The 143,145-nt window shown below is 43.4% G+C and overlaps 4 protein-coding genes and 1 long non-coding RNA gene across 14 annotated transcripts in view; 3 read left to right on the top strand and 2 right to left on the bottom strand.

Annotated features, from left to right (window-relative positions):
- Positions 1 to 9,308, top strand: part of DELE1 (DAP3 binding cell death enhancer 1) — a 14,326-nt gene extending 5,018 nt beyond the window's left edge. Inside the window, exons 8-13 of one of the 2 annotated variants that reach the window (XM_037509063.2) lie at positions 3,020 to 3,162; positions 4,340 to 4,498; positions 4,592 to 4,684; positions 6,889 to 7,048; positions 7,612 to 7,851; positions 8,617 to 9,308. In XM_037509063.2, the coding sequence (XP_037364960.1) occupies positions 3,020 to 3,162; positions 4,340 to 4,498; positions 4,592 to 4,684; positions 6,889 to 7,048; positions 7,612 to 7,850 (794 nt within the window). In that variant the 3' untranslated portion in view covers position 7,851; positions 8,617 to 9,308. The remainder of the gene's footprint in view (positions 1 to 3,019; positions 3,163 to 4,339; positions 4,499 to 4,591; positions 4,685 to 6,888; positions 7,049 to 7,611; positions 7,852 to 8,616) is intronic. The other variant, XM_037509065.2, reaches the window with a different exon arrangement.
- Positions 9,309 to 12,241: 2,933 nt separating this feature from the next.
- Positions 12,242 to 27,551, bottom strand: PCDH12 (protocadherin 12). Its single transcript, XM_037509062.2, is given in 5 exon segments — positions 12,242 to 14,539; positions 18,620 to 18,771; positions 21,037 to 21,134; positions 24,304 to 26,720; positions 26,723 to 27,551. Coding segments are annotated over 5 exon segments (3,591 nt in total). The 5' UTR covers positions 27,180 to 27,551; the 3' UTR covers positions 12,242 to 14,072.
- A 9,026-nt stretch (positions 27,552 to 36,577) lies between these two features.
- RNF14 (ring finger protein 14) lies at positions 36,578 to 59,592 on the top strand. 5 transcript variants are annotated; one of them, XM_037509058.2, is made up of 9 exons: positions 36,578 to 36,637; positions 42,615 to 42,797; positions 44,483 to 44,652; positions 45,729 to 45,880; positions 49,090 to 49,617; positions 50,246 to 50,474; positions 54,348 to 54,520; positions 56,058 to 56,188; positions 57,913 to 59,590. In XM_037509058.2, exons 3-9 carry the CDS (start codon positions 44,499 to 44,501, stop codon positions 57,968 to 57,970), a joined length of 1,425 nt encoding a protein of 474 aa, XP_037364955.1. In that variant the 5' UTR covers positions 36,578 to 36,637; positions 42,615 to 42,797; positions 44,483 to 44,498; the 3' UTR covers positions 57,971 to 59,590. The 5 variants fall into 5 exon arrangements, with proteins under 5 accessions (XP_037364955.1, XP_037364957.1, XP_037364953.1 ...); XM_037509056.2 differs by lacking the exon at positions 36,578 to 36,637 and adding an exon at positions 39,480 to 39,599; XM_037509059.2 differs by lacking the exon at positions 36,578 to 36,637 and adding an exon at positions 39,645 to 39,666.
- Positions 59,593 to 69,781: 10,189 nt separating this feature from the next.
- GNPDA1 (glucosamine-6-phosphate deaminase 1) lies at positions 69,782 to 82,422 on the bottom strand. 3 transcript variants are annotated; one of them, XM_054694291.1, is made up of 7 exons: positions 82,342 to 82,422; positions 79,367 to 79,496; positions 75,569 to 75,670; positions 74,013 to 74,195; positions 72,885 to 73,069; positions 70,768 to 70,942; positions 69,782 to 70,104 (listed from the first exon to the last, which is right to left on the bottom strand). In XM_054694291.1, the coding sequence occupies exons 2-7, from the start codon at positions 79,488 to 79,490 to the stop codon at positions 70,004 to 70,006; spliced, it is 870 nt and encodes a 289-aa protein (XP_054550266.1). In that variant the 5' UTR covers positions 79,491 to 79,496; positions 82,342 to 82,422; the 3' UTR covers positions 69,782 to 70,003. The 3 variants fall into 3 exon arrangements, with proteins under 3 accessions (XP_054550266.1, XP_037364951.1, XP_037364952.1); XM_037509054.1 differs by lacking the exon at positions 82,342 to 82,422 and adding an exon at positions 80,415 to 80,455; XM_037509055.2 differs by lacking the exon at positions 82,342 to 82,422 and adding an exon at positions 80,264 to 80,361.
- Positions 80,649 to 138,327, top strand: LOC129145621 (uncharacterized). Of its 3 annotated transcripts, none has more exons than XR_008551423.1 (3): positions 80,649 to 80,920; positions 81,025 to 81,153; positions 138,130 to 138,327. It is a non-coding gene; the product is annotated as an uncharacterized LOC129145621 (long non-coding RNA). The 3 variants fall into 3 exon arrangements; XR_008551424.1 differs by lacking the exon at positions 138,130 to 138,327 and adding an exon at positions 121,305 to 121,495; XR_008551425.1 differs by lacking the exon at positions 138,130 to 138,327 and adding an exon at positions 99,762 to 99,821.
- The last annotated feature ends 4,818 nt before the right edge of the window (positions 138,328 to 143,145 follow it).

The following is a 143,145-nucleotide window of genomic DNA, read 5'->3' as shown; positions in this document are numbered from 1 at the left end:
CTGTGCATCTGGCCTGTACCCCGGTTCTTGTATAAATAAGTAAATCTTAAAAAAAAGGAAGTTATACTAATAATTGTCTAGAATGTAGGCTAATGACCTCACTGTCACAGGTGAGCCTGGGAATGCAGTCTAGCTGAATGACCATGTACTTACCTAAAAATTTTGTTACTTTGGGGGCCTACCTGATGGTGCAGCAGGTTGAGCACAGCACTGTGGGGCTGTCCGCAGCCTCTACAGCACGGGTTCAATTCCCGGCCGGCCAGGGAGATACCCACATGGCGAGGCAGACCTCTCCTGTCTCACCCGCTGCTCCCTTCAGCAGTGTTTTCGGTTGTCTGCCTGTTCTGCTCCCCGCTCTGTCTCTGGTAAATTCTCTCACCCTCCCATGCCTCTGGCCTGTATCCCAGTTCTTGTATAAATAAAAATAAATCTTTAAAAAATTTTTGTTACTGTGTGAGGAGGAGAAAATAAATCCTTAGCATTTAGAGAACATTAGCATTCTCTGCCATACATAGGCAGGAAAAGGCTCCTGAGGTTTGGAGTAGACCCTCGGTGCACAAATAGGAACCTCGGTCCTAGAGACTCCAGGTGCCCTCCACCATTTGGCCTGTTCTCTGCAGTGACATGGCTTAAGTTTTCAGCCTTCTGCTGTGAAGATCCAGACACCCAGTAGCATCTGTTATAATATAGAGGGTAGTCAGGTGAGAGACTGGGATTCATTCCAAACAAGTTTGTTGAGTATCCACCCTTTGTCAGACTGCATCTTAGATATTGAGCGGTTCATAGGTGGTTCACAGTGCTTCATAGGACCAAGTCCTTACTCTCATGGAGCTGACATGAAAGTTAGGGACAGAAAGACAGTCATTGGCAACAAATAAAAAAGATAATTTTAGATGGTGATAAATGTTGTGGATAAAATTAAACAGGAATATGTTAGTTACCTGGGCAAGGAGCAACTTTTTTTTTTTTTTTTTTTTTTATAGAGGCATGTTTTATTTATTTATTTATTTGTTTGTTTGTTTTGTTTATACAAGCACTGGGTACAGTCAGAAGCGCGGGAGGGTGAGAGAATTCACCAGAGCCAGAGCGGGGAGCAGAGCAGGCAGAAGGACTGAAGTACACTGCTGAGGGGAGCAGCGGGCGGCAGGAGAGGTCTGCGCGCCATGCGGGACCCTCCTCCGGTGGCCGGGGAGCAGCCGGGGATCGAACCGGCGCCGCAGAGGCTGCGGGCAGCTTCACAACCCAGGGCTCAACCGCTGCACCACCTGGGAGGCCCAAGGAGCAACTTTTGATTGTAAGACCTCACTGGGAAGATCTTCAAGCTATGACTTGATAAACAAAAATGAGCCAATCTTGTTTCCATCTCGAGAAAGCTTTCTGTGCAGAGGGAACAGTAGGACCGAGTTTTGCTTGTTGAAGGAATGAAAGAAAGGTGAGTGTGGCTGGAACTTCAAGATAAATGGGAGAGTAGGAGGAGATGAAGTTAGAGAAGCAGGCAGGTGTCAGATCAAGCAAGAACTTCTGAGCCAGGGTAGAGTGCGGATTTTCTGAGTGAGTCAGGAAGCCATTGGAGGGCTTGAAGCTGGAGCAGGAAGGAGGGCAGTCACATGATCTGATGTACTTTTCCAAAAATCTCTGGCTGTGGTGTAGACAGATGTGGATTGTAGTGATGCCAGAGGGGAAACAGGAGTCAGCACCGAGCTGTTAATGGCTGGTTAAGTATCATGTCATGGCAGTTTGTTCCAGGTTAGAGGTAGAGGAGACCGAATAGATAGTGTATGTTGATGGAGCCAGTGTGGGGGATGGGGAAGGGTAGGATCTTTTGCCCTATTGAGTCTTCTCAAGGATAGAGGGTTCTGTGCATCCTGGGCAGTGAGTTTTCAGGAGGCAAGGAGATGCCTTTAATTCACTGCTGGCTGAATGGAACCTGGCTTCCACCTCATTAGCTTTTTGTGATTTTGATGGGCAGCCTCTTCTGAGAATTTTCTTGCCCATTCCTTCATTCATATATTCATTTATTCAGCAAGTGCTAAGCACTGCAGCAGAACACAAAGGGAGCATAAGCCATAATCATATTTTGCATTTGTATAGAGCTTTCACCCTATGCAAAGTTATTTCTTCCACATTCTTTTTCTGCTGCTGCCTCCCGGATTTTACAGTCTAATTGAGGAGACAGAGCTTGTACTCTTGAAACAGTTTAGTTCATAGAAAAAGGCTGGTATAATAAGTAAGTGCCAATGTGTTTAAAGGCTGAGTGTGGTCTGAAGGTTCTGGAGCAGAAACAGATGGGAAGGCCTGATGGTGAAGGCAGGAAATGATATCCTGGGCAGGAGAAACCATGTGAGCAAAGGCTCAGGGCTGACATTCGGCTGTGCCAGCTCCTTCCCAGTTTTCCTTTTTGTTTGGATGATAAAAAGAATGAACATGGGCTTTGGGGTTGGACATACTTGAGTTCACATCTCAGCTCTGTTATTTCCCGTAGTTTCCTTATAAGGCAAGATTAATAGTATTAGCTGTATCAGTTAAGTTTTGTCAGTTAGAAATAGCCTAAACCCACTCTGGTTAACAGAGGCACACAAGGAATCAATTGACATCTAGTGACTTGCCAAGCCTCAATAGGCCAGGAGTGAGAGAAGCTCCAGAGATGCAGGGCAAGTCATTGCTAGATGGGATGTCCCAAGGGCTGCCCTCAGAATAAATGTGCAAGAGCTGTCATAAGCAGATCAAAATTCAGGTTCCTGAGAGGGTCTCATTGCTTGGCAAGAGCACAGGCATGTTGACTGACGGCACTGTGGGGAGAGCCATTCCCAGAAGGACTCCGTACCATTCCCAAGAGGAGGAGGGTGGTTTATAGCAGGGCAGAACCTACTGATGTCTAGGGCAAACCAAGGGACTATTGGAGGATGAAAATATGTACAAAGTATGTAATACAGAAAAGGAAGGGAAGGAGCTGGTGGATATCTGGCCAAGGAAATGGCTGAGGAAGCTGTGAGTGTTTATGCCTGGTGCTTTCTTATAGGGACAGAGAGCATGAAGAATGGAGACCACACAGCAGCCTTTTCATACTTCCAGAAAGCAGCAGACCGTGGCTATAGCAAAGCACAGTACAACGTGGGCCTGTGTCATGAGCACGGCAGGGGTACCCCCAGGGACCTTGGCAAGGTACCGCAACCCCCACCCCCCTCCCGGTTCAGCCCCTGTGCTGGGCTGCTCACAGTGACCTCCAGAAATGAGCAGTGAGCTGGGCTTGGGGGAAATCTAGCTTCTCTCTCCTAGTCATAAGGGAAAGAGAAGAAAGAAGCTCCTAATTGCTCGAAATTTAGATTCAAAACTCAGGGAGGGCAGGGACCTTGTCTTTGTTCTCTGCAGCTGTATACTCAGGGCCCACACCATTCCTTTGATGAATGGATCATTTAATTCTCAGAAAGTAGGGTAGTACTCCAAGATGTATATCTAAGAATGGGTTTCTTAGAATTTCATATGGTGATAGTAAAGGGAAAGCAACTTGAAGTTCCTTTCTTGGGGAACTGGTTAATTACATCTATGTGGACCTTAAAAATGATGTGCTAGATTTATATTTATTGGCAGGTAGAGACATTCATGGTGTATTGTCAGGTGAAAAAAGAGTGTACAAAATAGAATGTATTCTCTCTTTCTGCTCCTGTACACACATGTACACATATGTGTGTGTAAATGAATATATACATATGTGATGTGTATATGTATGTAGGAAAACATATAAACAGGAAGCAGTTTGTAAGGCTATACACTAAAATATTAATGGAACAGTCTTTAAGAAGCAGGATTTTTTGGGCCTCCCCGGTGGCGCAGCAGTTGAGCTCTGGGTTGCGAAGCTGCCAGCGGCCTCTGCGGCGCCGGTTCGATCCCCGGCTGCTCCCCGGCCACCGGAGGAGGGTCCCACATGGCGCGCAGACCTTTCCTGCCTCCTGCTGCTCCCCTCAGCAGTGTGCTTCGGTCCTTCTGCCTGCTCTGCTCCCCGCTCTGGCTCTGGTGAATTCTCTCACCCTCCCGCGCTTCTGACTGTACCCAGTGCTTGTATAAACAAAACAAACAAACAAATAAATAAATAAATAAAAACATGCCTCTGTAAACAAAAAAAAAATAATTAAAAAAAAAAAAGCAGGATTTCTTGGGGTTTTTTTTGTTTGTTTGTTTTATTTTTGATTATCTGTATTTTTAAATTTAGCTTATTTGTATTTTCTGACTAATCTAGTATTATTATGTATTATGTAATTAGGATAATTTTTAAATATTTCACTCAAATTAAAAGCCAGCTTTCAGAGTTACCAGTTGGCTGATGTTTCTCCCATTGCCCCAGGCGGTCCTTTCTTACCAACTGGCTGCCAACCAGGGCCACAGCCTGGCTCAGTACCGATATGCCAGGTGCCTGCTGCAAGAGCCAGCCTCCTCCAGGGATCCTGAGCGGCAGAGGGCAGTATCCCTGCTGCAGCAGGCTGCAGACTCAGGCTTGAGAGAGGTGAGTGTGGTGGGTGTATCTCCTCCAGGTGGCCGGGACATGTGGGGCGGGGCAGAGACCAAAGCGCCTTTTTTCTTTCTTCCCTAACCGCAGGCCCAAGCTTTCCTCGGGGTGCTTTTCACCAAGGAACCACACCTGGATGAACTGGGCGCCGTGAAATATCTGTGGCTTGCAGCCAGCAATGGGGTACGAGGGCTCCACTATCCAGCCATTTTGGGGTTGGAATATGATGAAGGAATTTGGGAACTGGCACAGAGCCCAACTATGCTTAGAAGGTTGCTGGGAGCCCTGGGCTGTTTTAAAGCCTTAACTTGCTGACTTCCTGTGTGACCATGGGCAGTCCAGTAGTGTACTAGAGCTGGCTGGCACCAGCCTGGGACTGTAGGCACCTTAAAATCAGCTCTGGTAGGAGTATTTGCACTATAGAAATTGCTACAAATCAGGACTTAGCCCCCTGGGGAACCAGTTGTTAAACATTTACCAGGGCTGTACTGGGCCAGTCATATCTTGTTCTTCTGGGCACTAAAATTAGAATAGTAATGTCTGCCTTACCTGTGTGTTACTTCATAGGGTTGTGGTGAACATTGTAATCTGACTGAAATAATAGGTATGAGAGCAAGTGGTTAGCTGTGTGCTTGGAAGGCACCTCCTCATGAGCAAATAGTTTGGGGAAACTTGAAGTAATGTGAGGGAAGACGCTGAGCATTTGGAAGGGCAGAGATGTCTGGTTGTGAACCGGGGGTACTGGCATTCAAGCAGCATGACCCAGAGTTTGTTCCACAGAGCATTCCATGGGATGTTTATAAGTAATACAAAGGAAAAAAATCTTCAGTTGCATTTGGGAAAGCCTATTAAACAGGTATCTTTAATGTAGGAAATCTCAGAGCTTTATGTCTCTGTGAACCACTGAGATTCACAGTGGTTTGCTGCATTCCTTAAGTGCATTTGACCAGTATAATTTTTGAGTTACATCTGGAAGGACCAGGAGCACCGGATAAAGCAAGCAATGTGCTTGTACTAGGATTTCCCGGCCCAAGGGTTGCTGCTTCTCTTTGTTCTCTGGCCAACTTACTGACAGCTTCATTCAACTATTGGGCCTCAGAATACTTTTCCTTTTTCACTATATGTTGGCCAGAGTATCTATAGTCATCCTCAAAAGAACCGAAGTCATCAACCAGTACCTGCTCTACGCCCACCTTTCTTTGAAAGAGCCCCAGTGCCTGCCTTGGGCCGAGCCAGCCAGCACATGCTCACCCAGCCTGGGCCTTGCTGTCCTGCAGAAGGCACCCAGCATGCTAGGTGGAGAAGTCCCAAGGGGCGTCATGTAATACTGGGCTGGGGCATAGTCCTCACACTCGCTCACTGTGCTGGGGTAAGTCTTTCTCTAGCCTTGTACCAAGCAGCATTGTGGGGGGTGGAGAAGTGGGGAAGGTGTTGGCCTAATGGACATCCAGTGATGTGTTTTAAGCTGGCCTGGAGGCATGAGAATCTGGCCTGCATGTTACAGAAACTCCTTCCAGAGATTTGACTGTGGAAGATAGAAGAAATGGGATCATGGCTGGAATCAATACAGTATTTTATTGTCTTTAGTTGGAAGAGTGACTGTAATGAAAACTTTCTGCTAGAGAGGGCGAGGCTAATGATGCAGGTCAATAAAGGAAATGAAAATAATAGCATAAATCTAAGTACGTTTTATATATATATCAACACATTGTGTGCTCACAACAGTGTACTAAAGAAGGTACTGATATTATACCCACTTTATAGATGAGAAAACTGAGACACAGAGACTTGCCCAACATTACATAGCTAGTAAGTGGTGGAGCCAAGATTGGAATCCAGATGGCCTGGCTATAGAGAGTAGATCCCTCATCTCTACCCGATACTGCCCCTCTGAGGAGCACATTTCTCAGTGAGAGGAGAGAAACCATCAGAACCATGGACAAAGCCCTTTGCAGAAAAACACTTTGTGATTTATACTTGACAGGCATCCCTGGAGGTGTATTGGGCTATTCCGGAGGACAGCCTCCACCTTTATTCCTGACTCAGAATAATGTAGGCACCTGGCCCTCAGGTTTCCCACAGCTTCGCTGAGTGTGTTCTGCAGCTGGCACTTTTGCAGACTTTCTGCCGCAGCCTCTGCAAGAGAAGCGTCCACACGTTTATGGCTGGAATCTCCCTGGGAGTAGGGAAGCCTGTCTCCTAGGCGTTGCTTAAGTTCTAGCCTCTGGCTTTTCAGAATTGTGATCCCTTGGTACCAGGAGGGCCTTGACCCTGCCTGGATGAAACTACCACCAGTCCTGACTCTCCCACCTTCCTCCTGCCTCAGCATTCCAGTTCTTCAGTACTGTGTTGTGTGTATGTACATGTCTGTCTGTCTTCTCCTTTAGGACTCACAGAGCATGTACCACTTGGGAATTTGCCATGAGAAGGGCCTTGGTGTGCAGAGGAGTCTGGGAGAGGCTGTGAGATGTTACCGTCAGTCAGTAGCTCTGGGGAACAAGCCTGCCCGGGAGCGACTGCGGACCCTGTTTTCAATGGAGGCAGCAGGTACAGAGAGGAGTCAGGCCAACAGGGTCTCCCTCCCCGAGCTCAGTACACCATGACAGGGGTGTACTGTCACCATAGTCCTTGATTCAGGAGAGGGTGGCCATAGTCCTTGTCTCAGTATACCATGACAGTACACCTGGTGATGGGTAAGAACACAGTGTTTCTAGTCAAGCAAACCTGAATTTTCATCCCTGCTCTGCTCTGGTCACTGAGCTTCAAGTTTTTGAGCTTCAGTTTCTTCACCTCTGAAAATAAGTGTGTTCCTAGCACCGTACTCATTAGGTTGTGAGGATCAAATGAGATGGCTTAGCACAGCCTGGTACTCAGTAGGCCCCGAATACATGAAAGCCACTCTGGTGATTTTTCAGGGGAGACAACATCTGAGGATGCTCAGTGCCCTGGACTACCCTTCTAGGGCTCGGAGAGCCCCGCTCACTCCCGAGTCCTTGGGCTAATCTGGGTGAACAGTGCCAGGAGGTCCCAAGTCCTTTAAGAAGCCCTTGCTCCAAAGTAGTAATCCAAGAATACATGACGAGTAAGAGTTTCTCTCACTCTCCTTGCAGCCTCAGGACCCAGTGACCTGGCAGTTACAGGACTGAAGTCCTTCTCCAGCCCGTCCCTCTGCAGCCTGAACACCCTGCTGGCAGGAGCCTCACACCTCCCACATGCCTCAAGCACAGGCAGCCTTGGTCTCCTCTGTAGAAGTGGGCATCTAGGATCCAGCCCTGGAGCCCCCAGCAGGGCTATTGCCCCACACCCCTACCCCTTGGAAAGGAATCTCGTCAGACTGGGTTTTGGCTAAGGTGAGATGGAATAGTTACTGTTTTCTCACTGGGATGTGGATGGGTGGATGGGATTTGAGTGGCAATAAAAATAGGGTGTCAGTATTCCTTTCCGGGATAAAAATCCCCCTCGGGGGAACTCAGATTCTCAAGCAACTAAGTGCATAGCTAATAAACGACTTTGACCTTTACCTCCTGTTGGGAGCTCACAGATAAGTGGTGGATATATTTATAGTCATTTCTGGTCTGTGCACAAAAAAGATTTATTCAGTGACCCATGAAAATCTCTATGGAAGGTTCCAGTGACCCTGCTCCCCACCTCAGCTTCTGTCTGAGGATACCTTTCCCCACCCCATGCCTCAGCTTCCTCAGTCTTAGCCAATGTTATTTTTTGTCAACATTGGATATATATGTGTTCAGTGGTTCACAAGAGAATTTTGGGTGGTATTTGAATTAATATTTTTTATTTTAGCAGTTACTTATTTAATATCAAATGTGAAAATGTGACTAGCATATTCTAGTTTCACAGATATTAAAAACAGTGAATCAACTTAAAGAGAAACATTGTGACATTATATAAAAGGGAACACAGATCCTCCAAAAATAATGAGAGTGGTTCCATGAACAAGTAGTACTTGGGAAATACTGAATCAGGTGGTCCCCAAGACCAGCTCCCACCTTCACTGCTTCCTCCCCAATGGGTTCGTGATCATCTCCTTTTACCCTTTGATCTGGCAGGAAGGAGTTTCTTTCCTAAATGCCTGATGTATGTGCTTCACTTTTCAGACCCTTTTACTTCAGTCCTAAAGCGGGAGTCTGGGTTCTCAGAGAGACACGACAATGTGAGTCCCAAAGAAGAGGCCAGCTACCACCCATCTTCCCAAAGAACCTTAAACCCCTGCCCTAGCACTGTAAAGAGGAAAATGCATGAAGACCCAGGTTCTGGCAGCAGCCCCTTGAAGCACTGACCCAACTCTGCGTTGTTTGCTTAGTTGTAGATCAAGGGTGGTGGTGTCTGATGGGGGGCATTTTGCTGGGGAAAGGATCTTGGTACTCACTGTGGCCTGAGGAGGCTGCGTGATGCCCATGGTTATGTGGCTTTGTGAGTCACCAGGCCAGGAAAGGTCCCAGGCCTCTTGGCCCAGGGCTCTCTTGCACCGGTTCACACTGCCACTTTATATGAAAGCGTTATTATCATCCTGCCGATGTGAGAGAGTAAATGGAGATTGAGCACCTGGAGTCTGGAAGCAAGGGAGGGGGGTTCTGAGATCTTCATCTCTGATGGGTGTGCCAGAAATGTATAGGAGTTTAATAAAACAGATATTGGATTATCTCATCACTCTTGCCCTTGAGTGTGTTGGGGAGAGCCAGGAAGATGAGCAGGGAGAACTAAAAGCCGAGGCTCCATCCTCATCTCTAAACTCTCCATTAACCAATTTAAAGGGTCTTAAAAGCTTCTCCGAGAGAGACTTAGAAAAAAATGATTTCTGAGTCAACGCTAATGACTCCAATTACTGAATTTGTGAATAGCTGTTCCCTGGCTTCTGGATGTTTGCCCAAGTTCAATAGCATAGGCGTGGTTGGGGGTGGGGATGGGGGTGCAAGGCACTGAAGACCAAACCCCCTAGTGACCCTTCAGATGGGAAGGACCTCCTGGCTTGAGGAGTTCAAAGGTGGGAGTACCGCGGGAGAAGGGCTAGTTGTCCACATTTGCCTCTTTCCTGCCCACCCCCCACCCCAACCTCTCGTGGTCCCACACCTCCCTCTTAACCAGTGGGGCCCATGTGTTTCCTCTAGCTCCAGGGCCTCCCCTACCCTCTGCCCTGCACGGTGGCTTCATCCCTACTGGTTCCGTTGAGTCACTGCCTCCCACAGAAGACTCCTCAGCACCAGGAATCTTGTCGTCTTTGTATTCCAGTAGCCGAGGCACTTAGCACAAGGCCCCATGCAGGTAGAGGCTCAATACAGACATTGGTTAAAGCTTAGGTTTTTAAGCTGTGCAATGCACTAATCTCTGTGGAAAGAGAGAGAGAGAGAGAAAGGTTTCTGTGGTCAAATAAGTTTGGGAAACACTGCACTAGACATCCCCTTTTTATAGATTTACAATTCACATCAGCATATTCAAGGTTCCAAGAAGTCCTGCAGTAAAGAACTTGATTAACCCAACGCTTCCCGTCTCCTTCCCTGGAGCAGAGCCCAGCTCCCTGCAGATTGCCTGTGGACCTTCCAGGGGCACTTCCTGCCCTCCCGTGGAGCCCGGCTACCCGGCTGCTTCCCCTTCTGTTGTTACTTTGGATTCTCATATTTCCTCTTTCCCTTGCCCCTGCCAGGGGGTCCAGGAGCAGTTCAGACAGTCCGGGGACACTGGGCCTCCTGTGGTGGTGGCCACAGGGGGTTCTCCCTCCCACTGAGTCATTTCAACTTAAGTACTGATTCAATTTGGGGTACCAAAGGTGGAGGTGGGATATTTTTAAACTCTCCTTGTGGAGAGGGAAGGATAGAAAAGTCATGCAAGAATGTTGTCAAAGGACCAAAAATCCTTGGCTCTCAGTCGCTGCGGTCTCCAAATAGCCCCATGGGATGGGCTCATCGGCAGACCCAGGAACTGCTGTGCTTGTGCCATTAAAATTCCGTTACTAATGACTCATGTGCCCTGAAAGGAAATGTGAAGGGAAGACAGGGAGGTGGCCCCTGTCAGCAGGGCCAGCTTGGGTCAGGATGTTGGATGATCCGGGGTTTGGGGCCTGGCCTCCTTGGTAATGAAACCTTTGTGCAAGGCTCCGCTGCCTCAGTTTCTTCATCCAGAGACCCTGTGGGGCTCAGGGATCCTTGAGACTATGATATTTGTTGTATCACCAATGCCAATACTCTACAGGGGCACTTAGTAGATGTTCAGTAAATATTTAGTCAATGAATGAATGATTCTGCGCATCACCCCCTCTTTACCCAACGCCCAGCACCAAGCCTACCCAATTTATGCCTTAAATAGTTGTTGAGTGAATGAATGATTCTCTATATCCTTCCCCCACCCACTGCTGTTCTTAGTGCTGCTTCTGATATGTAATTTTTCAATACATGCAAAATGTTCTTCGAATGAATGTTTCCATCATGCCTCACTCCTCCCCCCACCCATTACCATGTACCCAATACTTGCTAGGGACTGGAAAACACAGCTGTTTTCTAGGTACATCTATGTGCCAGGCTGAGCCTGTGCTAACATTCTTCCTTACCCCTCCTGTGTTCTTTTTGGGTTTTGGTTCTCTCCAGGGTCCCTAGGGTAGTGGTTGCCATCTCACTCTTATTTCAGCCAGTGAGAGGTAGGGTCAGCTGGTGACAGATGGGCAGGCTGCCTGTCAATCTCTGAGCTGCCCCCAGGCTCCAGCAAGCACTGTATTGCACTCCTGGTGCTGGGGAACAGCTGACTACTGGTAAAAAATGTCCCTCTGTGCTTTCCAAATTAAGACGATATTTAACTGAGTGCTCGCTGGCTTGCCTGTTCCCTCAGTCTCCAGGGGACAGAGCCCATCTTGGAGGAAAATGTTTTGAGCATGTCCAAAGTCTCAGCTTTGACATCTTGGCAGATATCGGGAAGTTTCTGTAACCTTCCTGTTCAGTACACTCAGTTCTGTCACCATATACATGGTCTCACTCTCAGTCTGTTATTGGGGAAGGGATGGCTTCAGCATGCTAGAGGGGTGTTGCATAGTGCAGGCAAGAATGCCAAAACACACACACACACATACCCCTGCCCTGATCAAAGATTAGTTGAACAGCTTTGCGCATGCTTTCTCCAGGCTCTGCAGGGAAGGCAGAACTGAGGACCCTTCTAGCGGATTGCAGTAGTCCTTAATCTTATTTTGGGCACAGACCCCTTTGAGAATCTGATGAAAACACTGATTCTTTCCCCTAGAAAAATGCACTTCCTCCCAATTTGGCATGCAGTTCAGCAGATTCATAGATCCTGAAGCCCAACCAAGGTCAGGAACCTTTGATATATTAGAAAGAACCTCATACTAACTCCCAGATTCAGATCCCAGCCCTGCCACAAACCTGCCATGTGGCTTTGGGCAAGTTGTCAGCTCTTTCTGTCTTACCAATTGCTTGGCTATAAAATATTCAGCCTCCTTATGACTCAAATTGCTCACGTCTGTGGAGGTTTAGATAGGGACTTAGAGCTGTGCAGCATAACCTTTCATAGGTCATGTGTTCCTTTGAGAATGACGAGAACGTTGTGTCTACTGCCTAGCACAATACCTATATACAGTTTACCCGGAATGACAGCTGTCGGATGTTTGAACTAGAGTGATGGGTGAGCCAGTGCAGCCAGCCGTGGTTCCCGGTCCCTTAGGTCACCCCCCACTCCCCAGCTTACACACTTCTCCCCATCCTCCATGCCCCCCTCTACTCTGCATATGAAGCCACAAGTAATCGGGGAATCAGCACTTTTGGCTCTTGTGCTGTGGTTTTCAGACTTTGCTTTCACATAATGGAACCATTTATTTTTCTAATGAAGTCTTACCTGGAGCTCCAATATAAATAAAAGGGAGCTCTGAAGCATTTATTTCCCCATGCATCATTCATTCATTTATTCATCCATCCATTCAAGTATGGTTCAAGCATCGCTTTGTGCCAGCACCTGGCCTCTCTGACTTGGGCACCCTGTAGTGTGAAAATCAGAGATCTCATAAGGGGATCACTCTTGCCTGGAGTGAGACAATCAGAGGCCTAGGGACTCTGCCCCTAAAGCTCTTAACTTTGGGGGGCCTTATTTTCCTCATCTGTAAGGTGAAATAACGGACTAACGATGCCACACTGCATTCCAAGTTAATATGGCTTTCACGATCCCTGGTAGGGAGTATGATTAGCCCATTTCTGTGGATAGTGAACATGAGTGCTGAGCTCCAAAAAAGGACAAAAAGAAGAGCACAGAGAGGAATCCAGAACCCCAAACTATTGAGAAGCTAGCTGAATTACAGCTTGGAATTTTCCAGGAAAATTAGTATAAATCTGAGCATTGGGAAAGTATTTGCTGTCTCTCACTCTTTTCTCCCCTGGAAGGTTTGATGCTGTCAGTGTCGATTTCATAGACTCAGTTCACGCACTGTCCTCTTGGATTGAATTCACAGGCCTGAACCTGTTGTGACAGAGAAAGTTTTACTCACAAACAGTGGGTCTACAAAGAGGACTTCTGTCCCTGGAGGACTGCTTGTGGGGAAGGACAGGAGCCTGCAGAAGCCCAGGCCTGCATTAGGTCAAATCCATGTGCCTTTTGTTCTTAGATGTGCAGAGCCACACAGGCCTGACAGGCTTTGGAAGTATTCTTTTAAATATTGTTTTTTGAGAGGAGGTCAGGCAAGTCTACTACTGGCAAAAGTTCACCTACGGGGATTTTGCCTTGCTTTGCCTTGCCAGGCAGCTTAGTGTCAAGGTCAAAAGCATGGGTTCTGGTATTAGACAAGGCTGGCTCCAAGTGCTGCCTCTGTTTCTACTCTCTACTTGATCTTTGGGCAAGACACTCAGCCTTTTCAAGCCTCATGTCCTTGTCTGTGAAATGGGGATAATTACACCTCCTTCCCAGTGTTGTTGGGAAATTAAATCCTATTGTAAAACCCAGTGCCTGGCTGGTGTAAATGCACTCTAAACAGTCATTCTTTTCCTAGCCCTAATTTTCCAGTTGAGTGTTAGAGTATTAGAGAATGCAGCAGTAGACGTGTGGGGTCAAGGGCATGTGTGTCCATTACTGCATACCTAGCAACACTCCAACTTGCCTGACTCCTGTTCAGACCTGGCAAGGTCTTGTTGGAGATGGAATGACAACCCTCTCTGTTGTTCTTCCTTCCTCCCCCTTAACAGGTGCAAACAGGAGAACAAACTACAGCTTTTCCTTTATTAGTAAGTCAGTGAGCTTTTCCTGGTACTCCAGAATCCAGCCCCCATCCTCCAGAATGCAATAAACCATCCTTCCCTGCTTGTGACATTCCTTGGCATAATTCCGCCAGAGGACTGACGCTTCACCCTTCATGTGTGTTTTGCCAGCAAACACTTAATCTTAGCCACAGACACTTCGTTTTCCAAAAAGTTCACAGGCAGAGACAGCCCAGGGCTGGCTGCTTTGCTCAGCCAGTTGTTAGTCCTGGACCCCTGCCACCCTCTGTGGGGCAACATGATCACCCCAAATTTCTTGGGTCACCTCTGGCCAGTGAGTTCAAGGATTTTAGAAGCCAGTTCATGTCCCAGGATGTTCAGGGTCTGGGCTCCATAACATCTGCCAGAGCTCCTGGTTCCTGGATCCACAGGCCCTTGCTGCTGCTGTTGCTGTAGGACCTACTCTCAATCCCCTTCTCACCTGCTCCCCCCTGGACTTCTGCGCCTGAGGCCCCACTGGTGGCCAGGTTTAGGCTGAGGGTTCTCCCGCAAACAGAGAGGCGTCGCAGCACCTCAGAGGCGGCCTCTACGGGCACGCTGGGGCGCTGCTCCAGCAGCATCTCCAGCAGTGAGCTCATCTCCGAGACGAAGGTGCTGGCCAGTCGTGTGCCCGTCGGGCTCAACTCTGGTCCAGTCCCCTTGCCGAATGTCTGGAAGGTTCTAGGCTCCTCTGAGGCTGCAGCGTCAGCAGAGAATAAGTTGTCACGGTAGTTGGTGGCCAGGGGTAAAGAAAGCCTTGCCATCCAGGCTGGGTCGGGGGTGCTCAGTCGGTCCAGGGCCAAACCTGTAGGGGAAGAGGAGATACAGTGAGGCCTGGCCCAGGAAGGGCCAGGCGGGACAGGGTGGGGTGTGGGCAGGGCAAAGGCATGGGACAAAGGAGGGAAGGGAAGTGGGGGAGGGAAAGATGGGTGGTTGGAGGGGGAACGGGAAGGAAGAGGCCCTGACAGGGAAGCTCATGAGCAGGAAGGCAGGACCCAAGTTCACAGGAGAGCTGAGTGGAAAGGACGCAGGAGGAGAAATTAGAAAGTGGCTTAGAATGAAATTGCCTTGTTTCTAAAGACTCTCCCAGTCTATGAGCTATTTCATGTCTTCGGGTCTTCCACCCATTTCTGTAAGGCCCTGATGGGGTGCATCAGGGCACCACTAGCTGAGAGGGTGGGGATGGAAATCCTTTTTCTTAGCCAAGGCTGCAGTTCCTAGCTTGGTGCTGCCTTCTGTTGGTGTTCAGGATAATAGTTACCACTAATGAAGCACTTCTGTGTCAAGCCATTAAATAATTATCTCATTTAACCTCTATGCAAACCTTTGGAGTTGAATATCATCCAATTTTATGGATGAGGAAACCAGAGAATGGAGTTAAGGCCATCATAGGGAAGCCCCCTGTGGCTGTACCACCCTACATGCTCTCAAAAGCTGACCTATCCTCTCTGGGTGCTCCTAGTGCCCACCTATGGCCTCTGGAATTCCCAGGCCTGCTAAGGTTTGTGCTGTCACAACCTGGCCCTACGTCCTCGTCTCCTCAACCTTTAACCCCTGGCCCTGTGCCCTCAACTCTTCAACCTTTACCCTGAGGCACCCTGAGCTCTTCAGCCATTACCCCCTGGCCCTGCACCTCAACTCCTCAGCATTACTCTCTAGTTTCATGTCTGGAACACCTCAACCTTTACCTCTCAAGCTGCGGGAATCACAGTCCTGACATCAGGCTGGAAAGGAGCTGGTGGGGCAGTGAAAATCTTACCCCCAGTCCGCCAGGGCCACCTCACACTGCTTCTTTCCCCAGCTCTTCAAAAGAAAATCCTACCTCAAAAAACTAGTCCACATCTGATGGTAGGAGGCTAAACCAGAGGAAAGTGTAATTCTTGTGGTTAAGAAACTGAGTCTTTGGAAAAAAAGGGGGGGCACAATACATACTTCAACGTTTATTTAATGTTTGCCTAAGGTGAACTACTTTAAAATCTGTGCATAGAGACTAGGAAGCTGTATGTCAACGTGTTAACTGAAATTACCCCGGGAAAAGGTGATTTATTTTCCTTTTGTTTATCTACATTTTTCTATATTAACCAAATATTACTTCTGTAATTTGTAAAAGTTATTCCAAAATACAGCTAATGGTTGTTTATATTGATAAATGAGCCCTCGCCTTGCCTTGACAGTGTCAGGCTTGCAGGCTTGCAGTATCCGCTTCGCAGCTGGATACTGGGGTCCAGCCTGGGACTTAGTGAACATTTATTGAATGAACATAAGTATTAACCCTGGAAACTTGGGAAATGTAAACCTTAAGGTTCCCTGAGACTCTGAGGTAATAAGGTTGAACTCTTTTGGTGTTACAGAATCAGGCCTTTCCTTGCATGAAGGTCAGATAGCTTCAGAAGGGGTGAAGCTTGGAATAAGTAAACCACCAGGATGTATGAGAAGGACTGGAAGGCCATGGTGAAGTCACTCAGCAGAAGGTGGGGCACTGGGCCAACCTGGGTTTGATTTCCCTGCTTTGCCACTTAGGGGCAGTGTGACCTTGGGGAAAATTGCTTAACTTCTCTGTGCCTCCTTTTCCTCTCAGAAAGTAGAGAAGTGGTAGCACTCATTGTGTCAGGTTGAATTCAGTGAGCTCATGCAGCCAGTGAAATATTGTCATCATCACACCCTTAGGTGGAGCTTTTTTCTGATGCGGCCAGGATCCCAGTCTCAGGCTGGCCAGTCCTGCAAGTAGTAGATGCTTTTATCCCTACTCCTCTCTTTGTTCCCTAACTTGAGCAGCCCCCAGACCCTTTATGCTGTGGGGAAGGAAACCATGTAGGAACTGAACTCACAGGTTCTGGTCAGAGCTGGTTACAGAGATATAATGGCCACAGAGGTCATTTTCAATTTTCTAGTAGACATATTGAAAAAGTAAAAAGGTGAAATTGATTTATAAATTTTTTATGCCTAATGTCATCATGTTTATCATGTAACTGAAATTTTTTAAGTTACTTATAAGATATTGTACATTCTTTTTTCACACTAAGTCTTCCAATCTGGAGTGTATTTTATACTTACAGCACACCTCAATTCAGACTAGCCTTTTTCTCTGTGGCCACTGTAATGGCCTCACAGCTCTACATTCTAGACAATGGTATCCTATAAAACTTTCTATATGGTGATGTCCATAGTATGTCCACTAACCACATGTGGCTATTTAGCACTTGAAATGTGCATGGCATGGCTGAGTAACTGAATTTTTCATTTTACTTAGTTTTAATTAGATTTAATTTTACTTTATTTTAATTTAGAGCTACGCTGCCTGTGTTAATAACCATTGGCTGCACAATCTTGGGAAAATTACTAAACCCCTCTGACCCTTAGACTTTTCCTTTATGAAATGGGGATAACGAATAGGCCCTATCATAAGATATCCTCATGAGGCATATAGAAAGCGCTCAATAAATGTTACATGTATTTTTTAAGGAAAGGGAAGTGCTTCCCATGCCTTCGGCATGTTTGTGCCAGATGAAGCACACAGAATATGCTTGGATGAGAAAGAAACTGTTGGCTACAGAAACGGAAAAAAAAAAAAAAATAGGGATGGTCGTGTATAAGGTGAGTCACCTGAAGGAGGCTGACCAGTCTCCACCACAGGGAGGGGGCACTAGCAGGTTCTTGAATTAAAATTCATGTTATACAGTTTATTGTCCAAACTAATTGTTTCTTTAGAAAATTCTCGGTTTCAATTGGAAATGTTAGCACATTAAAGAATGGCTTCAGTTCTTAGGGTTAAAGGGTATTTAACACACCTAAGAAATGGAAATGATTGGGTTAGAAAGTGAGGGGAGGTATCCTGATGACGGGACTGGCTGACCCCTCTCAATTGCTGATGAGCTCTGTGAACCTAGGTGACTCCATGCAGTCCAGTTACCTCCCTAGCTTATCTCTAAATTGGAGATTTTTTTTAAAGATGTATTTTTTTATTTTATTTATGCACACAAGAACTAGGGTGTAGGCCAGAGGTGCAGGGGTGTGAGAGGATTCACCAGAGACAGAGTGGGGAGGAGAACAGATAGATTGACTGAAATACACTGCTGAGGGAAGCAGTGGGTAAGACAGGAGACAACACCGACCATGTGGGTCAGCAGCCTGGCCAGGGATCAAACTCATGCTGCAGTGGGTGCTGATAGCTTCATAGTGCTGAGACTTAACCCCTTGCCCCACCAGGGAGGCCCCTAAATTGGAGCTGTTAATATCTACCTCGAAGGTCTGTGTGGAGGCTAAAATGCAATGATGTGTATAAGATGCTTACAGGGTACTTGGCAAACACCAAGAACTCAGTAATGGGGCCTCCCCGGTGGCGCAGCGGTTGAGTGCTGGGTTGCGAAGCTGCCCGCAGCCCCTGCGGCGCTGGTTCTATCCCCGGCTGCTCCCCGGCCACCAGAGGAGGGTCCCACATGGCGCGCAGACCTCTCCTGCCGCCCGCTGCACCCCTCAGCAGTGTACTTCGGTCCTTCTGCCTGCTCTGCTCCCCGCTCTGGCTCTGGTGAATTCTCTCACCCTCCCGTGCTTCTGACTGTACCCAGTGCATGTATAAACAAAACAAACAAACAAACAAATAAATAAACATGCCTCTATTAAAAAAAAAAATTACTAAAAAAAAAAAAAAAGAACTCAGTAATTATTCACTATTTTTATGATGATGTTTTAAAATTAACAATCGAAGTAGAATCTGGTCTTTAAACAAACAAAGGCTTTAGGGGAAATAAAATGTTTCTGAGAGTCCTCCCCAGAAATAGAATGCTGTGTTTCCATGTGGTAGATCTGAGCAGGACTTTGAAGCCTGGGTACAAGAGGGGACTGTGGGGGGAGAAACAGGTTTGGGGTGACCCTAGGAAGTCCTTACCTGTATGGGGGTCCAGCAGGCTTGACAGTTCTTCTTCTAGCAGCTGCTTCACGGAGAGATCCTCTTCAGAGTCCAAAGATCCTTCTTCCTGGTCAGGTTCTGCTTGGCCACCAGCCCTGGCACCTGGGCCCTCTGCGTCTGGGTTTGTACTCCTGTGAAGGAAGCCAACACTGTCAGCATGTGAGCAAATTCACCCATGGATGCATTCATTCCTGTTCACAAACATCCTTTTATTCTTTTCACATTCGTTCATCCATATAGGGAGCTGTATACACAACCCTGCCTTCAGAGTCAGACCAAACTGGGTTCCTGATCCTAGCCCTCCTGCCTACTCTGAGTCATGTTTCCTCATCTGTAAAATGGGGGTAAATAAACAACACCCACCACATGGTAAAATGAGACCTTGTGTGTAAAGGATTTCATTTGTGCTGCCTGGTACATTGTGAGTGCCTTGGTATAATTATTCACCATTTCCCTCCCATTCTTTCACATTGCCTGGCACAGAGTAGGAGGTTAGTAAACTGTAATTCTTCCCTCCTTCCACTAGCCATCCATCCACTCACCTCTCCCTTCTGCTCCTTCTGTCTCCCTCTTTCTTTCTTTTTTTTTTTTTTTAAGATTTATTTATTTATGCATACAACAACTGAGGTACAGGAGAGAGGTACAGGGGGAGGGGGGGCACGGTGAGAGGATTCACCAGAGACCCAGTGGGGAACAGAACAGGCAGACTGACTGAAATACACTGCTGCAGCGGGGGAGACAGGAGACATCTACTGCACCATGTGGGAAGCTCCCTGGCCAGATCTAACTCATGCTGCAGAGGCTGTGGATAGCTGCACAGTACTGTGCTTAACCCTTTGCGCCACCAGGGAGGCCCACCTTTCTCTCTTTCTTTCCCTCCCTCCCTCCCTCCAAGTTTGAACTCTAGTGAGGGCGGGGTTTTTTGTGTTTCAGTCCCTGTTCTCCCACCAGTGCTCAGAACAGGACCTGGCACGTAGTTGGTGATTAAAAACTTTGTGGAATGAGTAACCAAATATTTTCTTCTCCCTATTTGAGGCCAACTGCCAGAACAGAAGAGCAGGTCTCTAGAGGACATAGCTGAGGTGAGGTATCCAAAAGCTGCTCAGAACTTACCACCCTGTTACCATCCTTCACCCTCCCTGTCTTCTGGAGAGGTGGATTCCTGAGACATTTTAGCTTGGGGACAGAGGCTTAGCTCCTTATTCCAGAAGGTCTGAAGGCTCCCTGAGAAACTTGTGGACCTGGGGGTCCTTTCTGCTCTTTTTCTATGGCCATTTCTGCTTCTCTGAAGGGGCCAATGGGGAGGTGGCAAGTTTGCAAATAATAATAACAACTAACATTGATGGAACAGTTCCTCTGAGTCAGGCCTCATGCTGTACAAGGTGCATAAACTTCCTATCAGACCAGTTTTGTTACTCACTGGCTGTGTGACCTTGAGCAAAGTCACTTTTTTTTTAAAAGATTTATTTATTTTTTATACAAGGGTTGGGGTACAGGCCAGAGGTGTGGGAGGGGGAGAGGGATTCACCAGAGACAAAGCAGGGAGCAGAACAGGCAGACAACTGAAATACACTGCTGAGGGGTGCAGCGGGCACAACAGGAGAGGTCTGCCACGCCATGTGGAAATCTCCCTGGCCTGCAGGGTTCAGTGCTGCAGAGGCTGTGGACAGCTTCACAGCACTGCGCTCAACCCACTGCACCACCGGGGAGGCCCTGAGCAAAGTCACTTTAAGAGGAAAGAACTTAGTTGTGTACCTGTGATGTTGTGTGCCAGGCGCTGGACTATGGGTTTAGGACATACAATACATCAAATCTTTACCCCACCTCTATGTGCAAGTGTGGTGACCTTCATTTTACAGGTGAGAAACAAGGCCTCAAGGGATTATCTGACTTGCTCAAGTTTACATAGCTGGTGTGGATCACACTACTTAGAGCCTCAGTTTCTCCATCTGTAATAAGGAGGAGTTAGGTTAGATGTCCTTTTAAGGTCTCTTTAATTCTGGGATAGCCCGAAAGAATACTCCCCCGCCCCCTACTTCTGTCCTTAGCCAAGAGCTTTCATATTCTGTTTAAGAGTCAAGAGAAAGAAAGCTGAAAATTACAGACTTAAAGTCCATAACCCAGTACCCCTGCAGTCAGGGAACAGATAGAACCTGGGGCAGGGGCGGGGATGAAGACATTTCCTTAGTAATTTCGGGTCCTGTAAATACTATAAATACAGTTGCTCTAAGACCAAACTGCTTGGGGTGGGGAGATAGACACTGTCTACTGTACCCTCTGGGGACCAGCTTCTGGGATGTCTTCCTCTTCTCACATGATAGAGGTTGCAGGGCTGAGGGCAGCCAGTGGGGGGAGGGAGGGTGTTGAGAAGCCTGTGGGAGCTACGTGCTGCTTACCTGCCGCCGCCGGGCTTGGCTGAGTACTTATTTCCCCGGTGGTTTGGTTTGGGCTGGAATTGGCCCTGATGCAGCAAGGACAGCAGCTGGGAGATTTGCTACAAGACAGGAAAAATCTGTTGACTCCACACAATTCCGACCCAGCACACTTCCTCGCCGGATGTTTCCCTCAATGCCGGCGCTTTCTTTTTATAGTCTTTCCTCTGGCTTCAGATGTTTGTGTGATCAGATGGGGGATGGTGAAAGGTAGCGGTGGCAGCTGGGGACCTGTGCAGGCAGGTTCCCCGCATGGCCGTGTCACCAAAGTACCTGGGTGCCTAAAGGGAGAGAAGGGAGACCTTGTGTGCCCATACCCTCACTCTCAGCCCCCCAAGTGACCTGCTTCTGGTGGAATCTGTGGGATGGGGGTGAAAAAGGCATTTCCTGACCATAAATTCATTATTGCTTTGATAAAAATTATCTTAAAGGGTTATTTCCTCCCCTTCCACAGTATTCTAAAACTCAGCCAATTTTTGTAGGTCAAATGTAAGACAATTTCGTAGAGAAGACAAAATGGTATCATCTAATCATTCACTTATTCATCCATTCATTCAGTCAAGGAGAATGCGAATGAGAACATGACTGAGCCACTGCCCTCAGGGAGCTCACAAGAAGACAGGGCACAGGGTTCCTACCAGGAATTGCATGGGGTTGGGAAGGAGGGGTCTGTGGGACAGAGGAGGGCCCCTCACTCAAAGAAGGGGGGAATGAGGGAGGAACAGGGGAAGTTTATTTATGTCAACATTTGTCTGTTGAGTTCATATAACATGCCAGACACCTCTTCTAAGATCCAAAGCTTCCACTGGAGTTTGGCAAGTAGAGGGGGTCAGGACTGGGCGAAGGGTGAAGAGAGTTTCTGACAGAAGTCTCTTAGCTAAAAGGCCAGAGGAGATGGTGACATTTCAGAAGGCTAGATAATGGGGACAGAGGCTGGATGACATGTTGCCATTCGATGCAGCAGGGCCTCCTGGGGGTGAAGAGTAAGTCTTGGGAGGCTGAGTTCTAGTTCAAGGTCATTTCTAGCTTGTATAATTCCAGGCAGGTTTTTAGACATACTCAGAATTTAGTTTCCTCATCTCTAAGGTGGAACTAGAAATACCTGCCAACCTTCTTGAAAGGGTTGGTAGGATTAATTGCATGATTTGAAAGTTAATTCAAACTCCAGATTACTTCAGTTTGGGTTTTTACTCCTAGAAGCACTGCCTCTGCCTCCTGGGCCCATCCCTGCCCTCCCTAAGGAGACCCACTCCACCTCTCTGGGCAGCTTAAGACAAAAAGTGACAACCTCAGGCAAGTTGAACAAGGAAATGACCAGGACTGGGATTTCACTAAGACTTGGGAGGGTCAGGGTCCCATTGTCAGCCTCAGGGCACATCTAACCCCTCCAGCTCAGGCCCAGAAGCCCTCCTAAGGCACTTGTCACCCTTTTCCCCAATGAAGGGGATACTGCTAAATGCAAACCCCTGAGCTGAGCACTGTCATTTGGGATCATTTCATAGTTAAATCCCAGACTCTGGAGTCAGTCAGGCTTGGTTTCAGATTCTAAATCTGACCCTGCTCTAGTTTCCATCTGTTTGACCTTGAGGAATTCATAAACATTCCGAACCTCAGTTTCCTCAGCAATGAAAAAGGCAGTAATAATGAGGTCTAGGCCATATGATGATTGCAGTTATGAAGCAAAATGAAAGTGTATAAAACATTTATCAATAGATCTTATGAAAAGCACTTAATAACTATAATTATGTATCACTTAGTTATATAATCTCATTTAGTTCTTACACTAACACAAAGAGAGAGTTACCATTACACCCATTTTACAGATGAGGTTCACAGAGGCCACACAACAATTAGTGGTAGTGTTAGAATTTGAACCTGGACCTCCCTCCACCATAACACTATGCTGTTAGAAAATCATGAGCATTAGGCAGTCTGCCTCTTAGCCTCAAGATGATTCCGAATGAGCACCCTAGTGGGGTCACCTACTGTGCCTGTTCTCTGCTGTCTCTGTTCACCAGCCACCAGCATGTGTTTGACACAAAGAGCTCATTTAGTAAGCATTTGATGAATGAATGACTGAATGAATGGCTCTGGGAAATTTCTAGGGCTGCATCAAGCTCAGGACTAGATTCCCAAGGCAGCAGCTGGGCCCTCTCCAGGTGGCTTCCTGGAGAGGTGTGGGGGAAAGGAAACAGTGGCCTTGCTCCACAGGAAATCAGAGCTGATGGCCTACCCAAACAGACGTGTGCCTTGGGTGGACAACCTGGTACAGGGAAAATTATCTGGGGCTCAGAGGAGCATGTGAGCATATCAGATACCATCCCTGAAAAAGATTTCCCATCTGTGTCTAGTAAACCCAGGGTCACTAGACACTTTATCATTCATCATCCTGTTTGATCCGCACCCCCTGGGAGACAGACGTGGTAAGTTTGGCATCATAATCCCCATTTTATAGATAAGAAAATGAAACTCAGATGTTAAAGGACTTGCCCCCTGTCCCCCAATTTCTAAGCAGCTGTGCTGAAATCTGGATCTGGATCTAACAAACTCCCAGTTCCAAGGTTGTTTTAACTGCCCATCACACAGGCCCAGCTGGCAAGCTCTGGGTTCTTAGGCAAGTCAAATGCAGCCCTGATCCAAGGGTAATGATGCCCATGCCACCTAGCTTCATGAAGAAGTTGCCCAGATGAGTAGAGGGCAGGTGGAGATGGAGAAGAGATTTGTAGAAGTAATTGTAATTATTTGCTGAGTGCTAAGTGCCAGATACTGTCTGGAAGCTTTATGTGCACTCAGTTTATCTCCAGGCAAGCTTACAAGACAGTTGCTGTTAACATGGACATCTTCAACAGAGAAGCTGTGTAACTTCCCTGGTTCCAAAATTTGTTCTCTTTATCACTACCGCTGCTGTGTGTCTGCTCGTGCAAGGCACCCTGAGTAAGTGCGTTAGAGGAGTTAACTGATCGATCCTCAGAACAGCTCTTCAAGGCAGGTGCTCTTACTGTTATTATTTTACAGATAGAGACACTAAGACTCAGAGTCAGTGAATAATTTGCACAGGCTCACACACAAATACTGTTGACCCCAGAGCTATGCCCTGAACCACTGGTACCCACCGTTAAATTCTTGGTCAGCCTAAGAAGTGAAAGTGAGGAATGTTAGGGTAATGGAGTGTCTGATGGTTGTTGGTGGTGGTGGTGCAGAGATGACCAGAGTCACCCACACCCAATATACCTGAACAGGCGGAGAATCCACAGTGAGCTCCTCCACTGGGTTCCGTTCTGCAAAGGCAGCCACAGACAACCGGACCAGGCTTCGCAGAATCTGATGGGGACCCGTCTCTGCCTCAGAGGTCACTTTGCCATTGAGATTCCGCTGCCGCCTCAGGGTTGCAGAGGAGGCAGGTGGGCTCAGTGGGGCTTCCTCGCTGCTTGGGTCTCTAGACAACCTCCCTGTGGGACTGCTCGCAACCTTCACAGGCTTCAGGCGTGACTGGCCTGTAGCAGGCTGAAGCTCAGGAAGGCTCAGGTTCTCCCGGGAGGCATTCCTCTGCCTGGGATGATTGAAAAGGAGGTTGACCGTGTCAGGCAGCACCTCTCGGCTCTCAGTGAGGGCTCCCTGGTTGCCTTGGTTCCTCAGGGTTCGGTATAGAGTGGGTGTGAGGTGAAAGGGGGCCTGCAGGCAGGGATCCCAGCCTGCTTCCATCATCGCCTCCTTGCCTGTGTCCTTGTGGGACTCTCCGCCTCTGCTCGGCTCATCCGCCTGGCCCCTGAGCACAGGCACGAGATGAATGTCTGCTTTCTGAATGTGTTTTTGAGGCCGCTTGGGCTGGTGGCGGTAGGTGGACTCAGCCTCCCGACAATTGTAGGCCTTGTCCTTCTTTTCTGTCCGGCAGATGGACACGATCAGAGCTGAGATCAACCCGAAGATGGCCAGCAGCACGATCAGGCAAATCACCGTCAGCACTGATGTGCTCAGGACCCCGGGCTCATGAGCTGAGTCCCTCAGGTGGTCCACGCTGCTGACAAACAAGACCCTCAGCAGGGCTCGGGTCTGCAAGGAGGGGCTGCCACGGTCTTCCGCCACTATTTCCAGCTCCCACTCACTCCCAATAAGGCTACTGGCATTGGTGATGTTGATGAACAACTGGCCCAGGTAAGGGTTGAGGACAAAGAGATGGGCCTCGTTCCCACTCCGAATGCTGTAGAGAACCTCTCCATTTGCCCCTGAGTCTGCATCTCTTGCTACAATGGTTGATAAAAGGAATGGCCGGGAGCTGTGGGTGGCCAGTGGTGATGAGTCTGTGCCTACTAGACCCAAGCCATTAGGAGTCTCAATGGGCACCAGAAGGTGGCCTGTGGAGGCATTTACAAGCACTGAGAGGCTGGCTTTTCCATCACTGAGTATGGGATGAATCACCTCTGGGGCATTATCATTGGCATCCAGGAGACTGACCTGTACAGAGACACTGGACACGAGCTGGGGCTGCCCCTTGTCCTCTGCAATCACCCGGAACTCGAAGCCAGTCAACTGTTCATAGTCTAGTGACCTCTGAGCAGTCACCTCACCTGTGTCTGAGTTAATAGCCACCAAGTGAGAAACTGGGGAGTCCTGGATACAGTAAGAGATTTTTCCATTAATGCCCAAATCAGCATCATGAGCCTTGATGGTAATGAGGTGAAGAGAGGGTAGGTTGTTTTCTCGAGTAGAGACCTCATACCTGCTCTTCTCAAATACAGGTGCATTGTCATTCACATCGCTGATCTGAATGCTGAGCTGTTTCATGGCTGATAAGGGCTGGGGTCCTTGGTCTTGAGCCAACAGGGTGAGGGTATATTTAGGCCACTGCTCCCTGTCCAGTGTGGCATTGGTTAGCAGCATATATGTGTTGCCATTGGTCCTTTTCAGCCTGAAGTGGCCCAGCTCTTGGCTCAGCCAGCAGTGAACCAGCCCGTTGTTTCCTGAGTCCAAGTCATTTGCCATGATGAGAGCAATGAAACTGTCTTTGGGAAGACCTTCTGACACCAGTGATGGCTGGGAGGCCCAGGTGATGTGGATGCTTGGGGCATTGTCATTGACATCCAGAACCTTGATGAGAACTTTGCAATGGGCTGGGATGGGGTTGGGACCTAGGTCCCTTGCCTGGACATCTACCTCATAAGCAGGATTCTTTTCATAATCTAGGGATTGAAGCAGAATCATCTGGCCTGTCTTGGCATCAATACTGAAGGTGTCCAGTACTTCTGGAGGCACATGTTTACTGAGGAAGAACTCCACCTCCCCATTGGGGCCTTCGTCAGGGTCCGTAGCAGTCAAGTTTATGAGGAGAGTACCAGGGGCAGCGTCTTCTTGAATTTCTAGTGCCAGTGAACTCTCAGCAAACACAGGGCTATTGTCATTGGAATCTAAGACGTTGACCTTGACCAAGCTGGTGCCTGACTTGGGGGGGTTCCCACTGTCATAGGCTGTTAGCACCAGATCAAAAAATGAGTGGATTTCCCTGTCCAGCTCCTTCACCACCACAAGCTCTGCATGTTTGGTCTCATCAGGCCCCACAATGACATCTAGGGCAAAGTGCTCGCTGGGAGACAGGGTGTAGGAATGCAGGCTGTTAGAACCCGTGTCTGGGTCAAGGGCTCTGTCCAGGGGATCCTGGTGTGCAGAGAGGCACTCTCAGAGATTTCTAGCTCCTGCTCACTTTTGGGAAACTGAGGCTGGTGGTCATTGATGTCTAGCACCTGGATCTCCACATGGATCAGAGCCAGATCCCCTGTAGCAAGCACATCAAAGGAAACCAGGCAGGGGTCCCGCTGCCGGCAGAGTTGCTCTCGGTCTAGTCGCCTCCCTGTGCTGAGCAGGCCATCCTCAAAGTCCACCTGGATGGGGAGTGCCTGTGGCAGCTGCAAAACCTGAAAGGCAGCCCCCACTTGCCCACGCCTCCCCTCCCGGCCCAGTTCCCGGGACAGGTTCCCTATCACTGTGCCAGACGGCACTTCCTCTGACACTTGGTATTTCACAGTGAGGGTGGCCACCTCCTGGCAGTCTCCTGAAAGCAACAAGTAGCCACCTGGCCCCCAGAATCCCAGCAAAAGTGGCAGAAATTGCATCATGCTTACCGCCAGTGAGCTAGATTCAGAAACTGCTAGAGTTCTTCAAAGGCTGGGCAAGTCCTCCAGTGTTTCTGGGGGGCGTTGATTAACCCCGTTCTCCTGCCCCCAGACCTGTGGGCACAGCCCTGTCCCATGGTTAGATAATGATGGTACTAGCAGGATTCCCAGGCAAGGCCATCTTCATCTGAAGAGATCTGAGAGATCCAAGCGCGGGTGAAGGGAAATTGCCGGGGGAGATCCTGCAAAGGGGAACCCACTGGCTCACTTCGGCAAATGATGTACAAGAGCCGGTCAAGGGGGGACTTGATCCAGTAGAGCAGGATGTGGGGATCTGACTTCCAAACAGTTGCTGGGCTGGGGAAACAGAGAAGCAGCTTTTTCCTATGGAAACCCCACCTACAGGAAAAGGGAGGGCTGTGAGTTTCAATGCCAATTAGAGGAAGAGCATTTCCTGTGAAGCGGAGTGGCCTGTGCTGAGGAGGATGCGCCAGGGCTCCGGGGCAGCCTGATGGGAAGGTGCTGTCCACACGGCAAGGCAGCCGCTGAGGGAAAGGGAGGCCCTGTGTGGCCAAGTGAGCAGAGAACCCTGCCTGGCCACACTGAGGCTGGGATCTGTCCTGGGCAGGTCATGCTCCCTGACTCTCTTCCTTCCCTCAGTTCTCTTTGCCATTATTTCCCCCACTATTCCTTGCCTGTTCCTGTCTTTTCCCCATACTTGCTTGCCTTCGGTCTTGGTTCACCCATTTTTGTCTCACTGGGAAGGAGCTGTGATAAAGCGAGCACAAAGTCAAAACCGCTTGGGTTCTAATCCTGACTCTGCAAAGCTGGGTCACGTGGGACAAATCACCCAGCCTCTCTGAGCCTCCGTCCCCACATCTTTAGAGCAGGAAGGGACTAACAGCTCTCTACAGGAAATTGAGAGGTTGGAATGAAATGATGCACAAAGGGCTGGGCCTGGCAATGATATTGTGAGGTGGGTATTGTGAGCCTCTCTGCTCATCCTACCTTATGACTACCCTGGTTTCTCACGCTGGTGCTGTGCCAGTCTCGGCCCCACACTGACTCGATGTGGTGCCCATTGCCTCAGCTCCTGAAGTGCAAGAATTTCCCTCTGACCTGGTCTCGGGACTTCCCTTCCCTTCCCTCCTGGCTCCCCCAGCTCCAGGCCCATTGTTCTCTGCATCTGGTCTAGTCTGAGCCCCTGTCTGGGGGAATCCCCCAGCCTCCCACTCCTGAGTCTTGGAGGTTTTTATATTTTTCTCTCTCCCACTCCTTCCTCTCCTTTTCCCTCCCTTCCTGCAATTCTTCTCTCCCCACTGCCGTTTGTGATGGAGTCCCATGAGTGATAACTCCTATGCTGCCCCCAACACTCCTCCTAGGTAAGTCAAGGTATGCCCACCCTCCCATTCACCTCCTTGCAGAGGTGGGGCCCAGAAAGGGGACGAGTGGGAGTTTGCTTGGGTGGTCTGCAAGGTGGCTTGCTACTTCTTATGTCCCTCCTCCATTTGCTGCCCCAGCAGTCTCCCAGCCCCTACATTGAGGTCAAGTCCAGAGGTTTGTAAAGCACTTGAAGTTAAGGGAATTAAGGACCAGTTTCCCCTAGATGGGTGTTTGTAGCTCAGTCCCTGGGCAGTAGTGCTCCATTTGGATATAAGTCAGGGCCTGTTGGCATGGAGGCCTGTGACTTTTAGCACTGGGCTGGCCGAGTGAACCCCCAGGCCCAAGAACCATCTACATGTCCCCTTCCCTCTGATTTTCCTTTCCCACAATGCTATTCTTTCACCCCATTCCATTCCTGGAGATTTCCCGACTTCCATCCTGATGCCCATTGAATCAGACCAAGGGCCTGAATCCCCAGGGCCTTGGAACATGGCTCTGGAGACAGAACCTCAAGCTCTGAGACACTAAACAAGTCACTTAAGCCCTCTGGGGTCTCATCTTCCTTCTTTATAGAGTGTCGCTGTCCTCCATCTCACAAATTTGTGGCAAAAATTCAATGAGATGATGCGTTTAAGCATGTAGCACGGTGCCTGGTGCAGAGAAAACTCTCACTATATGAGACTGCCACTTGTTTCCCAGGTTTTTAGTCTTCCTTTGCAAATGGCAAAGATGGTCTAGCATTTTCTCCTTTTCTTTTTTCTCTGCTGCCTTGATCATGAAAGCTCATTTCCCAGGGCTCCTCCAGCTCAGGCTTGGACCAGGCGCTGGCCAGGCTTTGGGGAAACAGCACGGGGCCCAGGCCCCTGACTGCTAAGTTTCTCAGAGCTCAGAGAAGTGCCAGAGCCTCCTTGCACTCCGGTGACAGTCAGCCATCAGGGCAGCCTCGGGGTGAGGCCTTACTTATCCTACCATGTTCAAGGCAGTGAGCAAAACAAAGTGACCCCCTAAGACACTTGCATTCTAGGAAAGGAAAGAAGTGGGCCCAGCAGAGTAGCTCTGGTTTCAGGCCTGGGGATCTCCAGGGGTGATTTTGCGCAAAGGGTACCCAGCTGAATCCTGCAGGATAGAGGAATTTTCAAGAAGAAGGCAGTGGAGAAAACTGTGGACAGAGACTAGAGATAGGCAAGCTGGTTCCTTACTGCGCTGCAAGGGGGTCCGTGTGGATAGTAGAGAGGAGGGAGGTGGGCCGAGAACACCAGCAGGGACCCTGTGTGGAGGAGGACAGAGAATTCAGACCTTGTTCTGAAAGCCTGGGCAGGTCTTGAAAGGCTCTGATCATAATGACAGAACAACAGCGACATGCTGGGCCTCATCCTGAGTGCTTTTCCTGCTCCGTCCTGTGCCACTATCACACCAACTATTGGGGCGAGGAAGCTCAGTAAAGAGGGCTAGCTCTTATGTCCACAACCACAGCTTGGCCCTCCAGAAAGCCCATGAAAAGTGGATTGGGAGGGAACAGAGAGAAGGGAGCCAGGCCAGTTATGAGACATGCGGGGGAGCTTTGGTGCAGAAAACCCTGGTGCTGAGAATGTTTCCAGAATGCCATCTGGTGGCCAAAGGCAGAGAAAAGACAGAGGCAGGGTGTTGGGTGCCTGAAATCACGCATGTCCATAGCTCCAGGCCTGTGGGCAAAGAAGTGCATGATGGAGGTAGCTGTGCACACATGACAGTTGTTTCTCCTAGGAAACCTAATATGGCCCAATGTCCACAGAAGGAATTAGGGAATTTATGAGCTTATATACACACACATATAGACACTATACATACACGCACATGCATATATTCATACATATACTGTTACATACATACTGTGTGTGGTGTGTGTGGTTTGTGGTGTGTGTGTGTGTGTGTGTGTGTTAATTTCACTGGGACCATGGATACAAAAGGTGGACTCGGGTCATGAGAGTTTGAAAGTGGATTTCAGAGGTGGTTTTGATTGTTTGTGTTTGTGTTAGTCACCTTGGATGTATGAAACTGAGACAACCCTTTAAGAATCCAAAGCCAGAAAACAAGGCACCTGACTTTTGAGAGGTGATTACCTTTGGGAATTAGGTCTCCATCTAGCAATTTTCTCTCCCTTCTGGCTGTAGGGTCAGTTGCTCTTCAGCAGCCACATGTCTAGGGGTGATTGAAGCTGTCACTAGGTTTTTTTCTGGAGAGCTTTCATCCCCCAAGTTTTGAAAATAGTATTCAAGTAACAGAGGTAGTCTGAAATAGGTTTGAAATAGCTGAGGACTGTCTCTCTCAAATCCAAAATATTTCTTAGAAAAGCGAAGCTTTGTGGCAAGGTGTGGAGAAAAAGAACCCTCTTATACTGCTGGTGGGAATGCAAACTGGTCCAAACACTATGGCATACTGTGTCTAGGTTCCTCAAATTACTATATGACCCAGCAATTCCACTCCTAGAAATCTACCCAAAGACACAAAAACATTAATTCGAAAGGAAACCTGCACTCCTGTGTTTATTGCAGCAGTATTTACAACCTAAAAGCCCCAAAACAGATGACTAAATCAAGAAGATGTGGTATATATACACAATGGAATACTACCCAGTGATCAAAAAGATAAAGATAAACTCATGCCATTCACAGTGACATATATGGAGCTAGAAGGGATTATGCTCAATGAAATAAGTCAGAAGGAAAAAAAATGGATGGTTTCATTTATAGGAGAAATTTCGGGAAACCGAACAAAGGGTCAAAAAAAAAAAAAGGCAAAACTTGCAGGCAAACTATAGATCTGAAGCATACAGCAGGGGAGCAGCAGGGAGAAGTGTTATAACAGGGGTGGAAAGAGCACTGTGGTAAGGGTTCATGGGTGATGTGGTAGTGGGAAAAAAATTTAATAAAAAAAAGGCAGCTTTGAGGGTGGTACTGGGATGCCTCATTTACTATCAACTTTGGAGTCATTCCCACTTGGTCCTTGGTGGAGATGAAGTGGGAGAGTAAGGGTCAGAGGATCTTTTCAAAATGCCCGGAGTCCTGAGGAACCTGAGGGGTCAGACCAGCAAAGTGGGACTCTGACATTTGCGGGGACACACAGGCCAGTGGGATGAAGGCTGTGATCACGGCCACACAGTGAGTATTCAACTGGGTTTGCTGCCCACACCCAGGGAGCCTCGTGAATGTCCCACTGCCACCACCAAGGCAGCTTTGATGATGCTGGGAAGCTTCCACCCCTCAAGACCATTCAGGAAGGACCACCTCAGTTCACCTCTTTTTTAAAGGAAGATCTTGAAGTTAGAGCCAACTTGGCCAGGCATCTCGACGGGGGACGCGGGTGGATATCCTGGGTTACCTGCTCATGGCACAGCCTTTTGTGGTCTTTGTTGGGACAGATGACAGATGTCAACATCTGTCTCTCTGGGCCCAGTGCAGAAGGAATGCACATTGCAGGGAGAAAGTCCCAAACAGAAATATTCAAGACATGAAAAGACTTGGTTAAGAGTGATAGTTCTCAAAAAGGGATAGGTGTCAGAATCATTTGAGAAGCTTTTCAAAATACCAGAGATGGGGCAAGAACATTCGTGCTTTTCCCTCCCCCCAACAGGCCAAAGAACAGTTTGTCATCGCCAGTCCCATTCTCCCCAACTCCCCACTTCAAATATCTTTCAGATGATTGGGACAGGAGTGGGAAAGTTGATCTGGCCCTTTTGCTGGACAGAAAGCCTTGGTTGACCTACACAATAAAAGGGAAAATAGCTAGTTGAGAGGAGGGAAATTGCTGATGATTAAAGAAATTGCTGGAGATTGAAGAAGGGAGTAGCTAGGGAACAGCAGGGCCATATAGGAAGTAGGTTGAAGATAAGACTTCCAAATGAGTTGTAAACTATGCATGGTTTTCAAGAAAAATGCAAGAAAATATTTATAATTTATTTTGTTCTCTAGTAACTACAACATGACTCCCAAACTAGGCCACATACTTTTTTTTTAATTGCAGTAACATTGGTTCACAACACTGTATGTGATTCAAAGATAAGGGTTCACACCCCTTCATATTGGGCCATGGAAGTTCTGAGTTGATGAGGGTCGTACATACATGTATCCTTCGTCAACCTGTTATGGCAATTTCCCAGAGAAATCAGATGGCACTCAGAGAAGTGGAGAGATTTACTTGTCACACCGGTGGGCTCAGTGGAATAGCTCCCAAAAGGCTGAGTACCCAGGAGTAAAAATGGCAGTGTTTTATACAGTTCGTATGAGGAAACTTGCTATCCCATCCACCATAGCACAAGCATTCTTTATTATTCGGGTCAAGGTAGCCATTGCTACCACTGTGAACAAGCAGTGCAGTACACCCAGCAACTTCTCTGCTCCAGCAAGCAGCAGAATCTAAGGAGCAGACTCCCCCAAGCAGCAGACTTGGGAAACTTCCTGCTTCAAACCCTCAGAGGGGAAGTGGTTACTTCCAGCATGTCGATTTCAGTTCTGATCTTTCCATAGGTCATTTGGACACACACCCAGCTCCACCCCAACCACACCTAGAACCACTGATTTAATGCTTCTTTGAAGCACCAGCAAATTTGTAAGGGCCAAGCCTACAGCCATCAGGCCTTTATAACCGAGCTTCCTCCTGCTCTCCACACTCCACATCCCTGTGTCACTTTCAGCAGATACTCTGAGCACACCTGGTTCTCCCTCCAGATTTCTGCAGACTCTCCTGTTGCCTTCTCTGATTTCCCCTTTGGTTTTCCTTCCTCTTATTTCCAAGTGTGAGCATGTCACCTGCCACTGTCCTCAGCCCTCTCCTCTACAGAGACACTGAGATACAGGCCCCAAAATGGGTCTCCAGATTTAGCAAATAAAAATACAGGGTGCCCAGTTAAGTTTGAATTTCAGATAAGCAGTGGAAACTTTTTTAGTGAAAGTATTTTTCCCTGCCAGTCTTATCCAGAAGTAGTGCATGCTCACAACACAAGTTTCTTTTCTGTTTTTTCCTCCTTTTTTTTTAGACTTTTGGTTTACACAGTGAATTTGAAAATCTATCAGTAAACACAAAAGTCAAACATATTGACTGTGAGCATCATCTGTGCATGAATATTCAGCAGCTGACTGTGTTGATTGGCCTTGTTATGTATTCAGCATTTTTGGGTGACTCCAGGATCGAACTGTTCTCACAGTGAAAGAACCACCCAGAGGAAGCCTGGCTCACATTCATTCATTTATTTATTCATCCAGTCACTCATTTATTTGGTGGAATTCAGTGTGTCTATTTACAAGGTCAATATTTTTGGCCATGGAAGTAGCTGAAGTTGTCCCACATTTTCCCTTTCTCTAAACCATTGGTTTGGTTTTCTTTCTTTCCATAGAATCTAATCAGTCCAATTCTCGCCTTGCTTCAGAAAGGTTCTTGCAGAAAGGAAAACGAGTCTTCCCATCATTACATAAATTCTCATGGGGCTTCCCTTTATACATTTCTGACAGCCAGGAGTTGCGCCTGCAGCTCCTTGAGAAACAGCCACGCGCTGATTTATGATGGCAGCTGTTGTTAAATGTCACCCCTCTTTCCTTCTTACAGAGCCATGTTACCTTGGGGTTACAAACTCTTTTCACTGTTATTCAGGGGAATAATAATAAAATGCCAGGTTGCAAGTATAAACATGATCATTCTGTGCCTATTATTGTAAATCAAATTTTACCTTGCATCAGAAGCACAGAAAACATTTTTTACTGTCAGCCTCCTCAAACCTATTCAGGAGTCTGTTTTCATATAACCCCGGGATGACCAGAGGAGGTATTTGAGCTACATTGATCAGGGAAGCCAGTCGCACAGATAATCTGGCTATGTCTGCTTACACCTGACCACTTTCTTTGAGAGCAAAGTGTTAACTTTATCTAAACATGGCTTTGGGATGAATGATGTGGACTCAGGTCTCAAGTTACCTGGGTTCAAAGCTTGGCTCCATAAATTTGACATCTGTGTGATGGTAGCAAGTGAGTTCTCTGTGAGTTTCCTGAGCCTTGCAATAGGGATGATGATGATGATGATGATGATGATGATGGTCACAATGTTGTAGCCTCTGGGGTTACTGTGTAAGCTGTAGAGTTTAACTTACTCACTACATATGCATTCAGATCAGCCTGGGATGTGGGTAGCACTCTAGATGTTAGTTATAATTGTGCTTTCACTGTAGTAGCTCCCAGTTCTTTTAGGATGATGCCCTGTTTTAAAACCAAAATTTCAGATTCCCATGGGATACTAGTACAACTGTTAAGATCTACATAGTGAGCAAATACACAATAACAAGAGATCAGCAGGAATCAGTGACACTTCTGTACTGGGGTGGCCGCTTCGGGTCCTGTCCCAGAGTTGGGGCAGGGCTTTTGCCTCCATATTGCTGGCCCTCTTTATCAAGGCTTGCTGCAGGAGGGCTTGTGAGTGGTGGCCATTGGAAAGGAAGCTGGCTCCACTGGGCAGGTAGGATGAGCTCAACAAACTTTCTGGACACTCACTGGATGCAGCAGTGAATGGAAACAAGTTCAAGCACTGATGGACGGCCTGCTAGTCCCCAGAGTAGCCAGCTATATTTTGTGACTGGCTCCTGCTTCTCTATCTGGTGCCCTCTGAGTCCTGACCTCTGGCCTAGGACTCACAGCCCAGCTATTCGTACCCTATATTCATCATGCGATGTCTCTGGGATGAGTGACATAATTGGGTCTCTCTCACACTGTATCTCATTCTCACTTATCATTATGCTGTAACTCTAATCCTAACTTTCCTAGGGATTTCCCTTTAAATTCTTTTTTTTTTTAAGATTTATTTTTTATTTATACAATAGCTGGGGTACAGGCCAGAGGCAAAGGAAGGTGTGAGGATTCACCAGAGACAGAGTGGGGAGCAGAACAGACAGATGGACCAAAAGCACTGCTGAAGGGAGCAGCAGGCGAGACAGGAGAGGTCTGCCGCGCCATGTGGGAATCTCCCTGGCTGGCTGGGAATCGAACCCACGCTGCAGAGGCTGCGGACAGCTGCAGAGGCTGCAGACAGCTTCATAGCGCTGTGCTCAACCCGCTGCACCACTGGGGAGGCCCCTTCCCTTTTAATTCTTAAGGCCAGAACTGTTTTGTTCTTTCTGTTTTTCTAGCACAACAAACCTTAATTACCTTCTTGTCTAAAGAGAGGGTCAGACTACGAGGAATTAGTTGTAATCCTGTGTGTCACCACTGTATGACATGGGTCATACACTTTACCTCTACATGGGTCATACACTTTACCTCTACAGCCTCAATTTCCCCACCTATAAAAATAGGGAGACAAAACTGTAGGGTGTTTAATGAGTTAATGTGTGTTAATGTGTGTAAAATGCCTAATGCAATGGAGCTCAGGGAATATGGAGGGAACTCAGTTGGAAAGACTAGCCAGTCACATAAAAACAAACCACAGGGCCTCCCCGGTGGCGCAGCGGTTGAGCGCTGGGTTGCGAAGCTACCCACGGCCTCTGTGGCGCCGGTTCGATCCCCGGCTGCTCCCCGGCCACCGGAGGAGGGTCCCACATGGCGCGCAGACCTCTCCTGCCGCCCGCTGCTCCCCTGAGCAGAGTGTTTCGGTCCTTCTGCCTGCTCTGCTCCCTGCTCTGGCTCTGGTGAATTCTCTCACCCTCCCGTGCTTCTGACTGTACCCAGTGCATGTATAAACCAAAAACAAACAAACAAATAATAAATAAATAAGACATGCCTCTAGAAAATTAAAAAAAAAAAAAAAAAAACCCCACAAAAGTCTGTTATTTTTATGGAGTCTGAAAAATTTACTGGAAAACTCTCTTTATTCAATCCTGACCTCAAAAACAGGACTCTAATTATTTGGTCCACTGAAAACATACAAATACTTAACCCTTATTTAAAGCTTGTTCTTCTAACCCTTCCATCCTTTAACCTCTGGCATGAGGTCATGTCATGATGTCACAATTCATCTCCTGCTTCAACTTTGTGAGAATTTCTTGAGCTGCTTCTTAGATTCCCTCACTTTTTGCATCTTGGAGGTCTGGCAGGATTCATGGTCTCACTTCTGAATGCGGTGAGGTAGGGTTGCTGTGCATTTTGCGCTTGATTTTACTTCCTTTGGCTAAAGGTGAACACTTAATGAGTGAAATTCAGAGAATCTTCCTCTTTCCTTTGACTTTTCAAGGAGTATGTTTCTGGGTTTGGTATCTCTCACAGGGGTAGTTAGATTTCTGTTCTGTGACAATCAAAATTTACAGCACAGGAGATTTGGGAGTGATTATTTGCATTTCAGAAGTTTTCCCTCTGTGGCAGCCAGGGAAGACCCTCCAGGGCCCTGATTTACCCTGTTTTGTTTTTGTTGTTGTTTGTTTGTTTTGAGTGCAGGACCAGCTACATCATTTACAGTGCAAAATGAAAATGCAGGTCCTCTCGTTTGTAAATTATTATGAATTTCAAGATGGCTATAGCAGAGTGTTAGGCAGCAGGGCCCCCTGTGAGGCTGATACCTTCCAGAACCAGGACTTTACATACTGTCTGGACACTTAGCCCAGGCAGCCAATCCTAGTTGCAAAGCAGGAGTAGTGAAAACCCTTAGAATTTTGTACACCTGGGTTAGAGGCCTAGCTCTTTGTGGTATCTTTTGGCGGGGAAAAGTACATGAAGAGGAGGACACAGGAGTTTATTAGGTCACTAAGGGTATCTTAATTTTTTAGTTATGGAGAGCAGGAACCAACACTTCAACATCCCACGTAAGTGCTGAAACTAGTACTTTGTACCTATTTTTTTATTGGTATATAATTCGCATGATAAAATTAACCTTTCAAAATTGTACAGTCCAGCTTTCTATTATATTCACAAAGTTATGCAACCATCACCGCTAGCTAATTCTACATTTTCATCTCCCAAGGGAAATCCCATATCCATTAACAGTCGCTTTCCTTCCCCTCCTGCCTTAGCCTCTGACAATGACTAATCTTCTTTCTCTCCCTATGAATTTGCCCATTCTAGACATTTCATATAAATGGAATAATGCAGTATGTAGTGTTTTATTTCTGACTTCTTTCATTTAGCACGATATTTTTAAGGTTCATTCATTTTTAAGCTGTGCATCAATCAGTACTTCATTCCTTTCCATAGCTGAATAATATTCCATTGTGTGGATATTCCACATTTTATTTATTTATCCATCCATCGATAGACATTTGAGTTGTTTCCACCTTTTGGCTATTGGGAATACTACTGCTCTAATGTACATCTATGTATAAATAAATATACACTATATATACACTATATATAAATACACTATATATAAATAAATATATCCAAGTTTACATCTGTATATTAGTTTTTGTGAGAACCTGTTTCAGTACTTTGGAGGCCACACCAAGAAGTAGAATTACTGGGTCTTATTGTAAATCTGTTGAACTTTTTGAGGATCTGTCAAACTCTTTTCCAAAGCAGTTACACTAGTTTACATTCCTACCAGCAGTGTATGCAGGTTCCAACTTCCCCTCATCCTAACCAACGCTTTTTGTTATCTGCCTTTTTATTATAACCATCCATCCTAGTGAGCATGAAGTAGTGGTTTTGATTTGCATTTCCCTGAGCATTAATGATATTGAGCATCTTTTCATGTACTCATGACCATTTTCATATCTTCTTTGGAGAAATGGCTACTTAGATCCTTTGCCCATTAAAAAATTGGGTCATTTGTCTTCTTGTTGTTGAGTTGCAGGAGGGCTTTAGTTATTATGGATGTTAGATTTTTTTTTTTTTTAAATAAGGCATTTTGACTTTTTTTTTTAAAGATCTATTTATTTATTTATTTATTTACACAAGCACTGGGGTACAGTCAGAAGCGCAGGAGGGTGAGAGAATTCACCAGAGCCAGAGCGGAGAGCAGAACAGGCAGACTGACGAAGTACACTGCTGAGGGGAGCAGGAGAGGTCTGTGTGCCATGTGGGACCCTCACCCGGTGGCCGGGGATCGAACCGGCGCTGCAGAGGCTGTGGGCAGCTTCTCAACCCAGCGCTCAACCGCTGCACCACCAGGGAGGCCCTGGATGTTAGATCTTTATCAGATATATGATTTGTGAATATTTTCTTCTATACTGAAGGTTGTCTTTCACTTTTTTGACAGTGCCCTTTGAAGCACATTTTTAATTTTGAGGAATCCACTTTTGTTGCTTGTAAAATCTAAAAAACTCCTAATTTACCTTTATAAAAATTTACTACTACATTTTTTTTCTAAGAGTTTTATATCTTTAGCTCTTACATTTAGGCCTCTGATACATTTTGAGTTAATTTTTGTACATGGGAGGTAGTGAGCATATAATTTTAATTCCCACTTAGCCTCTTAATAAGCTCTTTGGTAAGTTCTTGATCTTCACTAAGTTTCAATTTACTCATTGTAAAATGGGGATAGACCTCAACCATAAGGTCATAGTGAGTGTGGAAGGTAAAGAGAAACTGCACTTAGCACAGTGCTTGAAGCATCCTAACTGCTTATTATATGTGGTAGTTTGTCGTGTTATAACATAAGCAATGAGAGAATGCATTCAGAGTGGAGGTGCCAGAAAGATGGGCAGTATTTCTTTGAAGGTTTCTCCCTTCTTTGAAGGGAGAGGGGGATTATTTGGTCTGTTTGGAAGAGGGATTGGTATGGGACTGACTGCCCAGGTAGACCCTTTCCTCACCAAATCCTCTAAGAATTGGTAACCATTCTAATTCCCGGTCCCCATTCCAGAACATCTGAAAGGAGTCCCTTTACAGAATCTGCACTCATACCAATTTTTCCAGAGGCGTGCTTAATTTTGTAAGGCAGTGGTGTGGGTGACGGTGGGTGCGCCTGCATCTCCACCTTTGGCCTGCAGGGGGCGGCCGCGGAGCCGGGGCGGTCACGGCGGCTGCGCAGAGCCCACCTCAACCCCAACCCGGGCTGCCCCGGTCGGATCTGCTGGGCTCAGCTGACTGCCGGGAGGACGGAAGAGGCGGTACGCAGGTAGAGCCGGGCGTCTCCTGGCTGGGCCGGCGAATGACGGTGAGGGGACCCGGGGCAAATGCTGAGGGCGGAACTTTGGGACCCGGTCAGGCGGGGCGGCCGGAAGGTACGGTGGGGACTGCGCTCCGGGTGCGCGAGGCAGAGAAGGGCGGCCGGGCCGGGACTGCTCAGTGGGCCTTAGCCCCCCGGACTCGGGACGGGGCGCCCCTAACCCGGCCCGGCTAAGCACCCCCAGGGCGCACGGAGGAGGAAGGGGAAGGTACGGGGCCTGCTCCTTCGGGACGCCCTGGGCGGGCCCACACCTCCCTGGTGCGCACAGCGCCCTCTGCGTCCCTGCGCCGGGGCTGTAGCGAGGCCTAGCCTGCCCGGGTTGCGGGGGAGCCGCACGCCGTGTGGCGGGCGGTGGAGACTACGGCGCGGGTTTTCTGACCCCTGCGCCAGGGCCGACTTCAGAACCTGGACTGAGTCCAGGGCGCGAGTCCGCACGGCGGGGACTGGAAGAATGAGTAGGATTTTCCCCGGCCCGAGGGATCCCCGGCGGAGGAGGGCCTCCCCTACTGGTGTAGCGGTTTCCGGTTTGCCAGAATTAATATTAAATTTGAATTATCTCGTCTCATGGCGCCAGGGTTTGCTATCGTTCTCGTGTTACAGATGTAGAAATAGGGTGGTCTGAACTCAGATTAGCTGTATTATCGTGGGCCAAAACAGGACCTATACTGTCATTTTTCTTGTCTGTGTAATGGAAATAGTAAAAGGACTTGTTTCATGGGATTGTGGGAATGCAACTGGAGTTAATGCGTTTAAAAGGTTTAGCACAGGGCCTCCCTGGTGGCACAGGAGGTTGAGCGCAGCTCTATGAAGCTGTCCGCAGCCTCTGCAGCGCGTTTGATCCCTGCGAGAATCCCACTTGGCGCGGCAGACCTCTCCTGTCTCGCCCACTGCTCCCCTCAGCAGTGTATTTCAGTCAGTCTGCCTGTTCTTTTCCCCACTCTGTCTCCGGTGAATCCTCTCACCCCCCGCAACTCTGGCCTGTACCCCAGTTCTTGTATGCATGAATAACTTTTTTTTTTTTTTTAAAGGTTTAGCACATTGCCTGACACGGTGAGAACTTACTAAATGTTAATGTTCTTGAAGTTATTGTGACCACCAGCCCAGCCTCCCGCTTCTAGTGATTACTGAACCTTATGCTTCTGGTCCCCTCTTTAGCACACTGCATCTTACCCCAATTCAGTTCTCATTTTTCCGGTGTCTAAAGCATGGCACTACAATACAGAGATGCAAAACACTTGATCCTCACTTTAAAAAATTAATGCAGTCTGGTTGGAGGGGAAGTGCAAGTTCATAAACTACTGTAGTGCAAGGTGGATGTAACATATAATAGGAAAGCTATAGTAAATTTTGCTGGGTTTTTAAAGACATGTCAATTTGGAAAACTCTACATGGGATAGGAACTTTAGGGGTAAGTGTTGAGGGCTGAGTGGGTAGAATCAGAAGGAAATAGAGGTCATTGAACATCAGCTGAGACTAGAACATGTAGATTGTTGATGGGAAACACTGCTTGGAGTAGGTTCTCAATCCTGGCTGCAATTAGAATAACTTGGAGAGCTGGAAAGATACTTATTCCTGATTTAATTGTTCTGGAATATCATTTGGGCATTGGAATTTTAAAGGCAGCTCCTCAACAGATTTTATTTATTTTAAAGGTTTTATTTATTTTTATTTTTGTGTAGAAGAACTGGCGTGTAGGCTAGAGGTGGGGAGGTAAGAGGATTCACCAGAGACAGAATGCGGAGCAGAACAGACATATCTACTGAAATCTACTGCTAAGGGGAGCAGTGAGAGAAACAGGAGACATCCTTGGCAGATTTCAATGTGCAGACAAGATAGAGAACAGTAATCAAAACCAGAAAACTATTATGTGAATTCATCTCTTATCCCATAACTAACTGTTTAAACCGGAAGTAATAACACCAAAATGTAATTACGTTATCACCTTTCACTACTGATAAAATTGTTCAAGATTAAAGTAATGGAAAGAGATTAAACTTAGTAAAAAGTAGATGCTCACTAAAATCTAAATTGATTGAGAATTTCAATTTTAGCTTATTTGGGGGTTATATATCTGAGAATCTGGTTTTATTTTTTTTTTATTTTTTAAAGATTTATTTATTCATGCATACAAGAACTGGGTATAGGCCAGATGCACGGGAGGGTGAGAGGATTCGCCAGAGACAGAGCGGGGAACAGAACAGGCAGACGGACTGAAATACACTGTTGAGGGGAGCAGTGGACGAGACCGGGCAAGACAGGAGAGATCTGCTGCGCCATGTGAGAGTCTCGCCAACCAGCTGGGATCGAACCAGCACTGTAGAGGCTGTGTTCAGCTTCACAGCGCTGCGCTCAACCGCCTGCGCCACCAGGGGAGGCCCTGAGAATCTGGTTTTAAAATGATAGTTTCATGTAACATTTTTGCTTATAGATTTAGGGTGTTCATAGAACTCTCCATACCCACCTATGGGTCACCTTTCTCTTCCCCCATCATCCAGTTAAGAATACTGGATGTAAAGCAATTAGAATGGGCCTAAAAAGTTTGTGTGTGCATGTTCTTTTTTTGTTATGTTTTAAATATCCTGTTATCCTTAAATTAACCTGACATTGAGCATCACTGACAGGATTAATTCATTAGCAGGCAAGAGGAAAAACTTGAGGGGCATAAGAAAGGAAGGAGTAGAAGAGGAAAGGAAAAATGAAAACAAACCCAAGAAAGTGTTTATTATGGGGTGTGGTAGGTTGTCTCCTCCAATGACGTAGTGGTTCTCCTCAGCTCCTCCCAGGGCTGAAGACAGTCAGATAAGGTCTGCCTCATTGCTGGGAACACTAAATGTTCCTTTACCTGTGTGGCTCAATTCAACTGTCCCAGGAGAGTAATATACAGCTGTAGATTAGGATTTACTCTGTGTTAGGAAGTCTTTTACCTCCATTACAATAGTGGAAATTCAGAATTTAAATTGGAAGAGGGTCCTAACACCATCTTTTGTTTTTTTTTTTCTGCAGATGGCAGGATTTCTATAGTATATCTAGTATGAGTTCCATATCTTGGCCTCTTATCCAACTTCTGCAGTCACATCTCCACCGCCTAGAGAATAAATGGGATTTGCATGAATTCTAAACTCTCAACTGAAGTACAGACTGCATTGTTAATATCAAGTATCACTTTCTTCTGGTTGTTATTAACAGGTATTAATTCACCTCAAGTAGAACATGTTATTGTGTTTTAGGGATGCAGTTTAAGTAGAACCATTATCATCTAGAAACTTATTTTTTTGAAAATGGAATCCTTTTAAGTAGATTTGTCTAAATTTTGTAGTGTTTCCTTTTATGATGTGATAAACTGTCCTAGCTTTTCAGTTGTATACTATTGAATTAATATTTTAGTTGAAAGGAGCATGTTTGCAAGTGCAATTACAGTGCAAGATTTTCATTGATGGAGTAATTTTTATGTTTTACTGAAGTAATTTTCATAGATTATAATTTTTTTCATATTTCCACTATCTGAAATTGTGATGCATCTCTTAGTCACTGTGAAAAGCATTGTTGCATACGTTAATTTTAGCATATTTTCATCCTTAGTATTACCTAAGATAATGGTAAATCTTTTTTTTAAGATTTATTTTTTTTCATTTATGCATACAAGAACTGGGGTGTAGGTCAGAGGTGCAGGAGGGTGACAGGATTCACCAGAGACAGTGGGGAGCAGAACAGGCAGATCTACTGAAATACACTGCTAAGGGGAGCAGTGGGTGAGACAGTAAAGGTCTGCTGCTCCACTCCTGGGCAGGGATCAAACTCATGCTGCAGCAGCTGGCTATAGTTTGATAGTGCTGAGACTTTAATCCCTGTGTCACCAGGGAAGCCCAATTATGGTAAATCTTAAAAATGATTTGTCAGGGCCTCCCCTGGTGACACAGCAGTTGAGTGTTGGGCTGCGAAGCTGCCTACAGGCACTGCAGCGTGGGTTTGATCTCCGGCCGATGGCGAGGGTCCCACATGGTGCGCAGACCTCTCCTGCCGCCCGCTACTTCCCTCAGCAGTGTATTTCGTCAGGACTGCCTGTTCTGTTCCCCACTCTGGCTCTAGTGAACCCTCTCACCCTCCTGCGCTTCTGACTGTACCCAGTGCTTGTATAAATAAATCTTTAAAAAAAATTGATTCGTCAAAAGTTGGTGTTACAAAAGTTTAATGCTATTTTACTGCTTCCTCAGTTAATCTAACTCTTATGTGGTATCTATTCCTGTAACATTATCTAGAATAGGGTGTTCTCAACTGAAAGCAATTTTCCCCTCCCATCCCTGATCCCAGGAAATTTGGCCAGTCTGAAGATATTTTTAATTGTCAAAATTCTGGAGGGAAAGTGACACTTATGACATGTAGTAGGCTCAAGCCAGGAATGTTGTTATACTTCCTGTAATTCAGAAGACACCTTCCCACATCAAAGAATTATTTGCTCTGAAATATCAGTACTGAGATTGAGAAAACCTGCCCTGGAAATTCCTGTGGATTTTTAAAATTCATTTGTTTTTAAGAAGTATATCAAATATACCTTGACTCTTTGTGAATAAGGCATTTTGCTAGGTTTAGCACACAAGTCAAAGTAATTCATGATATGTTCTTTAATTTTTGTTGGCCTTTCTTCTCCTAACTTAGTCATACGTAACTGATAAAGTTAGCTCTATAATCATCCTTTTTAAAAGTTACTTCTGCAAAGCTACTAGAATACTGGATATGCTTGTCATTTCTTGTTTAGCAGAAAAGTGAAAATACTGATTAATCTCTTGAGGTGTTTTTCTTTTTTTCGGTATCACTATACTTTCCCAAACTCTGTGCCTGTTCTAGTCTGAACTCACTTGAATGGTTGTCTTTAGCTCCTCAGAAAATTAAATGTCGTCTGAAGACCGAGAAGCTCAGGAGGATGAATTGCTGGCTCTGGCGAGTATTTATGATGGAGATGAATTTAGAAAAGCAGAGTCTGTCCAAGGTGGAGAAACCAGGATCTACTTGGACTTGCCACAAAATTTTAAGATATTTGTGAGCGGTTAGTTAATATTCTCTCTCTCTCTCTCTCTCTCTCTCTCTTTTAAAGTTAATATTCTCTTAAATAGGCTTTTTAAAATAAAGATTATTCACAATTTCTACCCTAAATTATTTATCATTGTGTTTATAAGCATCAGAATAGATGATGGTATTATGGATTGAATGTATATTTCTGTTTTAATTGAAAATTGGAATGGGAGGGGCAAACAGTTTCCAATTCAATTCTATCTTTTGACCTCTGAATTGGATATTATCCAACATATTTCACGCATCCTAATTTTCTTCTGACTAGTAGTGGGTAGTTTATCAACCATGAGTCATTGGTTATCAAGTAGGGATGATAGAAGGAAAAAAATGAAACAAAGTATGTGAAAACACTTGGAAAGTTTTAAAGTACCATGGTGGTTGTTAATATTATTTGGTTTCCAAAATCTTTTCAACTACCATGACAACATGACACGTGTTGTTACTCTGTGAAACTGCTTCTTTTCATATAGTCACAGATGATTTTGATGCATACTTTCTCAAAATTTTTCTACTATAAAGGCATTGTGATCTACTGTAAAGTACATGTGATCATTTAAAATGAAATTTTGATTGTGAGAGTGTTTTGTGCTGCTTTTTGGCCTCAAGCCTAAGATCATTGTGTTGGCACAAGTTCTCCCAGCTATGATTCATGGGTAGTTGGCACATACTGGTCTAAGTAGGTCATGGCTCTTTGATAGAAATAAACATCCTTTTCTCTAAATTGTGTCTTTAATCATCTACTGTAAAACAAGAAATGAAACATTGTGTGTTACTTGCTTGTTAGTGATAGGAATTGTACTCAAAGGTGTATACAAGAATAAGTTGTGTATCTTCATTATAAATTTCATGGTGCTTTGTAGATTTTTCAGGGACTTAGATATTTTTTAAGGTGGCCACTATATGAAGTTAAAATTAGGAAAGAGAAAGTGCTTTGGGGGAGGGTTTTTATACCCTCAACTAAAGCATTAAATCTTTGTTGAGCACTGCTCAACAGTATAGACACTCAAGTATTGACCAACTGATCCTTTCTAATCTTTGTTTTTGGTTCAGGCAATTCAAATGAGTGTCTCCAGAATAGTGGCTTTGAATACACCATTTGCTTTCTGCCTCCACTTGTGCTGAACTTTGAACTGCCACCAGATTATCCATCCTCCTCCCCACCTTCATTCACACTTAGTGGCAAATGGCTGTCACCAACTCAGGTTAGACCCGAAACTTAATTTCTCCTATCCGTTTTTAGAAACTTAAAAAAATCATCTTTAATTGAAGACTACCTTGATGATCTTAAATTCAGTGCATGAAGAACAAATGGCTTTGATTTTGTAATTTTTTCCCCTTCCATCATGATTCCTAATGTTAATGAATTGAAAATGTCTGGTATTTTAGAAAGGAATGGCAATGATTAAAACAGTTAATCATTATGGATTGTAACAGGAGTAATTTTTTTAATTAAGTATGTTGTTTCTGTTGTCTTACTATTTTCCCATTTAATCTGTATTGTAATGGAGACAATAAGGCCCTCATTACTTTCCCTAGTGCTGGTATTCCTTTTTTTCCCCCTTAGTTTTCTATCCATCCCTTAAATGAAAGATTTCATTTAGGAGGACAAAAATTCAGCTAATGTAGTTGTAATAAAATTCTTCAGTAAACATAGGTAATTTCATTTTTAGACATTGTATGTTAATAACATAATTCTTGGCTAGTCTTGCGTAGATGTAAATGCACACATAGAAACGTATATGATTCCTGTGGGTATCTCATTAAGGCTTGATATCTTATATTACAAGCCTTCATTTCCTCTGTGATATATATTCTTTTCTAGTAAAAACCTCAACTTCTTGATTGAGACATAAATATGACTTGGAGCTAATACAAAGCATTCTGTGGTAGATAATGGATCGATAGCAGCTACTTTTCTAGATGTCATGATGAAGATTGATAGTCTGATGTATATTAAGACAAAAGCTGTCAGTTACTTGACCTCAAGGAATGGCTTGTCAGTTTTCCCTTTGTGATTGTGTAATTTTCATACCCCCTCCCACTAAAAGATCACATCTAATCTTTTAGATGAGAGTGTTATAAAATTGAACTTAAAAACAATTAAACTTTAAAAAGGAACAATGATGTAGAATTAAAAGGAATATTGCCTCAGATTTTAATATCTGTGCAATAGGCAGTACATGCAAGACAATAGATTATTTGCTCAAAAATTGATATCACGACTTTGACATATAGGTCATTGGTAGTTGACTGAATTATTTAGATACTTATAATTCTAGAGAACTCGACTCTACACGCACACACTCATACATGCACAAAATAAGGACAGGCTAACTGGGAGTATGGTTGCAATTTCAGATTATATAGCCAAATAGCATTAACTTCATCCTGGCTTTTGAGGGTTTGAGCAGAGGAGTTGTTCATTATTTTATGTTACACTTCTAAAATTATAGTACAATTCTCTTATCAAATAAATTTTTGTGCATATAATTGACATTTTAATTTGTCTTTTGTTCCTTCTGGTTCTATTCTTGTTCATTGCTGGGCCTTGATTCCTCAGCATTATGCATTTCACTTGTTGATAGTGAAGCTGAAACCTGGACCTGTGTTTCACTGAATTGGAATTGGTAGAAAGAAGGGATTTTGTAGTTTAATTTTGTAGTATTTTCTACTTCCCAGTACATACGCAGTCTTTTGTTCTTTTCTTCTAAGCATATCCTCCTCCCTTAGATTTATGTCTATCCCAGCCACCTCTTTTGAGAAGAGACTGGAGAAGAAAAGAGGATGGAGAAGAATGATTTCTTCATTGGACTTAGTGGCTCAAACAGCACTCAGAGCTTCCCCTTTAATGTTTATTTCATTTTACACATTGCAGCAGGTTTCTGAAAGTCATGGTTGATATAAGCATGAATATGGGGAAAGCCTTCATTGTCCAATCTTGAACTGCTCAATAAGTGTGTAAAGTTCATGTCTGTGTGGGGCTTAGTGAATAGTACTGTACACACACAAGGAATAGAAAAGTGATCCCTTTTCATATGTTATTTAAATTTATAAAATTTGTTTGCATTAGAAAGGTTTTTTTCCCCCTTGAGGTTTACCTTTAAAAAAAAAAAGCTGCTTGGGCCTCCCCGGTGGCGCAGCGGTTGAGCGCTGGGTTGCGAAGCTGCCCGCTGCGATCCGGCTGCTCCCTGGCCACCGGAGGAGGGTCCCACAAGGCGCGCAGACCTCTCCTGCTGCCCGCTGCTCCCCTCAGCAGTGTACTTCGGTCCTTTTGCTTGCTCTGCTCCCCGCTCTGGCTCTGGTGAATTCTCTCACCCTCCCGCGCTTCTGACTGTACCCAGTGCTTGTATAAACAAACAAACAAACAAACAAACAAATAAATAATACATGCCTCTTATAAAAAAAAAAAGTTGCTTATTCCTAAGCTCTACTTACATGAATTTTACATTTCTAATGGAAAATCCTCATATTTGTCCTTCAAATTGAACAAACCCCTCTAAGAATGTAGATGTGTGATTTATTGATATAACATTAGTTAACAACACTATTATTTCTCACCTCAGCAACTATATATCACACCACACGCACCACCAAATGTCCAGTCATCATCCATCTCCAACCAGTTGGTCCCCTCTACCCCTTCCCTCCCTTTCCTTTCTCTATGGTAACCACCATTCTTGAACAGATCACTTTTAAAGAGGAAAAGTCAAAATAGTTTAAACTTGGTTGCTTAGCTTTGAGAGTGTGAACTTTCCTCTGGCAGCCAAACCATGTTAAGCAATTGTTATCATGTCCAGGTTCAATAAGAGTCTGCTTCCCTCCATTAAACCAGTATCTGGTGCAAGCCCAGACTGCTTAATTAAAAACTGCTTGGCAATTTGAATAGTGAGGACTCGTTAGTGATTCTTTCACATGAACTGATTTTTTGATAGGATTGAAAGAGTTTGTTTTAAAATTTTGATGGTATTTTTAAACTGCTTTTTCTCTCAGCATTATTACAGGGTATCTATAAGGCTGGCACTCCAAAGAAATATAAATATTTAATTTTAGAACTAGATCTCTTATATGAAATAGGTAATACTAAAACAAGGAGCAAATAAAGAACAGAACAAAGTCTTCCTTTTCAGTTCATGTAAACCTGGTTGTATATCTTCTGGCATTTTGCCCTTTCTCTCATTTTCATACTTCTTTTAACTTCTGACTTTGTATTCTGTGTGACTTATGTTAACAAGTGCTATGATAAAGAGCATTGGTGCTGTTTTGCAGCACACTATGTCACAGCAGTGAAAAAATCACGTTGGACAGTATAAGGGCCTAAGTTATAAGTTATAAAGATTTCAAGGGATATCAGGAGTTGACTGCAACATTATCTTTCCAAACTCATCAGCATCCTTAATGTGTTTTCTTCTAGCTCTCTGCTCTCTGCAAGCACTTAGACAACCTGTGGGAAGAACATCGTGGCAGCGTGGTCCTGTTTGCCTGGATGCAGTTTCTTAAGGAAGAGACCCTGGCATACTTGAATATTGCCTCTCCTTTTGAGCTCAAGATGAGTTCTCAGACAAAAGTGCAGAGAAGGACCACACAAACTTCGTCCAATACAGAGCTAGATTTTGGAGGAGCTGCTGGATCTGACATAGACCAAGAAGAAATTGTAGATGAGAGAGCTGTGCAGGATGTGGAATCATTGTCAAGTCTGATCCAGGAAATCTTAGACTTTGATCAAGCTCAGCAGATAAAATGCTTTAATAGTAAAGTGTTCACGTGCAATATCTGTTTCTGTGAGAAGCTGGGTAGTGAATGCATGAACTTCTTGGAGTGTAGGCATGCATACTGCAAAGCTTGTCTGAAGGACTACTTTGAAATCCAGATCAAAGATGGCCAAGTTCAATGCCTCAATTGCCCAGAACCCAAGTGCCCTTCAGTGGCCACCCCTGGTCAGGTAATTCTACTCTGCTGAAAACGGACTCCTAAGTCTCTTTCAGAGAGGGAACCATCATCTCAGAAAGTTCCTTGATAGGACTCATTGGCACAGTCTAGACTTTGGAGCCAACCCCGCAAGTTATTTTACTCTTATCAAGAATGCCATGGTCTTTCTTTGCTAGCTAAGCAGGTGGTTAAGTAAATGCTTCCTTTTATTGGCTTTTGAATGGGTGGTTCTATGCAGGGGTGAATGATAAAGTAATTCTGGTCATTTACTTCATATATCTGCTAGGATTCCATCAACTTGAGTAATCACTAGCCTGTCTGTATATGGCTAGGATCTGAAGGGGATAGCCTTGGGATTGAATCATTTGTAGACTTTGACATAGGTCCATGTACTCAGATTAAAAAACAAATCAACTTTATTAAAGCATAAACATCTAAAGTATACCGTTTGCTTAGTTTTGACGAATTCATAGACCCATGTAACCACAGATCTTAGTCAAGATGCAGACTTGCCATACTTGATTTTGACGTGAGATAGAGTTACTTTATGAGCATCTGGTTTGCACCAGCATACTTAACGATCTCAGGATCAGAATTTGTTGGAGAATTGTCAGACCTCTGTGTTTTATATTTCTGTTCAGGTCAAAGAGCTAGTGGAGGCAGACTTATTTGCCCGTTATGACCGCCTTCTTCTCCAGTCTACCTTGGACCTGATGGCAGATGTGGTGTACTGCCCCCGCCCATTTTGCCAGTTGCCTGTGATGCAGGAACCTGGTTGTACCATGGGCATCTGTTCCAGCTGCAATTTTGCCTTCTGTACCTTGTGCAGATTGACCTACCATGGGGTCTCTCCATGTAAGGTGACTGCAGGTAAGTTGTAACTGTGAACTCAGTTCCCCTATATCTTACTCCTACACCTCCTCCTCAAAGATGAAAAAGCCTGATTACTTCAATTTGGAAGTGAAGTGAATGGAAACTTCAACAGATATTTTTATATCAGTTACTGACCTGGACTGTGGGATATAGCAGTGATGCATTTTCCTCATGGAACTTGTATTCTGAGGCAGGGGGGCGAAGGAGATAGGCAAAGAAAATAAGAATATTAGATGGTAGTAAGTACTAAAGGAGAAAATTAAAGCAGGTATAAGATATGAAATGTTCTGAGGGAAAGGGTATTGGGATTTCACTTAGGGAAACCAGAGGGAGCCTGACTGGAAAACTAGTTAGAGTAAAACTTAAACAAAGGAAAGAAGCCATGCAGGTATCGGGGAACATTTCAGGAACAGGCTGGCAAGACAGTATTTGTCCATGAACAAGGAATAATAGTGATCTGGTTGACAAGTGCAGAGCATCTAAGCTGCCACTCTTGTTTCCATGGCACAGATGTCCTGTCAGTCATCAAGTGAGCCCAAGAGAAGGCTCAGAATCTTCCCGAACATTTTAGAAAGCCACACTTTTTTAAAAAGATTTATTTATTCATTTATGCACAGAAAAACTGGGATGTAGGCCAAAAGTGCAGGGGGTGAGGGCATCCCCTGGTGGCACGGGTGGTAGAGTGCAGCGCTGTGAAGCTGTCTGCAGCCTATGCAGTGCCAGTTCAATCCCGGCTGGCTGGCCGGCGAGGGTCCCACATGGCACAGCAGACCTCTCCTGTCTCGCCCGCTGCTCCTCTCAGCAGTGTATTTCGTCGGTCTGCCTGTTCTGTTCCCCACTCTGTCTCTGGTGAATCTTCTCACCCTCCTGTGCATTGGCCTATATCCCGGTTCTTGTACAAATCTTTAAAAAAAAAAAAAGTTCAGGGGGTGGGAAGGAGTCACCAGACAGAGTGAGGAGCAGAACAGGCAGATCTGAAGTACACTGCTAAGAGGAGCAGCAGGCAAGATAGGGGAGGTCTGCTGCACCATATGTGGGTTTGCTCTCTAGTGGGGGATTGAACTCAGACTGCAGCACAGTGCAGCTGCGGTGATAGCATGACAGTGCTGAGATTTAACCCCTACACCACCAGGGAGGCCCCAGAAAGTCACCTGTTTGTCATTTCTGATGTAGATAGGATTAAGAAATCAGACTCAATTGAATTGGGCTTGGTGACTTAGTTTTTCATAGACTAATAAGAATGATGGTAGTAGCTCTTCCTAGGTCATTGTAAGGATGAAGTAAACTCTTGTGCTACTCAGAGTTATATTTGTCTGTGGCAAGATAAATATAGAATTGAGAGTTAGGGTTAGAAACTATTAGTTATTTCATAGAGTGATTTTGTTAGTCAAATCCAATAAGTCAAATCTAAGTCCTGTATTTTTAGTTTTCATCCATTTTTCTAATAATTAATTTGATTTTGTTTTGTAAAATATTGTCCCTTGGCGGGGGTGGGGGTGGGGGTGTGGACTTTCTTCATAGGTAGTTTGAGAACAATGGGCTAATACATATAAAATGCAAAATGATATTTTTAAATACAAATATTTTTGTTACACAGTTACAAATTGCTAGTGTTAGCAAAGTGTTATTTTTCTCCCCTGAGTGGAGAATGAGTATATCCTTGTAGTTGCCTAAAATATAATCTTATAGTGAGTTTGAGCAGATGGGATGGAGAACTCACTGGAGTGTAATATAAACCCCGCTGTAGACTTTTGTAATCTTACCATTGAGAGGCTGCAGTACATTTCAGGTATTTCACAGCATTTGTGGACGAAATTGAAGATAGGCTTGGGGACTTAGCAAATTTGGGCATCTCTCTTTGTATATACATCTATTTCTGTGTATTAATAAGTACTAGATGTTGCCATGGAAGATACATGAAATGCTGTTATCATTTTGAGAACATAAGAGCAATAGTCTTTGTCCTTAAGATGTCTAGAAACACAAAAATGAGTTACTAAAGGGATAAAAATGACAGACTAAAAAGACACATATCTGCTACATCTAAGTAGAGCTGATGGAGCCATGGGAAGGCACAGCACAGAGAAAGGATTCACATGCGAAGGAAAGAATGCCTCCCTGGTGGCGCAGCGGTTGAGCACTGGGTTGCGAAGCTGCCCACAGCCTCTACAGCGGTGGTTTGATGCCCGGCCACGGGCAGACCTCTCCTGTTGCCCGCTGCTCCCCTCTGGCTCTGATGAATTCTCTCACCCTCCCACGCTTCTGACTGTGCCCAGTGCTTGCATAAATAAATAAATAAATCTTTAAAAAAAAAAAAAGAATGTAGATAGGATTGTGTGCCAGATGTCCAGTGTATAAAGAAGACAGATCTCTATCTAATACGAGAAAGTAAACTAATAAAACAGCAAGAATAATAAAACACTGTTGAAATAAGTCTTTAATTGTATTGAAAATTTTAAGTAATAGAATTGTGATCAAAAGCCTTTTGTCTGCAAACAAAGCATTTGGGAATGGCTGTCTATTCCATGTGTTAACTAATAGTGCAATAGCCAGGTTGAAGAGTGTCAAGGGGCAAAAGGTCACAGGAGGAACTTTTCAGTGCCTGTGAGTGGAAAATTTTATTCACTTATAAATAAAATTTTATTCACTTATTTTTTAAAAAATACAGAATTAAACAGTCTTTGCCTTTAAAGGTGCTTCTGTTTGATAATGATATTGTTCATTATCAAATGGTGAATGATGCTGACTTAGTAGAAAATCTGTGGCTGTTTCAACTTTTGTGTCTTTTAGATAAGTCATTTTTTAACTGTGTACTACTAGTAACACAAAAATGCCAACATTAGTACATCAAAGTCAAAGGAAAATGATAAACTATTATTTCACTACCTTTAGCAAATTCAACTTTTTTTTTTAAACATTTATTTATTTATTTATTTTAAGAGGCATGTATTTTTATTTATTTGTTTGTTTGTTTTATTTATACATGCACTGGGCACAGTCAGAAGCGCGGGAGGGTGAGAGAATTCACCAGAGCCAGAGCAGGGAGCAGAGCAGGCAGAAGAACCGAAGTACATTGCTGAGGGGAGCAGCGGGCGGCAGGAGAGGTCTGCGCGCCATGCGGGACCCTCCTCAGGTGGCCGGGGAGCAGCCGGGGATCGAACCCGCACCACAGAGGCCGCGGGCAGCTTCTCAACCCAGTGCTCAACCGCTGCGCCACCGGGGAGGCCCTAGCAAATTCAACTTTTCTAGTTGATGGATTTCTTTCCATCCTTGTCACTCGTGTGTGTAATTTTTTTTTTTTTTTAAGATTCGTTTTTATTTATTTATGCCTACAAGAACTGGGTACGGCAGGGTGAGAGGATTCACCAGAGACAGAGTGGGGAGGAGGACAGGCAGATCTACTGAAATACACTGGTGAGGGGGGCAGTGGGCGAGACAGGAGAGGTCTCCTGCGCCATGTAGGTTAGCTCCCTGGCTGGGGATCAAGGCAGTGGCTGGCAATGGCTTGATAGCACTGAGACTTTAACCCCTGAACTATCAGGGAGGCCCTTTGTGTGTAATTTTTGCCTAATTATAACATAAGTACACTTTTTCTTATAATGAATATTTTATTTGGGTTGTAGTCATCCTAATTATAAGTTTTTAATAACCGAATATTATGTCATCAAATAACTCTTGCACATAATTAGTCCCTTGTACATTTAATTTGCTTGCCATTGTTATAAGCATCTCTATGTGTATGACTTTATTATTTCCTTATGATAAGGCCCTAGGAATAGCATCATTGAATAGTCAAAGGTTATGGCATTTTTAAATGGCTTTTAGTGATTGTTGCAAACTTGTATAAAAATTTTCCATTTCATTTTCTAGAGAAATTAATAGACTTACGAAATGAGTACCTGCAAGCAGATGAGGCCAATAAAAGATTCTTGGAAAAGAGGTATGGTAAGAGGGTGATTCAGAAGGCACTGGAAGAGATGGAAAGTAAGGAGTGGCTGGAAAAGAACTCAAAGAGCTGCCCTTGTTGTGGGACTCACATAGAGGTAAAGTTTGGGTAAGACTTACAGGCAAATAGACTTACAAGCTAGTTATGATTGTCTCAGTAAGCCTTTGAATTTTATGACTAGTTAAGGAAACACATTTTGGTATATATTAAACCATCTTATTTGGAAGATGCAAATTCACTACTATTATTGACCTTAAATGTATGTAGACTTTTCAGCATGTTTTCATACACTGATAATTGTTATTACTTTATATCCACCTCAAAATAGAGTTGGTTATGAGGATAATGTACTGGCACTACAGTGGACTCTTAACTCATCTGTGTGGCTAAAATAAGCAAACAAAAAGAAAAGAAAAGAAACGAAAAAGATCCTGCCTGACTTCTCAGAACTATTTATCCTGAAATTTAACACACTTATTTAAAAATTATACAAACAGACATTTTCCCGATCTGACAAATGTTTGAGCCAAAATAGACAGATACGGGCCTCCTTGGTGACACAAAGGGTTAAGATGCAACCTATGAAGCTATCCTCAGCCACTGCAGCATGAATTCAGTCCCCATCCAGGGAGCTACCCACATGGTGCAGCAGACCTCTCCTGACTTGCCCACTGCTCCCCTCAGCATTGTATCTCAGTCAGTCCATATGTTCTGTTCCCCACTTTCTCTGGTGAATCCTCTCACTCCCACACCTCTGGCCTGTACCCCAATTCTTGTATGCATAAATAAATCTTTAAAAAAAACCAAAATAGACACATATATCTATAGCTTCTTGACAAAGTCTTAATATGTTTCAAAATAGAAATATATCTTTGCATTGGATCCTACTGGTCCAATCCATTTCATCTGAACTGAACCTGGTAGCAATTCCCCAGTTACTACATTAAGGAACCAGCATTCTATTTAACAACTTCTGCCGTGACTCAGCCCTGTGAGGAATGGAATGTTCACTTATATTTATATAGAAAGTTTAAAGCCACACTGATTCCAAACATTTTATTTTTATTTTTTTTAAGGTTTATTTATTTATTTATACAAGAACCGGGGTACAGACCAGATGCACGGGAGGGAGAGAGGATTCACCAGAGACAGTGGGGAACAGAACAGGCAGACCGAGAAAATACTGCTGAAAGGAGCAGCAAGCGCAACAGGAGAGGTCTGCCGTGCCATGTGGGACCCTTGCCAGCCAGCTGGGATCAAACTTGCGCTGCAGAGGCTGCAGACAGCTTCACAGCGGGACGCTCAACCACCTGCGCCACCAGGGGAGGCCCTCCAAACATTTTAATAATTATTTCACTACATGTTCCACTCACAATATACATGTTTGGTGTTTATCTACCATTTTATCAGAAGAAATTTTGCTAAGCAGCTAGTTGTAGGAATACCTGCTAAATATTTTCTATATTTTACCTGTAATGCAAAAGAATAGGCACTTCATAGTTGTCAGTGTGTTACCTGTAGATCTCAATCCTGCATGAGAGAAGGGAGAAGACTGGGAGAATGTTGTACTGAATCTTTTTGGCAGATGCATTTCTGTTGTTCAGACTTTCATATTTTTCTATCTTTCCCACCAGAAATTAGATGGATGTAACAAGATGACCTGTACTAGCTGTAAGCAGTATTTTTGCTGGATTTGCATGGGTTCTCTTTCTAGAGCGAACCCTTACAAACATTTCACTGATCCTGCTTCCCAATGTTTTAACCGGTAGGTACACACAGAATCCCCTAAGCTCATTAGCAGTTTTTGGTACTTAATATACAGAAATCCAGTGTTTTACTTAAGTACTTTGGCTTATTTAGAGAATTCTTTTACAGTATTTTCCTACATGTGTGAATTTTTATGTTTTCTTGAAAATGAGTTTTATGATAAAAAGACACTATCTGGAAATTTGACTATATTTCTATCCTCCTCAACTTTTTAGAGTGAAAAATTTCAAACATACAGAAAAGTTGAGAGAATCGGTCTATGAATAGAGGGATCCTTCCACCAAAATTAGCAATTGATGATATTTTGCCATATTTGTTCTCGAACATTATGCTGAAACACTTAATCCTAAATTGGAGATAAGGTGTTTTTTTGTTTGTTTGTTTTTTGTTGTTTTTGTGTTTTTTTTTTTTTTTTTTTTTTTTTTTTTGTGGGACCCTCGCCGGTGGCCAGGGATCGAACCGGCGCTGCAGAGGCTGTGGGCAGCCTCGCAACCCAGCACTCAACTGCTGCGCCACCAAGGGGAGGCCCAAGATAAGGTGTTTTTTCACTCATTACTTTTAGGTGTCTCCTAAGATAAGAAATTCTTCTACATAAAAAAGAATATTTATTGATAATGTCATACTGACATTTAATGACCATATTTAAAACTTCCCAGTTATCCATAAAACAGCGTTTAAAGCTGTTCTCTTGAAACAGAATATAATCAAGCTGGGTCTTTGTATTTGGTTCTCTCCCTTTATCTCTTAATATAGAAAAATTGCCACCCCTTCCCCCCCTTTTTTTGTCATTGAGGAGAACATTGACTTTTTGAAGGGGTGAGGCTAGTTGTCCTATATGTCTTACCTTCTAGAGTTTTGTTTCTCCATGGTGTCTTTGGCTTTTTACTCCCACCTCTCTATTTCCTGTAAACTGGAAGTTAGATCTAGACTTGATTTAGGGTAACATGTGACAAGAATACTTCATATTGTGTAACATCAGATCTATAATGTCAGACTGTCCCACTATTGGTATGTGCTCACTATCACTTGCTCCGCTGTAAAGTTAAGTTTTCTTTTTTTATTATTAATAAGTAATCTCTGGGGTGATTCCTTGGCACAATGTGAATATCTTGTGCTCCCAGAACTTCAATTTCAGGGTCAGTTGATCATCTTTGTCAAGTTAATAGATATCTATCTATAAAATACCTGCAGTCATTGGTGCATTGGTGCATCTGCATATGAACCACTGGAAATCTAGTGTTGCAAATTGCTTAAATTGTAGGTAACATAAGGGAAGCAGGACAGGTTGGCAAATACAAAACATTCTGCAAATATAAAACATTCTACAAATGGAGACTGCAAGGACTATGAAGATAATGGAGTGAATAGCCATAAAAGAGTTAGAGTGCCTTGAAAGAGTTTAACGTCTTCTGGATTGTCAAGCTTAGCTTATTCTGCATATTGTACACATTGAGTATTACTTTCATGATACCCACCTCCTATTATTGTTTACCCCTCATCCTGGAGAGTTTATATCCTAAAAGGGCTATTTTTACCAACTCTAAGGCAACTTGTTCAGAAGGACCTATATTTCAGCACCCTTCAGTGGAATGACTAAAGGAAAGAAAAAGATATACAAACAGGTTATCAGAAGAGTGCAGGAAGTATTTTGAGAGAAGGGAAGAAATTACATTTCATTTTCTTCTAAGTGCATAAAAGTTACCTTACTTTATGCTTCCACAGGTTGTTCCATGCTGTGGATGTTAATGGAGATATTTGGGAAGATGAGATTGAAGATTAATTGACTCCTACTGCTCAAGATGTGGAAGCAGAATGGTTTGCCCTAGTCTTTTGTTGAGTACACAAAGTAACTGCAGGATATTTAGGGTCCCATTCATTTATTCTTCCTATGTAGAAGATACGGAAGAACAAGGTTTATATTTTCCACGTGGTACTACTGATTAAGGCACATTTACTCATTTTTCAATGTAACAAAATTGAAAAAAATTATAAACCAAAGGTTCAGAAAATGTAAACTAGAGAATATTAAATTACAATGTGCCAGAATCTCTGATAGTTAAAAATGCAATATTTATTTTATTACTCAAACTTTAGGTCAGGAGAGGGATCAAGAGTTGAACTTAAAGATCTCTTTATTTCTGAGAAGCAACCCTCTTAAGACATTATGTAGGAGTCCCCTCAGTAGTACTACTTATAACTGGGGTGGATAGAAGCCCTATTAAAATTGTACTGAGAGCCTGATCTTACTGTTACATTCCTTCCAATCTAAATTTTTGCTAAATTAGTCCTCCAGAAGGAGCCCTTTACTCTATAACTGGATGACCCATTGTCATTTTGATCTATTGCTTTTCAGAATAGAAATTTGTAGATAACTTAAAAACTATTTTTAATACCACAGACACTGTGGGTCACCTGATATTTATTAGGTGGTTTTGAGCCAAATCTAGAATTTAATGATACTGACACAGAAGGATTTCAACTCTTTTCAACTTTCCTGGGCAGTAGAGCCTAGATTCAAAGTAATTATCTTTGCTACTTTTGTTCTCTGTTGTCTCCCTGGCCCTGCCTTCCTTTGGTAAGGACAATTTTAATATTAACTCCAGCAGCTCAAATTTTTATTTCTTCTGCTGGAATAGGAAAAAGCCTGATATAGTCCCAAAGTGAACAAGCTGAACTGTCTTTATCTGCTTTTTGAACACCACACCACTGTAATTCCAGTACTAACTTTCTGAATTCTTTGTGTAAGTCTTCTCTAATGAGTTGTGGGGAATTTGACTTCTCCCCCTTTTTTGCCAGAGCAGTGTTTGAGGGTATAATTTTGGCTTGATACCTAGATTCTTATTTCTAGGCTTTGTTGGCTTTTTGAAAATTGTCTTTCCATGTGATTTTGGTGAGTGGCCTGATAACAAAATAAGATTTTTTGGAAAAAGAGGACAGAGAACTTCAGCTACAGCTGTGAATATGTTCTTTTTTTTCCATACCTTGTCATTGAATACTGGGAAATCACTTTTAACTATTTAATGTGTGTATCCAAAGAGTCAGCAAGGACTGTTTCTGGATTGTCAATGAGAATGCTTAATCTTGAAAATAAAAATAATTTAAAAACTGTCTTATAATTAGAGGAGAGTTGCTATTTGTTGTTTATCTAGGGCAACTAATCACATTTAAAAACTATCTGATACATAAACACATAAAGTGAGAAGAAAGAAGTTAGGGAACAACACCTTTTACCTGGGCTTATGACTGAACTTAAGTTTAGTTCCCATATTTTGTTTACACCACATAGTTTCATGAACTTCCATTCAACACATTTTATCTATAAACTAAAGTTAATTATAAGAATAAATGGAAGAAATGGAAATTAAAATCATTACTTTCTTTACCCTTGAGAAGAGTGTTTCTGTGAACAGGAGTTTAATTCTCAGTTTTTTAATCTCAACTTCTCAGCTCTTTAGTGCATGGGTTAGTAAATATTTATTAGGGATTATTTTATTTGAGGATATTGTGCATTATGATGACATAGTGGAGATAGGACAGAAGCCTTTAAATGCAGTTTCATGAGAGAAATGGGAGGGGTTTTCTCTATAATTTTAAAAAACATGACTGGTGGTTAGTCTCAAAATGTAGTTTATCTGAGTGTTCCTTTCATAGTTCCAAAATCTTCACCCTTAGTATTAACAAAGACAATAGGACTTGTGAAGTCTTATTTTTGAGGCCTGAATTATGAGCTACTTTTAGGATGGAATAGCTTTGACTTTGAGTGAAACAAAACATTGGGGTATCCCCCTTAAGGCCCTTTGAAATAAGTTTTTGGGAGTTTGGGTATATCAAGTATATGATAGAATAGAGTTTTATACCATATTGTGAAGGCTTTTTTTACAAGTGGGCTGAGATTTGTCTTAAGTTGATGTGGACCTGTGAGGTTCACTGTGTCACTTGATTTTATATAAAAGCTTTGAATCTAGAACTGATAAATGGGAAAAGCTACATTAATAACTTTTAAAGTCAAAATAGAGGTTTAATTTTTAAGCTTGTGATTGAAGTAACATAAGGATCTGCTTTTGTCAAGACTTTTTTTTTAAATAAAGATTTATTTATTTTTATACAAGAACCGGGTTACAGGCCAGATGCGCGGGAGGATGAGAGGGAGACAGAGCGGGGAACAGAACAGGCAGACTGATGAAATACACTGCTGAGGGGAGCATTGGCCGAGACAGGAGAGGTCTGCTGCGCCATGTAGGATTCTTACAGGCTGGCCTGGATTGAGCCCACACTGCAGAGGCTGAGACAACTTCACAGTGCAGCGCTCAACCGCCTGCGTCACCAGGGAGGCCCTGCTTTTGCCAAGACTTTTTGCATCTGTATTCATCAACAATATTGGTCTATAATTTACTTTTTTGTGATGTTCTTATCAGGTTTTGGTATTGGGTAATGCTAGCCTCATAAAATGAGTTTGGCTGTTCCTTTCTCTTCAATATTTTGGAAGGCTTTGCAAAAACTACCTATTAAATCTTCTTTGAATGCTTGTAGAATTTACTGGTCAAGCTCAATGGTCCTAGATTTTTTGTTTTGGAGTAGTTTTAGATTTACAGAAAAATTATGAAGATCATATATAGAGGTCCCATATACCCCAACCCATCTCTCATACTATTAACATCTGACATTGATGTGATGTTATTATTAGCTGCAGTCCATAGTTTATTTAAATTTCCTTGTTTTTTCCTAATGGCCTTTATCTTTTCTGGGACGCCATCCAGGATAAACCACACACTACATTTGGGCCTCTTGTCTCCATAGGCTGTCACAGTTATCCCATCTATTTTTACTGTTAATATTACATGAAATTCCATTAGATCTTGAGACTCCTGCATTGGTCAGAAACTGAAAAATTTATTTTGAAAACTAATGATCTAATCCTAGCAGATGTAGCAAATCAGTGAAATTCCTTTGATTCAGGTCTCTTTATCATTTTAAATCAGTTATTTTCTTGGAACACTTCACTAGCTTTGTATAGTTTTAGGGCTGAGCACCCTTGTAATTTTCTTGCTTTGTGAGTAAATCATTAAACATTGGACAAATTGATCAGACATGGGTCAACTGGACCCACAAAGCTCTATACTGGTATGAGATCATTAACCTGCCATCTCAGAAAAATTCTGAATCCCATGAATGAGCACTGAGTTGACATATTGCTTCCTGGTGATTAGATGTATAATGGAGAAAAGATTCAGCAGCCATATTTTGAAACCTGGATCATTGTCAACAAGATCATTTTTTGATAAGAGGGTTTTTGTTTACATTAGAAATCCTTAATGTTTTTTTTTTTATTGTTGTAGTTAAGAGAAAATTAGAATTAATCAGATAAGGTAATCATAAAGCCATTCATGTCACCTCTACTTTGAAAGGGAATTTTAACTGGAATTTTCTGTCTCCCAAGTATTAACTTTGTCAATAGGAATCACCAGCAGGTGGCAGCAGTTTCCATGTTATAAAAATACACCAAATGGTTAAGATAGGAGTTGTATTGTTACAAAAGTAGGCTTATTTCAGGGAATTTAACTTTCCTCCCTGTGTTTCCTTTAGTACATTAGACACTTTGGAAGCCATAATGGAATCTAATTTACCAAGAATGCAGGAACAGTAGTATTAACAAAAACAGTAAGACCTCTTAAAGCTATATCTGAGCCATAGTTGACATACGTTTGTTATGTTGGGAAGTGTCACTCCTAGTAGTAGCATTTTATCTATAGCCTCTGAAGTTAGAGAATTAAGTTTTGTCTGAAGCCCCTGAATAGGATGGAGGAATTGTAGCACTGGTACCTTCTGATACTGGTAAGAATAGTCAGATAGTCTGCCACTTGAACTTTGGTTAAATATAAAATTAGTTGGCAGACCAGACTGATATTTTGAGGGTGTTCTTAAAAAATGTTTATGATGGGGCCTCCATGGTGGCACAGGTGGTTGAGCGCTGCACTGTGAAGCTGTCCGCAGCCTCTGCAGCGCGTATTCGATCCTGGCTGGCAGGGAAGAAACCCACCTGAAGCAGCAGACCTCTCCTGTCTTATCTGCTGCTCCCTTCAGCAGTTATTTTGTCAGTCTGCCTATTCTGTTCCCCGCTCTGTCTCTGGCGAATCCTCTCACCCTCCCGCACATCTGGCCTGTACCCCGGTTCTTGTATAAATAAATCAATCTTAAAAAGTTTATGATAATTATCAACTTAAACTTAGGTTGCCTGAAGATTTACCACTCCAAGGATTTACCTATTTCTCTGACCAGAGGCTGCCTTGGAGAAGAATGTGCTCCTTAAAAACTTAATGAGACTCTTATGCCAAAGTTACTAAGTAAAAAGTCAGTAGAATTACCTTTTTTTCTTGGCTTTTTTTTCTTCTTTATTGAATCAACAAATTAATATTAATGCAACACAACTGCCTATATATTTTCAATGTGATTATATCTTATTTTTAGTCCTTTTACTATATCTTGAAACCTATCGTGTTTCTTAGTATTCATTCACTTATTTAGTATTTACTGTACACTTCACAATGGACTTTACTGTTTATGTGCTGAGAATGTAGCAGTGATTAAAAGATACACATCTCCTACCTTTGTGGAACGTAAATTCTGGTGGAAGGAGACAGATACTAAATAAATTTCATGGTACAACAAAAGTGCTATAGAGAGAAGTTGGAAGAGCCAGAGGGAATTGGGGAGGCAGAGTGATGTTGGAATTTTTGAATGGATAAAATTTTATCAAGATAGCATTTGGAGGGCCTCCCTGGTGGCACAAGGTTAAGCACCCTACTATGAAGCAATCCGCAGCCTCTGCAGCACGAGTTCGATCTCTGGCCGGCCAGGGAGCAACCCACATGGCGCAGCAAACCTCTCCTGTCTCGCCCGCTGCCCCCCTCTGCAGTGTATTTCAGTCAGTCTTCCTGTTCTGTTCCTCGCTCTGTCTTTGGTGAATCCTTTTACCACCACCCCCATCGCTGGCCTGTACCCGAGCTCCTGTATGCATAAATAATTTTTTTTTTTTAAAAAGATAACATCTGGACAAAGGTTTGGCAGTGTGGGAGTGAACCCTGTGGATACCTTGGAGAATCCACACAGGGAAAACAGCAAGGGCCCTTAGCATGGAACCATGTTGGAGGACTCTAGGAACAGCATGGTAGCCAGTAAGGGCTGAAGCAGTTGAGGCGGGGAAAATAGAGTGGAGACTAGTTGATGCAGCAGACTGCATAAGGCCTCATGTCAACTTTGGCGTCTACTCTGAAATGGGAGACTTTGGAGGACTTTGAGCAGAAGTGTGACTTAGTTTTAAGGGAGCAAGATGAGCAAGGGTAAAATCAGACCAGTTGAGAGATTACAGCAGTCTCAGGTGAGAAGTATAGGGGGCTTGGAGCAATGTGTCAGCACTTTAAATTTTGAGACATGGTCAAATTCTGTACTTGAAAAAGAAACTAATAGGATTTGCTGACAGAGTGGATGTATAAATGAGTCTTCAGAATTAAATTTATAGATTTTCTTCCAATCAACTGAAGTAAAGAAACCTGTAGACAGCACAGATTTATGTATGAAGATTAGGAATCTAGTTATGGACACATGAGTTTGTGACCCTGGTAGTTATTTTTTTTTAAAGAGGCATGTATTTTTATTTATGATTTATTTATTTGTTTGTTTGTTTTGTTTATACATGCACTGGGGTACAGTCAGAAGCGCGGGAGGGTGAGAGAATTCACCAGAGCCAGAGCAGGGAGCAGAGCAGGCAGAAGGACCGAAGTACACTGCTGAGGGGAGCAGCGGGCGGCAGGAGAGGTCTGCGCGCCATGTGGGACCCTCCTCCGGTGGCCGGGGAGCAGCCGGGGATCGAACCGGCGCCGCAGAGGCCGCGGGCAGCTTCGCAACCCAGCGCACAACCGCTGCGCCACCGGGGAGGCCCGACCCTGGTAGTTATTTTAATGGAGATCTTAGCTAGGCAGTTGGGGATTCTTACCTGGCCTTAAAGGGAGACACAGACTGGAGATGAAGGTGTGGGAGTCAGTATATTGGTATTTAAAGCTATGAGACTGGACAAAATGACCAAGCGAGTGAGTTGTACAGAATGAAGAGGTCCAAAGGTTGAGTCCTGGTGCAGTCCACATGCTGAGTCAGTGAGTTGAAGAGGAACCAGTAAAAGAGACAGAGTGGCCACTCAGGTAAGGAAACCAGCAGTGTGATGTCCACGAAGCCAATTCATTTGAAAGAAGGAGCTGTGTCAGATACTGGGTATTGGTCAAGTTATAGTAGCCCTGAGAATAAATTTAGCAATCAGTATGGGGTCATTGGTGCTGTTTCAATGGGGAGGAAGTAAAAATCTGTGGTGTGTCTGAGAAGGAATGAGAAATCCTCTCTACAAGAAAAAAACTGAAAATCATCTTTATCAGAGAATTGAGATCACAGATCAAGCCATGGCAGAAACTAGAGAGGAAAACTACAGAAAATATTGATCAACTCACCTAAAGCAGAAGCTGCTAGAGCCAATAATCAGGGTTTAAACAAATTGCTGGGGGTGGACTAACCTTAGATTTAAATTCTGGGAACCTCCCACAAGGGTTTTATTTCCAGCTCCACCATGTTCTCACTGTGAAAATGGCAAAGAAATCCCCTTGTGCTTCATTCTGGGAGAATGGAGAAAGTACTCATTTTGAGTTACACTCAGCTTTTTGTTGTTGGCATAGTCCGCCTTCAGGGAAAAAGACTGCCTGATTTCTCTGACTCAGGGGAAGGGCATTTGGATGGCTTGAGCCCCCTCTAGACTGCCTCTCTCATAAGAGGGGGGAAAGACCAAGAAACGTCAGAAGATCTCAGCCCAGGGACTCTAGCCCACTTAAAAAAAACAAAATATTTAATCATAAGATTATAAAATACTGCCTGTTTCTAATACCATGCCATCTGTAGGGCACCGGGATTACAATTAGATTATAGCTCTCAAAGCACTGTAAGGCTGACTATTTTAAGGAGTTTCTAGGGAAATCCAAAGATAAGAGGGAAGACTCAAACAAGGGCACTGGAGGAAATTGAAGCCTCTGACACCTATGACAGACATTAAATACAGCTCATTTACCAGCCAGATAAAGGTGAGGTCTAGTGCACAAAGTGGACACTGCCTGAAGAGCAATTAACAGGAAGAAGGCAGATTAAGAAGGCAGGGCTGGCAGGTGATGATGGGAGCTTGTGTAAGTTCTTTTCTGACTGCTTCTATTTGCAAGGTGATCAGCTGAGAGAAAAATTGGAAGTGGGATCGGATACTTGAGACTCTTCAAGGAGACCGAATGGAGTAGGAGATTACAGTGTGATTATTTGCCGGCTGGTGTTAAGGACACACCTGAGGTCAAATTACTGTTGTTTTACTACCTATTATTATATGACCTCTGTATTTTGTTATATGTCTTTTTTTTTTAAAGATTTATTTATTCATTTATTTTTTATTTACCCATTTATTTCTTCACCCACACAAGCACTGGGTACAGTCAGAAGCACAGGAGGGTGAGAGAATTCACCAGAGCCAGAGCAGGGAGCAGAGCAGGCAGAAGGACCGAGGTACACTGCTGAGGGGAGCAGCGGGCGGCAGGAGAGGTCTGCGCGCCATGTGGGACCCTCCTCCGGTGGCCGGGGAGCAGCCGGGGATAGAACTGGCGCTGCAGAGGCTGCGGGCAGCTTCGCAACCCAGCGCTCAACCGCTGCTCCACCGGGGAGGCCCTTGTTATATGTCTTACTGGAAATGTCTGCACACTTGAGTAGCATCTCATCACAATAAAGATTTTGGTTCTCAAGAAAGAGGCATCAAATTAGTAAAGTTAGAGCTCCTCAGTAGGCCAGTTGGCTAATCCATTATCATATACTACTGTTTCCCTTAGTTACTGAGTCCAATCACTATCTTGGGGGAAGGGGCTATCAAAAAAGAATGCCTTCTAGATATCAAGGCACTGATAGGGGTGGAATAGAGCAGTATTTAAATTCTAAAATATATGTCAGATGGTAAATTATTCTGGGAAAACAAGAGCAGGGTATGGGGGTTAGGGAATCAGGATTGCTACTTTATACTGGAGTGTCAAGGAAGTCTCTATTGACATTTGAGCAGAGACTGAAGGAAGAGAGTAATCACTCTCATATTCATTTCTATTTTATAAACATATTTAATAGAAGAGGTGACACCCTTGGCCCTCCCCGGTGGCACAGCAGTTGAGCTCTGGGTTGCGAAGCTGCCCGCAGACTCTGCAGCATCGGTTCGATCCCCGGCTGCTCCCCGGCCACCTGAGGAGGGTCCCACATGGCGCGCAGACCTCTCCTGCCGCCCGCTGCTCCCCTCAGCAGTGTATTTCGGTCCTTCTGCCTGCTCTGCTCCCCACTCTGGCTCTGGTGAATTCTCTCACCCTCCCGAGCTTCTGACTGTACCCAGTGCATGTACAAACAAACAAACAAACAAATAAATAAACATGCCTCTATAAAAAATAAAAAATGTAAAAAAAAAAAAAAAAAAAGAGGTGACACCCATTTATACCACCATGCTGCCACCTTTTCTAAATGTAATAAAACTTTAAACATACTCTATCTACTCCTCCTGAAAAACAACTCCATGTGTACTTAATATTACCCTTTTGACTATCAAACTTGGGGTCTTACAGATTCAACTTATTCCCTTTAGCTGATTTAGCATTTCCTTACTGATCAAATTGTCAGCATCCGCATTATGCTGGCTGTTTTGTCTTCTCAGTATTGCCTGGGACGTTTTTTAAAGCACTCTTGTTTTTTGGCATCAGGTATTCCAGGCCCATGGTGATCGCTGCACCCAAACATATTATTAGCTATCTCTAAGGAGCCCTGAAAAATAGCTGAGGCCCAGTCTGATCCACTTGGTGCCCATAAGCACTGGTTGCAGCAGGATGACACTGCCAAACACAGGCCTAGAAAAGACAAGTATTTTTAAGATCCCAAGTTCATACAGACACTTCATTTAGCTATCACCATGATATCCTTTTTCATTTCATTCTAATACTTTTTTTTAAATTTTTTTTTTTTTTTAAAGAGGCACGTATTTTATTTATTTGTTTGTTTGTTTATACATGCACTGGGTACAGAAAGAAGTGCGGGAGGGTGAGAGAATTCACCAGAGCCAGAGCCAGGAGCCGAGCAGGCAGAAGGACCGAAGTACACTGCTGAGGGGAGCAGCGGGCGGCAGGAGAGGTCTGTGAGCCATGTGGGACCCTCCTCCGGTGGCCGGGGAGCAGCCGGGGATTGAACCAGCGCCGTGGAGGTCGCGGGGAGCTTCACAACCCAGCGCTCAACCGCTGCGCCACCGGGGAGACCCTCATTCTAATACTTTTCTATAATATATCTGCTTAACATTTAAATCCTCCTTTAGTGGACATACAAAATGTGGTTTATCCATACAGTACTCTTCATCAACAAAAAGGAATGAACTACAGCTACAGGCTAAGTGGATGAATTTCAAAAATATGCTCAGTGAAAGAAACCTGACACAAAAGATGGCTGACATGTTGACTGTTTATATGAAATGCTCAGAAAAGGTAAATCTGTGGAGATAAAGTAAATCACCAGGCTGAGGTAGGAGCAGCAAGCTTTGGGGGCAAAAGTAGATTGTACTAAGGAACTGCAAAACTCCACAACTTAATAAAAATCATAGTTTATAGATTTTTATGGGCATCTTAAGTTCTAACTCAATAAAATTTAAAAATTAATTTTTCTTCCAACTTCTTGTATAACAGTCCTCCCTTTTTCGTGGGAGTATGTTCTAAGACGGATTCCCCTAGTAGTACCAGAGCCTGTATATAGTTTTTCCTATAGATATATACCTGTATTTATAAAAATTAATTTATAAATTAGGCACAATAAGACACTAACAACAATTATAATAAGTATGAATCTGGTCTCTGTCTCTCAAAATAGCTTATTGTGTCTCATATTTTGGAACACAATTGCTGGGAGCTGGGACCACAGAAAGCAACACCATGTCTGAGGGGAGGACTACTATACTTCAGTTGGTTATAATGATCCACAATGTCCATTTATATTTTGAGTTTAACTTTAAAAAAAAAAAAACCTTTTTACTTTTGATATTCCTCACCTTTTACTTTTGATATTCCTCCACTCACAAATTGTATTATTATTTTTTTAATAGGCATATCCTTGTCTGGATGCCAAACAGAGCAAGAACAGGAAACTTTGTTTCCCATCTGTTCATTCCTACCACTTTCACACAGGTGCTTCATTTTTACATTTTATTTCTCCCCTGGTGAAGAAGCAATCGATGGTTGCTATGATTGATTTCCTGCAGAGCTGTTGTGATGAATGTGACGCTTTGCTCACCAGCTTTTCCCCAAATATGTAAAGATATTATCAAGTCATGACTACTTTCTGACCTTGGGGATAGAGGTCCACAAATGATACATTTTAAAATATTGGATTTAATAGAAAATATCACATTGTAAACAAGTCCACTGATCAATTAGTTTAAAACAAAATGAGAGCCAATCACGTATAAAAGCTAAAGACAAAATGCTGGTACTACACAGCACTTAGAGGCTGAGCCAGGCTCTGAAGGATCTCTCCCAGAAATAGAGGCGACAGCAGCTTCAAACAGGCACAATGGAGGAGGAGGAGGCAGCATCTACTCCACGAAGGTTTACGAGAAAACAGGAAGGCAAACCAGTCAACTCATCTTCTGAACAAGGAGTGTATACAAAAGGGCTGTGTTTCCTGATACTCTAAGAACATCAGACAATGCCACGTGAATCTGAGAGGGTTAGCAGGGCAGGTATTTAAAGCAGAGAGAGGATGTTAGTCAACTTCAGAAGCATTAGGTCAGCTGACTTGGCACCAACTTGTAGGGAAGGAGGAGAATGTTGTCCTGTTGTGACTGAACTCATGAAAGAGTTGCTTATACTGGCCCCTCACCTTGACTGAATACAATGAAATTGCGGCAGTGTCAGTTGCCCCCATGGGCCTCCTTGTTAATGAGTGCATAAAAGAGAGATGCCACAGTGAGACCTTAGAACAAAAACACAGGACTCTGGTGGGAAAAGTGTTTCCGCCTTCTTCCCAGTGCTGGCGGGTCTCTGAGGAAGAGGAGTTTGACGTGGCTGGGCCCCTTGACGCTCAGAGTTCATCAGCAAAAGCCTCTCTTAGCCCCATCTATCCAGATCCTCCCCCAAGGAGTCCTCCAAGTTCATGGAAAGGCCAACTGAGCACAGGAGAAAAATAAAAAAAAAAGGACTGGGGAAAGAAAGTACTGAGTTTTCTTTCCATGGCACTTGTTACTGGCCAGAGGGACTGCTTATAGTAAACAGTGAGAGTGCTCCTTAATCTCGAACAGAAATTCTCAAGTAAGGGGCAGGCCTGCTCAAGAAGGGTTCTCAAGACTCTCCAAAGGTATTCTATCCAATACAAACAAGCCCTAACTCCCTCCCAGTTGAGAATCAGTGCATGTTAGGATAGAGATTTCTGGCAAGAGTGTGTTGTACACATGAACAGTGTCAGTGCAGCACAAAAGCTAAAAACCCCTAATCTGTGTGGGGCAGACATCAAAATTAGAGAGTACATTTTTCAGATTTTTCTTCTGATTAAGGGTAAGTTATAGTCATTCTCCCTATAGCTAAACTCCATGACAAGGCTCCAAGCTGCACAGCTAAGAGCAGGAAGTTCACTCATTTATCTGGAGTTAACATACTGGATTAAAGAAATACAATTCTGTCCTAAGACAAATTCCAGAAACACCTGCCTCTCCCAGTGAGGTACTTAACACTAGGATTAGCACAGGCTAATCACTGTATGGTTTCTTAGAAGACTGGATTTTCTGTGTTTCTTTCTCTTTGATACTATACAAGGGGTCCACCAATTTGTTATGAACCAGCATTAAACCTACAAAAATTTAAAAAGAAAAATAGTTAATGCAGATAGAAGCACAATTCCACAAATCATCAATAACAATCAGAAGTGCTCTAGGATGAATTTTATCTAAGAGTTGATTCCTATCATCGTTTCTCTGTGGCCCCCAAATAATAAACACCCTAAAAATAGGAAAATAATTTGTTATTCCTAATGCTAGAATGCGAGGGCGTTTTGTAAATTTAATCTCTAGGGGGGGTCGGGTATGAAAACTTTTTTAGCAAAGAATTCCTAATTTGTCAGAAAATGAGGATTTTCACATAAGTTTGTTTAAACTTTAAGTAAAGGGGGAAAAAGTCCTCAAGAGAGTTAGTACCATGCTTAGAGGGGGAAAGGCTCATATAAGATCTGGAAAGATACCACAACCACCCCGCCTAGGTCAGTATCACTGCAAGGAGATGACCTTGGACTATAACTTTTCATTTTCTTTCCTCCTCCTCAGAACAAAGAGGTCTCTAGAAATGAACTCTTGCAGTCATGGATAGAAGAGCAATGACTGTGTATTCTGATTTTTTTTTTTTGATTTTTTTTAAAATCAGAGCTGTCTATTAAAATGGCCAGGGTATGAAAACTAGCTCCACTCTTCACTCCTAGCACACCCTGAACTTGGCCACTCCAGACCCACCCTTCCCTCACCTTTGAAATACTTGACAGTCTTCACTTTCAGCTCCAGGGTGGCATCCTCATCACATACAAACACCGTGCGGGGATGCTGCTGGAAGGCAGACACTGTCCACATGTGGTTCACTCCCTCCTCAATGGCCTTGTACAGAGCAAATGCCTTGTGAGCACCTGTGATGAGGATCATTACCTGGGAATCAAAAGCAAACCAGTGATGGAGGAGGAGCTGCAGAACCGTGAGTCCAGAGATCTGAATTCTAGTCACCCCTAAAAGGCTGTAAGGACTACATTTTTAATATAGCAGTTTCAATCATTAGTATGTTATACTCCGTGCGCCTCACTCCATGTGCTTTATCACACAAATAACCTGAGGAAGGAGGCAACATTATCCTCATGTTCTGTGTAAAGGAAACGGGCTATGTAACTTGCCCCAGGTCATTTCTGACCCACAATCCATGCTCTTGTCCACCAGGTGCCTCTGGCATCTTCGATGATGACTGAAAGTGCTGGTAAACAGACTGCCATACAAGGGCCACCCCTCTTATCCCACCAGTTCTGACACTGGGTCGCAGGGGAGTCCTAGGCTGAGGGAATTTTCACAATCACAGCCTGAAAAAGTAGGCTCTCAATCTGTACCACCTAAAAGGGGGCCTTGGAAGCTGTGGTGACAGTTATCTGTTTGGCTCCTAACGTTGAATTCCAGCAGAGCTGGCTTTTAATTTGGTCACTTTCAGTCTACAGTATTAAACCTACTGAACTGATTTGGGAAATGATTTTTGTTTACATAAAACAAAAGTATAGACTCCCTTCAATAGCTAAGATATGAAGAACGAAAATAATGGAAAATGAATGTAAAGAACTCAGCTCAAAAGATTTCTTTCATTGTAATTCACTTGTATCATGGAGTTGGGAACAGGATTTGCTGTTTTCTTTCTTTTTTTTTTTTAGAGGCATGTTTGTTTGTTTATTTATTTGTTTGTTTTGTTTATACATGCACTGGGTACAGTCAGAAGCGCGGGAGGGTGAGAGAATTCACCAGAGCCAGAGCGGGGAGCAGAGCAGGCAGAAGGACCGAAGTACACTGCTGAGGGGAGCAGCGGGTGGCAGGAGAGGTCTGCGTGCCATGTGGGACCCTCCTCTGGTGGCCGGGGAGCAGCCGGGGATCGAACTGGCGCCGCAGAGGCCGCTGGCAGCTTCGCAACCCAGAGCTCAACCGCTGCGCCACTGGGGAGGCCCAGGATTTGCTGTTTTCTTAAAAGACGAACAAATGGGCATAGAGATGCAATTCTGTGTTTAGGGCCCCAGAACTCATTTTAGAAAAGAGAATTTCCTAGGGCAGGAGGCAGGGGGAGGAGAAAAAAGAGAAGGGAATTTCCTGATTTCCAGCTCCAAGTCCTATCTCACATCAAAATACTCTCACATGACAGGTAGGTACTTCAACTCTAGTATTTTTCAAAGCTATAAAGTCAAAAACAGTAGTGTGATCTTCCATGGTACTGAATCAAGGTGACCCAACAGAAATCTCAGTGCCATCACTTACGTCACAAAAGTTCATTTTGGACAGGGAACCTTTTTCACTGATTTAAGACTTTGTTTATAGACTTGGGCAAAGAAATGTGAAACTAAAATGTCTGTAGCTGTTTCCAATTGAATATACCCCAGAAAGGAAGAGAAATATGTTTCTAAAACTCCGAAGAAAATTGGAACAACAAAAAATTCAAATGATACCCAATTTTCAAGGGGAAAATTCAAGATTTATATTTCACTGACACTTCTCCACAGTTATTAATCCCTGAGCAGTGTCCTTCACCAATAATAGGCAACCAGCTTCATATTCTGACATTAGTGATAAACTTTCTGCCCAAGAAGCTTGAAAAATGTAAATAATCAGAAACTAGAGAGCCTCTGCCTCCCTGGGTAGGTAAGGATTTCCCTCACACTGGGAAAAATATTTCTGAAGAGGAAAGAGGGACAGTGATAGTAGGGATTTTAGTCTTATTTGTTGCACATACATTACAATGTCTTCGTTTTTAATACAAACGCATTCAGGTGGTACCTAGGTAGTTAAAATTAGTAACAAAACACCAAGTCCAACTCCCCAGTGAAGGCCTGTGTACCCCATGCACCCTTACCTCTCTAGCATCCATGACAGTGCCCACACCCACTGTCAGGGCCATGGTGGGCACCTTGGCAAGATCTCCATCGAAGAATCTAGCATTGGCCAATATGGTGTCCATGGCCAGCGTCTTTACACGGGTCCTAGACACCAGACTGGACCCAGGCTCATTGAAGGCAATATGTCCATCGGGACCGATACCTGCCCAGAAGAGACAGCCACAGTATACCCCTGTCAGCCCCAGGGATCCAAGATTTCTAGAATGTACAATCTTTCCTTCCCCACCTAGAATATGATAAAGTCCTTGAAAAATGCTTCTCCTTTCTCATTCACCCCCAGGCAGGTACACTATATGTGACACATACAAATGTCGTTGACTTGCTACAACACTCAAAACTAAGCAAGTACTCCAAATAGCTTTTGCCTTCCCAGATCATCCAAGTGTAAATTCTCTTTCTTGCCAAAAGCCATAAAGTTGCAGGCATCAAGTTGTGGCTAATAAAATCTAACACAGGGCCTAGATAAGGGCTGCCAAGTTTATAAAATCTCAGAACATAAGCATTTCCCACCCTGAAGCAAAGAAGAGTTAAACCTACAACAGTGAAAGGGCAGCCCAACTTCCCATATCTGTGGGTGACTCCAGAAGTGGTGACAGATGGAAACATGAGAGGACAGCCCAGGGCAGGGCGCAAACCCGAGACCCAGACACCTTAGGTCCCCACATTTGCTCTGCTGCTCCTGGCCAACTGACCTTGGGCAAATTAAAAAATCTTCCCTAGGGTTCAACTGCCTGTCTACCATGTGCAGGGGTCGAGTGGGGAATCTTCTAGAACTACAAAAGTGTAATTTTAAATGTTAGATTAAGGCCCATGATTGCTCTATAAAAGTCAAAACTAGGTAACAGAATCTCACAGTTCAAATCCAAACCTCTCAATTTCTAGACGAAGTATTGAAGTGCAGGAAAAAAGAGATATTGAGATCACATAGCTACTGATCAGAGCCAGGCTAGGGAGCTCGGGTTCCCACTCTGCTTTCGCTGCCTCTTCGGTGTCAAGGACCCAGTGTCACATGCACAGAGAGAGAAAGCTGTTGGGGGACAGGCCACTCTGTGTCCTAACCAGCCTGGGTCTCCTGTCAAGCTCACCTCCAACAAACAGCTCAATCCCTCCCGCAGCCTTGATCTTCTCTTCAAAGGCATCACACTCAGCCTGTAGGTCAGTTGCATTTCCATCCAGAATGTGGGTGTTTTCTGGGTGGATATCAATGTGCTTGAAGAAATTGTTCCACATGAAGGAGTGGTAGCTCTCGGGGTGGTCTCGAGGAAGGCCTGTAGGAACATGGCCAAGGTCAGTCATGCCCAGGCTGAGCCAGGACCCCCCTCCCATGCCCTTTAGCCACAGAAAAACTCATGGGTGTGCCCATCAGGGAGCCTTCAACACCAGACCCCTGGCCTCAGCCACTCAAAATAGGCTAAGCTTCTGTCCCTCGGTGTCTGCCCATCACCACCTGTAATCATGGGGCTGGATGGAGTAGACACACACCTAGGGGCTGAGGAATTCCCTCATTCTGATCTCCTTTCTCAAAGGAATGACCGTAGGCTAGAGAAAGGTAACTTTGGGCATCTGGAGATGGCCTAGTCACCTGGGGTCGTAGAGCTAGACCCATCTTGGAAAGGAAATAAGCACACCCCTCAACCCATGCCTCCTACCCTAACATTCACCCGTTATTCCTCTCTCAGCTTGAATCCCAACTTGAACACCATGTGGTTGGAGAGAATTTTCTCAGGGCTTTCTCAAAAGGATTTTTTTCAGTCAAGAAGAATGTTTAAAGTGAATGCTTAAAGTTAAACATTGAGAATGTTTAAATTCAGCTTAAAAAGGAACTTCTGACACATGCTACCACATGGATGAACCTTGAGGACACTGTTAATGACACAAGCCAATCACATAAAGACAAATTTAATATGATTCCATGTGTCTGAGGTATCGAGAGTAATTAAATTTATAGAATCAGTAAAATGGTGGTTGCCAGGGTTGGAGGACTAGGGAACGGGGAGCTGGCTGGCTTTAGCGTTTCAGTTTTGTAAGATGAAATGAGTTCTGAAGGTTGGTTGCACAACAATCTGAATGTACTTAGCACTACTGAACTGTACATGTAAAAATAGTTAACATGGTAAATCTTATGTGTATTTTACCATAATTAAAAAAAATGCTGAATATAAAAGTCATTATAAAATGACAGAGGGGAGTGGGGAAGGTGACAGAAGAGCAAGTTATAGCTTTTCAGCAGTGGAAAGGACACCAGTTTCAGCTCCTCGCCTGATGCACCTGGCAGAAAGGGCAGCTGGATGTGGAAGGAACACTGGAGAGACAGTCCAGACACAGACACTGAGGGAGACACCCATTGCAATCACTTGTTTCAGAAACAGCCAGCACAGATTTGGGGAAGAGGCAGAGGTGAAAGAGATACTCCAATATTTATTAAGTGTTAGATTTGTACTAGAGGCATCCATATTTGTTATTTAACGCTTACAACTTCTGAGGTCAGTTTTATTAGCCCCATTTGACAGCTGAGTAAACCAAGGCCTGGAAGGTAGCTATCACTAATTAAGTACTGACACCCTGAATGCCCCCATTCTTCTCCAGGGCCCAGCCTGTGAAGACCTGCTGGAATCAGGTAAGGCTCTTGAAAAAGACTCACCCACATACTCATCCATGTTGAAGGTCTTCACATATTTGAAGGACAAGTCTCCATTCTTATAATACTCAATCAACTTCTTGTAGCAGCCCAGTGGGGTGCTCCCTGCAAGAAAAACCACAGCCATGAACACCCTTCAGTCCTCAGTTCCTAGAAGCCCAGAGGGCAGCCAGGAAGGAGTCAAAGCTGATCCACGAGTAGAATCTGTCAGATCTGAAGTCCTACACACCTACACAATGCTCTAGTTCTAACTGCCACTCATTCACTGTGGCATTTGTCCATTTCCCCCAGACTATATGCTTCAGGAGGGCAGGGCTGGGTTTGTCTTGCTCACTGATGAGTCCCCAGTACCCAGCACACTGAAGATTGATATGACTGATGACTACCTCAGTGAAGAGCAGAGTGAATTATTGATATCATAGTCCCTGAGCAACTACGTGCATCCCCGTGATGGGGATGCAGAGGAGCGTAAGAACTGGCAGAAACCCTCAAAGAGCTCACTGGCCAGGTGTGGGGATGATGGAGCAGACATGTCAGATGTGATAGGTAAGCACAGGATAGCCTGAGGGCTCAGGGAAAACTACCCAGAGGAGCAGCAAACTCCCTGGTTGAGTCTCATTAAAAAGTAAATGTCATAAAACTTTTTTTCATGTGGGAGTCAGGTAGTTAGAAATGAAGCTTTATTGCAGGTTAAAGTACTCAAGAGTGAGTATGGGCAGATTCACAGAAGACTCACCATTAAACTCACTTAAAAGGTATGGGGCCCTCCCTGGTAATGCAAGGGGTTAAGTCTCAGCACTATGAAGCTATTGGCAGCCACTGAGTTTGATCCCTGGCCAGAGAGCTAACCACATGGCACAGCAGACCTCTCCTGTGTCGCCCACCTCTCCTCTCAGCAGTGTATTTCAGCAGATCCACCTGTTCTGCACCCCACTTTGTCTCTGGTGAATCTTCTCATGCCCCAGCACCTCTGACCTACACCCCAGCTCTTGCATGCATAAATAAATCTTAAAAAAACAGGGCCTCCCTAGTGGCGCAGTGGGTTGAGCGCCACACTGTGAAGCTGTCTGCAGCCTCTGCAGTGCAGTTTTGATACCGGCCAGCCGGCGAGAATCCCACATGGCGAAGCAGACTTCTCCTGTCTCACCCACTGCTCCCCTCAGCAGTGTATTTCGTCAATCTTCCCATTCTGTCTCTGGTGAATCCTCTCACTCTCCCACACCTCTGGCCTGTACCCCAGCTCTTGTATTAAAAAACAAGCAAACAAAAAAAACACTTAAAAGGTAGGAGGACTGCTATAGATTGAAAAACCCAATATGCATGAAGTCTGGACACTGGATTATTTAAAAACAATAGAAGATAAATGTTGATAATCGGAAAGATTTTAGACTGTATATTAGATAATATTGTGGAATGATTCTTTTTTTTTTTTTTAAAGATTTATTTATTTATTTATTTATTTATACAGCACTGGGTACAGTCAGAAGTGCGGGAGGGTGAGAGAATTCACCAGAGCCAGAGCGGGGAGCAGAGCAGGCAGAAGGACCGAAGTACACTGCTGAGGGGAGCAGCGGGCGGCAAGAGAGGTCTGCGTGCCATGCGGGACTCTCCTGCCGGGGAGCAGCCGGGGATTGATTGAACAGGCGCTGCAGAGGCTGCAGGCCACTTCACAACCCAGCGCTCAACCACTGTGCCACTGGGGAGGCCCTGTGGGATGATTCTTAATTTTCTTATGATGACAATGGTATTGTGGTTATGTTCTTAGTCTGAGGATATATGTGCTGTAGGATTTAGAGGTTAAAATGGCAGGATGTCTGGAACTTACTTTCAAGTGGTTCCTATAAAGTGTATCTGTGTGTAGATAGAACATGGGCCAGAAGCAATGAAGTCAAATATGGCAAAATGTTAACAGTCAATCTAAGTAAATGGTACTATTTTTTTTTTAAGCTTTTCTAAATATTTTAGAATTTTCAAAATAAAAAGATGGAAAGAAGTCCTACCCAAATCAGGTCACTCTTCCCACAACCCACCAATGGTTTCTCATTTCAGTCTGAGTAATAACCAGTTTAACTAAGGTTCTAGATAAGCTGGCCACCTCTCTCCCTCTTAGTCATCCTACTCCAAGCAATTCCACCTCAGGGCCTTTGTGTATGCTATGTCCTTTGCCAGCCAAGCTCTTCCTGTAGTTATCTGCATGGCTAACTCTTATCTCTTTAGGCCTTCACTTAAACTTTCTCACAGAGAAATTCCTTGCCACCAAACCCAACATTGCGGACCCCAGCCTAGATAGATAACTCCCTATTTCCCCCCTTTCCCTGCTTCATTTTTCTCCTCTCATCACCATCCAATATACTCTTTATTTTGCTAATTAATTTTTTATCTGTCTCACTACAATTTAAGCTTCAAGGAGACAGGAATTTATGTCCTCCTTGCTCATTGCTGTATCTCCAGCTCCCAGAACAGCTTGGCATATTGCAGGCATTTAATAAGTATCTGCTAAATAAATGAGAGTGGCAGCTCCCCCTGCCTCAAACCAAAATAAACAGCCTGTCCCTGCAACTATGCCCAAGACACACATCTTCCCTGTCCTTCCCTTGAGCTACATGTCCATTTTCCAAACTTCTAGGCTTCCCATCAATTCTGTGAGCTCCCTTTTATCTAGCAAATAAACTCCTTTTCTGTTTAAGTTAGCTGAGGTTGGTTTTTATGGATTCCACCCAGAACCTTGCTCTTCATCTAACAGAGGGAATGTTCCACGGGACCCATATGGAAATGCTGTGGTAGCTCATGTGTGACAGTCAGGAAAGGACCGGGCCTTACTGGGCTCTTTATGCTACTCTGTGGAGTTTGGATCTGACTCTGCAGGTGGCAGGAACTAGGGAGGAGCTGCAAAAGAAGGCCCAGACTCTGCCCCAGGTGAAGGCTCGGTCATTCCACAGTTAGAAAACAGTACGTTAGAAGCATAGGTGGTGTCATAGGTACATGCAGAAACTGCTCCCATAAATCTCTAGGGCAGAGATCTTTAGCCCACAGCCAAATTTTGTGTGCCGTCTGCTTTTGTACAATTCATGAATTAAGAATAGTTTTTATACTCTGAAAGTTCTTAAAAATCAAAAGAATATTTTGTGGCATGTGAGAATTATAAATTCAAACTTTACATGCCTAAATAAAGTTTTATTGATATATGGCCAGATTCATTTATGCATTGTCTGTGGCTGCTTTCAAGCTATACGATCAATGTAGTTGCAACAGAGGCTGTTGGACAGTGAAGTATAAAATATGTACTATTTGTTCATTTACAGAAAATTTTAAGACCTCTGTTCTAGTGGATGGGTCTTTGGGGCAAATCTACCCTACTTTTTAAAGAAATAAGCAGGACATTTGCTTGTGGAGCTGTAGTCCTGTGGGCCCTGTGTTTAAGTCTTACAGAAAATGCTCTGAATGACTATTTTCTCAATTCTCCCAAAGATGGTATCCAGCTAGTAGCTTCTGATTTCACTATATAAAATGTATACCTTAAGGCATTAGGACTAAAGGCTAACTTAGGAGCCTAAAAATCAAGTTCTTCCTAGCTAATCAGGCCCTTTTGCTCCAGGACTCTTCATAAGTAGGCAGCAACTAAGCCCATAAAGTAAGCTGGATGCTCTGTCTTGTATGACCATGGGCAGGGGAGTTATTCACTCATAGCACCAGTACCTCAAACCTTCCTTGAAATCTCTTGGTTGAGTGAGTCCTCGTACCTGACCCTTTAAAAACCCGTTAATACCCGTTCGCCTTTCCATGCCCCATCCCAGAACGTACCAGTGGGGAGCCCCAGAGTGAAGTACTTGTCTGGTCCTGGGTTAAACTGGATGATGCGGTTTCTGATGTATTTGGCCGCCCACTCGCTGGCCTGAGAATAGTGGTCCAGGATGATGAGCTTCATCTTGTCCTGCAAAGGGGGAAGGAGGTCAGGGAACAAAAGGAATAGGTGGTAAGGGCCAGGGAGATAGGAGTGGAGTTGGCTGTGGTGGAGAAGAGAAGCCCCTCTCACCGGCAACACCCACTCCCCAGGCAGTCTGAGCCAGGAAGAGGAAGGGCTTAAGTTTCAGTTCACAAAATTAACAGACTGGGCAAATGCTTTCTCCGCCCACCAGGAGGCGCTGCTGTGAGACAGACCTGGGTTCTAATCTCCAGTCCTCCTCCATTTACCGAAGGCAGGACCTTGGTCAAAGAACCCAAGGAAGTTCCTTGAGCCGGTCTCCTCTCATGTGAAAGGAGGGAAAGTAACACCTACCTGAAAATTTTCACGAGTTAGTATTAAAGAATGCATGTAAATCACAAAATCCTCAATATATCAGCTACAGTCTTGTAGCCCACCCCAGCCCACCTTCCCCACCCACCTACCGCTACTCGGCTGGATAATCTCTGCCCACTGACCCCCTCAGTAAACACAGGGGCCCTGGGCTCTTCCTGAGTCACAAGCGCGGTGGAGGCCAAGGGCTCTGCCTGGAAAGTTGTTTGTTCTCAGTACTGGGGAGGGGTGCTCCCACCGGCAGGCCTTGCTTTATGCCTCCTCAGTTTCCCCCCAAAGGACGCGGAATAATGGTAATCAGGAAGGAGGGCATTTGCGCCCCCAGTGCCAAGATCAGAGTGGGAAGGCCCGAAGCGGAGGTGGCTGGTTCCACCGTCCGTGGGGTACACAGGCGTGTCTCCCACCTGGATGGCGATCCCGTGGCCCCTCCGGCGCCGCCTGGGGAAGGGATCCGAGCGGCTCGCTGGGGCTCCGGTCACGCAGTGCGGGAAGCTGAGGAAGCGCCCCGACCCCCGGCCGCGAGGAGGGTCCCCGCCAGCCCCGCTCCCCACTTACGCCGACACCTCCCGCGGCGACTGCTGCGAAGGCTCGGGCGGCCCCGCCCCTCCGGGTCACGTGGCGGCGGGTCACGCGCGCGCGCCGCCGGCGGGGCTGACGGGGCCGGGCGGGGCTGACTGGGCGGGGCCGGGCGGCGGCCGGAGGGCGGACTCTGCCCCGCCTGGGGCCACCGGCCGGGCTCGGCTCCCGAGCCCGCAGGCGGGCGAAGACCGCTGGGAGGCGGGCCTGACAGACTGGTTCTGTGGCGGAGGAGGGAGTCTCGGCGGCCTCGAGCCGCTCCCTGGAATGCTGCCCCCAGGCCCGGCCTTTACTGCTGGAGGTGGAGTCTCAGGGCTTGAGCCCGGCTCTGCCTTCAGGGTCTTTATATTGCTTTTTCTTTATATTTTCAGCTGCCATTCATGTGCCTAGAGATACTGCGTATTTTTTGGTTTTAAGTCTAATTGGATTTTTTTCCTGCCTTTTTTAAAAAAGAACGACCTGTGCAGCAATAGATATTAGAGAAGGTAGGTGGTGTTCTCCCCAGCTCCCCTCCAAGATAATGAGCGTTGTGAACAGTTTAGACCACACTTCAGTTTTCCCTTGAATATCTTACATTATTATTTTACAGACGAAAGGGGAACATAACACACCTGCCTTCCACAGGCAGTTGTGTAGACGCTTTCTGCGGACAGCCCCGGCCCAACTGCCGCCCAGGCACCTGGATAGATAGAGGTGGGCATCATCTGGCGGGACCCAGGTGAGACCCGGTGCTAGAGCTAATACTGTCACAGTTGTTTGAAGGACTTGTTTTTGGCTTCCCTGTTGGTGTAGTTTATTATTTTTTTTTTAAGATTTATTTATGCACACAAGAGCTGGGGTTACAGGCCAGAGATGTGGGGGGCGTGAGAGGATTTACCAGAGACAGAGTGGGGAACAAAACAGGCAAATCGACCAAAGTACACTGCTGAGGGGAGCAGCGGGTGAGTCAGGAGAGGTCTGCTGCGCCATGTGGGTTGCTCCCTGGCCTGCCACGGATCGAACTCGTGCTGCAGAGGCTGCAGATTGCTTCATAGTGCGGTGCTTACCCCCTTGTGCCACCAGAGAAGCCCTATTTTTAATTATTGTTATTTCAGTCAGAAATCTCATCTCAGCATGAGGATTGCAGATGTTTCCCAAAGAAGTCCCAACCCCTGTCTCCAAACACATCAGATAAGGTGGTCTGTAGCAACTGCCTTCAGACCTTTCCAGGAACAGTGACTGCATGTGACTTTAATTGCTCCTGTTTCCCCAGAGCTCACCTTTCTGTAGGGGACCAATGCTGGGCGTCTGTGCAGCCTGAGGACTAATCAGGATGACCTCGCTTTGAATTCTAGTAACCTAGCCAGTCTCCTGTTGTTGAGTGACGAGTGACTCAAGCAACCGACTCAATTTTTCCAGCTCCAGCTTTCTTGTCTGGAAGAGCTTGAGAATTGTGTGGAAATTAAGTGATACCTAATAGGGGTGTTGTGAGTGTGAAATGAAATATTAGCAACATATGCCATTCATGGCCAGCCATGACTGCTCCTAATCTTCTAGTATTCTCCCTGTTTGACTCCAAAATGCTCTCTACCTAACTTTCTGCCCCTCCCTCCCCACCCCCATTCTGGGTTTAACCCGTTACCTGCATCCATTCTTCCATCCTCTTGTTTTGGACCTAAAGTTGCCTAACGAAAGGACTTGTGAGTTCCTACAGTGGGACCCTCTGCAGTTCTTGTATGGATAGATGGTTTTGTTCTATTATGTCTTTGCTTACAGCAAATGTCTGTCCCCATGTGCAGAAAGAGCTGCTCAGTCCCTGGGGATCATGTGATTTGGTGGAGCTAGCCCTATCTTTTGACCTGGAAGCTAACTTCCATTTGCCTGGACATGATTGACTTAGGACTGGATAGACATGAAATATACTTACCCAAGTTATTCACAGCTTTCTCCTTACTGCTTCTGCTGTAGAAACTGGAAAATCTGCTTTCCCAGCTTCTCTCACCTCAGGGGTGACCAGGTCATCTAGTTCTGGCTAGTGGAGGAAAAGGATGATTTCTGAGAAGATAGTTTACTTTTTGAGAAAAATGACATACTTTAGAAACAAACTATCTCTTCCTGTCCTTTCCTTCCTGCCTTGGGGGACATGTGATGCCTACTCTAGGGAAGCCACATATAAATGTGAGGCAACATGAATACAGCATTATGGAGCATGAATATGCCTTGAATGTGAAGTGGAGGACAGAAGGGACTTAAGTCCTTGATATTTAACCAGTCACGGGCCTCATACTTCTGGGTTTCTTCCAAGTAAATAATAAATATTCTTTTTTTTTTTTTTTTTAAATAGAGGCATGTTTTATTTATTTATTTATTTGTTTGTTTGTTCGTTTATACATGCAGTGGGTACAGTCAGAAGCACGGGAGGGTGAGAGAATTCACCAGAGCCAGAGCAGGGAGCAGAGCAGGCAGAAGGACCGAAGTACACTGCTGAGGGGAGCAGAGGGCGTCAGGAGAGGTCTGCACGCCATGTGGGACCCTCCTCCGGTGGCTGGGGAGCAGCCGGGGATCGAACCGTCGCGGCAGAGGCCGCGGGCAGCCTCGCAACCCAGCGCTCAACCGCTGCGCCACCGGGGAAGCCCAATATTCTTAACTTTAAGGGACTGTTAAGGATTTTCTGTGACTTGAAGTTAAAAACATGACTCAGTGTTCAAGGCAGGTGAGTCAGGTCTTTCTCAGATTTTATGCAGGTATATTTGGGATATACATTTTTTCCGACTGAAATCTCACCTGTAAAACCTCGGGAGGCTTACAGCTGCCAGTGAGAAAAGTAGAACAAATAGAAAATAGAGTCCTGGGTCTCCCCAGTGGCGCAGCGGTTGAGCGCTGGGTTGCGAAACTGCCCGCAGCCTCTGCAGCACGGGTTGGATCCCTGGCTGTTCTCCGGCCCCGGAGGAGGGTCCCACATGGCGCGCAGACCTCTCCTGCCGCCCGCTGCTCCCCTCATCAGTGTACTTGGGTCCTTCTGCCTGCTCTGCTCCCCGCTCTGGCTCTGGTGAATTCTCTCACCCTCTCGTGCTTCTGACTGTACCCAGTGCTTGTATAAATTAAAAAAAAAAAAAATAGAGCCCTGGTGATATCATTTAACCACTCAGATCGAGCCATGTCTAAAGCCAGATGTACACTGTTGGCTTAACAGCAGGGTGAATGAATGAATACATACATAAATTGAAATTGTTCCCTCCCTCCTAGGGCTAGAGGAAATTCTGAAAGAATACTTAGTTACCTATCGCTATATAATAGATACCCCAAAACTTAAAAGTTGAAAACAATAATTGCAATAAGGACTAAAAAGACATGTGCTAAGACATGTGAAAATATAAGAGGAAACTTCAGTATGTATATATTGTGATATTCCAACTATATGATGTCTTAGAAAAAGCAAAACTAGAGAGACAGTGTTGCCAGGTCTTAGGAGGGAGGGAGGGATAAATAGAGCACAGGATTTCTGGGGCAGTGAAACTATTCTGTATGGTACTATAAAGTAGGTAGATATATGACATACTTTTGTCTAAACCCATGGAATGTACAGGAGTGAACTGTAATGTAAAATGTTGAGGTGGGATCATCAGTTATAACAAATATACCACTCTGGTGGCAGAGAGTGATAATGGGGGAGAGCTCTGCATGTGTGACGAAATTCCTAGAATCATTTACTCATGTTTAGAAGTCAATACTGGCTGTGACTCGTATATGATGTCTCCTAACATGGTGGCCAGTTTTCAAGGGCAAACCTGTCAAGAGTATTTATTATTTACTTGGAAGACCAGAATTATGAGGCCCGTGACTGATCAAATATCAAGGACATAAGTTCTTTCTATCCTCCACTATTCAAGAGCCAAAGATGGGCTGAAGAGGTATCCTCTTGAGATTACATATATATATAGATATATATAAAAAATATAAAACTTAGCCTCAGATATATATAACTTAGCCTCTTGAGATATATATCTATATATCTAGCTATCTATATATATAAATTAGCCTCAGATATGTATAACTTAGCCTCTTGATATATATATATATATATATATATATATATATATATATATAACTTAGCCTCAGAAGTCACATAGCACCACTTCTGCTGAATTCTGTATTAAGGTCATCACAAGCTCCTACCAAGATTTAAAATGAGAGAACACAGACCCCATCTCTTTGTGTAAGGAGTGTCAGTAACATTAGGAGAAGATAGAATATGGTATGTGATAGAATAAAGATGTAACTATGGCCATCTTTACACAATACAGTCTGCCACAGACATTCAGTAAACTGAAATTAGGATTTAATCCTCTTAATCATTTACATACTCAGTGCCAGCCACTGTTTTACAAGCCTTGTTTCATTGACTCTTCATAATAGTCTTTGAAGTAGATGCTAAATTTTATCTCCATTTTAGAGAACATTTTTACCTTAGTTTCCTTTGTTGAGTGATCACTCATACTCATAAAAATGCTTAATATTTGTATAAAATTAATGACATTTGCCTTGAAGAAAAGCATCAAAGGTTTAAGTACTTCAGTCTTATGCTCTCATGTGGACCAAGTAAATTGCTACTTCTTCCTCATGACCTTCTTTGTCACTCATTTATAAAACACTTATTGAGTCTGTATTATGTGCAGGGCACTATTTTAGGTTCTGGGGCTATAACAGTGAGAAAATTAAAGCCCTTGTCCTCATGTACCTCCAGACTGTAGTGATTAATTAGTGATGAATTTCACTCCGTGAAATTTTCACTCTGCGAAAGTAACTCTGTGGTAGCCAAACTCCAAGATGGCCTTTATGACTCACACCCTTGTACAGTCCCCTCCCATAATGAATAGCAGTCACCTAGGTAACCAATAGAGTATTGGGGAAATGATGAGTGTATCTTTTAAGGCTAGATCATCAAAGACATTGCAGCTCTCTGGGCTCATTTGCTGTGGGAAAGCCAGCTGCCTTGTGAGCCACTCATGCAGCCTTATGGGAAGGTCCATGTAGCAAGGATATGAGCTCTCCTTCCAAAACCATGTGATAAGCCATTTTCGAGGAGAATCCTCCAACTCCAGTCAAACCTTAAGATGATCGCAGTTTTGGTTGGTATCTCAAGTGAAATTTCCTGAGACACATAGAAACAAATTGTTACTGGAACCTTCATCAATGGGAGTCAGCAGCAGCAGTGGTGTTCTGATGCTCCACCACAAGTGTGTTGTTGGCAGTTGCTCCTCAGAGTCCTTTTATGTAACAGCATACTTCCTGGATTGTGGAATACACCAATCAGGTGCGAGCTATGAGCTGATTGGTGCTAAATGGTCCAGTCAGCTACAGGATTGAAAAATGGTCCAATCAGACTTGTAGGTGGGACACCCTAAAACAGCATATAAGCCAGGGTGAGAAGGAGTTGAAAGAAACACCAGCCCCTGAACAGCAGACGGTTCCAGCCCTCAAATGAGAGATGTTTCCAGCCTCCAAAAGAAGAAAAAAGGAGAAGATTCCATTCCTGGCCTCCAAAAAAGAAGAAAAGAAGCATCCATCAGCAAACCTCTGAGGAGGAAAGAAAAATCAAAGACCCCTGTCAGAGATTGGGCCTCCAGTCCTCTCTTTGACATTGCCTGAAAGGAGTACCAAAGGCCCTGGGCCTGGTGTCTCAAAGAGCTGTTTGTTATTGGTATAGCCCAATTCACTCACAAAGAGCTGTTAACACTGGGTGTCTCTGACACCATCTCTGAGAGACCAGTAGTGACCATCACTACTGGCTAGTGCTGTCCAACACTCCTGGTGACCAGTAGCGACCATCAGTGACACTGTCTGGGTGAGATATCCAGCCACTCGTAGCTACAGTGAGCTCTTTTGTTTCCCGTTTGTAAAATAAACCCCATGGTTGTTCTTAGAGCCTGAGGTCGCGCAGTTGTGCATGCGCACGTGTGAGAACCCACAGACATTGACCTGTCTTTTTATCAGGCACTGTCCTTTGTTTGACTGAAGCCCATTGACCCCTACTGTGTGGATATTATATAGCTGTTCCATCCTATCATCTGGCCTCTTGCCCTGTTGTCCCATCTGCCTCTGTTTCAGAATAACTCCGTTAAGTTTTTCCCGGTATCCTGACTCACCCAGCAGGTAAATAATATACTCAGAAAAATGCCACTATGAGTGGGTGTGGGCACACGACTCAATCTCTCTCTCTCTTCCTCCTAGTACCCTAAAGCTGCATTATCTGATCCACAGGAGTCTCTCCACTCCTCACCCCACACTACCAACTACCGCATTGCACTGTCCTCCTCCATGTTTTGGAATCTCCTGCCAAGACTTGTGCCGAATCTTTCTTCTGTTACTTGCCTCTGTCTTTTAATTATCTGAGCCCCTCTCTTACCTCCATTAAAGATAGTAGCATCTCACAGATCTTTGCATTTCCCATATGTACAGCTCAGTCCTGTACATATCAAAGCCACAGAGTCCTGTGAGTTCATATTCTAAATCAATCACTTTTTAGTTGGGTCACTTCTCTTAATGTCTCTGTGCTTTAGTTTCCTCAGGTGTAAAGTGGGATAATAATAGTGGCTACTTCATGGAGTGGTTGTGAAGTTTAGATAGGTTGGCATGTGGAATGCCTTTAAAACTGCCTGAAACATGGCAACCACTCAACAAATAGCAAGTTATTAGATTGAACCATGCAAATTGCCATTTTTCTGGGTTAAAACTTATATATGGCAGGCCTCCCTCGTGGCGCAGGTGGTTGAGCGCAGCGCTGTGAAGCTGTCAGCAGCCTCTGCAGTGCCAGTTCGATCCCCGCAGGCCGGGGAGCAACATGGAGCGGCAGACCTCTCCTGTCTCGCCTGCTGTACCCCAGTTCTTGTATAAATAAAATAAATCTTAAAAAAAAAACAACTTAAATATGGCAATTTCATATACTTTAACCTAATATATTATTATCCTTTCACTGGAGTTCTATTCAAAGAAACAGTCTGGTGACCAAAAATAATTTCAGTTGTTAATATCTCTAGAAGAATGGTAGGATCCGAAACAGAACTCAGAACACCTCATAAAGTTCTCCTTGCGTCACTCCTTGTGCCAAGAAGCCTTTCTCCACTGCTCATTCTAAACTTCTATTTGCAAGAATCTCTTTGCCCCAGTTCCCCATCCCACATCATCCTCCAAGGTGGGTTCCTGCCTTGCCTTGCCTCTATGTCCAGTCTCTTGTCCTCACACAAATTTCTTTGTCCATTTTGATGTAAATGCCTTGGCTCTGGCTTCTCAGTTGTTTATCTCTTCCTTTCTGTCATCTCAAAAACCAATATGTGAAAATGCTGAGAAGGCAAAATTCCTGAAATTTTTTAAATTGTGGTAAAAGACACATAACAAAGTTTACTGTCTTGATAATGTCTATGGACAGAAATGTTAAGCACATGCACATTGTTGTGCAACCAACTGCCGGAATTTTCATCTCACAGAATTGAAACTCTACGCCTATCAAACAATATCCCTGTTTCCTGCTCACCCGCCAGCCATTGGCAGCCACCATTTCACTTTCTGTCTCTTTGAATTGCACTTTCTGGATACCTCAGATACAGTATTTGTTTTTTTGTGATTGGCTTATTTAGTATAATGTCCTCATGTTTTAACTATGTTGTACTGCTGTGTGTTAGAATTTCCTTCTCTTTAAAGACTGAAAAAGAATCCATTGTTTGTATATACTATATTCTGTTTATCCTTTAATCCTTTTGTGAACACTTGGGTTGCTTCCACCTCTTGGCTATTACGGATTTCCATTTAAAGAGGGAAATGAGGACAAATTTAGTAATCTTAGCTCTTTCACACACACAAAGCACAATTTAATAAATTGCATGATTGTGTGATTCAAACATTACATGGGAGAGCAGGTCAGAACCAGAGAGAGCCACATAGGGCAGAGCCAGATGGACGAGGGTGGCATATTCAGGAAGGGACTGCAAAGTTAGACATGTGGCTTTAATCTAGTTCTATCATTTACTCATTGGGTAACTTCTGGTAAATCAGTTTTTTTGTGCCTTGATTGCTTTGTCCATAAAAAGGGAAAAAAATGTCTTTAAAAAAGTCTTATAGTGTATTGTTATTACCAAAAGTAATAAGTTTAAGGAGGAATAAACGAGTGAATACATGTAAGGCACTTAGAATAGTACCCAGCACAGAGCTCGCTCTCACCAAGGGAGAATTGTTATTACTAGGGTTTAGTGATGAGTTTCAAGAGAATTAGGATTTGATCATTGAAGAGGAGGTAACACATGCTGCATACAGGAATAATTAAAGGTATGCAGGCACAGACTGGGGGAAGTAGTGTTTTCATATTTATGAAATCAAAACAGAAGACATCCCATTAGCTTTGATTTATTTCTAGTTGCCTATGCATATGCACATTGAAATAAAAGAAAATTATTGCCTAACATATACTTATTCTAACAACATTTGTTTATCTGGAATAAATCATAAGTACTTAAATCACTCACCCCTTTCTTATATTTATTTCCCTGTTGATTTGGCTCTCCTTAATATTTCCTCATTTTGCCTAATTTGCACATGAAATTCCTGGAAGTTAAAGACTATGTTCCATGTACTTTTTGACATGATTTCTGCAGTGATTACATCCAACCTATTGGCTTTTGAACATTCATTAATGAAAATTGGACCTCCCTGGTGGTGCAGGGGTTAAAGTCTCAGTGCTGTCAATCTATGGACAGCCACTGGCCAGGGAACTAACCCACAAGCCACAGCAGACCTCTTCTGTTTCACCCACTGTTCCCCTCAGCAGTGTATTTCAGGAGATCTGCCTGTTCTGCTCCCCACTCTGTCTCTGGTGAATCTTCTCACACCCACTGCTCCACACCTCTGGCCTACACCCCAGTTCTTATATGCATAAAATAAATCTTAAAAAATAATAATAATGCGAAATTGTGCTTAACATTAGCTAATATTATGAGTCAGTGTATAGAACATGTAATGGCGCAGTCAACAGCTCTCAGTATTGAGCTTTAAATTTGATTGGTCGAAGCACATAATAACATCTTTCATAATATAAATTGCTTTTTTTTTTAAGAATTTTTTTAAAGATTTATTTATTTATTTATTTATTTATTTATTTATTTATTTATTTATTTATACAAGCACTGGGTACAGTCAGAAGCGCGGGAGGGTGAGAGAATTCACCAGAGTCAGAGCGGGGAGCAGAGCAGGCAGACGGTCGATATACACTGCTGAGGGGAGCAGTGAGTGGCAGGAGAGGTCTGCGGCCATGTGGGACCCTCCTCTGGTGGCCTGGGATAGAACCGGTGCTGCAGAGGCTGCAGGCAGTTTCGCAACCCAGTGCTCAACCGCTGCGCCACCGGGGAGGCCCAATATAAATTGCTTTTATGTTCTTTAGGATAACATTGCATCTCTTAATCAATGATTTTTTAAAATGTCCCCCAACAAAAAAAGCAATATTAACAATTTCTATTTCTTTCGTCTTCAATGCTACACATGATGGTTCCATGTGTACCTATACTGAAAGAATATTAACATGTAAAAGAATTGGATTTTTCAGTGGGCAAAATCCATTTCAAAAGATATTCATAGTGGGCCTCCCCGGTGGCGCAGCGGTTGAGCGCTGGGTTACGAAGCTGCCCCCAGCCTCTGCAACGCCGGTTCGATCCCCGGCCGCGGCCAACCCGGGGAGGGTCCCACATGGCGCGCAGACCTCTCCTGCCGCCCGCTGCTCCCCTCAGCAGTGTACTTAGGTCCTTCCGCCTGCTCTGCTCCCTGCTCTGGCTCTGGTGAATTCTCTCACCCTCCCGCGCTTCTGACTGTACCCAGTGCTTGTATAAATAAATAAAAAAATTAAAAAAAAAAGACATTCATAGCAAGCTGCAATAATTAGCTGCTTTGAACAAAATTTATTTTCCTGTACTTTTTAAGAATAGTTTTGATAATAAACTATCATCTATTATCTATCTATAAACTGTTTAACACATTCAACAAGTTCCTTTAAGCAGCAGTACTTCGATAACACTCTTTGTTCTTTCCAGTTTGCTTAATGTATTGCTAAATTGATACTGGGAAGTAGGAACAAGACATTGACTTAATTCAATGCATTATTCAAGAACATAAACAAGGCCTTTTTTTTGGAATTGAAATATAGGTTAAGTTCTTCAAGTAAATGGAGGTTTCTCTCAACTGTGTTTGCTAAAGACAGCCAATGGTTTTTGAATGTGAGAGAAATGAAGAATATTAAATGCCAACAAAATCACAAAAATTCTTAAGTGGCTGAGTTAGAACAATATAAATGCTAAAGCAGAATAATTTCATGACCATTACTTCAATCTCAGAAGAGAGATCAGCTATTCTTGAGCTGCATTATACAGAATATGGCAGGACATCCCACAACTTCCACAGAATGACTCACACTTTGCTTCAACTTTGAGTAAGCATTGTTTGTACTTTTATTCAAATGCCCACCAAAAATTTGTATTTCTCCAACAAAAGTGTTAAAAAATAATTCTCATTAACTATACACACAACACACACACACACAAACTGTAAGTAGTATTTTTTTTAATTTTGATTTTTGGGGTAGAATGTATAATTTGATTGTGGACATATACATCCACCTGTGAATTATCACTACAGTTAAGGTAACAGACATATCCATCACCTCCAAAACTTTCTTAAGTTCCTTTGTTTATTTGGGTTGGGTGTATACCAACTGTTAATACAAGAATCTCTATAAAAATTTGCTACTGTTTCTGAAGTCTTATCTGCAAGGGATTCTATTTGCAATAGTCTTTGTGAACAAACCTTTTTCATAAGAAAAATATTTTACAAGGGAAGTTGTTTCTGCATTGCGATTTCTTGCCTTGTGGCTATGCCATAAAAAGGGGAAACATTTAGGTATTTGATAACCTTTATTATAAGTGGAGTTGTTATATTTTTATTATGGCAGTAGATTTTATCCCAGCATCTGAATATTTCAATTTTGGAACCAGAAAGTGCTTTTGGCAGTAAGTACATTCAGACAACTATTTGAGCTGCAAGAAGTAATGATGATACGTAGTGTGGAAGGCCATTCTACTTCTGCTGCAATTCTTTTATCTTCTTTTTTTTAAGATAGATTTATTTATTTAAGCACTGGGTACAGTCAGAAGCGTGGGAGGGTAAGAGAATTCACCAGAGTCAGAGCAGGGAGCAGAGCAGGCAGAAGGACCCAAGTACACTGCTGAGGGGAGCAGCGGGCGGCAGGAGAGGTCTGCGCGCCATGTTGGACCCTCCTCTGGTGGCCGGGGAGCAGCCGGGGATCGAACAGGCGCTGCAGAGGCTGGGGGCAGCCTCGTAACCCATCGCTCAACCGCTGCGCCACCGGGGAGGCCCTCTTTTATCTTCTTAACCTGAATTTCTTTTCATCAAAAAAATGTTAGCTTATCACTTTTGTTAGTACTAGTTGAGGAAATCATACATCTGTTTTACTTTGCTCTTATTATATGCTGGTCTGTATCTCTGACTTTCTACCTTTTTTTAAAAAAAGATTTATTTATTTATACAAGAACTGGGGTACAGGTCAGGGGCACGGGAGGGTGAGAGAATTCACTAGAGACAGAATGGGAGTAGAACAGGCAGACTGACTGAAATACACTGCTGAGGGGAGGAGCAGGCGAGACAGGAGAGGTCGGCCACGCCGTGTGGGTTTCTCCCTGGCTGCAGACAGCTTCACAGCACTGTGCTCAACCTGCTGCGCCACGGGGAAGGCCCTGTACCATTTTTTATATTAAATAAATAATTGCATACTGCAGAAAGTTTCCAAAGGAATTTCTCCTCATTTAATGTTCAACACAACAGAAAATTCAACAAAAAGTTGTCTCTTACTCTGAATTTCTCCTAGTAAAAAAAAAAATGTGTTGGTTCATCACTTTGTTTAGTCCTCATAGAGGAAATCATGCATGTATTATGCTTAGCTGTTACTATGCTGGCTTATATCTGACTTTTTCACTGTTTTTTTTTATATTAAATGAACAACTGCAGGGCCTCCCCTGGTGGCGCAGCGGTTGAGCGCTGGCCTGCGAGGCTGCCTGCAGCCTCTGCAGCGCCAGTTGGTTCCTGACTGCCCCGAGGGTCACACACACACACACACACACACACACACACACACACACACACAAGAACAACTGCATACTGCAGAAAGCTTCAGAAGGAATTTTTCCTGTTTAATGTCTACCACTCAGAAAATTCAGTACAAGATTTATGCTTTCTTTTTGGCATTTGGGGATTTACACACGCACAAATAAATAATAGAAGCCATGGCAAGAATCAAGGAGATTAAACACACAGCTCCAACAGTGCATCTGTCACTCACGAGTCTGAAATCATAGCTAAGCAAAAATGGGTACAGCTGTCAAGACAGCTGAAAATTTGTGAACTAACATTAAATTTGACATCTGATACAAAAAATGTGAACTTCCTGTTTGCCTGATAGTGAGAACTATGCTTATAAGGCAGTCTTTCCAAGGAATGCCAAAGCTGGTTTTGTGTAAAGTTTTGAGGAGCATGACACATGGGCTGGTGGACATTCAGAAGAGTAAGTGTTTAGGGATGTAAGGACTTTATGCTGTGGTAGCTATCACTTGGTAAGGTGCTGCCTTTGTTTGACTCTGATTTTCAAGGTGATCCCTGAACCTTAAAAGGTGAGACACTTGCTGATTGGCTGTTGTCTAGGAATGCAAGGACTGTCACTGATTGGCTGACTTTCAGAAACTTGGGACTGTTGTGGATTTGCTCACTTTCAGAAACACATTTGTGATTGCTTGCTTGATTTTCAGAACAAATATACTGATTGTCAGGGTTTTTTTTTTTATTAACAGTGTTCACAACTGTTCACAACTTGGGCCTTTGGCCAAAGAATGGCATTTTCCTTTCCTGAAAGTATCTTTAATACTCAAACTCCTCTTTTGTTCTTCCCTCAGTCAAATCTGCAGGAAAGCATAAAGGATTGTCCAGATCTCTATTTGTGGGGATATGCTTTTTAGGTTAGTGTTTCTTTTAAGTGATTTAAACACCAAGTACTGTGGAGGAAATATAGCTCTGATACATTTTGTAATTTATTGCAAAATGAGTACAGTACATTCTGGGGGTCCTTACTGTCAGTGTAGGACACAAGACAAAATATAATAAATGTCCGTGTGTGTGTATGTGTATGTGTGTGTGTGTGTAACTTTATGCACAGAGTGGGAGGGGAGGGAGGCAGGAAAACTCCTCCCCCAACAGAAGGAAATCTGATTCTCATTTTCTTCTAGAAGAGCATTCATTATAGCCCTGCTTGTTAAAGGAAAATATTAGAAACAAACTAAGTATCCATCAATCTGGAACGCTTTGGATAAAGCTTTTTGCACCCATAAAATGGAACCAAATGCAGTCATTAGAAAGGAGATGGTGTTCTGTGAATTAATATGAAGACTACTGCAATAGACAGTTAAAAAAGAAAGATGAAAACTCCATATATGGTATCATTTGTGCTCAACTATACATGGGGGTCAAATAAATGGGAAACTGCAGGGAGCAGGGTCTTCCTTTTCATGGCATATCCTTTTGATGCTATTTAATTTCTTTATCCTTTGTGAATGCATTACCTATGCTAAACACACGTAATTATTATTATTATTATTTTTAATTTTATTTTTATATTCCCCATACAATTGCATCCCCCTTATTTTGACCCCAATCACTCCTTTCCCCGCCCCCCCATAGTCACACTTAATTATTTTTAAACTAGTTTAAATATTCAAATGTGTGACCTAAGCATGGGCAGGAGGCACAGGTTTAACAGATTTAGGGATGTGAACAGGATGTTTCCTTAGCCCGGTGACCCTTCTGCAACTTCTGAAGTTGACCAACAGCTGTATGGGATGTGTCCCACATCTCCAAGTCTCCACATCACAGAGCACAGAAAATAGCCTGGGGCTGGGAAGAGAGCAGTACAATATATAGCAATATATAATGTCATATGTACTGTACTACATAGCATATGACAGAGAATCAAAACTCACAATAAATGCACTAAGTTGTGCAAACAGCAAAAGGGAACAGGAACCAATTATTCTGTGTGGAGTTCACTTCCTGGGAACTCTCTTCTGCTGATGGAGATAAAAATCAAGGGTCCTCTGGTGCATCCCTAGAATTTCACCACTGAGGACTCCTCATTTGGGATTCAGACTGCTTAGAAGATAATGGCTTCTTTCCTGGCAAAAACAGATCTCTGCAGCACAGAGATTGTACAACATGTATGTATTACAGAGAGACTGCATGACAGACACTTGTGAAAATGTGAGGAGAGCTGGGGGTCACCATCATCATAGGAGCTAATATTAACTGGCCTTTTATTGTGTCCTAGGAACTATTTCCAGTGCTTCACATGCATTATCACTAGAACAACCCTGGGAGTTAGGTGCACTTATTCCAGTTTTACAGACGAGAAAACTAGCATATAGAAATTGAGAAATTCACTCAGGATCACATGAATGGCTGATTTGGCTCCAAACACAGGTTGTCTGTACTCCTAGTCATCCCATTATACTTCCTCCAAAAGAAAGCTTCTTGAGCACCAGTCAAAAGCCAGTCAAAATTACCAGACATTCACTGAGCACCTACAGTCTTCCTGGGGCTAGGAGAGGTACCATGGGAAATATTTGGTGTTCCGAGAGCATAGGTTCTGGAATGTGATTTTTTAAAAATTGGAAATTCACATAAATAAAACGCCATCTTAAAGTGAACAATTGAGTGATATTTAGTATACGCATAATGTCGCATAACCATCATCTCTGTTTAGTTCTAAAACATCTTCATCAACCCAAAAGAAGACCCCATGCCCATTAAGCATGTTAAGCAGTTTCTTTCCATTTCCCTTTCCTACCAACATCTGGTAACCCCCAGCTCTGTTTCTGTGGATTTACTAATTCTAGATATTTCATTAATGGTATCATATAACATGTGATCTTTTTTTAAATTTATTTTTTATTTTTATATTCCCCATACAATTGCAACCCCCTGATTTTAACCCTAATCCCTCCTTTCCCTGCCCCTCCCCCCAAAGTGTGTCTCTGGTTCATAGTTGTTTGTTGATTTTGATTTTTTTCTTTCTTATAGTTATTCTTTTTCCTGGTCCCTTATTTAAGTTTTCTAGATTCCTGCTATGAGTGAGACCATCCGGTATTTTTCTTTTTCTTTCTGACTTATTTCCCTGAGCATGATCCCTTCCAGCTCCATCCATGTTGCTGCAAATGGCATGTGTTTATCTTTTTTGAATGCTGAGTAATAATCCATTGTATATATGTACCACATCTTCTTGATCCAGTCATCTATTTTGGGGCATTTGGGTTGTTTCCAAAGCTTAGCTATTGTAAATAGTGCTGCTATAAACGTAGGGGTGCAGGTGCTCTTTGGAATTAATGTTTCTGTGTCCTTTGGGTAAATACCTAGGAGTGGAATTGCTGGATCACATGGAAGCTCTATCTTTAGTAGGTTGAGGAAGCTCCACACAGCTCTCCATAGTGGTTGGACCAGTTTGCACTCCCACCAGCAGTGCAGGAGAGTTCCTTTCTCTCCACATCCTCACCAACATTTGTTGTTGCTAGTTTTTTAAATATGTGCCATTCTCACTGGTGTGAGATGGTATCTCATTGTAGTTTTGATTTGCATTTCCCTAACTGCACGTGACATTGAACATTTTTTCATATGTCTGGTGGCCATTTGTATTTCCTCTTTGGAGAAGTTTCTTTTTAGCTCTTCTGCCCATTTTTTGACTGGATTATTTTCTTTGTTTTTGTTGAGTCTCATCAGCTCTTTGTAGATTTTTGTCATCAGTCCATTACCGTTAGTGTTGGGTGCAAAAATTTTCTCCCACTTGGTGGGGTTTCTCTTTGTTTTTGTTATTGTCTCTTTTGCTGTGCAGAAGCTCTTTAATTTGATGTAGTCCCAGCTGTTTATCTTTGCCTTCACTATCACTGCTTTGAGTGATGCTTCTGTAAAGATGTCTTTGAGGTGCATGTCATGTAGTGTTTCGCCTATATTTCCTTCTATATATTTTATGGTTTCAGGTCTTATGTCTAGTTCTTTAATCCATTTTGAGTTGGTTTTTGTGCATGGTGTGAGGTAGTGGTCAAGCTTCATTCTTTTGCATGTAGCGACTCAGTTTTCCCAGCACCATTTATTGAACAAACTTTCTTTACTCCAGTGCATATTCTTTGCTACTTTGTCAAAGATTAGTTGACCATAGATCTGTGGGTTTATTTCTGGGTTTTCTATTCGGTTCCATTGATCCATGTGTCTGTTCTGGTTCCAACCATGCAGTTTTGATTATTATGGCTTTGTAGTATAGTTTGAAATCTGGGCGAGTGATGCCTCCATTCCCTTCTTTTTTTTTTTCCAGGAGGGTTTTGACTATTTGGGGTTTTTGGTGGCTCCATATGAATTTCATCAATGTTTTTCAACATGTGACCTTTTGTGTCTATTTTTTCATTTAGCATAAGTGTTTTCAAGGTTTATCCACATTGTACCTTGCATCAATAATTCATTTCTTTTCAATGACTGAATAACATTTCATTGTGCATTTACTTGATTTTTTTATCCATTTATGCAATGATGGACGCTGAGACTTTTTCCACCTTTTGGCTGTTGTGAATAGTGATGCTCAGAACTTGTGAGTGCATACACTTGTTTGAGTTCCCATTTTCAGTTCTTTTAGATATATGTCCAGGACTGGAATTGCTGGGTCTTATGGTAATTCCATGTTTAACTCTTTGAGGCACTGCCAACTCAAAATGTGATAGTTTGACATTAGAGTCTTTCCTTGGTACCTGGACTTTCTCCTATCTAAGAGAAGGAGTCACTTTCTAGGGTGAATAAGAGAGAATTCTCTCTATCCTGTAGGTACCAGTGGGGTAGAGAGAATTCTAATACCCGATAGCATGTAGGGTAGTTTTATGTGTCTTTAAGTTTCAGTTTCCTTATCTGTAGAAATGGAGATGATCACACTATCCATTTATTCAGTGGGCCTGTTGAGGTTTTTCGGTGGGCAAGTATTGGGTATAAAGTGGGCCATCATAGAGTTTACAGAATGCGAGCTGGAGGCAAGAAGTTAGGACACAGGAGTGAATTATTTTGTAAAGGAAAGAATTCTTTTGACTTAGGAATAGTCACTCCCTTACATCACTGGTAGGCAGTGATTACATTCAGGTAGGCCTCCATCATATTCCTCTCTATCCCCAGCAACCAACACAGGGTCTACAGATAGAGGTATGTCACCCCAGCATTCTGGGGGAGGGGGAAACAACAGAAACTGAGTGGCTTGGTTCAACAAGGATTATTGGAAATAATCCCAGAATAAAAAGAACATCTAAACACTCCCTGGAAGAGACTAGGAAGTGATAGGCATGCACACATCAGCAGCTTGTAGTCTGCCTCCCCTGAAGCTCTGCCTTCATTTTATGCTGCTTTTCCTAGGCTCTCCCTCTGAGAGAACCTGGTGGGCTCCCAATACCTAACTACCCCAACTGAGGATCTATCCCTGTAAGGAGGGAGACTCACTCTCGTGGCTGTTGGATGGAGGTCTCAGTTCCTTGCTATATGGATCTTTCCTCATTGTTCAGGTGTCCTCACAGCACAGAAGCTGCCCTCCCCCCAGAGTGAGTGGTCCAAGAGAGAGAAAGAAGCAGCTTGGAGTCTTTTATAACCTAGACTCTGAAGTCTACGTCACATTCATTGTTTACACCAGCCATTTAGTCACTATTGATGTTACTAAGCCCTGCCAACACACAAAAGGGAAAGGAACTAAATCCCTCCTTTTGAAAGAAGGAGTGTTGTGGATATGTGCACACATTTTAAAACATAAACAATCAAATAGTCATCCTCCCAGCCTGTCTGTAAAACATTGCTGGGAGTGAGAATTACCAGTCAGTAAACGTTACTGTGATAACTGATAAACCAACAAAAACTTAGATCCCTCCCTCACATTGCACACCCAAATAAAGTCCAGATAGTTTCAATCATTACCTATTCAAAAAAGTATTGGAAGAAAATTCAGATACAAAAAAAAAAAAAAAGAAGTGGAGAAGGATATTGAAGCATAGCCACAAAAAAAGATGTGCTCACATATGAAAATTAAATGTTTCCAAAGAAAAACAAGTTCAAAGACAAATGAAAGATGGAGATTAATATGTGCAAATTAAAAGACAAGAGCTAAACTCTTATTAATGTTATGAGTGTTACAAGTGACACTCGTAATTCATGCACACTCATGAAAATAGGCTCCAACACATGTCCCAGAAGTATGTCTCCCTCCTGTGTAACTGGATTGTAAATGAGCAAGGAGAGGATTGTGTCTGAGATGTCTTTGTGCTTCCCACAGAATGTTACACCTTATCAATACTCAGTTTGAGTCTTTTGATTTCAGCTCTTTATTGCAATTCCAAAAATGTCTGCACCTCCCCCTGTTCCTCACCCTCAAGTACTCTCCTCTCTGTCTCTCAGAGAAATCTCATTAAGATGCTTCCTGTGCTGTTTGTGACTCACAACTAGATTATAGCACAAGCTGTGCTGATTTCAGCAAGAAATTCTCCCCACGGCACAGACTGGGTTCCTGAATTGCCCAAAGAATAAATAAAACTGGAAGGCCTTTGTGTCCATTCAGCACCCCTCCTTGTGCCCTTACTATGTACCTGGAGCCATATTTTTGAAATCTGAGTTTATGTTCCTAAGGGAGCATGCAGACAAGACGCCCTAATCAAAAAGAGAGGGCACTGAGCTAGAGATCCGGGTTTAGTGCAGCTCTGCCCTCTTGACCAGACAAGAGGGTACAGGCTAGATGCGCGGGGAGGGTGACCAGACAAGACTTTTCCACACGACCAGACAAGACTCTTCCAGCTGCCAACCTCAGTTGTTCTATTGGTAGAATGAGCAGGGGTAGTGCACTGGGAAGTCACAGAGACTTTGTCAGCTTGATATCCAAGGACTCAACTCATTTTCTCTTGTTAAGGTGTGGGCTCTGGTAATTGTATAGCCTTATTTGAGAAGTTTGGGGAGTCCCTTGAGAGTCCTTCTCAGATGTTGGCACCCACTGAGAGCAAAATAGATAATGGTTTCAATTACTGAAGTTGTTCCACTGTTTTCTAAAAAAGATTCTTTTCCACTCATTTGGAAAAAATAAAATTGCACACAGAGTGAAATGACTAAGGAAGTGATAATCGGGCTCAGGAATGGATCTGCCCATGTGCTGTGCTGATTAGGGTAGCCCTGTAATTTGAAAAGAGTCTGTTCCTTTTCCAGGGACTTGGTATCTTCTTTTACCCCTTGAGACTGTCCAGAGCAGGGCTGGCTCCAGACACAAGCAGAGTAAGTTATTGGGTTGTTTTCAGCTCCTTTCTCCTCCACAGTATTCTCCTATCTGCCACAATTTTGAAATCTGTAACAGTAGAACTTCTTTTTTTAAATTAAAGTATACTTGACATGTAACTTTATGTTAGTTTCAAGTGTGCAACATAATGATCAGATATTTGTACACATTACAAAATGAGCATTACAATTCTTTTACATGGTAACTCACAGTCACTAGACATGGTAACAAAAAATTTTTTTTCTCCTATTAAGGAAATTTAAGATCTACCCTCTTAGAGCTTTTCTCTCTCTCTTTTTAAAAGATTTATTTATTTATGCATACAAGAGCTGGGGTACAGGCCAGAGGTGTGGGAGGTGAGAGGATTCACCAGAGACAGAGCGGGGAACAGATCAGGCAGACTGACTGAAATGCACTGCTGAGGGGAGCAGCAGACGAGTCAGGAGAGGTCTGGTGTGCCATGTCCCTGGCCAGGGATCGAACTCCTGCTGCAGTGGCTGTGAATAGCTTCATAGTGCTGCTTAACCCCTTACGCCACCAGGGAGGCTCCCTTTTCTCTTTGGAATGAAGATCTTTGGCAGAGATTATTTTGATTTCCCTGCCAGCACATCCCACCTTCCCCGCTATGCACATGCATTCCCTTTCTTCTGACCTAACCATTGATGTGAGATCCAGTGTGGACCGAACACCAGACTGGACATGTGATTGATTCAGGATGAGCATTCCATACATGACAGTGAGAGAGACAGAGACAGAGACCCTGTCTCTACATTTAAAAGTGTCCCTGGGTGGCCTCCCCTGGTGGTGCAGGCAGTTGAGCTCAGCACTGTGAAGCTGTCAGCAGCCTCAGCAATGTGGGTTCGATCCCAGCTGGCTGGCATGAATCCCACATGAGGCAGCAGACCTCTCCTGTCTCGCCCACTGCTCCCCTCAGCAGTGTATTTCAGTCAATCTGCCTATTCTGTTCCCATTTCTGTCTCTGGTGAATCCTCTTACCCTCCCAGCGCATCTATACCCGGGTTCTTGTATGCATGAATAAATAAATCTAAAAAAAAATAATAAAAACATTTTTAAAAATAAAATAAATAGAAGTGTCCCTGGGACTATTAAGCTGGGAGGATTTACATCTGGGTGTTGGTAGCCTTAATGTGGAAAGAACCTAGCATGGAATGAGGTCAAACAGAGGCTGCAGAGACAGATGGAGAGGGTGTCATAGAAAGAGGGCACTAAAGAAACAAGAAACATGGGAGATTTGGAAAGGCAGAATGTAGACAGAGACTCTGGAACTTTGGTTCCTGTAACTCCCCCTTAGAATCAGTATGCTACCCCACCATCTTTTCAGTTGCTTAACTAAAAAGTCCTCTTTTTGCTTCAGGCTATTTGAATTTGAAGGTATCTTGATGTATTATTGATTCTCCAAGAGGCTGTTCTTAAATTGTAAATTTGTTATCCAGAAGGGATAGCACATCAAACCAGTAATGTTGATTAACTATGGAGTGGTGCATAGCACGGAAATGTTGACAAGGAAGATAAAGCAAGAATATTGCTAGAGAAAGATGGTATTGCTAGTAAAGGGCAGTGCCCTAGTACACCACTGGTAGCAATGTAAAATGGAACAGCCACTGAGGAAAACAATTGAGCATGTATTACCTTGGGACGCAGCAATTCCACACCCAGGCATATACCCAAGAGTATTCAAAAATGTTAATATGAAAATCTATAACGAATGTTCATAGTAGCATTATTCGTAATAGTCAAAAGGGAGAAATAACCCAATTTCCATTACCTGATGAATGAATAAATAAAATATGGATAGCCACACAATGGAATATTATTCAACCATGAGAATGAATGAAATTCTGACATGTGCTACAACGTGGAAAATCTGAAAATATGCAAAATGAAAGGAGCCAGTCATAAAAGGTAACATTTTATATGGTTCCATTTATATGAAATGTCCACAGATAGTGGATTAGTGGTTGCCAGAGCCTTGGGAAAGGGGAAAGTAGGAGTGATTGCTAATGGGTATGGAATTTCTTTATGGAGTGATGAAAATTAGATGATGGTGATAGTTCCACGGTCATGTAAATATACTAAATACCACTGACTTGTGTACCTTTAAAGGGTGAATTTTATATATGTGAATTATATCTCAATTTTTAAAAAGTGATTATTATTATCCTGCTTATCCCTTTTTCATATCCTGTTATCCTGAGTATGTTTCGTGGTTTGAGTGTGATTTTTCTCCAGACAGCTCTTCAGCAGCCCCCATCACACCCCAAATCCTCCACAATATTTGGAACCCCTGGGACACTGCCTGGTATGAATAGGAACCAGGACTGACTTCCCTTTTGAAGAAGCTAAATTTTTTTGCTTGCTTAGTTTTTTTTTTTTTTTTAAAGATTTATTTATTTATTTATACAAACACTGGGTACAGTTAGAAACGCGGGAGGGTAAGAGAATTCACCAGAGCCAGAGCAGAGAACAGAACAGGCAGACTGATGAAATACACTGCTGAGGGGAGCAGCGGGTGGCAGGAGAGGTCTGCGTGCCATGTGGGACCCTCCTGCCCTGGCTGGGGAGCAGCCAGGGATCAAACCGGCGCTGTAGAGGCTGCAGGCAGCTTCGCAACCCAGCAGTCAACCACTGCGCCACCGGGGAGGCCCTTGCTTAGTTATTTTGCTGGGGTAACGGACCTGTCTTATCAGCTCAAAAGGGGGACAGGCAGCAGTGGACTGAAACTAATTCACAATTTTGTTTAAATTTACTTGTCAAAGGCAGAAATATTCAATTTCATGCATACTCCCAATTCCCTGCACTGGGAGCAGATTTCCAGGAAGCAATTATGTAGAACAAAATGTAATGGGTAACAGGGGGTGCCTTGTGAATTATTCATAATCTGATAATGATTTTAACCCATTTTTAACATGACCTGCTATTGGTGTTAGCTTCTGGAAAGTTCCCAAAGTAAGCAACACAGAAGCTTGCTTTAGTTATGCTTATATAACCATAAACCTTCTGCCTTTCCCCAGCCACCTGAATAATTAAAATCAAAAGAGGTCTGGGATCCTTTCTCCTTCCAAGTCTACCAAGCAAAGGTAAATGCCATCCTTACAGAGAGGTTGGTGTAGTAGAATGCCCAGCAGAGTGCCTGACTCCGAGAAGGCACACAGTGCTTTTTTTTTAATTTTAATTCTATTAACAAATGATTGAATGAATGTCAGAAAGGATGAGGTATTGGTAGGAAAGGAAGACTCTGGCTAAGTAGTTTTGCTACTTAACAGCTATGTAATATGGACAAGAGTCTTGCTCTCATTTTTTTTAACCTATAAAATGGCAAAAATAATACATGCTTTGCTGGGTTATTGAGAGAATCTGAGAACAAAATAAGTGTTTATTATTTGGTTATTATAGTCTTTGCTTTTTGCAGCAACCCTGTAAGTCCCCCAGAAAGTGGATTAAACGGTCTGTCCCCCAGAAACTGGATAAACTCTAAGCAAATCATCCAAAACTTTTTAGGAGCCAAAGCTTTCCAATCCTGACTGAACCACCCAGAGAGTTTTTAAAAATATAAATTTTTAGATTCTATCTCTGAAGATTCTAATTCAGAAGGTATGAAATGAGGCCAGAAGATATTGTTTTTAGTTTATTTTGGGGGGAGGGAGGAGTGGGAATTAAGATAAAAATTTACAGATCCTCAGAGTATAATTGGAAATATATGACAAATACATGGATGCAGAAGTTTCCATAGCCTCAGAAAATTAAATCAATTGCCATGCTGCATAAATAGCCACTGCTCTGATTTTAATTACCGTAGATGAGGTTTGCCTGTTCTTGAACATCATACAAATGGAATCTAAAAGTATGCATTTTTTTGTGCCTGTTTTTGTGTTTGTGTTTCTTTGCTTTTCATAGTGTTTTTGGGATCCATCCGTGTTTTTGCATGTATCACATCAGCAGGTCATTCCTTTTTTTTGCTCAGTAGTATTCCACCATATGGCTATATCTCTCTTTGTTTCTCTCTTCATCTGTTGATGGACCTTTTAGAGTTATTTTTGGCTGTTTTGAATACAGCTGCTCTAATTATGGTGGATAAATACCTAGGAGTAAAATTGCATGTAATAGCATAAAGATATGTTTAACTTTATTTTTTAAAACACTTCAGATGACTCTGATGATAAGCCAGATTTGGGCATTTCTACAGTAGCAAAAGATCAACCTTGATGATTTGCTGAGGTTTTGTTTCATTGTGCAGGTGTTGGAGATGACTTCTTTTATTGGGGAAATATCTTCTGTTCTTCCTCTCCTAGCTTAGGAACCCATCTTTCCTTGATATCTTGCCAATTTTTTAATAGTGAAGAGAGTTCTGAGCCAAGGATCCCCATGAGTCTGTTGGGTTTTGTCACTCAGATCCAGGAAGCAGTGGGGGAATAAAGGGAACAAGATGAGGCTGCCAACTTTACAAAACTTATTCTAACCTTGGGATTGGATTGCTTACTTAGGATGAAAGGCTAATCCTTCAATCCCTTGGAGGGTTGGGGAGGGGTTAACCTCTTCCCACTGGGCCACAACAATCCCACCACCTGACACAGGTGCAGACCTGGGGGAGCATGGGACCAGGCCTTCAACAGATGGTGTGGAAGCCCCCAGGGGATCACAGTAGTCAGGGTCCAGTAGATTCCTCAGGCTCAAGAAATTAGAGTGTTGGGACCTGTAAACAGCAATGGGAGAAAAACAGTCAAATGCAACCATTTTGTTTCAAAAGTCATACTGACTATTGACTCAGGAATTATATATTTTTTTCTTTCTACTCTTTCTTTGGGAAAGAGTAGAATTTGGGGGTTGAATTGATCCTCTAACTCTGTGTTTCCTAGAGAGTGGTATATGTGTATGGTATTTGGGATGGTTTAGGATGGTTTCAGGTATTATATAGATGGATAGATTTAAAATAAGCATTTGTTTAAGTGCACAACAGAAAAATTTAAACTATCACATATGTGATTTCATGAATATGTTGCTTAACATGTAGCCAAGTTTAAAAGGTAATTTAATTAAGTTTATTAATATATTAAGTGAAGGCGATACACAGGTATGACCAAAAAATATGAAGGTGGAGATGAGTGACTGGCTTTAGAAAATTGCCCCGTCAGACCGTTCTGTTTGACAGATGTGGAAACCAAAGGTCTGAGATGCGAGTGACTTGCTTTGAGTCAGACTTCATCTGAGTAAAGACTAGCTCCCGAAGGTCACCTGGCTCATGCCACCTACCTGTTACTTTCCTCTTGTAGGAAAGGGGAGGGATTTTATCAACCATGTAGCCTAGCCCCTAGGTTCAAAGTCAAATGCTTTTGCAGACTCATGCTATAGTTGACTCAGACCACAAAATCACGAGTCTGTTAATTGGTCCACGCTCCAGGAAATGAGTTAATAAGAAGAAAACAGATTTCTAAGAAATGAGCACCACAGTCCTGATAACTCTCCCCCATGTTAAAGTTTTGGGGGAGGAGAGGACAGTAGCAGAGTGGGCAGCTAGTTTCCCCATCTCTGCCTCTGTCCCTCCTTTGGCCTCTAGACAAGGTGCTAGACCCAGGCATGAGTGCCCTGCGTGGGCGATCTACCCATGCACAGGATGTTCAGGGTCACAAAGAGGATCCTGATTGTTCACAAAAATAGCTTCAGGCAGCTGGAAAAGTATAAGGGCATAGCCTCCCAGATGGCTGTCATCTGCGAATCTCCACAGTCCACCAGGAAGATTTAAGAAGGCAACTCAGTGAGAATTCTAGCAATTGTGGATCCCCAAGGACTGAGTGTGAAAGGAGCAGCCATTGGAAATGCAAGAACAGACTTGAACTTTTCCAATTGGAAAATAGAACGCTAGTGGGAGAGAGGGTCCCTATTTACTGTTTCTCTTCTCTGAATGGGATCTTAGGTCTGCTTGCTGAGGCGTCCTTGTCTTATCCATCCTCCCTTGTCCCCCTCAGGCTGTGGGGCCAGTGTGTGACCTGCTGAGACCATCCCTCAAAGCTTAAAGGGACCTGAGCACACCACCCCACCCCACCTGACCTCAAAGGAGCCGTAGTAGGATAGACTGTATGTCAGGTTCCCAGTCAGCCTCAAGAACTGAGCATCGAAGATAGCACTTTTTCCTGGAGCCAAACAGAAATCTGGCCCTGAATCTCTCTAACTTACTCCCCCTCTCTTCTTGCTCTTGCCATTGGCAGTGGGAGTTCTAAGAATTTGATAGTGGATTATTCAACCAGTAGCTATGGCTTCAAAGCTCTGCAGGTTCAGAATGAAGATTGTTTTGTTTAGTAAAGTACCTTAATATATTTTTAGGATATTCCAGAGTAGGCTCAGGGACCTGATTTGAGGCAGAGATCTGAACACATCTACATTTGGAAGTAACTTGGATTTTAGAGTGTCTGCTCTCAGTTTGGGGGGAGAAGTAAGGGATGAGAGAAACACCATCATATCTTCAGTATAATCACTAAGGCTAGAAGCGAGTGAGAATGGGTTCTATGGGTGAAGCTGAAATACAAAGTACAAAATCAAGAGTAGAGGTGGATGGGATGAGGTGAGGGAGTGGGGGGGGCACACTCTTCACCAGGATTGACTGGGATTGGCTGCCCTCCGTCACCACGGAGAGCCATCTGGGAACTAGGGAGTCTCCTTGTTAGCACTCTGATCCTTTCCCAGGCCTCCGCTGTCCAGTTCCAGCCTGGGAACCACTCATCTGGGTCAGCAAGCCTCTTCTTTTGGAGTCCTGGTCTTAGAACAGAAGAATGCTTTTTAGATCAGGCTGTTTTCTATGATGAAGGCTGTGAAAAGTAAGACTCGGAGAATCTGTCAGCAGCCTTGCTTCCTGTCTTATGGGAAAAGCCCCTGCAAGGAAAAGGAAGGAAGGGAGGGAGAGAGTGAAGGAGAGAAAGAAGGGAGAGAAGGAGAGAGCCTGAGAGATAATGGTGTTCTGATGACTCCTGGAACTAAGGCCCCAGCTATACCACTGCCAAAAGAACCCTTTTCTGAGCCCCCCTGGTGGTTCAGGGGTTAAAGTCTCAGTGCTATCAAGCTATCACCAGCCACTGTGGCATGAGTTCAATCCCCCTAGCCAAGGAGCTGACCCACATGGCTCAGCAGACCTCTCCCGTCTCTCCCGCTGCTCCCCTCAGCAGTGTATTTCAGTCGATCAGCCTGTTCTGTTCCCCACTCTGACTCTGGTGAATCCTCTCACCCCCTGCACCTCTGGCCTTGACCCCTGTTCTTGTTTGCATAAATAAATAAAAATAAACCTTAAAAAAAAAGAACCCTTTTCTCTAAGTTTGGTCTCTGCCACTTTCATCTCGAAGTGCCCAGTGGACACTTCACCCTTCTTTCTGAATATGAAAGCTTAGATAAGAACAGAGGAAAACTTCCATCCTTGAATCAGAGCACCACAGCTTCTTTTTCTTTATACTTACCATGACCCAAAATCATTTGTTTGTCTGTTTACTTTACATCCCTCTCCCCCTCAAAATGTAAGATTCCATTCTAACCTGTTATTTCTAAGTGCAGGAACATTGTAGTTGCTCAGGAGTCTTTGAATGAATTGAGTAAAATCGGGCCACAGTTGACCCCCTACAAGGTCACAGTTGCAGCAAAATATCTCAGTGCCAGACACTAAGTGCAGGATGTTTGGGATTTGTGTGTCCAAGCTATCTGCCCACCAGGGTGTGCGAGTATGCTGGGGACAAGGCTGGATATACAATCAGTGCTTCAGAAACCACAGATAAAGACCCAGGGCGATGTGATAAATGGGCTGTGGGGAGGAGAAGTTCAGTGCAGATTACAAAGATACCCTGGAATTGAAAGGCAGCTGTAATTAGAAAGCGAAGGCATTCAAAGCTGCCTGGAGGTCAGAGGGCTGGACTGGCGAGCTGGGAAGCTCAAGGAGGAAATGGACACGGAGGCACTGCAGTTCAGGGCTGACATAATTGGACAGAGATCGGCAGCCAGTTGCCATAGCAGCAGCCAATCAGAGGGGCCGCTCATGTGGCAAGTAGTCAAGGTTTCTAAAGAAGGGGCTAAAAAAGCTGCCTTTGTTCCCACTCTGATTGAGTTGCTGTCAGATCCCTGCGGGGGTGATGTGGCTTGGGGCCAGAGCCAAGAATGGCCGGCCAGCTTGACCAGGAGGGGGGCCACGTGAGGACCCAGGGGGCTGGGGAAGCCACATGTGTCATTCTGTGTAGTTGTTTGTGCCTCCCAATACAGAGCAGTGGCCAATGGTATAGGTTTCAGGATCTGAGAGTGCCGGGGTCAAGTCCAGCTCAGCCTGTTAGCAGCTGTGTGACCTCAGGACCTGTCCAGCCATGTAAAGAAGGCCATAATACCTTTTTTCCAGGGTGGTTGTAAGAATTGATAGAGTGATACATGTCACATATTCACTTAGTGAGTGGTAGACACAATTGTCATTGCATTAACAAATAACACAAACTGTTTCACAAAAGCTTCCCCAAAGGCCTCTTAGCTTCTGGGAAGGAAAAACCAGGTTTTGCTTCTTTAAGGGCACCAAAAATGCAGCCAACAGAGACTTAAAAACTCCACGAGGTGACCAGTTAGACTAAAAAGAAAGCATTCTTTAGGCAGTTTCCAGAGCCATGAGGGATCAGAGAATCCTTCTCCTCTGTTCTGCCGGCCAATGTGTGGGCTGGGACAGGATACAAAGATGAGGCCATCCCTCCCTTATCCTCCTGCAGTGGGAGAGAGAAAGTAGAGGAGACTGAAGGGAGGCTCCCTCAGATGTTCAAGTGAGGTGAGGATGGAAGGCAGAGAACACTTGCTTAGAGACCAGGACAGGTCAGAGGTGGACAGAACAAGGGCATAGTTGTGGATGAACGCCCCTTCCCCTTGCTCTTCCCAGAAGAAGGGCCAGGAAGTGCGACAACCCTATTTGGACTCTGGTGCAGTCCTCAGTTGCTATGGCAACCCTATGGGCTCTTGGGTGGGCGGAAGGCAAGCGGCTGCAGATATCAACATTGGAGGCAGCAGCTCTGCCCTTTTGCTGCAATAGTCAAGGCATTTCGGATGATGGGGCAATGTCTCCTCTCCCATCTCAGGAGGTTATAAGAGGCCACCGGGACTTCAGAACAGTCCCTCCTCCTTCCCATGTACACCTGTCTCGCTGTGAGGAACTAGACTCCTCTATGGAGAGGTAGCTCCCTTGGGGGCCCTTGCTTGACATGTCTCCTCAGATTACATGTTCCCCTGAAGGTTTCCTCTTTATTTTTCTTATGTATGTGTTCATTTTTCCATTCAGTCAGCAAGTGTATACTGTGTGCCTACTGTGCAGGATGCTGGGGGGAGAATTGCCAACAAGACAAAGTGCCTGTCATGGAGCTCTTGGTTTTGCGGGGAGCAGACAGTAAACAAATGAGTAAAGAGACACTGAAGGTGATGAAGAGGGCAGGGTGAGCCCAAGAAATTGGAGGGGGTGGGCCAATTTAGAGTGGGTGGTCAGGGAAGGTCTTTCTGCACTGAAATCAACAAGCTGTGAAAGAACTGTGGAGTTGCTGTGGGTGAGGTGTGTTCGAGGGAAGAGCCAGTGCAGAAACTGGGAGCTGGTGGGGCCTGGCATCAGGGGGCAGGGTGAGGGCTCTGGAGATAGAGCTGGAAAAGCAATAGGAAGAGTAGGTTGAGCTGTGTGGACCTTACTCAAGCCTGTATTTTGCTCTGTTGTAAGCAGACGAGGGAAGTGATCTGACTTCTGTTTTTAAACAAGTCTTTTGGATAGTGGAGGACAGACTACAGGAAGATGGGAATGGAAACAGACCAGGGGGAGTCTGCTGCAGTGGTCCAGGGTAGCTGATGGTGGCCAGGCTGGGACAAAGGGGAATTTGGAAGCAGAGATGAAAAATTTGCAGGTAACCCCAACAGGACTTATGGAGGCTGAAGTTGAGGGATTAGGGAAAGGAGGACTTAAGGATGACTCCCAGGCATCTGAGTTGAACCCTTGAGTGGGTGGAGGTGCCATCATTGCAGGTAGGGTGGCAGAGTAGCAGAGTGGTGGCAGAGTGCACAGGGTGGCACGGCATCAATCTCAACTTGCGGCCTGGTAAGTAAGTTGCCCAAATGCCTCTTTTCCCGTTTGCTTTTGTAACCAGTGGCTGAAGCCAAAGACTGTTATAGGTAGTACCCCCTGGAGGGGGGTGCTGATGAGAATGAATAGCTCCTGGGAAAATTCAAACAAAGTATCAGTGAGGATAGACTCTGATAAGAAATACCCTCTTGGGGGAAGCAGCTCCCAGGATGGAGTGTTCAAGGATTCTTTGCTCCGGATTTCAGTGTTTTCAGATCTTCAGAGATTCTGGGGTTGGCAATTTCTGCCCCCACCATGTCAGTCTTCCAGAAGGCTGTTGCAGGTCTCTGAAGGATGTGGAGAAGCCTCCAGTAGTGAACCTCAGAGAGGAAAAGTTTGGAGGCTTTGCAAGTACCTGAGCAACTAAAACTATTCCTAGTTTTGCTGCTATTACAGCATGGCAGGGAAGACGGAGACCCGGAGCAGGGCACCTCACTGAGCTGTGTGAATGTGGCTGTTTGTCAGGTGGTTCAGCTGCTGCAGCTGCTGTTTCAAGTGTCACTTGTGCAGTGCTGTGCAGCTCTCATGAGCATCTCCTGTTGTGGCTTCTGCTGTCTTCATGAATTGGACTCCATCCAATAGTCTGGTTGCCACGTGCTCCAGACCCTCAGTGGTAGGAAGACGCCATCTTGGAAGCCTTTGTGTTTAAGACTTTAAAACACTGGACACTGCTTCAGGTGAGGTAAATGGCCATTTATGGCCTCAGTAACTCTTTGTTTTTCCCTCCTGGTTTGTTAAATAAATCCCATTATTGTTGTTCTCTGAACCTGAGTAGTCTTGCAATTGTGCGTGGGTGAAGAGCTCAGAAGGTGAACGGTAAACTATTTGGGCACTGTCCTTGGCCAGTTTAGTGTCCCTTGCTACCCTGTATCACCATGACTGCCCTGAAAACTAGAGTATTTCATAAACAACTTTTCTAAGGAGTTAAACTGATAGGAAGCTTCCCCACAACACACTACTGAGGAAGAAAATAATTTTTTAAAAGTCAAATGCTGGATGTCTGACGGTGGTGGCAGAACTCTTTTAAGGGCAATAGCTGTTGTTTTAAGAGGTATTTGAACAGATGGAGCCTCTTCAAAGACCAAGATAGTTAAATCACACGGCTGAATGAGAATAAAGCCAAAGAATCAAGGAGTTGTTTCCTGGACAATAGAATTGTAAGAGATTGGAGAGATGGCAGAGGGCCCTTGGAGAGGGGAGGAGACCTGGTGGGTTGCTATAGGGCCAGGTCTGAGAGGTCAGCCAGCAGCTCCTCCCAGGGTTCAGAGGTCAGATTGTTTCTCAGAGGAAAAGGAGTGTTGCTCTGTATTCTTTGTAATGATTCCTGGTGAGCATGTGCTGTGACTTGTCTCCTTTACCCACATACCTCAGTGAAATCATTGGTGCTTAAGAGAATCAAGATGTAATAGGATGGTGAACCTGAGGAGAGAGGTGAGAACAGATAGGCTGAGAGAAGATTCAAGAACATAACAGGGACAGGGAGTGATTGGGAAACAAGCAAGTGCAGAATCCCCAGGAACTTCAATAAGGAGCTGGCCTTGACACCATTTGTGAAATGGGGAAAGACACCATTTTATCTGTTACTGAAGGAAACAGCCTCCTGAAGGCTGGAGGACTTGGGGAAATCAGATTACTCATGACTTTATTACATCAGAAACCCAAAAGAGGCCCCTTGGAATATAAACTCCTGTCTGCCAGTATAATTAGTCATCAGCATTTTGCTCAAAGGGTTTGCTGATGGCAGCTTCTTAAAGTAGGTGTTAGAATAGACAACTTTTTTTTGCACCACTGGAAGCCCCCCGCCCTTCATTGTTTCCATGTCAACCAGAGAGCAAGGGGGACGAGGAATGGGCCTGGAGGAGGAAACAGTGAGGTGTCTTTGATGCTCACGTTCTCTGCTCCCAATCCTTGATTACAGCGCACATGATACTTTTCCTATATTTTAGGGTTTGCATTATCCTGTGAGTGTGTGTGCTTCTTTTTGCTTGTGAACATGGCATCAGCTTGAGATCACTGTCGCTGAGGGCACAAGTAGAGTCCTGTAAGAATTACTATGTTACTGGCTAGTAGAGGCCTCTGAACTTTATTTTTGGAGGATAACTTGGAGTATCTCTTAAAATTTTAAATGTGCACAGAAATTCCTCTTCTCTGTTTTGGATAAATTACTTTTACTAGTGCATAGTTTCATATACAGCATTGGGTGTAATAACAAAATTAGGAACAACCTAAATGTCCATCAAGTGGAAAATCTTATGTAAACTGTGGCATGTCCATACATTGGTATAGTAATGGCTGGTTACAAGGAACAAGTAAATCTAAATACCCTGAAATGGAAATGAGGCCAAGACAAATTTTTATTTTTTTAGGTTTTTTTTTTTTTAATTTATTAATGCATGTAAGAACTGGGATATAAGCCAGAGGTGCGAGTGGGCAGGGGATGAGAAGATTCACCAGAGACAGAGTGGGGAGCAGAACCAACAGATCTGCTGAATTACACTGCTGAATTAGAAGTGAGCGAGGGCCTCCCCGGTGGCGCAGCGGTTGAGTGCTGGGTTGCGAAGCTGCCCGCAGCCTCTGCGGCGCCGGTTCGATCCCCGGCTGCTCCCTGGCCACCGGAGGAGGGTCCCACATGGCGCGCAGACCTCTCCTGCCGCCCGCTGCTCCCCTCAGCAGTGTACTTTGGTCCTTCTGCCTGCTCTGCTCTCCGCTCTGGCTCTGGTGAATTCTCTCACCTCCCGAGCTTCTGACTGTACCCAGTGCATGTATAAACAAAAAAAAAGAAAGAAAGAAAGAAAGAAAGAAAGAAAGAAAGAAGAAAGAAAGAAGAAAGAAAGAAAGAAAGAAAGAAAGAAAGAAAGAAAGAAAGAAAGAAAGAAAGAAAGAAAGAAAGAAAGAAAGAAAGAAAGAAAGAAAGAAAGAAAGAAAGAAAGAAAACATGCCTCTATATAAAAAAAAAATAATAAAAAAAAAATAAATTTAGAAGTGAGCGAGATTGGAGAGGTCTACTGGGCCATGTGGGTCACCTCCCTGGCCAGGGATTGAACTCATGCCACAATGGCTGGTGATAGCTTGATAGCGCTGAGACTTTAACCCCTGCACCACCAGGGAGACCCCCAAGTCAAATTTTTAAATGAACAAAAGCAAGTTGTAGGGTGCCTAGAATGTGATCACATGTGAGAAAGCAGAACAAAACAACTTTCCCCATAAAATCAAAGACTCAAAACACATAAAGTAACAAATGGCTGGGGGATACAGTGTCTACCCAAATGGCTGGGTAGACAGTGGATGTGGATTTGGGAAGTCAGATGGGCTTTTACTTCAACTGTGTTGTCTGACATTTCCAACAGGATATATTCATGCATTTCTTATATAATAAAAACCCTAAAAATAAACAAGTGTCTCTAATTGACTTGCAAGTGATGGCTGTCACTGATTGACCCCAGGCCTGCCTGTGCTGCCCTATGGACCCCAGACCTGACATCCTTCAGATAATGAGCTCCAGGGTCAGCCTGGGGAAATGGGCGCCCAACATTCCACCCCCAGGTCAGACAATTTCAATTTAGCTAAATCCCTCATGCCCATGAAGAATCCCAGGCACACAGCCCTATCACAGTTGATAATGGATGCATGTAAAGAAGCTGGGCCTTAAGATAAATTGTTGAGTGAAAAAGCAAGGGTAGAGGTGGGGGAAGCAAGTTACAGGACACAGAGAATAGACGTGCACCGTTAAAAAGAAAATAAAAACTGAACGTGCAGGCTTATGCATTCACGTATTATTTCTAGAAACTAGTAGCAGAAACTGCTGCTAGAAAGGGCCGCCAGGTGGCTGAAAGATGGGTGGTAAGGAGACTTTATTGCAGGCAAGGTTGTACCTTTAGAATTTGGAAATGGTGCTCGCCTTGTTTAAAATAAGTACTATATATAGATATATGGCCACTGAGGAAAAACAATCAGAAAGTGCCTTTTTCTAAATTGTGAGAGACATGGTGAGAGAAGGGCCCTTGTCTTAGGGACCCAGGGTTCCTACTAGGATGATATTGACACAGGCTTCTTCTTAGGTTATGACTCAGCTTCCTTAATGCACTCACAGTGCCCATTGGTGATACAGAAATCATCTTGACACTGATAGAGTACCTCTGTGGGCATTTTGTTCTTCAGTTTCCTTTCAGGGTTTTCAGGTCAATAAAACACTAATTTATTTTTATTTTATACTGCATTTGGTTCATGCCATAGGATTGAAGTTTCTGAAAATGTAGCTGAGAAAGCTCCCTGTTGTTACAGGAAACATACACCAGTCACTCCAGTGTTTTGTAGAATAAGACAGGACCTATATACATGAATTAAAAAAATACACACCCTCCTGTGTATCTGATGGAGCCTATACTAATGTCATGTTCCTGTTTAAATATCACAAATTATCCTTTTTTATGACAGTGTAGGCACAAGTGTATACACACACACTTTTTTATTTTTTTATTTTTTTTTTCCCAAAGATTTATTTATTTATTTATTTATACAAGCACTGGGTACAGTCAGAAGCGCGGGAGGGTGAGAGAATTCACCAGAGCCAGAGCGGGGAGCAGAGCAGGCAGAAGGACCGAAGTACACTGCTGAGGGGAGCAGCGGGCGGCAGGAGAGGTCTGCACGCCATGCAGGACCCTCCTCCAGTGGCTGGGGAGCAGCCGGGGATTGAACCAGCGCTGCAGAGGCTGCGGGCAGCTTCGCAACCCAGCGCTCAACCACTGCGCCACCGGGGAGGCCCACACACACTTTTTTAAAAGTACATTGGCTCTCCCTTTGTACTGAGGAAAATGGGAAGCTGTTGAAGGGTTTTAAGCAGGGAAGTGACCAAATTGGATCTCTCAGCCTACAGTGTGGAAAATAGAAGCAATGGTGGTGAGGTCAGTGGGTGAGGGAGAAGAGGTGGAAGAGGAGGCTGCTGTCGTGGTCCACACTAGAAGTGATGGTGGTGATGATAAGCAGGATGGGCACAGTCGGATAATAAAAAGTGCTTTGTTGGGCCTCCCCAGTGGCACAGTGGATTAAGCGCAGAGCTGTGAAGCTGTCCACAGCCTCTACAGTGCGGGTTCGATTCCTGGCTGACCAGGGAGATACCCACATGGAGCGGCAGACCTCTCCTGTCTTGCCCACTGCTCCCCTCAGCAGTGTTTTTGGTCTGTCTGCCTGTTCTGCTCCCCACTCTGTCTCTGGTGATTACTCTCACCCTGCCGTGCCCCTGGCCTGTACCCCAGGTTTATCAGGAAAGGGCCTGTGATTGATTAGTAATGTCTGCTACAGATAGAGGATTCACATGTGGTTGAATCCATTCCTGCATTAAGGTCAGATATCTGAATTGCCGTGCCCCAGTTGATATCTGGGGTATATCTCCCTCGTGTACCCCAGTTCTTGTATAAATCAATAAATCTTAAAGAAAAAAAATGCTTTGTTGTTTGTAAAGCACCTTACAGAGGGACTCACTATGGCCACCCTGGGTCAGCCATTTTGCCACTCCACCCCACCTCTAGTCCAGGAAGAGATGACGGGCTAGAATAGCTGAGGAAAGAGGAGGAGGGGGCATGGGCGGGTTGCCACAGCTCCTACAAGTCATATGAAGTGAGAAGGAAACTTGAGTCCTGCATGGAGTCTCTCAGGATTGTAGACCTCTAAAGTGTCATTGACCGAGGGTGTTGTGGAAATGATGGTAAAGACAGAGAGAGGCAGAATTTCAGACAGAAGGGGAGGGTTGTTCCCTTTTTCCTGGCATTTATTACAGCCCAGCTCAACTCTCTTCTTTGAAAGTTCCTGGTGTTCAGCCTATGATGTATTATAATGAAGATGCAGATTTGGGGTTATGGGGCTGGTGGCCTTCTTGGTCTTTACTTCATCACTAAACTCCTATTGTGAGCCTCGCGCTTATCTCTGAACCGCTTACATCTGTTTCTGCGTCTATAAAATGCTGATCATCATCCTATCTGTAAAATGTTGATTATCATGTTATTCAGTATAAATGAACAGAATAATAAATGCTCTCCTTATAGCACTGAAAACAAGTCTCATAAAGCAGTGAGTTTCAACTTGTAAGCTTTGGGTGCTACTATGATGGGAGAGAGGAGGAGGGCAAGTGGGTGGATCTCTGGACCTCTCATTTCCTGTTACATCGCACTTTGCGGGCAGCTCCACTCTCTAAACTGTTGTAATGATGAGTAACTTTATATTTGGATAAAGAGTTCTGTTGTTAAAACAGTTTAAAAACCTCTGTGACAGAGCATTCCTTACTAGCAATTCAGATATCTGACCTTAATCCAGGAATGGATTCAACCACATGTGAATCCTCTATCTGTAGCAGACATAACTAATCAATCACAGGCCCTTTCCTGCTGAACCTGAATAAAGCCTCAGAATTGTTTCCAACACAATACTTACAGCAGCCAGTTCTGTAGCAGGCATGTGAGATGAATCCAATTTTCCACTCTCTTGACTTTTTTCGTTGCAGGTTGACCTTGAGTGTTCAGTTGAATTGAGAATAATAGCTGCTCTAAACTTCATTTGTGTGAAGTTTTAGAACAAGGTTAAATTCTGTTTTCATCTTAGTTCATGCTGCTGTAACAAGGTGGCTTAAACCAGAAACATTTATTTCTCACATTATGGAGGCTGTAAGTTCAAGATCAAGATACCAGCATGGTCGAGTTCTTCGGAGGGCCCTCTTTTTTTTTTTTTTTTTTTTAAGATTTATTTATTTATGCACACAAGAACTTGGGTACAGGCCAGAGGTGCGGGGGGAGGGGGGTGAGAGGATTTACCAGAGACAGAGTGGGGAGCAGAACAGGCAGACTGACTGAAATATACTGCTGAGGGGAGCAGTGGGCAAGTCAGAAGAGGTCTGCTGAGCCTTGTGGGTCAGCTCCCTGGCCAGGGATCAGACTCATGCTGCAGTGGCTGCGGATAGCTTCATAGTCTGCGTCTTAATCCCTTGCACCACCAGGGAGGTCCCCTCTTTTTGGTTTTATAGATTGTGCTTTCTTACTCTTACATGGCAGAGAGATCCTCTCCCTCCTAACTCTTCTGCAAAGATTCTAATCCTGCCATGAGAGCTCCATCCTTATCTCCTAATTTTTTCGCAAAGGCACTTCCTCCAAATGCCATCTCATTGGAGGTTAGCGCTTCAGCATAGGAATTTTGAAGAGACACAAGCATTCAGTTCACAACCTTGTTTTGCCAACATATGTATTAGAAAATGTGATGTTACTTTTCATCCATCACAGACTGTCTTTCACCTTCCTCTTATTTTGCAATGAGTGTGCAAATCACACTCAGCCTTTAACTCAGTCTTTAACTTCTAATTCATGTACCCCAGCATTCTGTCTGCTTTGCTCATGGCATTTAATGCCTTGTAGGATTAAGTGATACTTTAAGTTGCCATTAGTGAGCTCCATGACAGCATGATTCCCATTTTCATACATATTTGTATTGCTCCAGGGTAGCCCAGTAGTTAGTAAATATTTGCTGAAAGAGTGGATCAATTTAAGAAATTTTGAGTACACATCCATCAGGCTATTTGATTTTGTTAAGTTGAAATGTCCTTGGAGTCTATTGGTGAATTGAAAGTAGTTGCTAAAGTGTAAATTCTGGGAGGACAGCTGATCTTTATATGTGCATGCTCCACTGATGCCTAGACCAGTGCCTGACATACAGTAGGCCCTCAGCTTATTTTATTGAATGAACAAATGAATAAATTATGGTTTGAGAAAACACTATAGCCTGGCATGGCTTCTCTTGTGTTTATCTCACATGAGGTAAGGTATTCCACGATTAACAGTAGCAAGCTCCTTTTGAAAACAGCTAGAAAATTGCCTGGTTACTTCTGTGGAAACCTACACATTTCACAATTTCCCAAATTGAGACTTGGGGAGAGTATTATGTGATTGAGATGTGAGTTTCAACTTTAGGGTTTACTTACTTGCGTTGTATGGCATCTGAGTAGATGTGGTCCTTTAAAGCTTAAAATTATTCTACATGCCTTTCAACTTATATTTGTTATTAAAATGGCTTCTGAAAATTCTGCTATTTAGCCTGTTGTTGGCAAACAAAGCTTTCTGTCTTCCAGGGCCATCCTGCCAAAAGAGTTACTCTTAGATTTTCAATTTCTCTTTGCTATGAGATAGTTTGCAATCAACCTGGAGTGTTTGATAGTTTGATATATTTTTCTTTTTTTTTTTAACAAATTAGTATTAAAAATTTACAACTCTTCACCTACCCACCAATAGTACAATGATACAGTTACACATGGGGTAAATAAAGTACAGGAAGAATGAACAAAGCAAAACTAAATAAATAAATGGTAAATCTCACAAACAAATGAGTGAAAGAAGCCAGACATTAAAAATAAAATATATATGGCACAATTCCTTACATAACACAAAGGGTGTTTTGAGATTCTGAGGGTGCCCCATTGCTTGATTGGGATGTTGGTTATGGGACATACCGTCAGCTTGTGAAAATTCATCTGTCTACACATTTATGATACATAATCATTTTGCTTGCATATTATTCTTTAACAAATAATTGAAAAAAGGAGGGAAGTTGATGGGCGATGTGGATCAGAGGAAATGATATGCATGATTGCCCTGACTGCAGCTGCTCAGTTGGCCCTCTCCCCTCCATGGCTTTCCTGCTGGTTGTGCATTCTCTGATGGAGAAATACACATTTAGAGTGATGTGGTAATATTTCCAATCACTGGGCAAAATATTGACATTAGAGAGGTGGCTTTTTAAAGCCTAATATTTGTCATCCACTGTCTGGCACATAGTTGGTACTTGAGTAAACATTGAATTCTTGCAGTTGGTTGTTCAACAAATATCTGTCCAATGCCTGTCCTCTACCTGAAGTTACCAACATTAAATTCACATTCTAAGAACTTTACTGATGTTGTCTCTCAGAGTCAAACTGACTTATTAATGTGAGCATGCTATGATTTTTTTGTTTGGTCTGGTACTGACAAATGCTCAATTAGGGCACAAATAAAATTTAAATAAATAAAGGAAGGAAGAGGCTTGATCTTCCTTTAACATTTATCATAGGGGCTCAGTTCTGTGCTAAGAAGACTAGGTAAAGATTTTATTGGGCTTTTGCCTATTCAAACTAGTATATAACCATTAACTACTTAATCCAAATAGGCCCTCAGGGAGGCCTGGCAGAGTCATTATCTTTACATTATTGCAAGCCAGGTGGCTTGTTCAGGGTTGCGAGGAAGGTCATAGCTGGATTGCAATGACAGCCAACTAAAGTTCAGCCCCTCTATGTCGGGATTCATCAACTGCCCCTTCCCCAGGCATTTGCAAATCTGTCTTTATTTTTTTCTTCATAAGAGGAGCTCCATTTTAGGTTCCTCATTCTACTGAAAATGGAGCTCCCATACGACCCAGCAATTCCACTACTAGGGAGCTACCCAAAGGACACAAAAACATTGATTCCAAAGAACACCTGTACACCTATGTTTACTGCAGCACTATTTACAATAGGTAAAAGCTGGAAACAACTCAAATGCCCAAAAATAGATGACTGGATCAAGAAGATGTGGCATATATACACAATGGAATATTACTCAGCAATCAAAAAAGATAAACCCATACCATTCTCAGCAATGTGGATGGAACTAGAAGGATTTATGCTCAGTGAAATAATCCAAAAGGAAAAAGAAAAATATCGGATGGTTTCACTTATAGCAGGAATATAAGGGAACCAAATAAGACATCAGTGTAAAAAATAATAACACTACAAAACACAACAAGCAAAAACAGACAATTATAAATCAGAGACATACTGCAGGGGAGGAGGAGGGGGAGGGATCAGAGGGAGGGAAGGAAGAGCACAGGGGACTGAGGTGATGGTGCATGTGTGCATTGGTGAAAGAAACTCTATGGGGACTATACCCATGAGGGTGGGGGAAGCAAATATTGTTTAAAAATGAACAATGATGTAAAAAATTAAAAAAATTAACAAAAATAAAAAATAAAAAAAGGGCCTTCCTGGTGGTACAAGGGTTAAGCTGCAACCTATGAAGCTATCCGCAGCTACTGCAGCACGAATTCGATTCCCGGCCAGCCAGGGAGCAGCCCACATGGTGCAGCAGACCTTTCCTGACTCGCCTGCTGCTCCCCTCAGCAGTGTACTTTGGTCAGTCTGCCTGTTCTGTTCCCCAATCTGTCTCTGGTGAATCCTCTCACCACCACCACCACCCCCACCTCTGGCCTGTACCCCAGCTCTTGTGTGCATAAATAAATAAATCTTAAAAAAAAAAAGCTCTATTTTGATGCCATCCTGTCCTGCCCACTCATTCCTACTATCCTTTAGACTCCTTGCCTTAAGAAGCCCTTGGGGAAAGTGCTGGCCCTGGGAATGAAACTTGATGGTCTTCTATTTCAGAAATAGTCCCAAATTGCTGTGCAGACCTCAGCAACTAAATTTTGGAATCCAGCAATTTGGGTTCAAAACTTGGGTTTATTGCTTAGTTGCTGTGTGACTTTAGGCAAGCCACTTAACCTTTCTCAAAACTCAGTTTCCTCCCCTGTAAAGTGGGGATGTTAATAATTGTACTTAACTATAGTGTTGTTGCAAAAATTAAAATAACATACCTGTAAGCACTTAACATGTTGCCTGGCACATAATAAGAGCTTGATGTAGAATAGCTGTCAAGTTATTAGACAAGTGTTAGAGATTGCCTTCAGACAGATATCTAAGCTAGTCACGTCTAGTCTTTTCATCAAAGACATCGCCTGAAGTATCTATGCACAGAATGGAAACCAGGTTCTCAAAGTGAGAGTAGTTCTGTATACATTTGTGTTAGCTAAAATTTGGGAGGGAAATAGACATGTTATGAAAAAGGAGTAGGCTTCAGAACTTACTTACCTGGATGTAGCAAATTGAAGAGAAAGCAGACACACTTTGGAGAGATGCATTTATTACCTCTGGGAGGCTGAGCTGAAGTGCAGCTGAGCAACCAGTATTTTGACATTTATCTGTTTCCATGATGCTTTATGGGCTCTATATAAAACCAATCTAATGACCTTCCTACCAAGGCTGAACGATTTGCTGATGGAGCTGCAGGTTTCTGTGAGCCTTGTGTGTGTGTGTGTGTGTCTGCGTGGCTTTAATTTCATTTCTGGAATAAAGGAAATGCAAAGACATTAACTCTGAATCCATCAAAGGAAGAACTCTGTAATTGCAATTTGGCAGCAAATGTGCTTGTGCTGTGTGCACTCTGAAAGCCAGGGATGATTAATCCTGCACATTTATCTGAGCCCAAGAGCAGACGCATGATAATGACGACTGCATCAGGCAACAGAATGTTGTGTTTAATCCCTGCAGACTTGGGCCTGCTGTGACGAACACGAGCAACAGTATCAACCAGATCTCAGCCAAGAAACATAGACCTGCATGTCCGCTGTGGTAGTCACTAGTCACACATGGCTGCCAAGCACTTGAAATGTCGCTAGTCCAAATGGAGACATTTATAAGCATAAAAGACACCCTGGATTTCAAAGAATCAGTATGTAATAAAAGAGATTAACAATATTTTTTTATTGCATCTATATTAAAATGATATTTTGGATATATTGGGTTAAATAGTGTTAAAGTTAATCTCATCTGTTTCTTTGTACTTCTTTAATATGTCAGTTAATAATTGTAAATAACATGTGGCTCCCATACCTACCTGCCTTGCATTTATTTCTGTGGGCCAGTGCTGCTCTACAGTCAGAGAACAACAGGCGAATCAGATATCTCTCAGGTTTGCTCCCCAACTCACAATCCTTTCTCCTTTGAGGTGACTGCCTTTGTTCTGATCTTAGGGTTGAGTGACCTTCTAGTTGCCATGGTGCTGTTCTTTAACCCAAAGATGGACTCCTGACTCAAGTATGTCAATCAGAATGCTTCCCTGAAAAGCTAGACTAGAAACTGGTGGTGGGAGCTTTAACATGTAACATGGTGACTGTGATTTTCTGCTCTATGGGTCCGCTCTGTGGGTCAGAGAAGTGACCCTTTAGTGGTGAGCTTAACTGTTGATTCTCCACTATGAATATTTGATGTTTATATGATGTTATAATGTTACTTCAGTGAAGAGAAAGAAAAGTAGATGAGCTTAGCTGTGAAGAGAGAGATAATAATGAAGCACATGGCAAGTTCACATAGGTAAATGAAGTGTGAGAGGCTGCTGGTGTTTGAGTCTCTGATAGCAATACATATTTGGCCCAGCCTTTTTCTCATCCTTGGATCCTGTGAGATGTCCTGGATCCTTATCAGAAATGTCAGTGCTGTTCCCTCCATCTAACTCCAGTGGATTTCTGACTGCCAAAGGTCTGAATAAGTGACATGCCAAATCTATTTTTCTTTATCACCTCAGATCTAACAGGAGTAGATTTTCCATAAAGTTCATAAATCTTAAGCCTCAGAGCCACTCAATTGCAGAGTTCTCTTTCAAAGTGCCATTTTGCATTTGCACTTTTGTATTCTTTATCTTAAAGAAGAGTCTCCAAATTGTGTTTCTGGTTTCATAAAGTGTGAGCTTCCTCAGAATATGCTTTCCTTTCTGGGGTGGTAACTGCAAACCTTGGGTACTTTCAGGAAATCTCTTTTGTACACCCAACTTGTAACTATCTTAAGACCTTTGACAAGCCCCCTTTGCCTGCAGTGTCTTTCCTCCACACCTTTGCAGAGTTTCTCCTTGTATGGATTAGCTCTTAACCTCTCGTGTCACTCCCTCCAGAATGCTACCCCACCCAGGGGACTCTTGTGTCTCTATCACACAATCCTCTTTTATTTTCCTGACAGTTTCTTGTTTGCTCATTTATTTTTCTTATTGTTCATTATCTATCTTTCTAAAATGAAAGTAGGAACATTGGCTTGTTCACTGCCACATTCCCAGCATCTAGCATAGCTCCTGGCACATTGTAGCCATTCGGTAAGCATTTGTTAGGATTATACTTATTTATTAAATATTTATAAAGTGCTTCTTGTGTGTTGGGTATGAGTATAAGAACTTTACAAGTAAATGAATAAATAAAGTTTCTAACATCTATTATAGTCCTTGTTCTGTGGTAGATTTCCAATTCCTGATTCCTTCTTACTTGGATGAAAATTGGAACGCATCAAAAAATATTTATTTATTAAGTTATGCTATGTTCCAGGAACAGGGCTAAGTGCTTGGCAAACATAATCTTACCCTATAAGACAGTGTATTCACTTGGGATTGCATTGGGCTGCATATAACTGAATCCTGACAACAGTGGCTTAATTTGCCAAAGATTTATTTTCCTCATGTAACATAAGGTCTAGGGTATGTGTTCCAGGATTTTTATGGCATCTCCATTAAGTCCCCATGGACCTGGTTTCTTCTGCTTTTCTGCTCTGTCATTCTTGGTGGGTACCTCTTACACTCATAGTCATGAAAATGGATACATTCCCTCTGAGTGTATTTTCTTGCTTCCAGCAGGGATGGGGGAAGAACTAAGAGTGAAGACTTTATTTCAGTTGAAGATCCCCCTTCTGATCAGGGATATAGCAATTTTCTTGGAAGTCTCTTGAATACTGCTTATTCAGTGGTCAAACTGGGTTGTATAGTCATCCCTAAGTGCATGGAAGTCTGGTGAGAGTTTTTAATTGGGCACATTACTGCCCTGCTTAAAATACAAATTTTGTTGGTAAAAAGAAAGGGGAAAATAGATTTTATTTTATAAAACAAACAGTGTTTACCATGATTAGGTTCTGTTGTTGTAACCAGGGTCCTAGAGAGTAACTGACAAAGTACTCTGGGCATTCGGTGCACTCCAAACCTCTGAAGTTTATGTAGCTTTTGGGTGATTGGATAAGGGCAAACTAGGGTTACAGATAGAGGAAACTAAGGTTTTTGGTTTTGTTTTTTTTTTTTTTTTTAAAGATTTATTTATTTATTTATACAAGTACTGGGTAGTCAGAAGCGTGGGAGGGTGAGAGAATTCACCAGAGCCAGAGCAGGGAACAGAACAGGCAGACTGGCGAAATACACTGCTGAGGGGAGCAGCGGGTGGCAGGAGAGGTCTGCGCTCCATGTGGGACCCTCTATGGCGGGCTGGGGATCGAACTGGCTCTGCAGAGGCTGCAGGCAGCTTCGCAGCCCAGCGCTCAACTGCTGTGCCACAGGGGATGCCCGGAACTAAGGTTTTAAGTGGTAAAGTGTTTCATTCAAATAATTGGGGGGAGAGGTGGAAAAAGATGTGGAACTGGGATTTAAACTCAGAGCTGTCTGATTCCAAAGCCCATAATCTTCTGGACTGGGCTTGGTAGATCTTAAATGGTGATTTTCTATAATCAAACAGGCCATCTTTTCATGATAGCTTTTCTTTCTTTTTTTTTTTTTTTAATAGAGCCATGGTTTTTGGGTTTTTTTGTTTTGTTTTGTTTTTGTTTGTTTGTTTATACATGCACTGGGTACAGTCAGAAGCGCGGGAGGGTGAGAGAATTCACCAGAGCCAGAGCGGGGAGCAGAGCAGGCAGAAGGACCGAAGTACACTGCTGAGGGGAGCAGCGGGCGGCAGGAGGGGTCTGCGCGCCATGTGGGACCCGCCTCCAGTGTCCGGGGAGCAGCCGGGGATCGAACCGGCGCCTCAGAGGCTGCGGGCAGCTTCGCAACCCAGCACTCAACCGCTGCGCCACTGGGGAGGCCCTTATGATAGCTTTTCATTGTAATAACATCACTAATTGAGCACTTACTGTGTATGAGTTCCTTTATATGCATCATCTCACTTTGAAAATGGCTTTATATTTTTGGAGAAGTCATTCCTAATTATTGTAAAAGTTTTTTTTTTTTTTTAATTCCCCAAACAAATAAACCTAAGCAGTGTAAAAAAGGACTACAAAAGTCTCCAAAAATCCCATCCCAGAGAAAACCAAGGTTACCATTTTGGTAAAAATCTTTCCGGACCTCCCTGGTGGTGCAAAAGGTTAAGACACAGCACTACAAAGCTGTCCACAGCTACTGCAGCACTAGTTCTATCCCCAGCACTGAGGAGCTAACCCACATGGTGCAGCAGACTCTCCTGTCTCGCCCACTGCTCCCCTCAGCACTGTATTTCAGTAGATCTGCCTGTACTGCTCCCCACTTAGTCTCTGGTGAATCCCCTCAACCCACCCCCACCCTGCATCTCTGGCCTGTACCCCAGTTCTTGTATGCGTAAATAATTAAATCTTAAAAAAAATCTTTCCAGACATCTGTCTTTGCAGATTAACATATTAGAGGCATGTTTACATATATGAGTGGATGTAGGCATTATTATCTCCATTTTATAGGCTTAGAGTGGGTAAGTGAGATGACAAAGGGGACAATAAGGTGGGTTTCAATTTTACCTGAACTGATCACTCCAGTTCCCTGGCAGAATTAGAATTGGACACAGCAATTAAACAAATACACACACACATTCCCACACATATATATACACCCACACACACACATTCACACCACACACATATACATATACACACACACTCCAATGCGTACATGTACATACAAATATATTTAATATGTAGTTTAGTATATTTTTTCCTTTAGTGATAGGAAAACATGTTGACTCAGTACATTCAGCAGCTGTAATGAATATACCCTTATGAATAAAATAGGCCATTTTCAGTGCTGTAACCTTTTTGAAACATTGTTAATATGAAGTCTATGTGCAAAGCAATGCTACCCTGATATCACCCAGGATGATATCTCCTGGCCCTGTCACATGCCTGAGGATTCTCAGTGTTTACCGCCTACAATCATTTCATGTGATCTTCATTCTGGTGCACTGCAAATGACTTTTTCATACCACCCCCCACACCTCGAGCTCTGCTGACGCTTTGCTTTGTGGTTGTATTTGCCAGATGTTGTGAACCAAGCTGAATATCTTTAAAGCTGAGGTTTTTGAATGAATGAATGAAATAGGGTCCCTCCTCTCTTATTGATGAATAGTGTATTTACTGTGTAGGGGCTCATCAAGTCCTTTAGAATATGTTTTTCCCTTAATTGGGTGCTGATTGAATAAATGATGACATATCCATGTGTTAGAATGGTGATAAAATGAATGAGGTGGATTAGGAAGAATGCCAAGATATATTATTTAGTAAGAAGAAAAAAAAAGGTGAGGAACATAATCCCTTTCCCTATTTTTGGTAAATTTAAAAAGAATGTAAATAAAGATATCCTTTTTCTGTAAGGATCCATTAAAAAAGAAACATAAGTAATAGTTGTTACCATTAGAAAGGGCAGGAACAGGAGTAATCACTTGTTATGTATTTTTAAAAATATTTATATATGCGTAGAAGAACTGGGATGTAGGCCAGAGATGCAGATCAGGGGGCGAAATGAGAGGTCTGCTGTGTCATGTGGGTTGCTCCCTGGCCAGGGATCGAACTCAGGCTACAGTGGTGATAGCGCTGAGACAACCCCTAGGCCACCAAGGAAGACCCTTGTTATTTTATATTTTAATGTTTAAAATATCAAACCTTATACATGTAATTACTATTCCAGCTTTATTACTATCTAACATCAACAGGAATGATCTAGGCAATGAGAACAAGGGCCAGTAAATGGTTTTTTCTCTGTACTGTTCCATGCTTAAAAAAATTACACTTATTTTTTAAAGATGGTTTCAGAGAGATTTCCTCTCTCCTTAAAAGGACAAGGAAGTAAGGAACAAAGGAGAAGTCTTACCTTAGAGACTTGGTGTTGGGAAAATTCGTGCAACACCCCATAAGCATAAGACATGCAATCTGAGCAACAGTGTAACTGAATCCAGTTTGGGGAACAGATTTTCATTTTCAATTATTATAATAAATCAAGCAGGCTTGTCAAATAGTGTCAATGATATTCAGTTGGTGCTGGCTGCCTGGATTGCTGTTGAGAAGAACCAGAGGCCGTTTCAGGCTGAGCTGTGACTAGGGCAACGTGACTGCCCTGGGTGTGAGCTTAGCGGTTTAGAGAGCAAGCTTCATGTGTGTGGGGGTGGCCTTGGGATAAGTTTTCCCCACCAGCATCACAGTGTGCTGCCTGCAATGTTCCCACATCAAATCAGGAAAAACAGGGTCTAATGGAAACATGAGAAAACATGAAACCTGACGGTGCATGAAATTAGCAACGAACACCAGGAAACATAAAGTCACAGTGCTGTTTATTCTGGGACAGGGTGAAAATCACAATCATTTCACCGAAGTTGGAGCAAAAACCAGAGAAAGACTGAGTACTAACTAATCAAAAGGACCACTACCATCCTTTCAGGTGGTGGCCCTGCCACCCCTCACCTTTAGTTTCTGTGGCTGGGAGAGAAACAGAACTTGGGTGTGTCATCATGTCAGCCTGGCCAGTCCAGGCTGAGCTGTGGAGCCTCAGACCAAAAGTGATTTCATTTCAAGGTCTTTGTGAGGCCGCAGGTGGCCCCCTTTGAGGAGGAGATGGAGGAGACGATGTCTGAACTGATTACCAAGTGATACAAAAGAGGCAGCTAAGCTACTGGCACATCAGCCATTGCTGCTTGCAGTTGTGACTGAGGGATGTTTCAGGCACTCACAGAAGGAACATATCACCTCTGCTGTGGCACATCTCCCAGGTTTAACTAGTGTGGGTTAAAGAGGCCTGTTCCCAAATCGGGTCTTTGTGGACCTCCCTGCAGTTTTTCTTCACTGGATCAGGCAGAGTACATGGCTGTCCCATGCATGAAGATGCTCCTTGCACTGAGCCCAGTATCTGCCACCAGCGTTGTCTGGCTAAAGACAGAGTGCTTTAAATAGCAATATTAAGTGGGCTTCCATTTTCTTTCTTCTTTTTTTTTTTTTTTTTTAAATATTAAATTTTATTTTTATATTCCCCCATACAATTGCAAACGCCCCATTCTGACCCCAATCCTTCCCCTCCCGCCCCCCACCCCCCAAAAAGTGTCTCTGGTTCATAGTTTTTTTGTTGATTTTGATTTTCACTTTCTTATATTCATTTTCCTGGTCCCTTATTTAAGTTTTCTAGATTCCTGCTATGAGTGAGACCATCCGGTATTTTTCTTTTTCTTTTTGGCTTATTTCGCTGAGCATGATCCCTTCCAGTGCCATCCATGTTGCTGCAAATTGCATGTGTTTATCTTTTTTGAATGCTGAGTAATATTCCATGGTATATATGTACCACATCTTCTTGATCCAGTCATCTATTTTTGGGCATTTGGGTTGTTTCCAAAGCTTAGCTATTGTAAACAGTGCTGCTATAAACATAGGAGTGCAGGTGCTCTTTGGAATTGATGTTTCTGTGTCCTTTGGGTAAATACCTAGGAGTGGAATTGCTGGATCATATGGAAGCTCTATGTTTAGTAGGTCCAGAAATCTCCACACAGCTCTCCATAGTGGTTGGACCAGTTTGCACTCCCACCAACAGTGCACAAGAGTTCCTTTTTCTCCACATCCTCGCCAACATTTGTTGTTGCTAGTTTTTTTAATATGTGCCATTCTCACTGGTGTGAGATGGTATCTCATGGTAGTTTTGATTTGCATTTCCCTGATGACAAGTGATGTTGAACATTTTTTCATATGTCTGTTGGCCATTTTCATTTCCTCTTCAGAGAAGTTTCTTTTTAGCTCTTCTGCCCATTTTTTGACTGGATTATTTTCTTTGTTGTTGCTGAGTCTCATCAGCTCTTTGCAGATTTTGTGATCAGTCCTTTATCATTAGTGTTGGGTGCAAAAATGTTCTCCCAGTTGGTGGGGTTTCTCTTTGTTTTTGTTATTGTCTCTTTTGCTGTGCAGAAGCTCTTTAATTTGATGTAGTCCCAGCTGTTTATCTTTCTCTTCACTATCACTGCTTTGGGTGATGTGTCTGTAAAGATGTCTTTGATGTGCAAATCCCGTAGTGTTTCGCCTATATTTCCTTCTATGTATTTTATGGTTTCAGGTCTTATGTCTAGTTCTTTAATCCATTTTGAGTTGATTTTTGTGTATGGTGTGAGGTAGTGGTCAAGCTTCATTCTTTTGCATGTAGCGACCCAGTTTTCCCAGCACCATTTATTGAACAAACTTTCTTTGCTCCAATGCATAGTCTTTGCTCCTTTGTCAAAGATTAGTTGACCATAAATCTGTGGGTTTATTTCTGGATTTTCTATTCGATTCCATTGGTCTGTATGTCTGTTCTTGTTCCAATACCATGCAGTTTTGATGATTATGGCTTTGTAGTATAGTTTGAAGTCTGGGAGTGTGATGCCTCCATTTCCTTCTTTTTTTCAGTAGAGCTTTGGCTATTCGGGGTTTTTGGTGATTCCATATGAATTTCATCAATAATTGTTCTATTTCTTTGAAGAATGCCATTGAGATTTTGATTGGAATAGCATTGAATCTGTATATTGCTTTTGGTAGGATGGCCATTTTAATAATGTTTATTCTTCCAATCCATGAGCAGGGGATGTCTTTCCATTTCTTTGTGTCTTCTTCTATTTCTTTTAACAGTGTTTTATAGTTTTCTTTGTATAGGTCCTTTACCTCTTTTGTTAGATTTATTCCAAATATTTGATTTTTTTTTTGTTTCGATAATAAAAGGGGTGGTTTTTTTGATTTCTTCTTCTTCAGATTTATTGTTTGTGTATAGGAAGGCTACTGACTTTTGCGTGTTGATTTTGTATCCTGCCACTTTACTGAATTGATTGATGAGTTGAATTAGTTTTTCTGTGGAGATTTTGGGGTTCTCTATGTATATTATCATATCATCTGCAAATAGTGATAGTTTGACTTCTTCTTTTCCTATTTGGATTCCTTGGATGTCTTTCTCTTGTCTTATTGCTCTGGCTAGGACTTCCAGTATTATATTGAAAAGCAGTGGTGAGAGTGGACATCCTTGTCTTGTTCCAGATCTTAATGGAATTGCTTTCAGCTTTTCACCATTGAGAATGATACTGGCTGTTGGCTTGTCATAGATGGCCTTTATGATGTTGAGGTATGTTCCTTGTATCCCAAGAATTTCAAGGGCTTTTATCATGAATGGGTGTTGCACTTTGTCGAAAGCTTTCTCAGCATCTATTGATATTATCATATGGTTTTTATATTTCTTTTTGTTGATGTGTTGGATAACGTTGATTGATTTTCGGATGTTAAACCATCCTTGTGCCCCTGGAATGAATCCAACTGGTCGTGGTGAATTATCTTATGGATACATTGTTGGATTCTGATAGCTAAAATTTTATTGAGGATTTTTGCATCAGTGTTCATTAGGGAGATTGGCCTATAGTTTTTCTTTTTTGTGTTGTCCTTATTCGGTTTTGGTATTAGTGTAATATTGGCTTCATAGAACGTGTTTGGTATTGTCCCTTCCTTCTCAATTTTTTGGAAGAGTTTGTGAAGGATAGGCACTAATTCGTCTCTGAATGTTTGGTAGAATTCATTTGTAAATCCATCAGGTCCTGGGCTTTTGTTTTTGGGGAGGTTTTTAATTACCATTTCAATTTCGCTGCTTGTAATTGGTCTGTTTAGGTGTTCTATTTCTTCTTTATCTAGCTTTGGGTGATTGTAGAGTTGTAGGAATTTGTCCATCTCCTCTAGATTGTTGAACTTGTTTCCATATAACTGTTCATAGTAGTTACTGATTATTCTTTTGATTTCTGCTGTGTCCGTTGTGATTTCTCCTCTTTCATTTATGATTCTGTGTATTTGTGCTTTCTCCCTTTTTTCCTTTGTGAGCCTGGCTAGGGTTTTGTCTATTTTATTTATTTTTTCAAAGAACCAGCTCTTGGTTTCATTGATCTTGGATTGTTTTTTTAGTTTCAATTTCATTTATTTCTGCTTTGGTTTTTATTATTTCTTTTCTTCTACTGGTTCTGGGTTTTTTTTTTTGTGTTCTTTTTTCTAGATCTTTGAGCTTCGAGATTAGTTGTTTCTTTGAGTTCTTTCTTGTTTTTTGATGTGAGCTTCTATTGCTATATATTTTCCTCTTATTACTGCTTTTGCTGCATCCCATACATTTAGGATATTGGTGTCCTCCTTGTCATTCAATTCAAAGAATTTTTTAATTTCTTCTTTGATCTCCTCGTTAGTCCAGTGGTCTTCCAGTAGTGTGGCTTTTAATCTCCATGAGGTAGGATAGTTCCTTGCCTTCTTTTTATGATTTATTTCTAGTTTGATGCCTTCGTGGTCAGAAAAGATGGTTGGTATGATTTCAATCTTGGTGTATCTGTTGATGTTTGTCTTGTGCCCCAGTATGTGATCGATCCTGGAGAATGATCCGTGTGCGCTTGAGAAAAATGTGTACTCCGTTTTTTTTGGGTTTAGTGTTCTATAGATGTCTGTTAAGCCCAAATGCTCTAGGTCCTTATTTAGAGCTTTAGTTTCTTTACTTATTTTTTGTCTTGTTGATCTATCCATTGTTGATAGTGGTGTGTTGAAGTCTCCCACTACATATGTGTTTTCTCTGATGTCTGTTTTCAGAGAGGACAACAGTTGTCTGATATATTTTGGTGCTCTTTCGTTTGGTGAGTATATGTTAATGAGTGTTATTTCTTCTTGAAGTATTGTCCCCTTAATCATAATGTAGTGACCATTGGGGTCTCTTTTTTTTTTTGAGTTTGAAGTCTGTTTTATCTGATATAAGTATAGCTGTTCCTGCTTTCTTTTTTGGCCCATTTGCTTGTAGGATTGTTTTCCATCCTTTGACTTTGAGCCTATTTTTATCTTTTGTAGCTAAATGTGTTTCCTGGAGACAGCAAAAGGTTGGGTTTTGTTTCTTAATCCAGGCTGCAACTCTGTGTCTTTTTATTGAAGAGTTTAGTCCATTTACATTTAGAGTTAATATTGATATGTTAGCATCTGTATTTGCCATTATGTTTGTCTTTCCTTTGATTTTATTTATTTATTCTTTTAATAACTTTTTTTTTTTTGTCTTCTTTCGTTGTTATTCGTCCTCTGAGGTTCTGGCTTTAGGATTCCTTGTAGTATTTTTGGAGTGGGGGTTTAGTCGCAATGAAATTCCGGAGTTTCTCTTTGTCTGGGAAGGTCCATATTCTTTCTTCATGGAGGAAAGAGAGCTTTGCGGATAGAGTATTCTTGGTTGGCATCTGTTTTCTTGGAGTCTGTTGACTATGTCCCTCCACTCTCTCCTTGCCCGTAGTGTTTCTTCAGAGAAGTCTGATGTCAGCCTGATTGGTTTTCCTTTGAATGTTATCTGTTTCTTCCCTCTTGTCAGCTTCATTATTTTTTCCTTGTCCTGGATTCTTGGGAGCTTTACTATTATGTGTCTTGCTGTGTTTTTCCTTTCGTCGTGGAAGTTTGGTGTTCTTCTTGCTTCTTGTATATCAATTTTCAGCTCCTTCTTCTCATTTGGAAGTTCTCTTCAATTATATCCATGAATATTTTCTCTGTTCCTACATCTCTCTCCTCTCCTTCTGGAATCCTATAACTCTTATATTTCCTTTCCTCATGGAGTCAGATAGTTCCCGAAGTCTTTCTTCATTCTTTTTCCTTCGTACTTCTCTTTCCTTTTCTGTTTTGGTTCTTTTTATTTCTGTGTCTTCAAGATTACTTATTCGTTCTTCCATTTCATCTATTCTGCTTTCATTGCTTTCCCAGAGTTCTTTAGTTCCTCCATTAATTCTTTGATCTCCTGCATTTCTCTTACTTCCCTCTTTAGGGACTCAATTTCCTTCTTCTGATCTATCACTTTTTTAATCATGGCAATTTTAAATTCTCTTTTGGAAGGCTCAGAAGTTCTTCCAAGTTGCTGTCGTTGCAATCTGGGGAGTGGTTTTCTTTTTGTGGTGTGCTTCTTTCCTGAGGAGTTGTTAGGTTGCGTGTGGTTCTTCTACTCCCTACTGTCTGTTTTCTAATTTGTCGTATGCGTTGGGACACTGTGTTGCTCGGACTGACTGATATCTTGGGTGAACTTCTCCGCTCCCCTCTGGCTCTTCCAGGAGCCATCTCTGTCTTCTGGGGGAGCTTTCTGCTGGTTTTAGGCAGTTTTTACTGAAGAAATGTCCCTGTTCTCAAATGGCGAAGCGGGATGCAGTCCCTGCACCTCCGGTTTCAGGCACACTCTTCTGCGCACCCGGTCTGCCCCGGACGTGGGTGCCTGCTCCCTCTGTGGGCTCAGACTGCTGGTCGGAAGGGGCCTGGCGTGGAATACTTCCCGGCTGGCCACTGGGTCCTCCAGAAACCTTCTGCCCTTTTCAAGCAGACTTAAGAAATGTCCTGTTTTATAGGGTGTTAGTGACTTTTTTTTTTCCTGGTCGCTAGGTGGCGCCAGAGATCTCTCCTATTGTCCTTGGGGGGCTGTTTTTCGCCTCCCCCCACCCCGTGGGACAGAGAACAGAGCGGGAATGGTAGGGTACACCTCAACAGCTTTGGGGTGCTGTGTCTGCCTTGTGCCCCACCGTCGTGGAGAAACCACGCCCCGAATTTTCGTGCCCCGGGTCTCAGTTCAAAGCCCTCAGGTCCAGGACGCGGGCTGTAGCCCAGTTCAGTGGCGCGGGAATGGCGCCTTTTGCACCCGGCTCCCGTGCCTGGGCGCCTGGTTCCTGCTTACTCAGGGAGGGACCTTCACCTCAGTGAGGACCTCCGTGCGTCTCCCCGCAAGCCTAGGTCGTCTCCCCGCAAGCCTAGGTCGCAGGCGCGGGGACCTGGGCAGCCGCGATCCCGGTCTGCACTTGCTTTTCAAGCTCCCCGAGCGCGCCGCGTTTCCCGCGCAGGCTTACCGGCAGCCCGGGCTGTGTGCGCGTCTCCCGGGGTCTTTGTTCTTCTCTAATGGCGCCCGGAGCCGTTCGCTCACCGCCGCGGCAGATCCTGCAGGGTTCGCCTCAGCTCCCGTTCACGGGGTGTGGTGGCTGCAATAGTTCCTTTCCGCTCACAGTCCCGCTTGCTGCGTCGTTTGTTCTTGTTGGTTGTTTTGGTTTGTTGTTTCCTCCTCTCTGCCGGTCGGAGAGTGCCGCCTCTGTGGGCGGGGGAGGGGAGCAGGGTTCTCCATTTTCTTTCTTCTTGAGCTGCAATTAGATGACAATGAAGGGTCAGGGAGCCCTGGGAGAAGAGCTAGAGACTTGCAGTGCTTGGTCTTTTCACCTCTGAAGATACCTATGGGATTTGGTCAAGTCAATTTGATTTAGTATTTAAACTCTTTGTTTGCTTTTTTTTTTTTTCCTGTTTGTTTTTAAGATTTATTATTTATTTATACAAGCACTGGGTACAGTCAGAAGTGCGGAAGGGTGAGAGAATTCACCAGAGCCAGAGCGGCGAACAGAACAGGCAGACTGACGAAGTACACTGCTGAGGGGAGCAGCAGGCAGCAGGAGAGGTCTGCGCGCCATGTGGGACCCTCGCCCGGTGGCCGGGGATCGAACTGTGCTGCAGAGGCTGCGGGCAGCTTCGCAGCCCAGCGCTCAACCATTGCGCCACCAGAGGAGGCCCTGCTTTTTTTTGCTTTTTAAGTACAAACTGCAAAGTGTAAATAAATTACTCTCCTTTCATAATTAGCAGAAGGACATGACCAAACAGGATCATTTCAGTTTTCTTCTGTTGATACTGCCTTCTTCTTGCCCCAAAATGCTAATGATAGTCTTCCATCTCCACCTCCCTTACAGACATTATGATTTGAGAACCTGTCCATTTTGTCTCTTAAAATCAGGTAAAGCTAGAGTCTCTAGAGAGGGAACATAAGCAATACAGAGAGTGGGATGTGTGTGGGGGTGGGGGTGGGGGTGGGGGTAAAGGCTACATATCCATTCTAGACATACCTTCCTTCATTCTTCTCTTTAACAAAGACAGTGTATTTATAATGTGCTTACCACAAACAAACATGATTGGTCTGTTAAAAATCTGTTTTGCTGTTTTGATTTTCTTTTTTCATTGTACCTGTCTGTGTCATTCCTGTTAATAGCAAGATTAATAGGCAAAACCTACTAAATGTTTAAGCAAATTTTAAAACTGAACCTCTTGTACATAAATAAATGAATGAAATTGCTTGGTTCTGTTTTTGCAATTTTGTGTGTTGTACTTCTGCAACTCCTCCATCATTATCCCGGGATCTTTCGAGTACCCACCTAGACATGGATCTTTCGAGTACCCACCTAGACATGACCTTCACCAGTTTGCAGTTTCCTTAATTAATTGCTTAAGTTATTCTTCTTAATAGTGGTTAAATGAGCATAGACTGTCAGCATTAAAACTTTCACAAATGAAGTATTTGGCTAAATTATTTTATTTATTTATTTTTTGTGTAGAAGATCTGGGATATAGATCAGAGATGGAAAGGGTGAGAGGATTCATCAGAGACATGGGGAGCAGAAAAGGCAGATTTACTGAAATACACTGCTTAGGAGAGCAGCGGATGAGACAGGAGAGGTCTCCTGTGCCGTATGTGGGTTAGCTCCCTGGCTCGGGATCAAACTCAGGCCATAGTGGTGATAGTGCTGAGCGTTAGCTCCTAGGCCACCAGGGACATGCTGAAGGATTTGGCTTTAAAGAAGCATTATGAGCAAAAACATTTTTAAGTCATTCTGAAAAGATGGCTCACAGAACTGGTATTGCAAAGAAATATATGACTTTTATGCCAAAGATAATGCTACTTTTAAAATAAGTATATTGTTCACACAAAAATTGTATATGAATGTACATAACAGCATTATTCATAATAGCCAAAAAAGTGTAAATGACCAAATGTTCAGCAGTTGATCAACAGATAGATAAGACATGGTATATCTATACTGTGGATTCTTCAACAGTTAAAAAAAAAAAAAGTATGGATAGACACACTATAATATGGATGAAATTTGAAAACATGCTAGGTGAAAGAAGTCAGACCATGTACTATATGATACTATTTATCATATCATACAGCCCATATACTGTATGATACTATTTATCTGTAATGTCCAGTTTAGGCAAATCCATAGAGACAGAAATTTGTTTAGTGGTTGCCAAGTTTGGTGGGGGGTGGGAGGGGCTAGGATGATGAGAGCAGAAATGGAGAATAACTGCTTAATGAGTCCAGGGTTTATTTTTGGAAGGGTAAAAATGTTTTGGAACTAGATGCACAGCATAATGAAAGCATTAAAAGCCACTACAGTATACATTTTCAAATAATTTCATGTTACATGAATCTTATTTCTATTTTAAAAAAGAAAGAAATTAAGTACAGATACATACTAAAATATGGATGAACTTTGAGAACATTATGCTAAGTGAAAGAAGCCAGACCCAAAAGGTCACATATTGTCTGATTCCATTTATATGAAATGTCCAGAATAGGCAAATCTGTATAGACAAAAAGAAGATGAGTGGTTGCCTAAGGCTGAAGGGGGTTTAGTAGAAAATGGGGAGTGACTGCTAATGGATACAGGATTTCTTTTGGGGGTGATAAAAATGTTTTAAAATGGATTGTGGTGCAGATTACACACTGCAAATATATGGAAAACCACTGAACTATACATTTTAAGTGGATGGATTGTATGGTTTGAGTGGCATATGTCAACAAAATTTATATTAAAGAAAGATGTGTATACATCTAAACTTTTGAAAAATTGAGTTATTTCAGGGGCAGCTAGGACAGGATGCTACCTGCAGCCTAAAGAATACTGTCTCTTAGTTTATCTAATGTATAAGTTGTCATTTTTATGAATTGAGTTTTTTGAAAAGCAGGACTCCCAACAAACATTTAAGCAGATGAATGAAAAAGAATCAGGGATATAGAAATAAACATAAGTTTTTAAGGACAGTTTGTATATGATAAAGATTTTTTAAATGATATTCAACAAATGGTGTGAGATCTAGTTATCTATTAAAAAAAGTTTCATTCTTACCTTACTCCTTTCCCCAAAATAAACTGCAACATGATTAAATATGTCCATATGAAAAAGAAAATTATGAAGTACTAGAAGAAATATACTGAATGTTTTCATGATCTTGGGGGGTGAGGAAGATCTTCCTAAATTAAATCCAGAAATCAGTTAAAACTGTCCTCCATCGTGGCATCTTTCCCAACTACTCCAGTACATATGGCTATTTCTTCCTTACCTGAACTTCTTTGGATTTATTTATTTATTAGGTTTTAAAATTTATTTTTATTAATTTATGCATACAAGAACTGGCACGCAGGCCAGAGGTGCAGGGGGTGAGGATTCATCAGAGACAGAGTGGGGAGCAGAACAGGGGACTCCACCAAAATGCATTGTTGAGGGGAACAACGGGCGAGGCAGGAGAGGTCTGCTGTGCCATGTGGGTCAGCACCCTGGCTGAGGATGGAACCCATGCCTCAGCAGCTGCTGACAGTTTGATAGTGCTGAGATTTTATCCCCTGCACCACCAGGGAGGCCCCTTCTTTTGATTTAGACAAAAATACCTGACTAGAAAGGGAAGTGAGCATATTGTATCTGCCAACTCCAGACAACTTGGCAGTGATTACTCAGTACTGTAGTACTGAAAGAATTCTTAGTGGCATTTGACCTCAGTGTCAGTATTGTAATCAATTATTGATGTCTATCCTGGGCATAGGATAGGTAGCACAAATTACTTGCATTTCCCCTGCATTTTAAGTACCTAAAGCCTAGGCACCATATCTTATACTTTGTGTTCTTCTTAGTAATGTGTGTTTGTGTTGTTATTGTGCTTATATTCCCTCAGAATTTCTCATGAAGCCAGGCACAGGAGTACTGAAAAAACACTGTGATAATACTAGGGAAAAAAAAATACCAGGAAGAGTACAGCAGCAATCTGAAAATAGGAGCACAATAGTTTCCAGGCATAGAAATTATCTCAGATTTGACCTTTACTTTATGGTTGAAGCAATGAAGGTGACAGGGAGTGGGTGCAATGAGAATGGGCACATCTTAACTTTTTGTCGTTAAACAGAACCTGTTTACCTTCAAACTGTACCCACTGCATGTGGGCTTTGTATGTGGATGGAAAACAGAGAAGTTTATTTAAGCAGAGAAAGCTACCCAGGGAGTAAGAATCAAATACCTATTTATGGAATAGAATGAACTGAAAAACCTCTAGGTGTTCCATGCAGGTCAAGTTTTAATTTCTCTGGCAAGAAGCTTGCAAACTTTTGACCAACCAGGTTAACAGAGCAGCAGCATCAACTGCCAGATCCTCCCATGGCCCAATAAGTCTCTTTCCTGTTCTCAATTCTGTTTGCTGATTTAAATTCACTCTAACTCATTCTAGCACTTGCACCCCATTGTAGCCTGCAGGAGCCCAGTCTCAGGCCTGCTTTTTGAGGTGATCCTCATCTCATCTCAACCCACAAGGACTTACCCACGGAAAGCCCAGGCCATGAAAACTCCCTTGGTCTCAGCAACTGGAAAATCTGTGTCATCAGAGATTTCGCTAGAAAAGTCATCTCTTCCGCTCCCTGCAGTTTTGAAGAAGCAAGGAACAAGTGAAGAGGCACGTGATAGTTCTTGGTATTTGCAGTTTGTGAAAGTACTTTTACATTCATATCCCATTGAGTTGATCGTCATGATATAAAAAACTAGGGCCAGGGGCCTACACCTTTTTTCTTGAAGTAAATCTGTCTTACAAGAGCAATTTTTGCCAAAGTTCATAAAAACGGTCTTTCTTTTCTGCTGGCAAAGCATACTTCCCTCCCTACCCTGATGAGGAAGTCTAGTCTCCAAGTGGAAGGAAAGCTTGGGAATTCGCTCAGTTGGGAAGGATGTGCTTATACCATGGGCAGTGATGTCTGTGTTTTGGAAAGGGAAAGGGAATGAAATTTTTAGGCTGCAAGCCTCTTAGGAGACAGCTGGGATGGATCTATTTTTGGGTGCCTTTTCTGTTTATTCAAGAAACTCAAAAGGTAACCAAGCACCTGGCAGGTTTCCTGTTGGGAAAGTTGCTAAGGGCTAGAGAGTTTCAGCATGCAATGAGGCTATGAAGTTTGACTTCATCAATGTGAAGCAGAGAGGATGTGGTCCCCCCACTTTTTTTTTAAATCATAGTTTCACCGCATACTTGGGGATAGCACAAATTCACAAGTCATAAAAGTCTGAGCCACAGGACACCAGGGTGGTACATTGTAGGATTCAAGAATGGACGCTTGTGTTATGTACCTGTCACTTTCTGACTGTGTGATCACTGGCACATGACTTAACCTCTCTAAGCTCAGTTTCCCTGTCTGTAAAGTGAAGGATTAAATCAAACGATCTCTAAAGCCCATTTTATTTTTTTTATTTTTTATTTTTTTAAAGATTTATTTTTATTTATTTATACAAGCACTGGGTACAGTCAGAATCGCGTGAGGGTGAGAGAATTCACCAGAGCCAGAGCAGGGAGCAGAGCAGGCAGAAGGACCGAAGCACACTGCTGAGGGGAGCAGCGGGGCAGGAGAGGTCTGCGCACCATGTGGGACCCTCCTCCTGTGGCCGGGGAGCAGCCGGGGATCGAACCGGCGCTGCAGAGGCCGCGGGCAGCTTCTCAACCCAGCGCTCAACCGCTGCGCCACCGGGGAAGCCTCTAAAGCCCATTTTAGCCTTACTTGTCTATGACACACACACAGGCAAGATAATTAGCCTTCATGTGACTTGTTCCCTGATCCACAAAATAGAGATAGAAATAGACTATCTCTGTTTTTATTGTGAAAAGTAAAAAAGATAATAAATGTAAATAGCTTGGCAAAGTCCCCCTCATAAACTAAATGCTCAATACCTGTGAGTTACTATGGTAGGGTTCTTGGGTGTGGTGATATCAGAGGTGTGTTTGTTAGGGCAGCAGACAATAAAAATATGTGCCTTAAAACTTGTTATGTTGCCCTGTAGGCAACATTGACCACTTTTGCTTGTGGAGTAACCTTGGCTTAACAGGTAAAGGAAAATAAGGCAACAGTATGTTTGGAGTTTTAAGAGCCAAGAACACACTTCTGTTCAGCCACTAATGGTAAGATGATCTATTACACCATGTAAAATTGAAATCTGAGTTTTTGTGACCTGCTTGTCACAATCAACTCTGGAAATCCAGCCTCCTCAGCTAGGGTCCCATCCCACCTTGTGCACTATCCTGTTATAACACTGCTGAGTGTAGGGGAGGAATTTGGCACCCAAGAGGGGCTTGTCTTTGCTCCTTCTGTGGGCTTCAGTGACTGAATGAGTTGGTGAGGAAGAGCACACCTGGCTCTCTCCCACCCCCAACAGAAATTAAGAGACGAATTCCTGGGCCTCCCCGGTGGCACAGCGGTTGAACGCTAGGTTGCCAAGCTGCCCACAGCCTCTGCGGCGCCGGTTCGATCCCCGGCTGCTCTCCGGCCACCAGAGGAGGGTCCCACATGGCGCGCAGACCTCTCCTGCCGCCCGCTGCTCCCCTCAGCAGTGTACTTGGGTTCTTCTGACTGCTCTGCTTCCCACTCTGGCTCTGGTGAATTCTCTCACCCTCCCGCGCTTCTGACTGTACCCAGTGCTTGTATGTATGTATGTATAAATCAATCAATCAATCAATCTTTAAAAAAAAAAAAAAAAAGAGAGACGAATTCCTTAATAGTTTGGCCAGGATTTCAACACTACTTAAAAACTAAGGGATTACTTCTAGGTCCTGGTATAATATTATTTAGAACTGGAGAGTCTGGTTTTTTGCCTGAGGCCTGCTTAAAGTCACCTGGACAGAGCTCCCTGAAGTCCTATAAGGTCCAGCATGCCCACAAACTGCTGCTGAGCTTAAGCCAACATCAGCTTCTGGGAAGCTGGGGGTCGGGGGGTGGGGACAAGGCCCTGTGGGTGACTTCTCTTATGTGTCATAATTAGCACACTTTGTTTCTCCCCTGACACACCACAGGCAGTGCAGAGCTCCTAGCTTTAGTATTTCCCTTGTGTAATGGTGTTTCTTTTGATACTCCCTCAACACAGTAAGAAAACTACCATCCTGGGAATGTGAGAAATGCTTTCCTTGCCTTACAATCAACCTGATAGTTGGAGAATTAAGCACTTTCCCTCTTCACTTTGTTTTCTTTTTCTTCCAAGGCACTTAGTTAAGGAAAATGGTTGGTACAGTGTGTCCAAAGATGAGGATCAAACATTTGATTTCCTCCTGGACACTTAACTGTTTCTGTTCCCTCCTTTGCCACCTACAGCACCCCTCAACTTAATGTGAAAAAAGGCCATTTGTCAAGAGAGGGTTTATTCAAAGATATTATGAGGTCAGCTTCTATGGCTGCGCGGGTTGTCTATTGCCCAAATGCAGGGTGGGGCTATCATTACCATAGACTACAGGGAATAGCCCTGGAGTGGAACAATGCACAATTTGCACAATCAAATGTTTAAGTCAAAATATGGACTAGCCATAGCATCCTGTCTTTCAGGAAGGATTCCCAAAATTTAAAACATGTACTCTGTTTAGCACAAAGGGGGCCAGTGTAGTGTATAATTAAAGGTTAGCGAGGAGCCTGGGAAGAAATGTCTCTATTGGTCTTAGTAACTTCTCGTTTCATTTAACTCAGGCTAGCTATCAATTGTATAATCAGGTCTCCATTTTAATGCACACCAAATTTATGGTGTACTTACAGCATGTATAACATCACTTTTGTGTTAACTTCATTCCTGGTGTTATTTCAACCCTACCAGGGCCTATTGTGTGCCAGGCTCTATTCACATGGAGACACCAGTAAAGAAAAAGGTAAAGTCTATTTCATGTTGCTACTCTTGTTTTGCTTTTTCTGTCTTATCTACTTCTAATCTATTAATACTTGCTTTACCAACTACTTAAACCCTTTTTGTATCAAGATAGTGTATAAATTAAGTAAATATTACAAAATTATATGTACCTAACAAAAAAGCACAAAAATTTATGAAGCAAAACTGACACAATTGAAGAGAGAAATAGACAATTCAACAATAACAATTGGAGACTTTAACAGTGCACTTTCCATAATGGCCAGAACAACTAGGCAGAAGATCAACAAGGAAATAAAAGACTTGAACTACATTGTAAGTCAAGTGGACCTAATAGACACCTATAGAATAACAGCAGAATATCTTGTCTTCTCAAATGGACATGGAACATTTTCAGGATAAATCATATGCTAGGACATAAAAAAAACCTCTGTAAATTGAAAAGGATTGAAATAATGCAAAGTATGTTTTTCAACCACAACGTAATTAAATTAGAAATCAGTAACAGATAGAAATTTGAGAAATTCACCAATATGTAGAAATTAAGGCATACACTATTAAATAACCAACAAACAACAGAACTTAAAATATGCAACTAAAATAAGTAGTGATCACCCTTAGCATTTCTTAATTTAATTTTAGAGAAAAAATAAGAGACTATTCTATTATAGTTTCAGGTGCTGGGCTGAAAGCTTCAGTACTTGTCCATATTTGGTGCTCAGTTAATGTTTGTTGACTGAATGAATGAATTGTGATCAGGCGGTAGGAAGGTAAGCCCAGAAATTGAGTCCTATTTGGATTCCTACTCCACTGGCCCTTTCCTTTACTACTTTTTTGTATAAGCCATTTGTGTTTATCATCCCTTTTAAATTCCTATTCTTCTGTCTCTCTCCCTTCCCTTTTCAGTAAGCCTTCTTCATTACTTTGTGGCTTACTTTTCCTACTCAAGCTCTTAGCACATAAATTTGTTCTGCTACTAAGCTAGGAGGGGTTTGCAGACTACTGCTTGGGGTCCAAAGTCAACCTGTAACAGGGTGGTGGCCTGTAACAAACCTACCGCCTGTTTTTGTATAACCAAGAGAATGCTTTTTAGCATTTTTAAACAGCTGAAAATCAAAAAATTGAAAGTATTTCATGATATGTGAAAGTTACATGAAATTCAGATTTCAGTGTCCATGAATAAAGTTTTATTAGAACCCATCTTTTCCAGTTTGTTTGGCATTGTTGTGACAGAGCTTCTGGTCCACAAAGTCCCAAATATTGATTATCCTTACATAAAAGTTTACAGATCCCTGTTCTAAGCTTCTGTGCAAGAATACTCATTACTTGATAGACTGTCTCCCTCTCTGATCACGATAAAGCTGTTTTCTCATTCAAAAGCCCTTTTCCCCTATCCTTACCTGACCGGTTATCTCAACTGTTCACAAAATTCTTTTCACCATCTCTCGGTATTAGTAGTATTGTTAAACACAGCTATAATTAACTTGCAGTTTTTATATTTAAATAATGTCTCGGATATTTATTTACTTATTCTGTTTCATTGTGAAGACCCCAAGGGTCAGTATTGCACCTTCTATGTCCTGCATTTCTCTCCATGCACAGGACAG

The sequence above is a fragment of the Talpa occidentalis genome, unplaced genomic scaffold (assembly GCF_014898055.3).
Source record: "Talpa occidentalis isolate TD23 unplaced genomic scaffold, MPIMG_talOcc4v2.1 talOcc4.13, whole genome shotgun sequence".
In the NCBI taxonomy this organism is placed as follows: Eukaryota; Metazoa; Chordata; class Mammalia; order Eulipotyphla; family Talpidae; genus Talpa; species Talpa occidentalis.
The sequence above is the reverse complement of the archived record's forward strand: the minus strand, read 5'-3'. Positions and strand labels throughout refer to the sequence as shown.

Coding starts and splice junctions, on each gene's coding strand:
- RNF14 (XM_037509058.2), top strand. CDS start 44,499: ATGTCGTCTGAAGACCGAGAAGCTCAGGAGGATGAATTGCTGGCTCTG. Junction 49,618..50,245: donor CAGTGGCCACCCCTGGTCAG/GTAATTCTACTC, acceptor ATTTCTGTTCAG/GTCAAAGAGCTAGTGGAGGC. Junction 54,521..56,057: donor GTTGTGGGACTCACATAGAG/GTAAAGTTTGGG, acceptor CTTTCCCACCAG/AAATTAGATGGATGTAACAA.
- GNPDA1 (XM_054694291.1), bottom strand. CDS start 79,490: ATGAAGCTCATCATCCTGGACCACTATTCTCAGGCCAGCGAGTGGGCG. Junction 74,196..75,568: donor CAACATGGATGAGTATGTGG/GTGAGTCTTTTT, acceptor ATGTTCCTACAG/GCCTTCCTCGAGACCACCCC. Junction 70,105..70,767: donor GACTGTCAAGTATTTCAAAG/GTGAGGGAAGGG, acceptor AAATTTTTGTAG/GTTTAATGCTGGTTCATAAC.